Raw genomic sequence first — 144179 nt, forward strand, 5'->3', positions numbered from 1 at the left:
CAGGGTCTACATCAAACCAATTGCTGAATTTGATCTTTTTTTTCCCCATGGGCACATGGAAACATGTCAAAATAAAAAACTCAATGCGACTTATTTATATAAAATAATTTAAGAAGAATTAATAAAAACAAGGTGGAAATATGTACAAAATGAAACAGCAAATTCAATAACAGCCAGACAACAGATATTATTCCATTCTTGTAGATGCCACACCAGATGTGACAAATACTAATCAGATGGTAATTATTGTGTCACACAGTTATGATGGGAAACTCTAATAGCTATTTTTAACTTTCTTTGCCAACTGAAAGCCATCTTTCTGTTATTTTATTCAAAAAAGTGAAGCTCTGGACAATTATAACCTGCCATAGAACAATAGCCATTGTCAGTCTTAGGACAACACTCCTGTTGTGACAGGATGAAGGAGCACAAGTACAGCTTAACACATTAATATGTTTGCATGTATGCCGTGTAAGGCTCATTCCTTTCATCTCACTCATGTTTTGCAAGGTTATATGTCTCTCCAGGTTGCCCTAAAGATAGACTGTTTTAAATATGCAGGCTGTCGTGGGCTGAATTAGGGACCCCCATGTTGAAGTGCCTGATTCTCAGTACCTGAGAATGGAACTGTATTTGGAGATAGGGCCTTTAAAGAGGTGATTAAGGTAAAATGAGGCTGTTATAGTGGTCTCTAATCAATTTGACTAGTGTTCTTATAAGAAGAGGAGATTAGGACACAGACACACACAGAAGGAGGATTGTGTGAGGACACAAGAAGATGTCTGCCTGCAAATCAAGGAGAGAGGTCTCCTCAGAAACCAACCCTGCCAACACCTTGATCTTGGACTCCAGAACTGTGAGAAAATAAATTTCTGTTGTCTAAGCTACCTAGTCTGTCGTATTTTATTATGGCAGCCCTAGCAAACTAATGTATATACTAACTTGGATTTTTCTTTAAAGAAACTAAATGTGTTAGAGATCGTATGCCCCCTATAAGGCTGTTCAAGTCTTGCATTGTAAGGATAACCTATATTTTCAAGTATTTAGAAGAGAAACCCAAATCCAAATCTATTTTCCTTTTTGAAAAATGGTTATTCTAAAAATTGATACAGCCAATTATACCATTTTTAACTACAATTTGTACAGACATTTGGAACATTAAAAATGCCTGATTTGGACATATGTGAAGGGTATTTTCATTTGTCATCTATAAATGTATATATTCAACAACAGAAGAAAAACAATTAAAATTACTAGAATGTGAAAGTGATAAATATGATTGATGAAATCAATAGAAATTATTTTGACTTAAAGCAAATCATAACAAAAAAATTTTCAGGTCATACCAAAAACCATAATTCATTAAGAAAAATAGATCTGTTTCAAATAGAAATTATGGATAGTTTCTTTGATTGTTTGGTAATGCAATTAATGAAGAGAATGACGCGTGCAACCACATGGGGAAAAATATAAATTTCTTGCTGATTTGACAAAATTCTTATATCATCTGAGATAACATAAAATTCATAATGCTCTGCTAAACAAGTATATCATCAGTCTTCCATGACTAACTGCTTATCAAGTGTCGTCAATTCAAAGACTATTTAAAATTTGTCCTGCACTAGAAAACTTGAAATGCCCAGAAATCTCAGAGCCCATACATAAAAGAAACTGGATGAAGGTTTTCCCAAATTAGACAACAATCCTAAAAATTTATGAAACAATATTGATAATGAAAAGATAAATAAAATTTACATACAGTTAGCAATTAAAAATAGACTACTAAATCATGGATCAAAAAAAAATTAAATTTTAAAATGCTTAGGAATGAATGAAACTTGAACATATCAAAACTTGTGGAATGATGGGACAAATGGCACTCTGAGGGAGTGTTGTAGAAAAGAGTGGAGATTGAAGATCAATGTGTTCGATGTCTAATAAGTCAGGAAAAATAAAAGTATAAGACTTCAAGAAGGAAATAATAAAGATAAGAGCAGAAATTAACAAATTAGAAAACAATTACAGAAGAGAAAATCAACCAAATTGAAATTGGCTCCTTAAAAACATTTACTAAAAGGTCAATCTCTTGTGAAATCCATCAAGGAAGAGAGAGCAAGAGAGAGCACACCCAAGTGATCAATACTAGAATTGAAAAGGGAGGCATAACTTATCTCTGTTGTATCCATGGTTATAATATTAAGAGTACTATGAATAAGATTATGTCAATATAAACTTGAAAACAAAGACAAAATGCATAAATTTTTGGAAAAATATATCCCCAAACTAACTCAAAACAAATATGTATCTATTATATACAAGTAATAGGCAAATTGTACCAAACTTTATGAAATGAATAATTCTAGTCTCATACAAACTTACACAGAAATGTAAAAAGAGGAAAAACTCAGGAATGCATTCTCTGCGGCATTTCAACTTTGATACTAAAACTAGAAAAGAATGGTACAAGAAAAGAAAATTATAGGTCAATCTAATTTAGGAACGTGATGCAAAAATGTTAAATAAAATAGTAGCAAACTGAATCAAGCATGTGCAGAAAAATAAAATATATCATGACTAAGTTGTGTGTTTATCTCAAGAATGCAAGAGTGATTTAATGTTAGAAAATCTATATTTATCAGTTACCACATAGATATATTAAAGGAGAAAAACCATGTGATCATTTCAACAGATGTAGAATAAAAATTGTATAAACATATCACTCATTTTTTATAAAAATCCCTATTAAATTAGAAACAGAAGAGAATTTTCTCACCCAGATAAAGGATAACTACCAAAAACTTATAAAAACTATCATTTTAAATGGGGAACGTTGAAAATGTTCCCTATAAAATCAAGAACAACACAAAATTCCACTGCTACTCAACATTGTCTTAGACATCCTAAGCCAGTGCAATAAGTCAAGAGAAAGAAGAGATACAAGAAATGGAAAGGAAGAAAAAAAACAGTCATTTTTCACAGATAATATATATACATTAAAAAGCCAAAAGAATCTATAGATAATTATTGGAATTATGAGTTTGGCAAGGTGGTTGGCCAAAAGATCAATACACAAAAATAATTTGTATTTATATATACCAGCCACAAAGAGCAAATGGACTCTAAATATTCATTTACAATGGCAACAGCAACAAAAAAGATACTTAATAAATCTCACAAAAAATGTGCAAGACCCTTATGGATAAACTATAAAACTTCTTTATTGAAAGACATTAAAGAAGAACTAACTAAATAAGAAAGATCCCATATTCATGAACAGGAAGACACAGTATTCTAAATATGTCCATACTCCCCAAGTTGATCTATAATTTCAGTGCAGCACAATTAAAATTCCTCCACTGCTTTTGGTGGAACTTGATGAAATGATTCTAAAATGCGTACAGGAGCAACGTGCTTGGAATCACCAATACTCCTGATGAAGAGGAATAAGGTGGATGTACTTGCCCACCAGATATTAAAACATTATAAAGCTCTAATCATTAAGACAGTATTGTCCTGTAATTTTCCTTTTTTGTGTTGTTCTTGTCTGGTTTTAGTATCAGGGTAATGTTGGCCTCATAAAACTCCTAGCAGAAAATATAGGCAGTACACTCTTTGACATCGGTCTTAGCAGTATCTTTTCGAATACCATGTCTACTCAGGCAAGGGGAACAAAAGAAATAATAAACAAACGGGACTACATCAGACTAAAAAGCTTCTGCAAGGCAAAGGAAACCATGAACAAAATGAAAAGATAACCCACCAACTGGGAGAAAATATTTGCAAATCATATATCTGACAAGAGGTTAGTTTCCAAAATATATAAAGACCTCATACAACTCAACAACAAAAAAACAAACAACTCAATCAAAAAATGGACAGAGGTGGGGCCAGCATGGTGGCATGGTGGTTAAGTTTTCGTGCTCCGCTTCTGCGGTGCGAGGTTTGCAGGTTCACAGGTTCACAGGTTCAGATCCCGGGTGCAGACCTTGGCACGGCTTATCAAGCCATGCTGTGGTGGGGTCCCATATAAAGTGGAGGAAGATGGGCATGGATGTTAGCCCAGGGCCAGTCTTCCTCAGCAAAAAGAGGAGGATTGGCAGATGTTAGCTCAGGGCCAATCTTCCTCACAAAAAAAAAAAAATGAGCAGAGGCTATGAACAGACATTTTTCCAAAGAAGATATACAGACGGCCAAGAGGCACATGAAAAGCAGTTCAACATCACTAATTATTAGGGAAATGCAAATCAAAAGTACAATGAGATATCATCTTACACATGTCAGAATGGCTATAATTAATGAGACAAGAAATAATAAATGTTGGAGAAGATGTGGAGAAAAGGGAACCCTCATACACTGCTGGTAGGAATGCAAACTGGTGCAGCCACTATGGAAAACACTGTGGAAATTTCTCAAAAAACTAAAAACAAAAATACCATATGATCCAGCTATCCCACTACTGGATATTTATCCAAAGAACATGAAATCAACAATTCAAAGAGATTTATGAGTTCCTATGTTCATCGCAGCATTATTCACAATAGCCAAGCTGTAGAAGCAACCCAAGTACCCATCAACAGATAAATGAATACATACATATATATATATATATATATATATAATGGACTATTACTCAGCCATAAAAAAAGACAAAATCATGCCATTTGCGACAACATAGATGGACCTTGAGGGTATTTTGCTAAGCAAAATAAGCCAGACAAAGACAAACACCATACGATTTCACTCATGTAGAAGATAAACAAACACATGGATAAGGAGAACAGCTTAGCTGTTACCAGAGGGGAAGGTGGTAGGGGGAGGGAAAAAGAGATAAAGGGGCAAAAATGTATGGTGACAGATAAAAACTAGACTACTGGTGGTGAACACATTGCAGTCTGTACTGAAACTGCTATATAATAATATACATCTCAAATTTACACAATGTTATAAGCCAATATGACCTCAATAAAATAATAAAAATTGTGTTAATGTTGTCTCGGTAAAAAAAAAAAGAGAGAGAAGACAGCATTGTCTTGGTGCAAGAAAAGACAAATTGACCAGTGGAACAGAATAGAGAGTTCAGAAATAGAATATTTGATATATGGCAAAAGTTGTACTGCAGTTCTGTGGGTAGAAGATGAGCCTGTCAACAAACACGTTAGGATAACTGGTCACCTATAAATGAAGTTGGATCCCTACTGCATTTGTCTGCTAGGGCTGCCATAACAAAATACCACTGACTGAGTGGTTAAACAACAGAAATTTATTTTCCTCATGGTTCTGGAGACTGCAAGGCCAAGATCAAGGTGTCAGCAGAGTTGGTTTCTGATGAGACCTCCTTGACTTGCAGATGGCACCTTCCCCCTGTGTCCTCACATGGCCTTTCCTCTGTGTGTTCATGCTCTCCTGGTGTCTCTTCCTCTTCTTATAAGGACATCAGTCCTATCAGATTACAGCCCCACACTTATGATCTCATTTAACCTTAATTATCTCCTTAAAGGCCCTATCTCCAAGTACAGTCACATTGAGGGGCTAGGGCTTCAACATACGAATTTGAAGGGGACACACTTCAGTCTATAACACCTACTATGTATCATTATAAAGAAAAATAGATTCCAGATTGATTGAGGACTTAAATGTGAAAGGCAAAATTTTAAAACTTACTAAAAGTGAGCATAGATGCGAAGCAACAGTTTTCAGACATTGGACATCAGGCAGCACAGGTCAGCAATCCCCGAGAGAATGGAAATTAACAAGCAAGCCCTGGAGTTGCCCCAACTTAGCGCTTAAAGAAAGTTTCCAGGCTGCAGTGCGGGAAGGAGGAACCCACACAGAGCCTGGCGGCTCCCAGAGTTAAGGAAACAGAGTTGAGGATTCAGGGAGGCCAAGGCAGCTGGAATTTGTAGGGCAGAGTACCAGAAAGATTGCTGCAAAGAGAGGAGAGACCTGCATAAAGAGAGCTCCAGCGATTTGCAGAGGGTTCCCCATGAATCTTCAGCTGATTATTGATCAGCTCATGTGTGTGCTGAGAGCCACGGAAAGAATCACCAGAAAGGAGCAGTTGGAATAATCCCCAGAGATCACACAGGGCTAATGCAGCCAGAATGGAAATACCTCATATGACATAGGGCAACAGAGTACTCAGAAAAGTATTGCTTCAGTAATGGTGCCAAATTAGCCCTAGACTAAAGGCTGCTCTGGTCCCACCTAAACAAGCTTAAAGCAAGCTTTGAAAAGATCAAACTGTTTCTAAGGAGCTTAACTGCATCCTAGAACAAAGTTCAAGAATACTTAAAGGAATAAAGATGCGTCCAGCATGCACAATATGAAATTCACAATGTCTGGCATCTAATCAAAATTTCCAGGCATGCAAAGAAGAAGAAAAATATGCCAAAGAAAAAGGAAAATACAATCTATAATAAGGAGAAAAATCAAGCAATAAAAACAGACCCAATGAAATGAATTACAGAATTAGTGGAAAAGGATATTAAAAGAGCTATCATAAATATACACCATATGTTCTGGAAGGTAGAGGAAATCATAATCATGTTAAGAAAAGACATGAAAGAGATAAAGAAAAAGACCCAAATAAAACTGCTAGAAATGAAAAATACAACATCTGAGATGAAAAATACCCTGGATGGGATTAACAGAGAACAGACACTGTTTTAAGAAAAGATTAGTAAATTTGAAGACATAGCAATAGAAACTGTCCAAAACGAAACACAGAGAGAAAAATGGCAAAAAAACCCCACAGAGCATTGTGGGTGTGTGACAAAGTATAATTGTAGTCCCCGCAGGAGAGGAGAGAGGAGGGAAAGGGGAACATAAAAAGGAATTGAAGAAATAATGGCTGAAATTGTTTTAGATTTTATAAAATATATTGGAAATTTATTCCAAATTTAATTAAAACTGTCTGCAAATCAAGAAACTCACTGTGTCCATCGATGGATGAATGGATAAAGAAAAAATATATATATATACACACATACACATACACACACACACACACAATGGAATATTATTCAGTCATGAAAGAGGAAGGAAATCTTGCCATTTGGGACAACATGGATGAACCTTGAGGGCACTATGCTAAGTGGAATAGGTCAGAGAAAGACAAATACTATATGATCTCCCTTGTATGTGGAATCTGAAAAAACAAAAAATGAACTGACAGATACAGAGATCTGGTGGTTGCCAGAGGTGGGGGTTAGGGGGTGGGCAAAATGGGTAAAAGTGGTCAAAAGGTACAAACGTGTTCTAGTTATAAGATAAATAAGTCCTGAGGATGTAATGTACAGCATGGTGACTATAGTTAATAATACTTTATTGTATATTTGAAAGTTGCTAAGAGAGTAAATCTTAAAAGTTTTTACCACAAGAAAAACAAATTTGTAACTATGTGTGGTGATGGATGTTAACTAGACTTATTATGGTAATCATTTCGCAACATACACAAATATTGAATCATTATGTTGTACACCTGAAACTAATACAATGTTACATGTCGATTATATCTCAATACATATAAAAAAGAAATTCAACACAGGTTCCAGTGGGTTCTTTCTTGAGACTGTTCAACACAGTCATTAGAAACTGCAAACACAGAGACCCTGATTTTTCATGCATTCATAGAAAGACAGCAGTTTGTAGTTAACTGAGACGGGGAGAGGTAGACATAGGATTGAAAGTGGCCGGTGTTTCCTACTGCTTCAGAATAGACTTCAGATGATTTAATTCCAAATCACTGATGATTTTAGAACTGGAACAACTCCCAGAGATCATCTTATCTATTTCCTCTGTTTATAAATGCAAGAACTGAGAACCAACAAATTAACCAAATTAAATAACTTGTCCTAGGTGACACAAATGTTAGTTACAGAGTTGTTGCTAGCATTTAAGTTCCTTGATTCCCAGTCTAGCATGCTTTCCAGTAAATCAGAGGAAAAATCTTATCTTTTTTTTTTTCCCACTAAATCTCTGTACCATGGCAAACCATAGGGTACTCCCAATAAACAAATAAAATTGTTTATCAAAATCCTTATTTAGAGAAGAGCCATGAAAATGTGAATATGTTTAGGGGATAAAGAATGGTCTAGTTTAACCGGAGTATGAGGTTTGGTTAGGAGCAATGAGAGAGAAGGGCATCACACTACTTCTCAATGCGTGGTCTGGTAACCTGGGACCCTTTCAAAGGGTCTGTGAGGTCAGAGCTATTTCCCCATGCAGACTGAGATGTTATTTGCCTTTTTATTCTCCTTCTCTCTAAGTATACAATGGAATTTTCCAGAGGCTACATGACCTGTGATGTCACAACAGATTGACTGCAGAAGCAGATAGGAAACTACAGCTGTCTTCTATTAAGTCAGACGTTTGAGAGATTTAAAAAAATGTGAAACAATGCCACTCTCCTCACTAATTTTTTTGTTTTAGAAAATAGTTATTTTTTCATAAAATGTGGAATTTTGTTAACATATAATGGGTTTGGTACTGTCACTTTTAAATATATAAATATTTTTAAAATTTCTTCAGTCTTAACTTCTAATACAGAAAATAGTGATAGATATAGCCCATGTAAATTAAAGGTCTTTGGGGTCCTCAACAATTTTTAAGAGTGAAAAGGGATCCTAAAACAAAAACGTTTGAGTATCGCCATTACAGAAGATTTCTAAAACTATATTGGAGAATTTGTCTTTCACTGAAGAGTTTTGAGAGGGAAGTGCAGGATTAGAGTCAGGCTTTCAGGAAGACCTATCAGGCAACTTGTGGGTGGATAGACAAGGAGCGGGGATGAAGGTAATACAATCAGAAGGCTATAAAAGTGCAGTTGAGAAGCAGTGAGATGGTGAGACTAGATAGGAGAAGTAAGCAAAGAGATATGGCGGCAGAATTCCTGGAAGATACCATCGATGACGCTGAAGGAGCACAGGAGAAGAAAATGACCAATACGTTCTCTAGTTGACCAAGACAGTGGTGGTACCTTTAACAGAAATGAGGAAGTCAGGAGGAGGACATGTTTTTAGGCGATATGACTTTAAGCTTTGACATGTTAACCCTGAGGTAAAATTGTGAATCTGACTAGCAGATAGTTGGAAACGTGGAACTGGAGTTTGAGAGAGGTTAGCTCACATTGGACACGTGGAGTTGAGTGATGTTTGAGATTGTGGGAGGTGAAGACATTCCCCAGGGAGATGCCAGGAGAGACAGAGAATGGGAACAAAAGACCCGAGGGGAAGCAATAGAATGGAGGGGCCCCAATCCTAAAAGCAAAGGAAGATCTCAGATTGTGCAAGGTCTCAGAAGCCAGGGAGGGAGTGCTTTTAAAAGAAAGGAGAGTGAATGGCACCCAGAAGCCCACGGCGGGGGTTGGGGGGAGGCTAAGAGACTTTCTGTGATGAAGCATGTCTCAGGAACCTTCAAATGTAATTTTATTGGAGCGGTGGATGTGAGTCAGATCACAAGGGGCGGAGGAATGAGTGTGGGCTGAGAAAGTCTACAAAGAAATTTGGCAGCAAGAGAGTGAGAGAAGGTGGTAGGCTGCCCAGAGAACAGATAAACTTTGAGGATGAAGATATTCAGAGAAAGAATAGAAATCCCAGATAAACTCACTGTTTGGTGTCAGAGAAAAGAAGCCTGATAAAAGAGGAAAAGGAATGGTTTGTGTCTAGAAAATGGGAGTGGCTAGAATGTGAAAAAAAGAATGGGTAACAGTGTCAAAGATGGCAGAAGTCTAGGAACACGGGGACTGGGGGAGATCAGGATCACAGTGGATGCCAGGATTCTATTTCTGCCAAAACCAAAACCAAAACACAAAAAGCCTATATGTATAGAAACCTTTGGAGGTTTTATGATAGTAAACTTTCCAGAGCAGTTTCCTCTGAAAAGTAGGACTTAGGGAGATTTTATTTTTGTATATTCTTCTGTATAATTGGAAAGTTTTCAATTTTTTAATCATGAGACTGTATTTCTTTTATAATTAAAAACATTCATAATTTTTAACAATCTGTGTCAAGGCCACAATTTTAAACCATCTATCCCTGACGGATAGGAAGGAAAAGAGGATATTTCTCACTTACTACTCTATGTATTTATACTTTAGAGTTTCTTAATGCGCATAAACTTCTTGTATAATTTAAAAAATTTGTGATTTGCAAAATATTGTCACAAAGAGGAAAAACAAATAGTTGGTGTTATAGTCTACCATGTTCAAAGTTTAGTACCAGGCACAGGGATACAGAGTCCCTGCCCTCGAAGAGGAAAGAGATGGGACACAATGTAAAACAGCTTCTAAGTCCCAACCTAATGCCATGGGACAAATTATGAGGCCATTAGAACTGATAAGAAAAAAGTAATTTGAAACTTTCAAGAACAATGTCAGTCAGCTATTGGGGACACCAGGTTTTAGAAGTCAAGGAAAGACTGGATGGTGATGAAAAGGGGGCATCAAGTGTAGACCACTCATCTGAAATCGTTGCTGGGACGAAAAGCACTTATAGTGAAGTGGTTGGGAGCATGGGCCCTGGAGCTATAATTCTTGGGTATGAGTCCTGGCTATACCTCTTTCATGTTGTGTAGTCTTGGGCAAATTACTTAACCTTAAGTGGGGTTAACTATAGTATTTGCCATAAAAAGTTTCATGAGAATTAACTACGATGCTGTATGTAAAGCATTTAGCAGGGTGCCTGGCATATAGTCAGCACTCGATAAATATTAGTTGTTATTATTACTCATCATTACGTTTATATCTATTATATTATAAAATATAATTGTAGTAACTTGGGCCTCTAAGAATTCAATTAATATTTACAGTCTACTTCCAATTATTTATGCTAGTGGTAAAATAACATAACATGAATACATAAATTCATTACCCATAACATTTATTGAGAACACAATGCCTGCTGTTGTGCCAGAAAATGAGATATTATCCTTTCCTTAAATGCTAATTTGCAAACAAAATATAAAAAGATACACAGCAATGCAGGTCAGCATACACCACGTTCCAGATATGCGACCCAGACCAAAGTGGTTCTGGAGTTTGAATGTTAGGGAAATCACTGAGGACAGGAACAATTAGGAAAGACATCGCAGATCTAAGATTTGAGTGGACTTAAAGAATAGGTAGGACTTAAATAAGTCGGGAGAGGAAAGAGCATCCTCGGGAGAGAAAACGTAATGAACAGAAGCTAGAAACAAGAAATGTGTGTGGTATAAACGCAACATGGTGTCCTGGATTGTATTCTAGAACAGCCAAAGGACATCAGGAGGAAAACTCGTGTTTAATCAACAGTAATATATCAATGTTGTTTTCTCAGTTTTGGCAACTGTACCAAGATAATGTAAGATGTTAACACTAGGGGAAGCTAAGTGAGGAGTATATAGGAACTCTCCATACTATCTTCTGCAGCTTTCCTGTAAATCTAAAATTATCCTAAATTAAAGTTTATCTTTAAAAATCTGCATGGTAAGTTCATGAAATAGTGTGTAAACAAATATAACTGACACTTAGAATTTGATTAGGAAAATAGTGGTCAATAAAAATGAACAGGTGGATAAGGCCCAGATTGTAGAAGACTTTGAATACCTAGCTAAAGATCTTGGACTTGATTCTGCAGTCCATGTAGTAGCATTGAAAGTAAGAGAATGACAGGGTGTTTGAAGGGCAAAGGCGCAGAGCTGAGCCTTCAGATGGGTGCTCTGTCCCTAGAGAGTCTTGAATGTCATCATCATAGGTTTGTATTTGTTCAACACCGTGCTCCCTAAAAAGCAACAAAAATAATACACTAACATTTCCCCTTTAAAATTTTCCTCAGTTATTAAAATGCCATGCTCAGCTAAAACTACCAGATGTTACAGGGAGATGCAAACAGTCTAGTTGACTCTCCCCCCACGAGCATTCAAGCCCTGAATAACGATTATTTGGCCTCACTCAACAGCCATAGTCCTAGAAGCAGATCTTTATGAAAAGTTAGTTTTAGAATGAGGTGCCACTCTTCTACTGTATCTCCAAAACCAGTCCCTTGGAGGATAGTGCTTCATCGTAGAAAATCATTTAAAAGACCCTCCAAGTTATGAAAATTTAAGACGAACAGGTAATCCTTGCCTATGAAAGTTTGTGTGTAGGTGTGGGTGTAGGTGTGCAAAATAGGCGTGTGTTTGTTGCTTACCGACATCTGCCTTTCCCCTTTATGAGCAACAGGGTGATCCCTTGTTGGGATGTGCCCAGGTGATCCTGTGACAGGAAGAGATGCCATGGTGGACTGAACCAGGCTTCACAGGGAAGACTTACTCCGGTATGACAGGAGGCTGGGGCTGGATTCTTCTCCAGCTGCGGCCCACCTAGCACTGTGCTAAGCATTAGCGGAAAATGGCTGAGCATGTGACTGTGATCTAAAAGAGATGCGGAAGGGGTGGGCCCCATGGCCTAATGGTTAAGTTCGGCACACTCCACTTCAGCAGCCCGGCTTCACTTCCGGGGCGTGGACCTACACCACTCGTCCACGGCCGTGCTATGGCGGCGACCCACATACAAAATAGAAGAAGATTGGCACAGATGTTAGCTCAGGGCAAATCTTCCTCAGCAAAAATAAATAAATAAATTAATTAAATAAATAAAGGAGATGAGGGCTCAGAGCTCAGGGGGACGCTGATGGGAAGAAAAGAGCTGAACCAATAGGAGTATCATAGCAAGCACAAGCAAATTTCCTGATGTCAGAATGTGCAGGACCCACCTGTAACCTCATGTGGCATAGACCCAAGCCACCGCGTTAGTGGACTGGTCATAATTCCCGGTTTTCTCTCTCTTCCTGGCTTTTTGCAGCATGACCAATCTTTGAACTAAGTCCCTAGTGTTCCTTCCTAAGTAGGGTGGCTGGGGAGGCCTTGGGAAATAAGTGGACTTCCTGTGACGGAAGGCAGGTGGGTGCTCAAGCAATAAATTGAATAAATAAAAGTAAGGCGATTGTGTTTGTACTCCAAGCTGGTAAAGTGGATCACTTCAGATGCAGTATTGACGTGGATTGCTACAAAATGAGTCATTTCCCTTATGGTTTTTCTTAAAATTTCTTAAATGTATTCCCACAACACCTACGGTTAAGCCCAATGTTTCTGGGAAGATAAGAAGCAAAGCACGGAGTCTACCTATGAGAAAAATGGACCCAGAGGGTAATGATGAGCTTTGAGAACAGGCAACCTGCATGCGCGAGTCTGGTTCTTTATGCTTCTTCCTTACGTACCGGCATGCCCCCTGTTTGCAGCCATCTCACAGGACATTTGCAGGATCCACTAGATTGGCTATTCCACAAAAGCAAGAGTTCTGCATTGGTTATTGCCCAAAAGAGGGCATGCTAGATGCTCAGTAAATATTTATTGAACAAACAAATGAATCTAGTGAGCTAACAGACATGAAAGTATCCAAACACTACCATATAGGATTGAAGATTGATGAGGGTTAATTTCTGTCCATTGAAAACACTGGCAGGGAGGGAGAAGTTTCCTGGGAGAGGGTTGGAGAAAGGAAGGAGCACGTTAATACAAATGCACTGGGGAGAAAGCTTGTGTGATGGAGGTTCAGTTTAGGTCCCTTTAAGCTAAAGTAAGCCAAAACACATTTGCTTCCCGATGTGTATCCCTACCTAGAGGAAGTAGAGAGCTTCAAAGAAGAGGAAGTAAATCTCGATTTTCTGGGCCTGTTGCCAGATATCCCAGCACATTAAAGATGACAGACAAAGGAGACAACACCTTAAGACTTATTCCAGATTGTATATTTTCCTCCCTTTGTGGGTTAGCGGCATTGAGTAATGTGTGTCCAGGAAGTAATAGAGAATGTGGGGAAAGAAGTTTTCTCCTGCTCTCTATAATTTTAGGAGCCACACTGTCAGAGAGGCTTGAGGTCTAAGTCATATTGTGATGTCTAGACTAAGAGAGAAGAGATGGGAAGACGGAAAGACGTACCTTATCCAAGGATTCTCGTGACAGAGCATGATTCCCCCAAAGAGTGACTGAAAAGGTCAGGGGAGCCTCTACTTACAGGGAAAGAAGAATATTTTATCTTTGATTTAGAAAAAATTGTTATCCTGTCAGAAAACTCTATTGTTGTAGCTTTTCTGGGACTTTGTACCATCTTATTTTTTCTTATGCTAATACTGAGAATGATCTAGTGAATCAATGTATCTCGCTACTTGTTGTGTAGGAAGAGTTTTGAAAATGTAGAATTTTGAAAAGACATGGGGTCCCTCTGGCCTGAAAAGTTTATATCTAATTCAGACAGAAAGGGGAGGCTTTCTGCAAAAGTGAGAATTTCAAAGCATAGGAGTTTGAAAGACTAGAAGAGCCACAGGCTCCAGAAATCCTGAGTGGGAAAACAAATACATTTAGAAAATTTACTCATGCAGGGCTGGGTCCTCACTGCTGTGAAAGTGGAGGTAAAACTTAGCGGGTTACAACATTTTACAAATTGATGCATTTGCTTGTTGGTGAAAGGACTATTTAAATGTGTGAAAAGCAATTTTGCCAAAAGAATAGACTGTAGTGAGATTGTTTTACACAATTAGCATTATTGACATTAAGAAAACTTAAGTAGAATAAAGTCAACTAAATTACAACATGTATTTGTCATAATTTTCAGTTTTGATTCCGTGTATTACTCTATCAATAAATGTTTCATCAGAAACAATATATTGATCACTTAGCAACAGAAACTTAAAGCCCAACCATTGAGTCTTCCATCTGAATTTAAAGTAACACTTGGGAAATTGATGCATTTACAAATACGTATTGAGCACCTAATATGTGGCAGATCCTGTGCTAGGTGTTTTGAACCCGTTGCTGAATAACGCCCAGGCACTCACCCTGTAGCAGCTCATAATCTAGTGAGGAGATGCACACACAAAGATAACTCATAAAAATAGGTAACGCTGAGCTCTAACCAAGCACCAGGCAGCACTACATGTAATCTCACAATCTTAAAATGTAAGGCCTATTAATCCAATTTAGAGATAAAGAAACAAAGAGCGAGAGTTTTTTGCCCAAATTGACACAGCTAATCTGGCTCCAGAGCCCTTGAAACATTCCTCCGCTTATATGTGGCTGTACGATGACGGACATTCAAATGATGCACACACGCACAGTATTAGGAAAACACAGAAGTAGGGCTTTTGACTAGAGTGGAGATAACAATGAGGGAAATCTTCCTAGAGGAAGTCAGGCCAGAAGTAAACCCTAGAAGACGAGTGGGCATTAAGCAGATGGTTGAGATGAAGTAGGCAGAAGCCAGATCGTGGAGGGCCCTGTGTATCTTCTCATGGAGCTTGGCGTTTTTCCTGTATTCAGAGATTCTACTGAAAGGGTGTAAGCTGGGAAACTACATGGCCAGACTTGCATTTTAGATAGATCTCTCGGCTGGTTTTTTAGAGCAGTGGATCTCAAACTTTAGCATGTGCATCAGCATCACCCTGACAGCTGTTAAAACAGATTTCTGGGCCCCACTCCCTGAGTTTCTCACTCAGTAGGTTTGGTGTGAGGCCTGAGAATTTGCATTCCTAGCAAGTTCCAGGTGATGCTGCTGTGGCTGCAGGCACCATATTTTGAGAACTACTGTTGTGAAGGATGTATTTGAAGGGGGCAAGGCTGGAGACCTCTTAGGAAGCTATACCAGTAACTTAGGAAAGAGAAAAGGAACATCTAAAGGAAAATCTAGAACTAGAATATAAACTCTATGATAGCAGAGATTTTGTCTATTTTATTTAATTCTGTATTTCCAGCACCTAGGTTAGTGCCTAGCACATAGTAGGTGCTCAATAAACATTCACAAAATGCATAAATGAATAATAGATTGAAGAAATACGCAGGAGACAAAATCAATGCTACCTGAGCATGTGGGAGATGAGAGAGAAAAACAAGACTGACTTCCAGGATTCTAGCTTGGATGACTATGAGTGATGCCACCAATAGTGGCAGACACTACAGGATGAAGGGCAGGTCTGGGGTGAAGATGATAATTTGTTTTGGATATGTTGCATTTGAAGGATGTATGAGAATTTCAAGAGAATTAAATCACTAGACAGTTGGATGTGAGAATCTAAAGCTCAGAGAGAGCTCTGGGCCAGAAGTACCAGTTTGGAACTCACTGGCAAATAGATAGGTGGTAGTTAGAGCCATGGGATTGCTGAAGGAAACTGCTCAAGAAGAGCAGTGAGCTATGAATGAAACACCAAATTTTATGGAACAGGCAAAGAAGAAGGAGCACGTGAAAGAAGGAAAAAGGAAATGGTTAGAGAGGTAGGAGAGAGCTGGGGGAGTGCACTGTCACGGAAGCCAAGGGTTTTTATTTGTTTGTTTCACTTTTTATTCTACAAAATTTCAAATGTAAAAAGAGTAGAAAGCATAGTACATATAGTAATTTCCCACAGAGCCATCAACAATGGTCAACTCATGGCCAATCTTATTTTACTTATATCTCCATCCACTCCCCCCTGCCAACTAAATTGTACTATTTTGGAAACAAATAGTAGAAATCATATCGGTGCTTTAGCAAATATTGCAGTATACATCTCTCAAAGATAAGGCCTATTTTGAAAAATATCACAACAATATCATTATCTCAACAAAGAAAATTAATAATTCCATGATATCATTAAATTTTCAATCAATATCCAAGTTTTCCCAATCATCTCGTCATTATTTTAGGTTTTACAAATTTCTTTTGTCTTCCTTTTTTTTTTTTTGGTTGAAGCAGGGGCCACATAAGGTCCAAACGATGCAATTAAGTTGATATGTCTCTTAGGTCTCTTTTAACCTACAGGTTTCCACTCTACCTTCCTACTTGCTTTCTTAGCTTCTTATTTATTGAAGACCCTGGGTCCTGTACAGTTTTCCACATTCTGGATTTTGCTGAATATGTTCTCCTGGTGTAATTTAATATGTTCTTTTATCTATATGTTTCCTATGTAATGGTACTTTAGATCTAGAGGTGAGGCTTGACCAATTTAGTTTCCATTTTTTGGGCAAGAATAGCTTCACAGGAGATATTGTGCACCTCTTGTTATCTCTCTTTTTGTGATATGACGGTCATTGATGATCATTGTCTAGATCCATTATTTCATTAGAAATCACAATAATCTGATTCTATCATTCTTTTTCATTTATTCCTTTTTTCGTTTATTAATTGGAATACTTTTATAAAGGGAAAGTTTCCCAAAATCTATTTGATTCCCCTGAGGTATAGTTATAGAAAGGCAGAATAAATGCTTCATCCTTTATTTTTATTTACCAGTTTTCAGTATAAGTTTGTTCCCTAGCATTTAATGTGATCAAATGAGGGATGTTTTCAAAGTATTATCGTAAAGTCATTTATTTTTTATGTGTTTCAATCTATTGCAATTATTATTATTATTTATATACAAATTGTTCCATCTTTGGCCCCTAAGAGTTTCTTTAAGTTAGTTCCTGAGTTTTCTGAAATAACTCCAGTAGCATTTTCCAGCTTTCTGGTATGACACGATGATCCATAGTCATCCTGCACATTTGTTTCTCCAGATCTAGATTCAGTTATTTCTTCAAAAAGTTCTAGTTTCTTTTAATGGGAAACAGTATTTAGAGACTATAGCTTGGGCGTTGAAGGTGCTCACTGCCATTGCATTGGTAATTATTTCTTGGATTTTCCCTCAAAAGAGCCAGGGAATATGTATTTTTAGACAAAATACATCATGAGTTCATAGTGATGTTCCCAATTCAAAAGTAAGATTAAATCATCTTTAGTTAAATTAGCATTTGTATTGTTTTTTTCTTATGCTGAAAATCTTGGTTTGCAACAATGTTAAAATAATTACTTTTTAGTATATATTTTTATGATAATTTTAGGATAAAAATGCCAAATATTAATATTAATAATATAACTACTGAAATAGTTCAAGATTTTGTTTAGTTCTTTTTGTCCTTAAATTATATCCCAGTAGGAATTTACAGTCAGATTATCGTATTTTTAAGTCATTTGAAATAATTCCTCTCTGTGTGTTTATGTCACAGGCTTGATTTATAGTTAGGTTCATTTGTTTCATTTTGATTTCAGTTTTTATTGATTATTTTTAAAAATTACTTTTGCTTTATAATTAGATAAAACATTTCCATGGTTTCCAAGTCAAATCCACAAACATGGCCTATTTAGAGAAATCTAGCTTCCATCCCTGTTTTCTCCACCTTATTCTCTCTCTCCCCTATACGTAACTTTTTTTCAAGTTTTGGTTTATCCTTCCATTATTGTATTGTTAGGAGCAAATATATATAGACATATATTCATATCCCTCCACTTTCTTTTTTTTTTTTTATTTTTGTGAGGAAGATCGGCCCTGAGCTAACACCTGCCAATCCTCCTCTTTTTGCTGAGGAAGACTGGCCCTGGGCTAACATCTGTGCCCATCTTCCTCTACTTTATATGGGACGCCGCCACAGCATGGCTTGCCAAGCAGTGCTTTGGTGCTCGCCCGGGATCCAAACCAGCGAACCCCAGGCCGAACCCCAGGCCGCTGAAGCGGAGTGCGCACACTTAACCGCTGTGCCACCGGGCCGGCCCCTCCCTCCACTTTCTTAAAATAGATAACATATTATCATCATACTTTTCTCCACTTTACTTTTTTTACTTAACAGGATATCTTGGAGATGACTCCATGAAGCACATAGAAAATAGTCTTGATTCCTTATTACAGCTTCAAAGTTTCCTCCATTATTTTAATTCAACTAGTCCTCTTAGAAAGGATATTTGGGTTGTTTCCAGTTTTTTTGTTGTTGTTGTTGTGAGGAAGATCAGCCCCGAGCTAACATCTGCCAATCCTCCATCTTTTGCTGAGAAAGACTGGCCCTGGGCTAACATCCATGCCCATCTTCCTCCACTTTACATGGGACACCACCACAGTGTGGTCTGACAAGCGGTGCGTCAGTGCGGGGTGGGGATCCGAACCTGGGCCGCCAGCAGCAGAGCACGCGCACTTAACCGCTACACCACCAGGGCGGCCTTGTTTCCAGTTTTTTACAAAGCCAAAGTTTTTGAGAATGAAGGAATGACTAGTAGTGTCCAATGAATCTGAGCCATCCAGTAGAAGACAGAAAAATATTCATTGGATTTGGCAATATGAAGGTCAATGAAATCTTAACCAGGGCCAACTGGTGCAAACTGAAATCAGATTATAGTGGGTCAGGGAGTGAATGTGACATAAAAAAGTAGAGACAGCAGGAAGTATAAACTACTCTTTCAGGAAGTGTGGAAGAGAAGGGATACAGAATGGATATAACTAGAGAAATATTTGGGAATAAGAGGGGTTTTTGTTTTTGTGGCTCTGTTTTATATGTTTACAAATGTTTATGCAGATGTGTTTTTAGGATGAAAGATATTAGAGCATGTTTATTGTTTGGGGAAGGAGCCATAAAGAGAAAGAGTTAAAACGAGAGGAAAAGAAAGTGTTGCTGGTAGAGAAATTCTGTAATTCATTTCTGAAGAGCAGACTCTTAAGGTTGATGAAAGTATTGTTGTAAAATATTAACATGTGACAAGCATCTTTTAAAAAATACATTTCTGGGACCAGCCCGGTGGTGCAGCGGTTAAGTGCACGCGCTCCGCTGTGGCAGCCTGGGGTATGCAGGATCGGATTTCGTGAGAGCACCCGATGCACCGCTTGTCAAGCCATGCTGTAGCGGTGTCCCATATAAAGTGGAGGAAGATGGGCACAGATGTTAGCCCAGGGCCAGTATTCCTCAGCAAAAAAGAGGAGGATTGGCATCAGATGTTAGCTCAGGGCTGATCTTCCTCACCAAAAAAAAAAAAAAAAAAAAAAAAAAATTTCCTAAAATTTACAGGAACTCCAGTCACCATGAAAAAGCAACTTTCACTGGCCTGATTCTTATCCTCTTGAAGCTTATAGTAAAGAACTATTTATCCTCACTACAGCATTCTATCCTCTTTGGCCCATCACTATCACTAACCCCAAGTCCAAGCCACCATCTTCCCCTCTGACCTCTGTAGCTGCCTCCTAACTGGCCTAACTGCTTTCATTCTCGAACCTTTGTAGTTCCCACTTTTCTACAGAGAAGCCAGGGAAACGTAACTCAAATTCTGGTCTCTCCCCTGCTTTAAACAATTCAATGACTTCCTATTGCAGTTAGAAAAAACTCTAAAGTCCTCGTGAGGGTCTACATGTGATGATCCGTAACTTCTTCAGCCTCCTTCTCATTGTCCACATCTCAGCTCAAAACTCTTCCCTCAGAGAGGCCTTCTCTGGCTGCTCTGTCTATAACAGAACCCTGCCCACTCCATAAAGTCACGATCTATCACATGGCCCTGTTTTATTGTCCTCATAGCTTAAATGATCACATCATAACTTATCCTGTGTTCCTGTGTTCATTGTGTGTCTCCCCAGTTAAAATATGTGCCAACCAAAAGTAAAAGCTCCTGTTCACTGTAGTAACCCCGGGGCCTTCAACTGTGCCCAGCATACAGTAGGCACTCAATTTACTGACTGAATTAACATTGTTCTTTGACTTTTTCCAGGACCTTCTATACTGATCTTCTCATCTTTTTACCTATTATTTTCTCTCCTTTGGTTTTACACAAAACATTCCAATTTCACAGCTATGGCTTTTGGTGTCAATACAACCGCAGAATCTTTGAAATGGACAAAATTTGAGTTTGAACTCCTTAAGAACAAAATGCAAACCTTAGGGAGCTTTATTTAGGCAAAGTGGAGCATCCCTGGGTTAACTGGAGAAAAACCTGATCACCTTGTCTCAAGCGGAAACGTGCTACATCAGCCTTTCTTTTGAAAGATGAGATAACTCAGGGTATATGCTGATGCAGAGTGGAAGAATCCTTCAGGAAACCAGAAGAAGGGCATTGTCTGTGAGGGAGTGACCCTTCTAATCCACAGTTGTACAGGTAAACTGCAGCCTGAGGCTGTCCCACTGTGCCAGTGCCTAAGACTTTCTAATTTGAAGATAAAATATTAGCAAGCCAATTTGGCCACAGATCTATGGCTAAACATTCCAATCCACTTTATAGATAATAAAGATCATATTTTGAGTTCCAAGTGCCTCACTTCTCGGTTTGGTCCTTATTTGTCTCCATACTCAGGAGAGGAAGTGGGTATTATTTATTGACCATCCGCTGAAACACCCTGAACAGACAGCGCTCAAATGTGGTGGATTCAGTTGGATACCCGGGCCTTAAAGTTTGATCACTATTGATCATTGTTTTTATTTTCGAATAAGATTCCTCATCACAACTGCTACAGTTGGATAACATTAGCTAAAGGAAATCATCCAAAGCAAGATTTTTAAAAGAAAACTCTTTTGGACAAAAAAAGAACTACTATCTTTATTTATACAGTGGACTCGAAAGGTGACAAAACAACACTAAAAATTCCTGTCATAAAAAATATTATCCAACGAAATCAAAGAATCAGGAAAGATCATGAAGTGTAAGGAAGCGTCACTCTTGCCAAGGCCAAGATTATCTGCACCATCTTGTTCCCAATTACTGCGTATGTGTGCAGAAGCTGGACAGAGAAGAGGCTGATGGGAAAAAAAAATCTATTCTTCACTAGGCCTGCATCCATTTGCAAGTTCGCCCAAGTTAAAAGACTGGCTTTGGATGCCTTAACATCCAAGGAGAGCTCTACGGATTGGAGGAGAGCTCTACAGATACCCTGGCCTTCCAGACAGATGAACAAGTCAGTCTTAGAGCAAATTAAACCTAAACTATCGATGGAGGAAGAAATGATAAAACTGAGGCTGTCCTACTTGGGGAACATCATGAGAAGGCAGGATTCTTTGGAAAAGACAACAATGCTGGGAAAAGTAGAAGGCAGTAGGCAAAGAGGAAGACCAAATATGAGATGGATTGACTCCACAAAGGAAGCCATAGGCATGAGTCCACAGGAGGTGAGCAGGGCTGTTGAGGACAGGACATTGTGGACATCACTCATTCACAGGGTCGCCAGGAGTCAGAGCCGACTCCACTGCAGGTAACACACACACAAAGATATTAAAAGTTAAAGGAAAGCTTACTGCAAAATTTCAGTCTTCTTTTTGTCGGTCCTGACCATTTATCACAAAGAATGAAAAAGAAAAAAAATCTAAGGTACATTTTACAAGTCTAATTTATATGTGACTTTGTTTCTGGTGCTCATTTCTAAATACCCTAAATTCTATTTTGGAGGCAAAATCCCTTATATGGGGTCATGTTCACAAGCCCTTGAGATTAACTTCTCGGTTTCAGGCTCAGCTCCTGAAATCATTCTTCCTACCTCCCTTCAAACCAAAGGGAAGGCATTCTTGTCCCGACCAGAGCTGTGTTTTTAAGTGCCTGTTTATGTTCAAAAGAAAAGTGAGAAAGACCTACCTAGGGAGCCTCCTCCATAAGAGCAAAACCATTGATTCCTCCTTAGAATCAAGAGGGAAAACTCTTTTTCCAGGAATAAATTTTGAAAGAAGAATTATTTTAAAGGATTTTTTTTGTACCTCGGTAAAGTTATGCCTTAACATAGAAGAGCTGGGCTGTGTTAGCAACAACTGGATATGACAATTACCTCAAATGTAAAACGCAGAGGCTGTTTCTGCACGTCTGAATCTTACCAGAACAGAATATTTTTATGTAAAATTTTTCAAGTTCCTGAACAGAAGTTTGTAATAATTTCATGACATCCCTAACTTAATACCAAAGAACAACTTGTACATTCTCTGAGAAAAGACTAAAACCCCATATAAATGGATATGCCTAACATCTTTATGGAATAAAGAGAGAGGGATTATTAACATACCAAGGACTTCAAAAAATTACCTGCTTATGTGTTCACAAGTCTCAACTACTATAGTCAGAGATAAATGACACATGTAATAAGGAAAATGAAAAGCCTTCTGTGGCCAAGACTCCTAGTTACCTATCCAATATTCACTGGCGTGCTGGTAAATGTTTAACAGCTGGCTCTCAAAAAAAAAAAGGTCTTAATTTGTGGTGTTTGCCAATTTTTGCGGTGTAAATACTCCCACTGTGACCAATTTCAGGCTACCAATGTGTTTAACAACAACTTTGTAAAAAACCTGAAAATTTAACCATCGGCTCTCACAAGCCAGAGTGAGCCATTTGGAACACATCACTGCCCTCATCTTCCCCTTCTTCATCACCAGCAGAAATTCCATTTTGTTGCACTGGCAATTTTCTAAGATTGAAAACAAAAAAATGACATTTCCCAGCCATCCTTGCAAATAGGTGAGACCATAAGACAGCATTTACTGATGAGAAGTAGGCAGATGTCATGGTAATGGTGATGGCCTACATAGATGGCAGTGGTAGTGGTGTGTTCCTTAAAGAGACTTCAGACTCAGTTCACTCCTTTTGTCTTTATCCTTTTCTTTTTCCTAGCTGAAGTGCAGGCATGATGGCTGGAGCTGCAGCAGCCATTTTATAATCAACAATGAGGAAGAGGACAAGGAAATCACAGAGACCTTCGCCTTGACACCTTTGGTTTGCCTCACCACCCCTGGAATTCCTATTCCTGATCTTTTTACAAGAGATAAATTCCTATATTGCTTAAGCCACTATCATTTAGGTTTTGCATTCAAGTCAGCCAAAGCCAGTCTTTCAGCTTGGGCAAACTTGCCAGCGGATGCAGGCCTAGTGAAGAGAAATTGCTACAAGGAGAAAAACTGTTTAAGAATTTTTTTCTGGAAATCATATAGTTGTTAAAACTTTTAAAAACTGACCCATCCACTCAATATTTTGTCGGTATGAGTCTACCTAAAATACTTGACTTTGGAGGCAGAAATTGTATTCTCAGCACAGTGCTATGAACATTCAGTGAAAAGAATATTGGCTACTTTTATTGAACACATACAGTATATCAGATACCATGTTAAGCACTTTAGAGGCATCAGCATACTTGCTGTGTGACCTTGGGCAAGTCGCTTAACATCTTGGTGCTTCATTCTTCTCATCTATAAAACAGAGGTAACATAATAGCTATATCATAGGGCTGTTTTGAAGGACAAAGGAGTTCATAACACGTATGTAAGGTACTCAAAACAATGGCTAGCAAATAGTAAACACTAAATGTTAGCTATTATTATCAGGATTATTATTCCCCGCAAACTCTATTCAATAGGCACTGATATTACCAGCAGATGAGGACAATGGTGTCTGTCTCATAGGGAGGTTCTGAGACTATAAGGAGATGAGGCCTCTCAAGTGTTTAGATTGTCCCAGGTAAATGCTCAGTAAACTCTACCTATTATGAGTTTGATACATAACTGCACTTGAATGAGGCTCTTTTAGTGAGATTTGTGTCAAAATATTGTGTCAGTGAAGAGGAAAAAACCAGCTTTTTGTGGGAGAGAAGTCTAGTCACTATTCATCCGTCTCTATGATGTGCTTATGGGGCCTCGTGATGTATAATTAATGAGTCAAAGGATGAGTGATATGTGACATGAAATGACACAAACCAAGTGCATGGGGCACAGTGAGAGGAAGGGAGCAGAGAGGGCCCCGGGATGAGGCTTTGGTCTAGAGGAGACCTGGATAACTCTGGATTAGGAGACCTGGAACTGGGCCTGATTCTGCCATTTACTAGTTTTTTAACCTTGGGCAAAGTACTTTACTTTTCTAGACCTCATTTCCCTCACTTGTTAAAAGGAGAATTTTGAGCTCAACCAAACCATTCATCCTTTAAATAGCTTTAAAAAGTATTTTTGTTTGCTTGTTTAATATCTAAGAGATGATGTTGGACCTTAAAGAATAGGTAGAATTTTGAAAATTGGAGATGCTGGGATCATACACCAAGTGTGAACAAAGATATAATAGTTACATGCTTTGAGAGAATAACATTGCAAATTTGCCAGCGTTTGTGTGGGAATATGAAGGAGACCAGGTGGGAGATGTGAGTTGGGGACATACTTTGAGGGACCTTGGGTACCAGGCCTTGAGGTTAGAAGTTTATTGGGAAGCACTGCTAAACCATTGAACTTTTCTGAGCAGGGGAATGATGTGACCAAACCACAACACTTGGGAGATTATTTCAGGAAACAGAACGATCTGAGGGTCACCCAAGGCAAGGAGGAGAATAGGGGAGACATCTGGAGGTCTAGGCATGAAATCAAAGTAACTGGGGCGGGTGAAAGGAAGGACATGAGAGAGTTTGAAGAAGGATGTGAGTATCTTATGGAAGGAATGGACCCATGGAAACTTCTCCCCATATGATTTAACTGGCAAGGAGCAGATGTGACAGTCCAGCAGTTCAGCACAGGGCCATTCTTGGCACAATCTAGGAGTCTGAACATTTGTTAGGTGAATTTGGAAACGACAGTTTGAAAAATAGGTAGTAAACTCATAAAATTAGGGGTCAGCCTTTGTTAATAGTAGTTGAATTAACAGATGTCAGATAAGCAAAGAGAACGTTGTCAATATATTATTAGGAGTTCAGTAGTGTTAATATTACTCACTGTGAGGTTTTTGGGAATAACACTGAAGTCGTGTGTGGCAGGAAAATGGAGGAAGGAATTGTCCTCCAAGGCCTGTGTCTAGATGCTGCAAATACCGCCTGCCCCTGACTGGAAATGTGGTCCCAGAGAAGAATTCTGTTAAGCAAAGATTAAAGAATGCCCCCCAAACTTCAGAAACTGTGGAAATTCAGATAAAATTCTACTGTCACTGTAATATTTACCATAAAAATTTCACATAGAACTTGTAGTATACAAACTGTTATGAAACTCTTAGAAAAAGGGCTAAACACGTTTTGCAAATGCCCAGAATTTATAATTAGATCTGAAATTCAGGCCTGAGAGTGAGGGCAATCACGAGAAAGAACCATTACTGTGAAGTATGCTTTACTTTAATGAAAACACCAATTGGAATTTTCCCAGCAGTTCTATTAGAGATTTATTTCTTCAGTAAATATTTGAGCGTCAACTGTGATAGGTCTGTGCAAACTCTGGGCATGCAGGAGGGAATAAACCAGATATAGCTCCCATCCCCATATTACTCAGAAGGCTGGTAGGGTCTTCCCATGGATATTCAACAACATGCCTAAATATGTTTATAATTACAAACAGCTAAAAGTTTTCTGGAGGAAAGGGTGTGACGAGAGAATAAGGATTTCAACATCAAAAATTCATAATTTATACCTTTCCCCCCACCATAGTTATCACTGGAACATTCCTTTTTAAGGCGAAGAATGCCACATCAGTGATCCTTGGCAGGATTCTTCCAGGGAAACTGATTCACTTAAATTCACTTAAGGAGCTGACGCACAAACCTGACATTACATTTATTTTTCCATTGATTAGAACCATCTCTCAAAATAAATTTTGGGGTTCACATTTTGAACCTATAAAATTTGCAGCCAATTTTAAGGGTTCTCCTTATTGTAAATGATTAGTAGTTGATTTTTTTGACAAATGGTTAATTTGTCAAATTAATTTGAAGCGTAATTAATTTGCCTTCGGTTCCTTGATACCTTCTTTTCTCTGAGAATCTTGTCCTCCTCCCTACCTCAGCCATCCACTTTATCTGGTCACACTGCTAGATCTTGGCATTATGCAAAATTGTCCCAGTTCCATGATTTCAATTTCAAGCGTCCTGTTCTCAGACCGTTCCCCAGCTTTTGGGAGGGGTTCCCAACTGAAGCAGTTCTTGGATCCCACTGGGACCTTCTATCCATCCATCTTATCACCTTTCCATCACCCCCCACTTCTTTATGTCCTCACCTTCCTCCTTATCCCAGTCCCCCCACAGTCACTCCCTTGCCTACACCCTCTGCTCTCTGACCCTCTTTCCTTCCATCACACCCACTTGCAAAACCCCAGCTCTGCCCCCTTAGGCTGACCGAGGCTAGAGAAAAATCCACAGCCGTGCTGACCGGTCTTGCTTTAAATTCATAACCACTAACCTCAAATGGGCACGTAATAGCACTGCCTGGCTATCCTACTACATTTCCGTAGCTCATGTGCTCTCAAACTCTCCCAGAAGATAACTGTTTGATATCCACTCCTTTCTCTTCCAACCTGCAACGTCTCTTCTACACTCACCATTCTCAGGAAGTAGGGTCCGTGGCTATTTCATCAAGCTAACAGAAGCAGAGAGAAGACAATGTCCCTCTGTTCCCACCTCTGCAGCCACCAGCCTGTGCGCACCTGGACCCACACACTGCCTTCCCTCCTGCAGTCGGCTCCTCCCTGCGTCAGTGCACTGGCCTTCTGGTTCTTCTGTGAATGGGTGAAGACGACTCAACTTCAAGGTCCTTGCACTTGTTCTTCCCTCTGCTTGGGAGGTTGGAAATCCTCCCCTGATCATGTAGCATGCTCTCTGTCTTCATTCAGGATCTCTTCTCAGTGACGTTTTCCCTACCCCTATAGAAATAGCAGCCTCTCCCATTCGCAATCCCTCTTACTTTGCTGTTTCCATCCCGTGTACACCACCTAGCATACTTGTGTATTTATTCATTATTCGTCTTCCTTGATGAGAGTGGGGACTTTTATCTGTTTTGTTTGCCACCATATCCCCTGTGACTTGAACAGTGTTTGATTCATTCATTCACTCATTCATTCATTCAACAGGTGTTTAGTGAGCTATTAGGTGCCAGACACTGCTCTAGGCACTGAGAGGTTAGCAATGAACAGAACAGACCTACACTTTTGGCTAAGTAGAAAAAGAATAATAGAACAGAATAATAGAATTAATAGAAATAATAAAATAATAATAGAAATAATAGAAAATATAAAAATCCTGCACTTTTGGCTAAGTAGTTAGGTAGTGATAAGTGAAACATCCATACAACACAGGGGAAGGAAGAGGATATAAAAAGTATGTGTTTGGGAGTGGTATGGGCGGGGGGATGTTAGATTTTAGGTAGAGTGGCCAGGGTAGGCCTCATCCAGAGGGGAACCCTTGAGGGAAGACCTGAGGGAGGTTAGGCAGAGGGCCATGTGCACATCTTGGGAAAGGCTTTCCAGGGAGGAACAGCTGGTGCAGAGGTCCTGAAGTGAGAGTATGCCCAGGTTGTTCCAGGATTTGTGAGGAGGCCAGGGTGACTTAAGGAAGTGAGCAAGAGAGAGAGTAGGTCAGAGTGGTAACGGAGGGCAGGGAGGAAGGATCGTGTAGACTCTTGTCCACATTGTGAGAACTTTTATTTTGAGTGAAATGGGAAGTCAAGGGAAAAATTTTTTTTGATATAATGATAATAATATACAACCCAGGGCCGGCCCAGTGGCTTAGCGGTTAAGTGAGCGTGCTCCGCTTTGGTGGCCCGGGTTCAGATCCTGGGCGCGCACCGACGCACCGCTTCTCCAGCCATGCTGAGGCTGCGTCCCATATACAGCAACTAGAAGGCTGTGCAACTACGACATACAACTACATACTGGGCATTGGGGGAAAAAAACAGAAGGAGGATTGGCAATAGATGTTAGCCCAGAGCCGGTCTTCCTCAGCAAAAATAGGAGGATTAGCATGGATGTTAGCTCAGGGCTGATCCTCCTCACAAAAGAAAAAAAAAAAATACAACCCACATTCCAGTTTTCACAATTGTCCCAATAATGTCCTCTTTTAAAAAGTCCAATTTTTTTTATTACTATTTAAAGAAATAATTTGCACAAGGGGCAAAAATCAAATTTCATAGCTTGCATAGTATTAATAATGATCATTTGTAGCTACGAGGACTGCACTAAGAAAGGTCACCTATAGGTTAAAAAAATTAACAGTTTTATAATGTCATTTTATAGCTTTTCCACTCAATCCTGGATCCAATCAAGGATAGTACACTACTTTTAGTTGTCATACCTTTTTTTAACAGCTTTATTGAAATAAAATTCACAGACCATATATTCACCCATTTAAAGTGTACGATTCAATGGCTTTTAGTATATCCACAGAGTCGTGCAACAATCACCACAAACTAATTTCAGAACATTTTCGTCACCCCAAAAAAGAAACCCCATAACCTTTAGCTATCCCCCTAACCTCCCCATTCTCCCAAACATAGGTAACCACCATTCTACTTTCTATCTCTACAGATTTGCCTATTCTGGATATTTTATATAAATGGAAGCATACAATTTGTGGTCTTTTGTGTCTGGCTTCTTTCTCTAAGCATTATGATTTCAAGGTTCATCCATGTAGCATGTGTCAGTACTTCTTTTCTTTTTATGACTGAATGATGTTCCCTTGTATGGATAGAGCACATTCCACTTACCAAGGGAAGGTTTTGAGCAGAAGAATGACCTGATCTGAGTGGCATTTAACAAGGCTTACTCCAGCTGTCGGGAGCAGAGAATGATGAACTGTGTCAATGCTGCTTTTAGGGAAAATAAGATGAGGCTCAACAATTGACCAGGAAGTGCTCAAATAGCTTAACAAAGAAATTAACAGAAATACTCTGATCTATAATTGGTATTTCATGTGTTTTATGGGATTTGTTGCATTTCCTTTGAATAATTAAACATGGAATGCAGAAATAAAATAATTAATAAACAAGAATTTAAATGGAATGTGGACATGTAAACATACAGGAACAATTGGAGAGTACCATTAGTTTACAGAGGTCTTTGATGTTTTCTTTATATTAGTGGTAATGATTCTTTTGGTTCATGTGAAATTTACTCCTCAGAATAATTATTTGTCTCTAAACATAACTCAACATTATGGTAATTATCCAAGATTTCATGCCAGGTTCCAGGGAGCTGGCCAGGAGAAAATGTAATTCTTACAAAAATATATTTTCACCGTCTATGCAGATCAGGTAGAGAAGAGCTAGTCTGTTTTTAATTTGAGGGGTTGGTGTCATCTAAAAGATTGCAGAAATTGGATAAGAAATTTAGAGTTCTATTGTGGCATCTGTCATTATTTTGAGCAACGAAGTTACCTACTCGACTCAGATCCCAAATTGGCGCACAACCCATGTATTGATTCAGGGTTTGGTATAAGCACATGCAATAGTTACTAGCTATTCAATTCTGGGTACGTGCAACTTCTGGGGCTTGCAAATCACTGGGGAGTGAGTGAGGGGCAATGAAAACGAGACATAAAAAGGCGAGGCTCGAAAGACAATTGTCAAAAATGCGCTCCACGTTTGTAGTACGGTTCGGTGGGCGCGGTGGACGTGCTGATGAACATTCCAGATAATAAACACTGAGCACAGAACTTCCCTCGCAGATAATGCACCAAGTCCGCTCCACCGGGACTAAAGGAGGCAGGGGGAGGAAAGTCGGAACGCGCGGAGTTGTTTTTGCTCGTTGGAATAAATTGGGCGTGGGGCTGGGGGCGGGGGAGGTGGCTCGGGCCGCTCGCCCGCGCCGTCCTCAGGCCCCGCTGCGCTGGCCGGGCCGGGAATTTGGAGAGGATCCCTGGTCGCGCGGCGGCGGCGGCGCGCGGGTGCGCGTGTGAGCGGGCGGGCGGGCGAGTGCGCCGGGTATTGGCAGCCGAGGAGTGGAGGCTGGGCGGCTCCGACTCCCTGACGCCAGCGCGACCAGATCAATCCAGGCTCCGGGAGCGAGCGGGCGGAGGAAGGAGAGGCCGAGCGGCTCAGCGCGGGCCGAGGCGCAGGGAGGGACCCTGCGAGCGCAGCGCGGCGCAGCGCCCGGCGGGCCAGCCCGGGGCCGCGGGACCCCGCTCGCCCCGCCACTCGTGCCCCTGCGCGGACGGGCGCGCCGCCAACCCGGTAAAACGAAACAGACCCGAAACCAACTTTCCTTCTGCCGCGTCCCCGCCCTCCCCTCGGCTCCCCCGGCTTCCCAGCGCCGCCGCCTCCGCTGCGGCGGGCGCGGGCCCGCAGGGCTGCCGCGGCCGTGCGGCGCCGGGGGCGCGGGCTGCGGCCGGGAGGGTGCTCTTCCCCGTGCGGGGCGGACCGGGACCCCCCCCCCCATGATGGCGCCTCCGGCCGCTCGGATGAGCGAACCTGCCACCTTCTCCACCCCTCGCGCCCAGCCCGCCCGGCAGGGCTCGGCCGGGGTTCCCCGCGCGTCTTTGTTGGGTCTGCGGTGGGGAAGCCGCGTTCCTCGGCCCCGGCCCTGCCCGCGGCGGGACCTCCCGGGTCCCCTCCCCCTCCGCCCGCGCCCCGTTTCTCTTTCCGTTTCTGCAGCCGGCCCGAGGCCCGTCCGCGCGGCCCGCGGGCCCATTGTGTCCCGCGCCGGCCCGGGCCACTCTTGCGGGCGCCGGAGGGCGGCTGTCGGCGCGGCTCGGGACGCGCTCGGCGCCGCGCGGAGCGGGTCCCGCACGAGCGGGACACCTGGTGCCCTGGGCCCCTCCGCGTCCCCGACGGGTCCCCTTCTCTGCCCCAACGAGCCTCTTGGGGGTGGAGGTCAAGGAGAGTTCGCACTGAAATTCCCTCTAATTTATTCAAAGGTTTGGCGGCGGCGGCGGGTAATTTTTTTTTTTTTTCCCCTCTTCCGCCTACACCCCCCTCCGTCTCCAAGTGTCGTCTCATTCCTTTCCCTTGACCGGATTCGATTGCCTCACTGCATGTGCATTTGTGAGCTCGCGGTTGAACAAGTGTTCCTTGACTCGGCTCCCTGTCTTTGTTAGTGTTTCTCGGGGTTGTTTCTGTAGGGAGGTGGGGGTGGTGGGTGTGAGCGAGACAGACGTGGGCTTGTTTTTCTGGTTGCTTGATATATATGAAGGCTTCCTGGGAAAGCGTTTCCTTGATGGACTTTAGGAGGGAGGAGGAACAAATGCCTGCCGGATCGTACAACTACAGTAGCCGCGGCTTTTGTTTATTTTGAGGCGCAGACGATTTTTAAATACACGGTGCAAGATAACCAGTAAGGCGCTTCCCTTCTGAAAATCGAGGCGCATCTCAGAACCATCTCCTGAGAAAGCATCGTTTTCGTGAGTGCTGTGACAACGAGCCTTTTTCTTTCCCCATATGTCCTCCTCTTTCCATTGTATCTGAAGTTTCAACGTCTGTGAAATGATACAGAAGTTGCATGATTTCTGTATGTCTTCCTCTTGCTGAAACTTAGCAGCTAAATCACAGAATGCCTTAATTTCAGAACATTTCTCGCTCTAATTGCCTGTCGTGGAGAGCATGCCTGCGTTCAGAAACACAATGAGAAAACTGTTCTCTGCCTGTGTTGATTTTTCATCTTGTTCATAATTACCACTTTACGTTTTATTGGAGGTAGGTGAGGTGTGTTGGAACCACTGTTTAAAAAGAATGGAGGCAGAATCACTGTTCACTGCCCCAGCGTTTTCAATTAGTGTAAATATTTTGCATCATTGTTATTCTGAGGTAGGTGCCAGGCCTAAATATGCTGTACTGATTAAAGTACTTTTCCTCCCCCCTCCCTTCCACCCTCTTTTCCATTTGCAGTTATTTGATATTTCTGTGCAGGTGGTGCACATTTGTGTAATATTGCAATTCTTAGGAAACTGTAACCAGGGTCGTGAGAGATGATTTTTCTAGAGGTGGGTGATGCCAGAGCCTCTGGAGGATCCAGGCAGGATCAGGTTTCTTCTGAGGGTAGGGATTTGTCCTTCATTTAGTTCTGACTCCTCCAACCATAGGTATGTAACTAAATACATTTTTCCTTTTTGCAGTATCCTTTGGTTTTATACCCTTGATGAGCTGATGACCTTTGCATTTTAGAGAAATGACAATTTTCAGGCAATTAAAAATGTTAACCTCTTACACCTCTTGGAATTTAATTAATTTTTGCTACCTAAGTTCATTAAAGCATTAAAAGGAAGTAAGTCTCATTTTCCCAAATACATCTATTAGTTAAAAACTAAATTTCAGTTTGTAATTTTGATTTCTAGTAATCCTGGGTTAAAGGTAAAATTTAATAACAGATTGTAAAAAGAATAAACTTGAGTGTAATTAGACGAGTATATTTTAGCTGCAGTCGCCTACACAATCAAGGCCAAGTTGTGTGTGTATAAAAGATCTCATTTGTATAGTCTTACAAGGCTAATGGAGGCATCATTGGGGTTTATAAATAATGTAAGTTGTGTATAATGTAGAGTCTCCAGAGACGGCAGAGAAAGCATCATTACCAGCCTTTTCAACCTGCTTGAGATCTTAAATTGATTTACGGCACTGAACTGGTGCAAAATGATACATCAGGATGACATGGGGTCAGCCTGTAAAAGTCTATGATGTCAGCCTATTAGTTCAGTCATCATAATTAAACCATATTACAGGGGCAGCTAAGCAGGAGTCTGGCGTTATACTTCAGATATGGGTGGTACATAGTTTTTGTTTATAGTGGAAAAGCTGAACTCGCTGGGAATGATAGTGTTTCTAAAAGAGGAGAAGGCTTACAGAACTCTGAATTTTTCAAAAAAAATTGAAGATAAACTCAGAGATGTTCAGTCTGCATTGTCTAAATAGCTTTCCATTTGGTAGTGGAGAAACAGATGCTCTGGGGGTGCTGATAAGGACCTTTGCAGCTCTGATGCGTGTCCTGAACCATGCTTCATGTGATCTTGAATTTAACTTGGCCTTAGGGACCTTCTAAAATATCAGAGGACCATATACTTCTTATCTCTGATCCTTTTATTAGCACTGAGTTGCACTGTATTGATGTATCTGCTGACATGTTGTTTCTTTAACTAGTTATAGTTACCAGATCTCCACTGAAAACAAAGGTGTGTGAATTGAACATAGGAACAATTCAGGAAAAGAAGACCTTGGTTTCTTGCTTAAATTTCTGGCAATCCTTATTCAGTTTATGGGTCATCACGGGCTGTGCTGTCCAATAAGGTAGCCATAGCCCCATGTGAGTATTTAAATTGGACTTAATTAAAATTACATAAAAATGAAAATTCATCTTCTCTGCACTAGCCGCTTTGGAGGTGCTCAAGCCGCATGTGGCCAGTGACTACCACATTGGACGGTGTATATATATAGAACATCTCCATCATCGCGGAAGGTTCTGTTGGACAGTGCTGCTCTAAGACCTTTACCTCTCCTCGTCTTCCCACTCTTCTTTCAGCTCCTTCTCTGCTTGTTACCTCTACTGATGAGTTGGGGTCAAAGAGAGAAAGAGGTATATCAATTAATTTTGCTGCTTACTAGTTTGCTCTCGTCAAAATAAAAAACAGTTTGGAAGTGACAATTGAAGCTATTGGCTAAAATGAGGTTGACTTTTCTGTGGATCATATTTGTCATTGGTGTCATGGATTCTAATTTGATTTAGAGCTTTGGGTAGGAGAAATGATTGTAGCTAATTTTTTCTGAGTTTTTACTCTGTTTTTAATACTCATATCTCATGTAAGCCTCAAAACCTTGCAAAGTACTATTGTTGTCACATTTTACAGGTAAAGAAACTGAGTTCAGAGTGATTCAGTGTCTTGCCTCGGGCTACATAACTAGTGATCATGATTTATAATCTTAGCTGATGAGATATGAACAAGGCAGTCTGACTAGAGCCTCACTCTTAACTGTATTTTTTTTTGTCTAGAATACCCAAATAATCATTGTTCTGCTGGGCTTTATTATTCTACTATAGACATGACTTTGCTTTTATTTTTTAGGCCTTTAGACAAATTTGCCCCATATTGTGCTTCTCTGGGCTGTCTTCTCTTCTTGTCCTCTTTTAAGTGCTTAAGAAAGGAAACATATTGTTAATACGTATCTAAGCAGACATAGTTGGAAGAATAAATGTCACATAAAAGTAATGCATTTCAAAGCCAAATTAGTTTTGTCTTTGCTTTTCTGGATACTTCTTACTACTTTCCCCTTGCGTTTTTCTAGTGTAATCACAAACTGGTGGTACTGAAGAGGAAAGTTCTAGTAGTTCAGTTTATCTCATCAAAATTAGTCTTCCCTTAGCTGTTGAACACTGCACTTTGAGATACGAATATTCATTGCAAATTCCTTGGAATCTTTTTTGTTTTTTTTACATTTAATGTCTACTTCTGTGTAGTCTTACAGTTCATTTGTTCTTAACATTTTTGGGGGGGTCAGGACTGTTTAAGATCTGATGAAATCGTGGATCCTATGTCGTCTTCTCACTCTCATCCTCCTATCTAAAGATACTTATATGCCCTGGTAAGCTTGTGTGTACACCTAAGAACCCAAGTTGCATGACATTTCAGTTGAAGGACATCCAGGGGACTGCCTTGCCAAATGCATTCATAAACATTTGTAATTTCCTTTCCAGAGAATAGAGATATTTAGTGTTAAAAGCTGCATTGAAGATTTTTCTAATCCAGTTGGTTAGTATCATGTTGAGCAGTCTGAGGCCCAGAGAAGATACCAGCTTGCCTGAAGTCACCTATCTAGTGACTGGGAGAAGGAAAGCTAGAACCTGGATCATTGTTATTGTTTTTAAGTTCTTATTGGTTTATGTGTTTTTTCCTCCCCTGCTCGCTGTGTTCCTGAAGCTTTGGTTTGAGTGCATCCAGTGTAGTGTGGGGAGGGGAGGAAAGAATTTTTTGGCATGGTATTGACTTTTTATACCTAACATCGTTTGAGTCAAGTAGGAATCAAGTCTGACAACCTCAAGAGATGTTTTTTACAGATTAAAATTTATTGTTTTTTCATTTCAGAGATGGAAAAGAAAAGCCCCCCTGTCTAATTTAATCAATGTAGACCTTACTAGAAAATGGGAGATCCAGGATTGTACCAAGTTCAAATCAAATCAGTCAGTTCTGCTATATGAATCTCCTCTCTTGACTCTCAAAAATAAATCACATTCCTAACCAAAAGCTAAAGTTTGGGGTAGTTAGGGAAGGGGCTAGGGGGTACTAGGGAGAAAGTTGGAAAGGTCTGAAGAAAAAAAGGATAATTTAAATATAAAAAGGTAGAGAAATTCAATATTAAATCATCAAGTGATGTTGAGGCTGATAAAGTGTTCTCTGTAATTGTACTTCTGTGTGTGGTTTTTCTTTCTTTTTTTAAACTTAATATTACCAGTTTATTATAAAGGATGCAACTCAGGAACAGCCAGATGGAAGAAATGCATAAGGCAGTGTATGGGGGAAGGGGGGCAGAGCTTCTATCCCCTTTCCTGGCACACCACCCTCCCAGCACCTCCACCTTCCAACCTGGAAGTTCTGGTTTTAGTTTTTGGTACCAAGGTTAGCGGAGTGTGCTTGGATAATAAATAAAGACATCTCCATTTTGCCCCAAATAAAAATCTCTTGACTCTTTAAGTTCCTTTTCTGCTATTTTCTAGTAGTGCAAGTATTCAGTCTAATCTGGTGATCTGTCATCTGATTTGCTGCAAAAATACCTGAAGTATTTTTAACGCTTATTCTGGGGTAACTTCCTTAAAAAAAAACAGCTAGGCTAAGTAGCATGAATGTACTTACTCAAAATCTAAATTAAAATCTTCATTTTCGTGTGTATTATTGAGATGGTGTCAGTTTTAGAGATGTGCAACTAGTCCTTCAGGGAAAAAAGTAACATTTACAGCTTTTGCTGGCTGACTTGCAGAAATGAGCAGGCTCTGGAGAACGTTCATTTGCATAAGGGAAGCTGTCCTTTAGATGAGAAAAGCCAAAACTTTTATAAACTGCTCGAGTGACTATGTCAGATTTTTCAGAAGGTACTAGGAACTGCAGTGTTTAAGCAGTTTAACATCTTTATAACTTTGGTTATAAGCTAAAATCAGAACTTTAGGAAAGACTCCCTCTTGAATATAAAGCATCAAACCCTCTAAGGTTTGAGGGATCCTTACCTAGCGATTCTGCCAAATCTCTTCTCTGCTCAGTTCCTAGTGTTCGAATAAGGAGACTTATTCCCTTGTAAGAACCCAGGTCTATGGTGTGGTGGATTGGTTTCTTAATTAATTTTCTTGAGACAACCAGCCTGAATTTAAAGGGACACATACACAACAGTTAATTATGCGTCTACATGCTTTTGAGCTCAAAATTAAATAAATATTCACTGTGTCTTGTTTGCGAAGAGGATAGAAGGGCCTAGCTTTTAATTCAAAAGTATACTTATATACATAATTTTTTAATGCTTTATTTGTAGTTTCCCCTTAATTTTAGGGCAGCTATACTATAGATATTTTTTCCTACAATCTCAGATAGTTAGGGTAGAGTTACTCAAACTATTCATTCATTTTCCTCTCCTTGTCTATCTTGTGTGGTTTCTTTGTGTGTGCTTATGCAAAGTGAAGTATTTCAGACCTTCATAGATTTTTTCTTTCACTTTCAAACACCACAAGAAAAAGAAAGGGAACTAATTATCTTTCAAGCGTTATAATTAGACAGTAGATTAAATCATTAGTTAGCTAAATGCAAGATCTTTGTTTAGATTGAAAGAAAACATGTCTTTAATGGAGGAGGGGTATTACATATCCCTTATTTGATAATTTTGATGCAGTATTGTAATGAGTATATGCTTCACTTATTCAGTGACTGTTTATTCTGAGTGGCTCAATAATTAGAACACACACAAAAATGAAAAAATTAAATGCAACAACATTGCAAGAGTTGTTGCAAGGTAGTGTAGGAGTAAGTTGTACAGACAGCTCACATGAGGACCACTGTGGTATGGAAGGACATGTGAGTTTGCATAGGTAGACGGGAGAGACATTCTGGGCAGAGTAGTGGTGTGGAAGACTCAGGAGGTAAGCATAAGTGTTGAGGATCTCTAGAGCAGCACTGTCCAATAGAACTTTCTGCAAAGATGGAAATGTTCTGTACGCTGTCCCATACTATAGCCGTTAGCCGCAAGTGGCTATTGAGCGCTTAAAATGTGTCTAGTGCAACTGAGAACTGCATTTTTAATTTTAATTAATTTATGTTTAAATAGTCATTGTGGCTAACATTTTGGACAGCACAGATCTAGAGGCTAGTTAGCAGCTCTGCCTGACCACAGTGGGGATTCCTGATGGGGCCCAGTATGGTGAGGTGGGAGAAGTGGGAGAGATGTTCAGAAAGGTTAAGTTGGGTGGGAATTTGGGGACCTTAGAGTGCCAGAATAAGGAAGCACTGAGAAGTCACTAAAGGTGTTTGAACATCCAGTTTGGATTGGAGGGGCTAGAGCATGTATACCAGGAGATTAATAAGAAAGCCATTTGGGTTATCTATCTGATGAGGTGGGTTTTGTGAGCAAAAAACCACTAGGTGGTTATTTGGCTATAGAGTAAAGAGAGAGAGAGGTGTCAGCCAACCTTAGAAAATTAATAGACCCTTTCCTTAAGAATAGGGAAGAACTGGTTGCAAAAGGAATAAAGATTGTGCAAGTGATAAATTAGAATTGACAGGGTGAAATGAAGGTGGGGTGTCTAATCCTACAGGCAAGTTGGAGATAACGTAAGGAAGCTAAAGCTTAGGGAAGGGCTCAGAGGCTTACATGTAGGTTTCCGGCAGTGATCTACTAGAAATGATAAGTGGACTTCCAAGAGTGGATGGGTAGTCTGAGAGGATCATGAACAGAGAAAGAGCTGGTGGGTTGAATCTTCGATTGAAGCCCACAGTTAGGCATTAGTAGAAGGGAGATGCAGTTTAAGTAGACAAAAGAAGGAGTTGGAAGAAAGGTGTGGAGTCAGAGGGGCAGTTAAACCAGGAAGTGAAGGGAAGAGAGATTCAGAGTAGGTGGAGAGGGGGAGATGTTGTGTGGTTCAGGGTGAAGGAGAAAAGGTCAGGGTAATCAAGTGAATGCAGTTGAGGCGAAGAGACTGAGTATATTAAGAAATGAGAAATAGATTCTTAAATGCCCTTTGAGTGACTTAAATGGTTCAAAATAGATGAGACCTCTTCCTATTTGAGGGTTGAGGGAAAGAAGTTAATGGACAGGGAGCAAGTAAACATGAAGAGTTAGTGATCTGGAGCACAGGTGACAAAATATTAGCCATGGTAAGGAGAGAGAGTTGTCTGAGAAAGAAGCAGAATGGAGTCCAAGTTAGGGAGGAAAGTAGATAGCAGAGCTCATATCAGCTTGTGCTGATTTTACCAGTCGTGTAGGAGGCAAGTCCCTTCATTGGGGTGGTGAGATGGGAGAATCAGCAGATGGTATTGGAAGTTTAAGAATAATGGAGATGTTTTGGAAGAACCATTATAGGTAGTGTGCCAGCAAATCTGTGGAGAATTCAAAGTTTAAACAGCAGAGGGGAAGCCCGGGGTGAACTTTGATGTGGCTGTAGAATACACAAGGTAATTGTTGCTTTCTGCTATAACTTGGTGGCCTGATAGTAAGAATGGGCAGAAATGTCGGTAACAGATGATTCTGGCCTACGGATAGCAAATCGGTTAAGAAATGAGGCCCTAGAGTCAGGTTGCCTGGGTTTAAGTCCAAGCTCCAACACGTACTTGCTTTTTATAACTTTGGGAAAGCTACCGTTAACTTTTGTACCTCACTTTTCCTCATCTGAAAAATAAAGACAATAGTCTCAGCCTCAGGATTGATAGTAAGATGAAATGAGTTCTGCTTCCATATTTTGTCTAATCTAAGATGCTGCTGATTGTAAGATATGATTTCATGTCCTACTGAGGAAAAAACCATTAATTAGATATGACATACCATTGATTGTACGTGGTTTCAGGTGTTAAAATGGGGGAGGGGGTGCATCTTACAGTCAGTGAAGTACAGAATACAGAAAGGACTTAGCATAGGACCTGGCACATAATAAGCATTCAGAAAATGTTGGCTATTTATAAAAATTAATGTGATTTTAGAGAATCTAGAATGTTAATGAGAGAGAATGTTATCTATCCAATCTAGATAAGGGGTCACAGCTTATAAAGAATCTAATGGACTAAATGAATTGAGAAGAGTGAAGCAGTGGGAATCCTGGTAATGAAATTGTGAAATCTCAAGTTTGGAAATTTGTGGATGGAGCATTTCCCCGACAATTCTAGATAAAGGTTCTTAAGAAAAGTATAGTAATTGAACTAAGAGAAGAATGCCCTTTAATGATTTTAAAAAGTCATTTAAGTTGCTCAGAGCTATTAAAAGTATTCTGAATTTATCTATAGCTTTTCTTATAGCATTCATTAGTATAATATTTTTTTTCATTAGAGTAATACATGGTCAGTGCAGAAAGATTCTGGCATGGATTCTTCTATTGTCAAAAGGAAAGGGGGAGATTGATTTGTGCCATTTAAAGAGATGGGAGTATTAATAGCAGCTGTAAGAGTGTTTCTACATGTGGCTCCAAAGGCAAAAATCATAAAGGAAAAATTTATAGATTTGACAGCATTTATGTGACCAAACACACACTCACCAACACAACCTTTCAGGTAACAAATTTGTGGTAAGTTACCATTCTTTGTAAGAAACTTTTAAAATCAGTAGGGGAGGGGGAAGTCAAGATGGCGGCGTAAGCAGACTCTGAACTCACCTCCTCCCGTGGACACAGCCAATTTACAACTACTCGTGGAAAAATTACCCCTGAGACAGAACTGAAAACTGGATAAGAGGAACTCCTGCAACAACGGACAATCCTAACTGAGGTAGAAGAGGCAGAGACTCCCTTCTGGAGAGGAAAAACGCCGCCTTCACAAGCCACCAGCTTCACGGCCGCCGGGAGCAGCGCACAGGTACGCAGCCTCCCTGGAGGCACGGGGCCCTGAGCCGGGGAGCGCCCCCGCTGTGGGCATTTTGTGGACCCAGCACAATCGAGACCAGCGGCATAATATCTGACTTTGCCTGCTACTAAAACATTGGGGAGTACCGTCAGAAAAGCTGGTTCACAAAGAAATTAAAACCGGCTCTTAAAGGGCCCATGGGCAAACTCACCCGTTTCAGAAAGCATCCTAAAATCACCAGAAAGAAAGGTGCACAGTGCTGTGGTGAAAGGAGACTCACCTAATAGGCCCTGTGTGCATCTCAGTGAGAGGTGAGACCTCTCCAGGGACTGGGACGTTGGCAGCGGCCATTGTTGTGGCCTGGTGTGGGCATGCTGACACAGACGCCATTGGAGTTCTCCCTGAGGCCTGCTAGCCCAGGGTCTGCCCCACCCGCTAGAGCACCGATTTAATCCAGCTCAGCCAGGGCAGGCAGCCCACCCTAGAGACTGGCCCCACCCAACAACAAGCCCTCAGGCAACTTGTGGGCCTGCATAGATTGGTGACTGGATTCTCTGCGGCCTGGCAACTGAGCCGACTTGAGCAGGGCAGGGAGTGCACAAGGAGCAGGTGGAGAGTGTGGGGCGGTGGTGCAGTGTGTGGGGCTCCCGCTGTGGAGAGACTGGGTCTGCTTGGGGAGGTCGGGGTGGGCACACGGGGCAGGACTGTGTTGACTGTGTGTGTGGACCTGTGGGAGGCAGGGCTTATCAGCTGCAGAAGACTTGTGCTTCTCAAAGACCCACATAGGGGGTTTGCCCCACCTTCCAAAGCCTGAAACAATTGGGTGCTCCTGTGCCTGAGGCCAGCCCCACCCAGCTGCAATCCTCAGAGAGCTGACAAGAGACCTAATAGGCTAGAGGCTTACAGCAATTGTAAGGCCCTGAGCCTAACAACCTGCCACGCTGGGGGCCTACTCACTCAAAAGAAATACTGCAACACAAATGTGGTATTAGAACTTGTAGCCACCTGTGCTGGGGCTCCCCACACCTGATAAAGAGACTGAAGGGCCCACAACAACTACAAGCAGCTGAGCATTACAACAGCTGGCCAGCAGCATAACTGGGCCTCCCTGGGTGCCTACAGGGAGAGCAAACAGGCCACAACAGAAGGACACATGTAGCCCACATAGGGGTCACCCCTGGAACACTGAGAACTGAGGGAAGCACACTGGAAGCCTCCTAAGGCATCACTTACATAAGGTCACCTATCCAAGAGCAGGAGACGTAGCTGACGTACCTAATATGTAGACACAAGCACAGGGAAAGAGGCAAAATGAGGAGGCAAAAGAATACATTCCAAGTAAGGGAACAGGACAAAACCCCAGAAAAGGAACTAAGTGAAACAGAAATGAGCAACCTACCTGACAGAGAGTTCAAACCAGGAGTGTTAAGGATGCTCACTGATCTGGGGAGAAGAATAGATGAACTCAGTGAGAATGTCAGCAAAGAAATGGAAGATATAAAAAAGAACCAATCAGAAATGAAGAATACAATACTGGAAATGAAAAATTCACTAGAGGGACTCAAAAGCAGAGTAGAGGATACAGAAGAATGGATCTGTGAGCTGGACGAAAGACTAGAAGAAATTACCCAAGGTGAACAGGTAAAAGAGAAAAGAGTTAAAAAGAGTGAGGACAGTCTAAGGGACCTCTGGGACAACATCAAGCGCACTAACATCCATGTTATAGGTGTCCCGGAAGGAGTAGAGCGAGACAAGGGGGCATAGAATCTATTTCAAGAAATAATAGATGAAAACTTCCCTAACCTAAGGAAGGAAACAGACATCCAGGTACAGGGAGCACAGAGAGCCCCAAACAAGGTAAACCCAAAGAGGCCCACACCAAGACACATCATAATCAAAATGTCCAGAATTAAAGATAAAGAGAGAATCCTAAAAGCCGCAAGAGAATGTCAAGTTACATACAAAGGAAACCCCATAAGGCTATCAGCTGACTTCTCAGCAGAAACCTTACAGGCTAGAAGAGAATAGCACGATATATTTAAAGTGCTGAAAGGAAAAAACTTACAGTCAAGAATACTCTACCCAGCAAGGTTATCATTCAAAATGGAAGGAGAGATGAAAAATTTCCCAGAGAAGCAAAATTAAAGGAGTTTGTCACCAAGAAACCAGTGCTACAAGAAATGTTAAAGGGACTGATTTAAGGGGAAAAGAGAAGACCACAAATAGGAAAAATTATCTATTTGCATGATAAGAACGTAATGGATACAAATGGACAAAAAAAGAGGTTAGATATGCTATCAAAAACATAAAAGGAGGGAGGAGGGGAGTTAAAGAGTACAGGTTTCAGACAGAGGTCAAACTAAAGTGACCATCAATTCTGTGTAGAAGAAGAAAGGAACAGAGAAGGACTACTAAAACACTGAGAAAAAAAAGAAGTTAAAAAATGGCAGTAAGTACATACTTATCAATAGCTACTTTAAATGTCAATGGACTAATGCTCCAATTAAAAGGCATAGGGTGGCTGATTGGATAAAAAAACAAGACCCATATATATGCTGCATACAAGAGATACACTTCAGACCTAAAGACACTCACAAACTGAAAGTGAAGGGATGGAAAAAGATACTCCATGCAAATGGCAATGAAAAGAAAGCTGGGGTAGCAGTACTCATATCAGACAAAATAGACTTTAAAACAAAAACTGTAAAAAGAGACAAGGGCATTACATAATGATCAAGGGAACAATCCAACAAGAGGATACAACACTTGTAAATATCTACGCACCCAATGTAGGTGCACCTAAATATATAAAGCAATTATTAACAGGCATAACAAGAGAAATAGACAGTAACACAATAATAGTAGGGGACTTTAACACTCCACTTACACCAACGGATAGATCATCCAAACAGAAGATCAATAAGGAAACATTGGCCTTAAACGACACACTAGAACAGATGGACCTAGTAGATATATACAGAGCATTCCATCCAAAAACCGAAGAATACACGTTCTTTTCAAATGCACATGGAACATTCTCCAGGATTGATTCCATATTAGGTCACAAAACAAGTCTCCATAAATTTAAGAAGATTGAAATAATACCAAGCATCTTTTCTGACCACAACGGTATGAAACTAGAAATCAACTATAGGAAGAAAATCAGAAAAGCCACAAATACGTGGAGATTAAACAAAATGCTACTGAACAACGACTGGGTTAACGAAGAAATCAAAGAAGAAATCAGAAAATACCTGGAGACAAATGAAAATGAAAATACGACATGCCAGAATTTATGGGATACGGCAAAAGCGGTTCTAAGAGGGAAGTTTATAGTGATACGGGCCTATCTCAACAGACAAGAAAAATCTCAAATAAACAATCTAACAATGCACCTAAAGGAACTGGAAAAAGAAGAACAAACCAAGCCCAAAATCAGTAGAAGAAGGGAAATAATAAAAATCAGAGCAGAAATAAATGAAATAGAGACCAAAAAAAAATAGAAAAAATTAATAAAACCAAGAGCTGCTTCTTTGAAAAGATCAACAAAATTGACAAATCTTTAGCTAGACTCACCAAGAAAAAAAGAGAGAAGGCACAAATAAGTAAAATCAGAAAAGAAAGAGGAGAAATTACAATGGACACCTCAGAAATACAAAAGATTATAAGAGAATACTGTGAAAAGCTATATGCCAACCAGTTCGACAATCTGGAAGAAATGGATAAATTGTTAGAATCATACAACCTTCCAAAACTGGATCAAGAAGAAGAGAATTTGAATAGACTAATCACCAGTAAGGAGATCGAAACAGTAATCACAAACCTCCCCAAAAATAAAAGTCCAGCACCAGACGGCTTCCCTGGGGAATTCTACCAAACATTCAGAGAAGACTTAATACCTATCCTTCTCAAACTCTTCCAAAAAATTGAGGAGAGGGGGAAGCTCCCTAACTCATTCTACGAAGCTGACATTACCCTGATACCAAAACCAGACAAGGACAACACAAAGAAAATTACAGGCCAATATCACTGATGAACATCGATGCAAAAATCCTCAACAAAATACTAGCAAATCGCATACAACAATACGTTAAAAAGATTATACACCATGATCAAGTGGGATTTATTCCAGGTATGCAGGGATGGTTTAACATTCGCAAATCAATCAACGTGATACACCACAGTAATAAAATGAAGAATAAAAATCACATGATCATCTCAATAGATGCAGAGAAAGCATTTGACAAGATACAGCATCCATTTATGATAAAAACTCTGAATAAAATGGGGATAGAAGGAAAGTATCTCAACATAATAAAGACCATATATGACAAACCCACAGCTAATATCATCCTCAATGGTGAAAAACTGAAAGCCATCCCTCTAAGAACAGGAACCAGACAAGGATGCCCACTGTCACCACTGCTATTTAACATAGTACTGGAAGTCCTAGCCAGAGCAATCAGGCAAGAGAAAGAAATAAAAGGGATCCAAATTGGAAAGGAAGAAGTGAAACTGTCACTATTTGCAGATGACATGATTTTATGTATAAATCCACCCTAAACCCTAAAGAATCCACCAGAAAACTTTTAGAAGTAATAAATGAATATGGTAAAGTTGCAGGATACAAAATCAACATACAAAAATCAGTTGCATTTCTATACACTAACAACGAAGTAGCAGAAAGAGAAATTAAGAATACCATCCCATTTACAATTGCAACAAAAAGAATAAAATACCTAGGAATAAACTTAACCAAAGAGGTGAAAGAGCTGTACACTGAAAACTATAAAACATTTCTGAAAGAAATTGAAGAAGACACAAAGAAATGGAAAGATATTCCGTGCTCTTGGATTGGAAGAATTAAGATAGTTAAGATGTCCATACTTCGTAAAGCCATCTATAGATTCAGTGCAATCCCTATCAAAATTCCAACAACATTTTTCACAGAAATAGAACAAAGCATCCTAAAATTTATATAGAACAACAAAAGATCCCAAATAGCTAAAGGAATCCTGAGAAAAAAGAACAAAGCTGAAGGTATCACACTCCCTGATTTCAAAATATACTACAAAGCTATAGTAACCAAAACAGTGTGGTACTGGCACAAAAACAGACACACAGATCAATGGAATAGAATCGAAAGCCCAGAAATAAACCCACACATCTATGGACAGCTAATCTTTGACAAAGGAGCCAAGAACATACAATGAGGAAAAGAAAGTCTCTTCAACAAATGGTGTTGGGAAAACTGGATAGCCACATGCAAAAAAATGAAAGTAGACCCTTACCTTACACCATACACAAAAATTAACTCCAAATGGATTAAATACTTGAATGTAAGACCTGAAACTGAAACTTTTAGAAGAAAGCATAGGCAGTACGCTCTTCGACATCGGTCTTAGCAACATCTTTTCAAAAACCATGTCTGACCGAGCAAGAGAAACAATAGAAGAAATAAACAAATGGGACTACATCAAACTAAAAAGCTTCTGCACAGCAAAGGAAACCATCAACAAAACGAAAAGACAGCCTAACAATTGGGAGAAGATATTTGCAAACCATACATCTGATAAGGGCCTAATATCCAAAATATATAAAGAACTCATGCATCTCAACACCAAAAAACTACCAACCCAATTAAAGAATGGGCAAAAGACCTGAACAGACATTTCTCCAAAGAAGATGTACAGATCGCCAACAGACACATGAAAAGATGTTCAAAATCACTAACTATCAGGGAAATGCAAATCAAAACTACAATGAGATATCACCTCACGCCCGTCAGAATGGCTATAATTAACAAGACAGGAAACAACATGTGTTGGAGAGGATGTGGAGAGAAGGGAACTCTCATACACTGCTGGTGGGAGTGCAAACTGGTGCAGCCACTGTGGAAAACAGTATGGAGATTCCTCAAAAAATCAAGGATAGAACTACCATATGATCCAGCCATCCCACAGCTGGGTATTTATCCAAAGAACTTGAAAACACCAATTTGTAAAGGTACATGCACCCCTGTGTTCATTGCAGCGTTATTCACAATAGCCAAGACTTGGAAGCAACCTAAGTGCACATCAAGGGACGAATGGATAAAGAAGCTGTGGTATATATACACAATGGAATACTACTCAGCCATAAGAAACGATGAAACCCAGCCATTTGTGACAACATGGATGGACATTGAGGGTATAATGCAAAGTGAAATAAGTCAGAGGGAGAAGGTCAAATACCGTATGATTTCCTTCATTAAGTAGTAGATAATAACAACAATAAACACACACATAGGGACAGAGATTGGATTGGTGGTTACCAGAGGGGAAGGGGGGAGGGAGGAGGGTGAAAGGCATAATGTGTGTGGTGATGTGTTTGGTGGTGAACATGATGTAATCTATGCAGAAATAGAAGTATAATGATGTACACCTGAAATTTTTACAGTGTTATAAACCAGTTACTGCAATAAACAAAAAATTTAAAAAAAAAAAAAAGTAAAAAAAAAAAAAATCAGTAGGAAACACCACCCCTATAGAAAAATTGGTAAAGGACGTGAACAGCCAATTCACAGACAAATGAAATGCAAACCACTGATAAACATAAAATGTTCTGCTGTGTCCTGGATCTGCCCGGCCCTTCACTGGAATGGAGACTATGTCTTCTCTTTTACTTCATTGTATTGCTCTGTGGACCAGGAAGTATCAGTCTGGGAAAACTGGGCTTTTCTCATTAATTCAAATTTCCGTGCCTCCTAAGAGAAGCCAGAGTTACAAGAGGCAGGCCTTGTGCATCCCATTTCCTTGATATTAACCTACTATCCTACATGATGTGATTTTGGGCTAGGCGTCCCCTCATTAGGATGTGAGGTGTTCCCAGCTGCTTTAGGGGCTATCCGTTATATGCCATTTCTCAATCAACTGCCGTGATCAGTGAACCTTAAAGACACCAGTGCTTCATAGAGCACATCAACTGGGCCTCTTTCTCTCCTACCTGAGTTGCGGTATTAGATTTTATTTATGGTGTCATTTCCTTATTCATGTGAGACACAGTGATAATCTTGGAATATGGTTTTGATTATTGAGATGGACTAGTTTATAAGGTATTAAAATAGAGTAAGAAAAGTTGTCCCATGTAGTAAAACCTCTTATAAAGTGAAAAAAAATTATAGGCATCAGCATTTCATTTCCCAGCTTTTCTCTTAAGGATAATAGGGTTGTGGGTGTAAAAAAGGCTTTTCATATGCCGCCTGTGAGGGAACGGTCTCTGGTTATTGGTGGCATCCTTACCTAACTGAAGTATCCTCAGTGTCACCTCAGCCTTGAGTGAGTTGTTACCTAGCCACTAGAGAGAATAGAATTTGTCAGCATCTTTTGCTTCACCATCTCATTTCTTTTAAATGATCTGCAAATATTTTACAGTCAGAAAAAAAAAGGCTTTTAAATCTCACTTACAGGCTCACCACTTGGCCTGTTAACATCCCCTCCCAATTCTTTTCATTTTTTTTTTTCATGCTGGGAAAGATTGGCTCTGAGCTAACATCTGTTGCCAATCTTCCTCTCTCTTTTTTTTTTTCCTTCCCAAAGCCCCAGTACTTGTTGTAGATTCTAATTGTCTTTCTAGTTCTTCTTTGTGAGCTGCTGCCACAGCATGGCTACTGACAGATGAATGGTATGGTTCTCCATCAGGGAACTGAACTCAGGCTACTGAAGCTGAGGGCACTAGACTTTAACTGCTCCCATTCTTTTTTTTTTGAGGAAGATTGGCCCTGAGCTAACTAACATCTGTCGCCAATCCTCCTCTTTTTGCTGAGGAAGATTGGCTCTGAGTTAACATCTGTGCCCATCTTCCTCTTTTTTATTTTTTGTATATGGGATGCCACCACAACATGGCTTGATGAGTGGTGCGTTAAGTCCACACCTGGGATCCGAATCCATGAACCTCGGGCCGTTGAAGCCAAGCACACGAACTTAACCACTATGCCACCGTGCTAGCCCTCCCATTCTTCAGTCCTTTCTGAGTGACAGTGACTGGGAGTAGGGGCCCTGAACTGGTACACAGTGGTCAGACCTGTCCCTCAAACTCTTGAAGCTAAGTTGGAGAGGGAGGATGAACGCTGGGAAAATGGGTCTTCATTTTATCAAGGAGAGTAGCTTTTCATGAACGGGAATAATGATGCAGTGAATGTTGCTTTAGAAGCTATTCATTTAGCCCTGTGAAAGCTCAGGATGGCTGATCGTATACAGTTTGCCATCGTATATAGTTTGCCATCTCATCTGTTGCAGCTTCCTGTTTTGCTTTTTGCCTGTTGCTGGCTTTGCAGTCTGGCATAATTAGTAACAACCTCTTTATTTTCCCTGTGTTCGTGTTTGTGTGCTCAGGACTTCCATTTAGTTTGTTCAAGCTTGAGGGAATGTTTCATTGATTTTAAATGTTTTCCTGTTAACTGTGAACAAAATTAACTTGAGCACTATTTAAATGATTGGCACCCAAGCTGTATTTATAACATTTATTTGCATTTAAACACTGAAGAGTTTTGTCTTGTCAAATTGTGCAGGCTGAGATGTGGATGTGTATTCCAGGAAGGCCCCCTGTGTGAAAGGTGCATGTCACTGTGGAGTTCTGCTTTTTGTTATGCTGATGTTAATCAATTCAGCAAGTGTTTCATGCATTCCTACTGTGCGTCCAGCACTGGGTTGTTTGGGGAGGGATCGAGAAATGGATCAGTCAGTTTCTGCCCTGAAGAAACAATCTTACTGGTAAGAGGAGACTACGATAATATGAAACGCCATCGTTATTCATGTTACATCATCTTAATTTGAAGGTGTTTCTCTTGTATTTGGGATAGTCTTTCAAAGTCAACGGATTAGGAAAGAAATATGATGCAGTTGGTAGAGCTCTTGCTTCCTGCCCACGTCTCCCTTCCTGGATTCTTTCAGCAAGTTTCTGAGTGTCTGTTTTTATATTTATACTTCTGTTCATAGTGTATCTCTTACACAGCTTGATAAAGTTGGGATAAGGGGTCATAAACATAGGACTTGCACTGAGGATCTTGTTAACTTTGAGGAACAATACAAACCTGCTTGTCTAGTCTAGCTTCTGCTTTAAAAGCTTTTGTTACGGTTATCTTATTAATTCTTTAGACTGAGTTCCTTGAGGGGTCTGGACAGTGTCCTTATGATCTTTGTGTTAGCATAGCGCTTCTCACCTTGTCTGCACATCAGAATCACGTGAACAACCACCACCACAAAAATGCCTGGGGGTCCTGTTCAGGGGTTATGATGGGCAGCTTTAAAAAAGTGCCTCAGGTAAGTCTAATGTACGACAGTATTAAGAACTATTGGCTTGACACACAGTAGGTACTTAATGAGTGAGTTTTTTCATTTGGCTGTTTTTTAAAACATGTCAGGAAACATGACCTGTAGTGTGTTGTAGGTTCATTGTGGGTATGAACTGTCTTGTATACCTAGCAGCACTTGGTGCCTGGTGATAGCTGTTGTATGTGCGCCAGACATACCAGTTAATTCTGAGGATTAACTGTTTTTGCTCCCCCTTTTTTTCTTTGAGGAGAAAAGAGATAGGAAGAAAGGGTATGTGTGTTTGACATCTTTCTCTTTTCCCTGCGTTAAGGAATGAGCAATTCTTTGTGTCCTAGATCGAGAAGTGGAGGTAGATAAAGCTGTTGAGTCCTGAGGCGCTTAGATTATGAGGAGAAAAGGAGAGGAAAAGTGTGGTGGAATGAAGCAGTGGTTCATCTGGCAATGTCTGGAGAAATTTTTGGCTGTCACAGCTGGGGGGAGGTATTTCTATTGGCATCTAGTGGGTAGAGGCCAGGGATGCTGCTGAATATCCTGTGTGCCAAGATCAAGAAACCCTGGAACAGAGGAGGAGAAAGAGGGTCAGGAGGCAGATAGGATAGTGAAGGGGTAGTGTCACCGACAGTTTTTTCTGCCACACCACTACACAGTTTGCTTTATCATCCCCTCACCCAAATCCTCTAGGTACGAATAGTACCATTTAGAGTACTGTTTTTCGCCTTTATCTGTAGATAGCATTGTGACTGCCAGCTGTGTATGAGCCATTAAAATGAATATTTTACCTATAAGAAAATATGATACTTGAAAGAGTCCTCTGGTTAAATTTTCTCCATCTCTACATTTGCTTGAATGGAAAAGTATGACCTCAGGAAAAAAAATGAGCTAGTAATTTTTCTTCCATTTTGTTTATGTTTCAGTAAAGGACTCGAAGATAATCAGTGGGAATGTAAAGAAAATGAATTTCTCAAGAGGAGTTTAATGTTCCAAGACTCATCATAAGAAAAGTATATTGAGTTGACCAAAAACTGAGCTGTTGGTGTAAAGTAGTGGTGCCAATTTCCTTATGTCTTGTTGAGTTAGAGCTTATAACTTCTTATCCCATTCTAGGCTCTTTAGATTAAAATGAATTTAGTTTTGTCATTGCTGCCCTCATAAAACTCTTGGTTTTTCCATGTTCTAGGAAAGTGGGAAGATATCAAGAAGGAAAACAACAATGAAAACAAAAACAAGTTAGGAAAGGAAGGAGTTGGCAGATAGAATACAGAAGGGGTAGTGTCACCGACAGTTTTTTCTGCCATTTTTCTGGGATTAAAATAAAACCATAAGCAAATCTTTGCTTCTCATTCCCTCTACTTTATGCACGAGACAAAGGAAGAGGTTATGTAAGAGAAACTGGGTGGTAGAAGGGTTACCTTGGCAAGCTCCTTAATCTTTCTATACCTCAGTTTCATCTCTAAAATAATCTTGACAGGATTTTCATAAGGATTAAGAGAGCTAATAGGTATAAAGTGCTCAGAACAGTGTTTGGTGCTTCATTATGGTGGTAGTGGTGGTGGTGGTGAGGATGATGAGGATGAGGATAATGATGATATGAGAATGATTTTTTATTCTTTCTGAATACTTGAGCTGTATTGAAAATTGATGGAGACCACCGATGCACTCTTATGTGATGTCTCCCGTGAAACCACCTGCATGACAACTCTCTCCCTTTGAAGGTGGTGGTGATGGTGATGAGAGTTTGAGTCCTCAAACTGGGATGTTTCAGATGTTCTGTAAAGGCTGTTTCTTGCCTATGGTATGAATTTTGAGAGGATAGAGTGATTTGTATGATGAAATATGTTTGTAAGTTTTTATAATGTAATAAAACCATTGTAGTTAACTGTCTGTCATCCACTTATGGGTTTGCCACAGTAGTAGTTAAATCTTGAACAGGCATTTCTTTAGAATTTACTATATTCTCCATAGTGTATATTAGTTTTATTATTACTGTAAGCAAAATGTGATAAGGAATTAAAAACTTTCTTTGATAAAGCATAATACATTCCAAAAGAAGTGGTTAATTTTTATTAAGGCTGCTTTGGATTATCCGTTCCATTGATCATACCCGTTGATGTAACTCCAATAGTTGCATATCCCAGTGGATAGTCAGTTGAGCTCATTTGGATTTCTGTTGCACGGTAGGTAACACAAAGCCCAGGATGCACAGGAGATGTAGTTGTGGCAAAGATAATGGCACAGATTGTTGGCCACTCTCTCTGCACGTATGTTCCTCAGAAAAACAGCCTGAACGTATTGTACGACTCTTATCACAGTCAACCTTGTAATGTGGTTCTCCCATTCCTCCCCCACACACTTAATAAGCTTGGTGGTGGTGGGAACTGTATCAGATCCATTTTCTTTCTACTGCACCCTCATGTTGGTGGTAAATGCTTAAAGGATTGTTCAATTAAATAGTGTATTAGTGGAGACTAAAGCTCTTTTAGTAGTTAAACGTATAAAGGAGAACTTGGGTTCTGAAGCCTTCTAAGAGCACTCTAATAGGTTTTTCCATTCTGATTGGTAAATAAGTCACTGTGGGAGGTTAATGGATAGGACTGGATCTGAGGCAGAAAAGGTCTAGATTTATGCTGCAGGTCTCACCTAATTCTGTAGGTGATGCTTGCTTATATCCACAGCATATAACCCAGTGAAAGATGTTGCATTTGCTTCTTTTCACTCTTAGCTGGAGGGAGCACTTACTGTTCTGGAAGGGGACTGCTACCCTTTGTTCAGTCTCTCCTCTGAGTTGGCCAAGTGAACGTTTGTTAGTCCAGTCTGGTTTTGGCAGATTGAAAACAGGATGTCATTGATTCTCATGTGGAGGAGAGTGAAATCTGACTGATCTCAATGTTTGTTTCAGTGGTTATGTAAACTTTGATTTTTAGAAGTTATTTTATTCTTCCAAGTAACAGATTTATATACTGGAAAAGGGACAGGACCAAATTGCTCCTGAGATATTGGAGTAATACAAAACATTTTTTTGGTAAGAAATTCATGCATTAAAAAATTTGAAGGATATTTGAATCCTTAATGGAAAGGGGACTAGGGGACTAGAATGGGAAGGGAACTTACTTTTTGTTATAATATGCCATTTTGTAAAGTTAAATTTTTTTATCATGTGGTTGAATTGCTTAATAAAAAAGTACATTCCCACCCCTATCATGTTCACCCAGAATTAGGCCATATATTCCAACCCTGTGCATAGAAATAATTTTCTGAAAACCCTATGATATTCCATCATATGCAGAAACACTTTCAATTATTTTTTCCATTATAGAAAGATAAATCTTGCCACCTCTTGGTCATAATACTGTCTTATGGAGCCGTGTAGACTAAATCTCTTCTGATTTCCAGTTTTTATTTACTTTTATTATTGGGGTTTCAAAATGGAAAACAGTATAGTTGATTATAAGTAAAAATGGTCTGCTCACTTGCACTCCCCTCCTCCCAGCTCACTCCTAAAGATAACCAATTGTTCAGGTTTGTGTATTTCCTTCTAGGCCTTTAAAGATGCACGTATATTATCCATGTACAGGTTTTGTTTCTATTTGTATTTTTAAAATAGGATCCTACTGTATGTGTTGTTCTGTAACTCTTTTTAACTGAACAATTATGGTATGGTTTTCTTTCAATTATGGTATGGTTGGACATGAAAGTCTGGTTTTTTTTCTTTATTAACAGTTACATAATTATCGGATGTACCATAATTTGTTTAATCATTCCATTATTATTAGACATCTGGGTTGTTGGAACATGAATACAGATCAAGCTCATCTGAGGATGCTGTTTCCCTTGTAGCTCTCTCAAGTCCTGGCTGTTTTCTCTTATAACCCTCATACCACATGGTCTGGAGGTGCAGCTCCTCTTCATTGCTGCCTCCAGACCATTCTCCCACCATCCTCCGTGAAACACCCAGCTTTGAAGATCGTGTCAGGTTATACTGCTCACTTCCCTTCCTTGTTAGTCACTTACTCCCTCACTCCGCATAATTCGCCCTAATTCCTACAAGATTGTAGCTTCTCGTCGTTATTCCCTCCTTACTGTTCCTGTGGTGATTCTTGGACTATGTCTCCAGTGACCTTTTTTTTTTTTTTTTAAAGATTTTATTTATTTATTTTCCCCCCAAAGCCCCAGTAGATAGTTGTATGTCATAGCTGCACATCCTTCTAGCTGATGTATGTGGGACGCGGCCTCAGCATGGCCGGAGAAGCGGCGCGTCAGTGCGCACCCGGGATCCCAACCCGGGCCGCCAGCAGCAGAGCGCGCACACTTAACCGCTAAGCCACGGGGCCGGCCCTCTCCAGTGACCTTTGACCCCACTTCAGATACTCAATCTCATAGTCCCATAATATGGGATTTTGCACATCTAAAAATTAAACAGATTTCTCCAACTTTATGGTTAATTATTTTCATTATTGGCTTAAGCAATAAAGTATATTTGTTCACGGCCGTACCTTCAGAGTGTATCCAGCATCTGATCACTTCTGCCACGCTGATCCAAACCTTCATCATCTTGAACCATAACAATTGCCATGGTTTCCTAACTGGTCTCCCTACTACTTCCTTCTATTACTACTACTGCTACTGTTGCTGCTACTGCTACTACTAGTAATTCCTGCTTCCATCCTTTCAGTCTGTTCTCAGCCCAGCAAGCCGTAGTAATTCTGTTATTGTGGTTTACATTTCTGCTCACGTCTGCCAATGGTTCTCATCTCTATTTAGAGTGAAAGCTCTAACATCCCTACCGGTTCCCTGTATGTCTGCTCCCCTCATCTCTCCGACCCCGTCTCTCGCTGCTCTCCCCTCACTGCATTCCAGCTGCATTGGACTCATTGCTGTTCCTTGGACACTTCAGGCACATTCCTGCCTCATGGCCTTTGCACTCGCTCTTCCCTCTGGTGTGGGGTGCTTCCCCAGATAGCCATGGCTCAGTCCCTCACCTCTTCAGGCTTCTGTTCGAATATCACCTCCTCAGTGAGGCCTTGCCTCGCACTAAAATGCAGGTCTGGTGAAGGCATGGACTTGAAAAAAATACTGTTTTTGTCTCTTTTATTCAGTGCTGTGTCCCTAGTGCTTAGAATAGTGTCTGGCACATTATAGGTGTTTGTCAAATGAATTGAATGACTGTAGTGGTTTTCGGCTTTTCTTTTTATTGTTTTCTTTTCTTTTTGTATAAAGTTAGAACTTCGCTGAACAGACAAAAACGAAGACAGACACTTTTTTTTTGTATATACAAAATACTAAAATTAGCTTTCTCATTTGTGAAACTGCTCTGTTAATAAAATACGTTGCATTTTTCAGTATAATTTTCGAATCAGTTTACCTATTCATATTTAAGCCTCATAACAACCCAGCAGGGTAGGTGGTGGAATCAAAATTTTGTGGAAAAGCAGATTGAGGCTCAGAGTGTTGTTTGTTCAAAGCACAGCTATTAAGTGGAAAGCTGCCATTCAAACCTACCGCCTTGCATTCCAAGTGAAGGGCTCTTGTTTTCTCATTTTGAAACGTCTTAAAATGACAGAAAAATGGTAGGGGTTTTATTTGAAAGTCTGAGAATGTGCCCTGACTTCTCATTCTGGATTTAGTCTGCTTTTGTTTCCATTTTGAAAGTACATAAAATAAATGGTTAACTTTAAAATTCCTGACAATGACAGATCAACAAGTTTTATTTCTCTCACCTGTGGAGGAAGTGGCCTCCACCCAGTTTTACTGAATTAGGAGGGAAGTGATTTTTTCAAGTGATAAAAAGAAATAAAATTCCATGCTCTTCCCAGAGGAGGAGTTCAACAATTGGGAGAATGGCGTGAGACCATATGTGGGTTTGTAAAAGGATATAACTTGTAAAGATGTTTCCTTTGATGCCTGTGATGAATATGGATGTGTTTCCCTTCTAGAGGGTCCTGATTAAATTATTCAATTAAGAGCTGAGCTGAAGGATCTAAATATAGGGAGAGGGTTCAGGCTGTCCTGCCTTGTGTATGTCAGCACACCCCTACAGATGTGCGTGTTTGTTGTCATATAAACAGCACCTGTGAGATCAGTGGAGAAAGAGAAATACGTTCCAAAAAATGAAATACAGCAGGATTTTTCTTTTAATAAAAGGGATAGTTTTTTCCTCCTCTAGCCTATTCCATTTTCATCTGTGAATCTGGCATTTGAATTACTTAATTTTTTTTAACCTGATTTATAGACTTTAGTATCTGTTCTGGTTTAAAATTTAGATCTACCAGTTACTAGAATATGGTCTTGAGAAAGTTACTTAACCTCTGACTCTCGGGTTTGTTAGTAAAATTGAGATAATGATAAATACCTTGAGGGATTGCTGGAAGAATCCATAAGATAATGTTTGTAAAAACAACTAGTATGATGCTTGCATATAAACTCAATTAAAATAATGGAGCTTATTTGTTAATGATGAGTCATTCATAACTGGGACTTATGGAAATTTATCACATTTAGCATTCTTTGCAATCTGTAAAATTGCTGTCCTGTGATAGCAGTGACTCAAAGAGAATAGTTTTTTCTGAAAGACAACTACTGTAGACTTTTTCCTTTTGTAGTCAGTAAAATTAAATTTTAAAATGCCTCTGGTCTTCAGTCTCCTTTGTTTGAGGAGTGAGCACTTGCAGGCCAGATGACTCTACAGTTTTTGAGTTGAGGTGAATACGGATGAAATTTATCAGGGCGAGGTAATTAGGACCTGGATTTCTTGAAAGGCTACGGTATACTGAAGGACAGTTTTCCATCACAAGCATGAATTTGAAAACGGGATTCAGTGGGATTGAGGAATGTTGTCCAACTTTTAGAGGAAGTGGCAAGGAGATGTAGAAATAAACCAAGGTTGGTTGTTGAAGTTGAGGACATAAGGAATCTTCTAAGTACCTCCAGTCTTCTTAACTAAACAAGTAATCATCTAATGAAACAAAACAGAACTAACACTAGCTATTCTGTAGGGAATCTCTGTGACTAAGAAAAATTGACCCATTGCCTTATAAGCAGCTTAGATTTGTCAGGATGGAAGGATTTGTGTATGCAGAGTAGAACCAGAAGGAGTTCTTGTCTTAAAGAATTTTCTGACACAATGAAGATATATTGAATAACATACTTGGCATGCCTAAAAATATAAACTATGGTTCTGTCCTTGGAAACGCATGTAATTGTGACATCCATAAATTCCTTGTTTCATTTTCATCAAGGGGACACTACTTTTGAAATCATTTGGCCGAAATGTCACAGCTTGCAATGAACTTACAAGTGGTAAGCAGTAAGGCGGAATTCAAAGTCTATGTGTTATTCATTTTCATTTTGATTCCTAAGATTCCCACTCACTTAACACTCTATTGAGAGACCACATCCCAGCTCTTGGGAGCATGTCACTTAAGTCACACCTGAGAGATCGGAAGCCTGGCTGTTAGGGCTTGTGTTTTCAAGGCAGCAGTACCTGCATAATTGCATTACTAAAAACAGGCTTTCAAGAGCTTATCTTTCTCCCACCTTCACCCCCCTAGTTTCTCCAGATTTGGAAATTTAATCTCTGAAAAAAATTTTTAAATGAAAAAATAACAAACTGGCTATTCTGTCATCAATCACACATTTAGAAAGTTGGGAAATGTTTGGAAGTAATCAAAACAAGGCTTAATAGTAAGAGGCTCAGTAAGGTGAAACCTGACTGCTGGGTGTTTGTGACAGCAGGACTGTGGCTGCTTTGATCTAAGACGGGCAGAATTCTTCTGTCACCTCCACAGCATCTGCATATTGCTTTCTTGTATCGGAAGTTTTTTTTCTTAAATACATTTTCTTTTTCTGAGGACTCAGTCGAAGTAGAGTTCTGTTTAGCCCAACTTCCTAGCAGTGAAGTAGGTAGTTTAAAAAGTGCTTGTGAATCTGTAAAAGTAATGGAGAGAAGTGTTTTTTTTTTTTTTTATGATGAGGAACACTAGCCCTGAGCTAACATCTGTTGCCAGTCCTCCTCTTTTTGCTGAGGAAGATTGGCCCTGGGCTAACATCCATGCCCATCTTCGTCTACTTTATATGAGGGACGCCTGCCACCGCATGGCTTGATAAGTGGTTTATATGTCCATGCCCAGGATCCGAACCTACAAACCCCAGGCTGCTGAAGCGGAGTGTGCAGACTTAACCACTAAGCCACCAGGCTGGCCCCGGGAGAGAAGTTTTATCCATCCTCACTTCCTTCTTCTTCTAGGATTTTTTTTTCCTTGTTTTAGTTAGTGGTAAGTTTTATTTAGCTGCTTTTGACCTGTTTGAGAATGTTGAAAGTTGAGGGCTAACTGCTATTTAAAAATGGGGGAAAAAATGGAGAGCCTCTTCACCTGTTTTCTACTACAATACAAATATCCCCAAACCGAGTTTGTTACTAATTGGAGTAACTGGGGAAAAGAAACATTTGAACTGATTATTTGTTGAAACCAAATCACAGAGCATTGTTACTTTGGGGTATTTTCTGAGACTGAAATAGCTAGAAAAAACCCATCTCTGTTTTTATGTTCATTGTTAATGGCATTATACTCGTGTAGCAAATTTTAACTTTTTTTCCCTCTGTCTGCCTTAGGAGTAGATAAAGATATATCATTTTCCTTAAGGAGCTGTACAGTAAATACTCTTTCTTGCTTTTATTAGGCACTGTTTAGAGTTGGTACCACTTAGGGTTGTGTTCTGCTTGTTCCAGAGTACTGACTCCACCTGTCTTCATTACTGGTTTTCACAGGTAGTGTTCATAGGATTGTTGCTCCATCTGGAAATGTGAGTGTATGTGCTGCTTCTGCTGCAGCCCTCCTGCTAAGCCAGTGTGTGGGTTGTCTGCTGTTCCAGTTTTAAGTGGTAGGTATTTTAGCTTTATCAGAAGTTGGGAAGTTCCCAGTTCTTCAGGGCTTTTGATTAATTCTGTAGCCTAATTTTATTTAGGTCTAGTGCATATGGTTATGATTTTCCCCCCATTTCGTGAATTCTCCATTTTACTCTTACCAGCAAAGCTCATTGCAATTCTTGGTTTAATGATGTATTGCTTTTTATGTTTTAAAATATTTACTGGTATTGAATCTCTGAAATATTTTTCTTTGTGGCCCTCATCTTTTAAAGCATTTCTAACCCTCATCTGTAGTGTCTAGTCTTCCGTGATTCTTTGGTTTCTAAGAGTGTCAGGAATTGCTAGGGTATCTTTGTTTTATCCTTCTTGGGAATCGTGATCTGTATTGACGATTCTGCTTTTGGTAGAAGTATGGCAACCTAAGTTGCCTTAGGTACCTAAATGAAATCAAGTAGGTTAAAAAAAAATAGTCCATTTGAAGTATGAAAAGTTACATTACAGATCCCCTGACATGTTCACGTTTTGACATTTTAATTAGCTAAACATCTCAGAGGAGGCAAGAGTTCTCATCAGGCCTTGAATGCTATCTAAAATTGGATGTTAGCATAAATGACACATACCTTTCCATTTACTAGTTAATATCGCCACCAATCACTATACAACACACCTCTGAGGTATTTTTCATCTCTATGGCGTTCTAGTGAGGTATATGGTGAAATGTTTTAGATACAAAAACGACTAAGTTACAAAAATTATACAGTGTGCTTGCGATTTCTCTGAAGCCCCACTGTTAGCTCTTTTTTGGGAGCTCAGGTCTTTTTCTGTTTCTTCAAAGATCATCCGGTTCAGAAGAAAGCTAGTGGTATAAGTCAGGAAATATGCACACAGCTTATTTAGTTACTTGGAAATACTTGTTTCCCCAAAAAAATGGACCAAACATTTTTATAGAAAGATAATTTTTGTAAAGTTGTCTTTTTTCTTAAACAACTTATCCAGCTTTCAAACAGTTTCAAAGTGAAGTTAATCAAAAACCTGTGCTTTTAGTTCCTTGATTCTTTTGATCTTTGTGCCATGATGTTTTACCATTAGTTAATGAACCAAAGAACAAGAAGTGGGGGAAAAAAATGCAAGTTACTTGCTTCATTGACAATAGACTGTTTATCTTCTGTCAGTTACTTTTTTTAAGGTACTAGAAGTCTTTTTCTTCCTCAGTTACTTTTTGGAGCATATACTTTATGTTTATTTTATTGAATCATTTAATTATTCTCTCAATATTTAGTGGGATAATTTCTCTAGTTCATTGAATTCCATGCCAGTGCAAGAATTGTAAAACGGAGCTAGTCTGAAGCTAAGGAGGACGTTTGGTGCTTATCTATCTCCTCTCCTCTCCTCCTCTTATTAAAGATACTTGGTGTGTAACACTTGGCAGCTACCCTCCCCTCCCCCCTTTTTTTGTTGTATCTTCAGATACAAATTAGAATAATTTTCTTTTAAAACTTTCTATGGGAATCTGGGATCTGAAAGTTATTGAATGGCAGAGAGTGTATTTTGTTGATATTCACACAGTTAGATAATTACATGTTTCTTTACTAGATGAGGCCAAGATAAAGAAAAATGCCCATTGTTGTGCAATTGGCTAATTAGGTTTCCTTTAAGTATAAAGCGAGTTACACAGCAGTTAAAGGTATTTTAAAATTTTTTTGCTTTTTTCCTTTTAACATTAAGGAGTACCACATAAGTTGCAAAATTAAATAGCCAGGTCAAAAGGAGTATTGTAAGAGAATTTTTCTCATTTGGCTTCTGGCAGTACTAGTAGAAATCCTTCCCGTGGGTGACACTCCATAGGGAAAAGTTCTGGATTTAGCACCCTGTTTTAAACTGCATTTTTATTAACTTCTGCAATCAGATCACGCCATAAGTCCAGCCTGACTTATGAGTTTGTAAGTGGCTTGAGCTCGTGAAATTGAGTTTTGTTTTTTTGTAATTAGCAAATATTTGCATAGTCTTTTAAAAAAATTCGAAAGTTACAGTTTTTCATTAAAGAATGTTTGAAAAGTTTAGAAAAGTAGGAGAGAGATTACTAACCTTCCAAATCCAGCCACTATTAATATTTTGGTATATTTACATAGTTGTTCCTGCTATATATACCATTTTATGTTCTGCCTAAGGTTTTTCCAAGTTATTATATAGTTTTTATGAACATAATTTCTCAAGGGTGACATAATATTCTATTGAGTGGATTGTACTGTAGCTTACTTATTTTCCAATTAATAGATATTTCTTTTTTTCCCTATAACAGATAATGCTCTGATGAAAATCTTTGTGCAGAAACTTTACCTTTCCAGTTTAGCATATTTCCTTAGAGTAAGTTTCTAGAAGTGAAGTTGCTGGGACAATGATCTCAATATTTTTAAGGCGTCTAGGGGGTTCTTTACTAGATGGATGCTTTTTTTGGGGGTCAGTGTGAAATGTTTGTATTTGGAGAAGAGGGAAGGAAATCTCTGTTTGCTGAGTCATGTTTTTATTTTGCACTTGAAACTGATAAGACCACTTAGCGTTTGACATAAACTAAAGCAGGAAGTACAAAAAGAGGCAGAAAAAAAATGAGTTGTCTCGCCAAGGCCATAGTATCATGGACTCATCTGAGTCCCTGATGGGAGGTGAGTGACTTGTTTGATATGTATATTAAAAACTGCTTAACTCAAGTAGGCAAAAATTAGTCATCAGCCTGCATTTTGTTTCATCTATGCACATTTATACGTAAGGGTTTGTGATCTTGTCACTTTAGTTTTTGTGAGTGGCATGAAGAGATTCACCGTCCACCTGGCCCCTGCAGTGTTTGGAGGCAGTTTTTTGTTTTGTTTTTTGTTCTCTGCATGGAGAAGTCTTCCTGTATTGAGGACATCACCGTAGCTGTCTTTCTGAAACATAGATGTAATCACGTCAATGCTCTGATTTGAAACCTTCCCCTTGTGCACAGGATAAGATGTATCACAGGCCCTTCCGTTTTGCCCCTGACCTTCTTATCAGCCTGGTATTGTCTCCAGCCACCTTGAACCCTAGCATTTCTGTTATGTGTCTGTTAGAATTAGCCATTTAGAAAAGTGGTCGAAAAATTGAGGCTCTAGAGCTAGACAACATGGGTTCAAATCCTGGCTCTGCCAGTTACAACTGTGTATGTGAACTTTGGACAAGTTATTTAACTTTTCTGTATTTCACTTTCCTTACCTGTAAAATGAGGAAAATGATAGCATTTACTTCTGAGGGTTTGTTGCAAAGATTAAACTAGTTAATAGGTGTAAAGTGCTTGGAAGTGTCTGTTGTGTAATGATCCCTCATAGTCCTGGCACTATTGTTGCACAAAATTCTCTCACCCTTTCAGGCTTGTCTGATATTTCCTCTTTGGCAAAACTTCCTGAAATCTCTGGAATTAAATGTTCTCTCCTTTTCTACTTTTATATATTATTATTTATACCTGTTTTAGAGCTTTTATCACACGGTATTATAGTTAGTTTGTGGCGGGAAGATGCACAGGGCATGGGCCTCCTCCTCTGTGCTCATGGTCGACCTTGGTGCAGTCACGCTTCCTTCTGGCTGAGGCCCTGGAGAAGGCCTGAGCCTTTTCAGTGCAATCCTTTAGCGTTAGCACGCAGGGAAACCAACTTTTCCCAGTGAGAGTTAGTTATTTACATGCTGTGAGCTCCTTCAGGATGTAGACATCTTTTCCTCTGTCCCTTTTATATAGCACAGTGCTGGGCACTTGGTCCAGTTTTGTTGAGTGAATGTCAATTTGAATAGTTAAAGGTCTGAAACAGTGGTTCTTAATCTCACCCCCTTAGCCCCAACATACATGCCTTCTATAACTCACCCCTCAGTGAATAGTTTGAAACAACCCCAAGTGATTTTGATATAAACTCACCCCCTCAATTTGAAAATCATTGGCTAAAATATAAAAAAGCAGTTTTTGGAGTAGAAGAAAAGGACATATTTCTTCTTCCTAAGAAAGAAGAAATTCCTAAGAAGAAATATATTCCCTGTGTAAATTGTTACTAGAAGACCAGAAAGAAGTTGTCTGTCTTGTTCTTTTGCAAAACTAACCTTTAGTAAAAGTAAATGATTGTTTCAGTAGGTACACTCTGACCAAGTGTGACTTTTGATGATAGCATAATTCTGTTTTCTCTTTCTGTTAAATGAAAATAATACCAGCTTCAAAAGAAAATTTTTGCTAAATTTGGGTAAACCTTTTTACTTTAAAAAAGGGAACAACTTGGGGCCGGCCCGGTGGCGCAAGCGGTTAAGTGCGCGCGCTCCGCTGCGGCGGCCCGGGGTTCGCTGGTTCGGATCCCGGGCGCGCACCGATGCACTGCTTGGTAAGCCATGCTGTGGCGGCGTCCCATGTGGAGTGGAGGAAGATGGGCACCGATGTTAGCCCAGGGCCGTCTTCCTCAGCAAAGAAAGAGGAGGATTGGCGGATGTTAGCTCAGGGCTGATCTCCTCACAAAAAAAAAAAAAAAAAAAGGGAACAACTTATTCCCTGCAGCCTATTGAATAATATTTATATTTATTCATATTTAATTGAATAAAATTGAAGCCCCACACTTGGCGTTCTCATTTCTTCAGGGAGCTAAATCATTCGTTAAACATTTACTGAGAATCTGCAGTATGCCAAGTACAGTGCTGGGCTCCAAAGACAGGAAGATTGGATGCCTCAGCCATTTTCCTATGGTGAGGAAGATAGATGTGCAGACCGCCACATAGTAGCTATAGATGTGCACAGTTTGCTGTGACAGCTGTTCATAATCATTATCTTTTTAATTTCTGAGGATCAGTAATGATTTTCTCCTTTTATCCCTGTTATTGGTAATTTGTGCCTTCTCTTTTATTGATCAGTTTTGCTAGAAGTTTATCCAATTTTATTAGTATTTTCAAAGAACCAACTTTGATTTTATAGGTTTTCTCTGTTATGCTTTTTTTTTTTTTTTTTTTCCTGCTCTCATTTCCTTCTCCCTTCTCTAGGTTTACTGTTCCACTTTTTCTTTTTTCTTGTGGTAGATACATAGAACATTAGTTTTCAGCCTGTTTTTCCTCTAATATATGCATTGAAGACTATAAATTTCCCTCTAAGCGTGGCTTGAGCCGCATCCTACAGGTTTTGATGTGTAGTATTATAATCATTAAGTTAAAAATGTTTTCTAATTTCCACTCAAGTTTCTTCTTTGACCCATGGGTTATTGAAAACTAGTTATTTTCAATAACGATATTTTTGTTATTGATTTCTTAGTTATACTATGATCAAAGGACATATTCTGTATGGTTTTGATATGTGTAGAGAGTTGCTTTATGGCTCATTATATGGTCCACTTGGGTAAGTATTCCATGTGCACTTGAAAGTATTATGTATTCTACAATTGTTGGGTGTAGTATCTAGGTACATGAACTGGATCAAGTTTTTAAACACGTTATTAATCTTCTGTATCTATTGGTTTTGGTTTGCTTGTTATATCAGTTACTGTGTTAATCTCCCACTAAGATTGTGGGTTTGTCTATGTGTCATTTTAATTCTGTCAGTTTCTGCTTTATATATTTTGAGACTGTTATTGCATAAAAATTTGGGATCGTAGTACATTCACGGTGGGGATTGTGACAGATTCATAGTGGATCAACTCTTTTAACATTATGAAATGTTCTTTTTTAGATGCTTCTTATTTTAAAGTCTATTTTGTCTGATTGGATAGCTCTGGCAGCTTTTTTGATTAGAGTATTCATAGAATAGCTTTTTCCATTCTTTTTCTTTCATCCTTCTCTGTCCTTGTATTTAGTGTGTCTCTTGTAAGTACAATATAGTTAAGTGGTGCTCTCCATCCCCACCCCTGTCTTTTACTTGCATATTTAGTTTGTTTATATTTAAGTAATTGCTAATATTTCAGGGATTAGATCTAAATCTTACTGTTTTCTATTTGTGCCATTATTTGCTCCTTTTTTCCCTTTCTTATATTCTTTGCACTAACTGTATTTTAAAAAATAATTCCATATTTTTTAACTCCTCTATTACCTTTTTATAGTTTAAATTATTCTTTTAGTGGTTACTTAATTATGACATGACTTTAAAACTTATTGTAGCAATAATAATTTAATGCTTTACTACAGCCTGGGTAATATAGGGACCTTAGAACACTAACATCATTTACCCCTTTCTTCTTTTTTTGCCATACATTTTTTTTTTAATAATCTTTTTTTTTTTTTAAGGTATTTATTTATTTTTTGGTAAAATCAGCTCTGAGCTAACATCCATGCTGATCCTCCTCTTTTTGCTGAGGAAAACTAGCCCTGGGCTAACATCCGTGCCCATCTTCCTTTACTTTATATGGGACGCTGCCACAGCTTGGCGTGACAAGCGGTGCCTCGGTGCGCTCCGGGGATCCAAACCCCGGGCCGCCAGCAGCGGAGCGCACACACTTAACCACTACGCCACGGGGCCGGCCCCGTTTGCCATACATTTTAATTCTGTGTTTTAAACACCACAGAGATTCCTATTATTGTTTTGTAAAATCAGTATTCACTGAGACTTACCTTTATTTACCCTTCTGGAGCTCTTCATTCTTTCTTGCAGTTCCTTGCTTCTTTCTGGCATCTTTTTCCTCTGGCTGATGAATGCTTGCTGGAAGCCAGTTCTCTCAGATTTTGTTTGGTGGAAAGCAGCTTTATTTCATAGTCATCTCTACACGATTTTTCCACTGAGTATAGAATTCTAAGTTGCCAGCTATTTATTTACATTTTGCTTGTTAAAGATGTCATTCCATTGTCTTCTTGTTTCCATTGTTTCTGTTGAAATGTCAGCTGTCAGCCTTATTGTACTTATTTGAAAGTAATGTATCTTTTTGAAGAGTTTGGTTGTAGGTTTTCAGCAATTTTACTGTGATGTGACATATCAGAACTTGTGGATTTATTTGTATTTATCCTTCTTGGAACTTTTAGGGCTCCATGAATCTGTGGCTAGATGTCTGTTGTCAGTTTTGGAAAATCCGTTGGCACCATCTACAAATATTGCCTCTGATAGTTTTTTCTCCTCTTCTCCCATCACCTTGGTTCAGTCCAGTATTAAGATGATTGTAGGCTGTGTTTCAGTGTAAAAACTGGTCCCATTTCATTTTTGCTCTTATGCTGGGGCATATCCCTTCAGGGGTCTCAACCGAACTCCTCATGAATTTAACAGGGCCTCTTTCTTGTCAGGCCCTCAACTCTAATTTTTTTGTCTCCTTAATACTATGAGACTACTGAAATCGCTGCTTAGTTCTTGAGCCTCTTTCTGCTTGGCTACTAGGTCTCTTGCTACTTATAGCATAGGCATTGGCAGATGCCTTGAGAAGAAAAGCAGTGAAGAATGATCAGCTCACTTCATTACTTTTCCCTTCTCTCCAGCATTTTGGTCCCTCGTGTGCTAAGTACCTTGGTTGCTCTTTGGTTCCTTTAAAAAGCTAGGCTTTTTTTTTTTTCTTCTGGTTTGTTTGTTTTATTCAGCTTTTATAGTTATTTTTGGGAGGTGGTTGGTTTGATACATGCTACTGCTTAAGTTTGTGCAAAGTTATCCTCTTTAATCTATTTCACCTTTTGTGTTTTCATTGGTGATGGGTAACTAGAAAGTTTAAATGGGACAACTTCATTCAAGAATTTGGTACAGTATGTGTTCATGTGCTTCGTTCCTTTCATGTCAATAAAAAGCAAATTTGAAAAAGGGGGAAATTTCCTACCTTACTTGCCCTATTGCCCATAGATAAATGAATAAATACCCATAAATTGCTACATTTATGTAGTAGAAATATAACTGCCCTTTTTTTTTTAGCATGAAATACTTGAGAAACAAACTAAAAACAGATGTTAAGACTATTGTATTTTTATTTTTCCTGTTGCTTTCAGTTTTTGTTGATTGAGATGTCTTGACGTATTTTTGGATCCTATAAATGAATCTAAATATAAAACATTGCAATATCTGTTGAAAACTTGGATTTTTTTGTACCACATCTATTGCTTGTCTCAGAACTCATATAAACAGTTACATACTACTGTTTAAACCATCTCAGTTTATTCATCTGTAAGATGGTAGTGGTTGTATTACCTAGCTGAGGGGATTATTTAAAGGATTAAATACTGTGTATTAGTCTGCTATAATACTGTGTATTGGGCTGCCGTAACAAAATACCATAGATTGGGTCGGTTAAACAACAGAAATTTCTCATAGTTCTGGAGGCTGGAAAATCCAAGATTAAGGTTCCAGCCAGTTTGGTTTCTGATAAGAGCTCACTTCCAGCCTTGCAGACGGCTGCCTTCTCTCTGTGTCCTCACGTGGCCTTTCCTCAGTGTGTGCCCATGGGGGGAGAGATCGATCTCCTTTCCTCTTCTTATGAAGCCACCAATCCTATCAGATTATGGCCCCACCCTCCTGACCTCGTTTAACCTTAATTACTTCCTTAGAGGCCCCATCTCCAGAGATGGTCACCTTGGGGCTAGGGCTTCAACATGAGTTTTAGTGGGGGGACATAATTCAGTCCATAGCATACTGTAATACATAAAAGCACTTACGATAGCACCTGGCCCATAGTAATTGTTTAATAAATTGTGGTTTTGTGGTACAGGTGATTTTAAACATTTTGTCCCTTTTTTCTTTTCTAGGTGCTGACTTTGGGTTACTTTTTGAAACGCTAGGAATGGTAATTTCTACTTTCCTGGACCTCAAAACTAAGAAGCTAAAGAGAACCCTATGTAAATAAAGCGAAGTCTCTTCTGCATTTGGAGACTCCTTTATTTCACCAAATACCGGGATTATATAACTAGTGCAGTCATTATGAACGTGACAAGTTTATTTTCCTTCACAAGTCCAGCTGTGAAGAGACTTCTTGGGTGGAAACAGGGCGATGAAGAAGAAAAATGGGCAGAGAAAGCTGTTGACGCTTTGGTGAAAAAACTGAAGAAGAAGAAAGGTGCCATGGAGGAACTGGAAAAGGCCTTGAGCTGCCCGGGGCAGCCAAGTAACTGTGTCACCATTCCCCGCTCTCTGGATGGCAGGCTGCAGGTTTCCCACCGGAAGGGACTGCCTCACGTCATTTACTGCCGTGTTTGGCGCTGGCCCGACCTTCAGAGCCACCATGAACTAAAACCACTGGAATGCTGTGAGTTCCCTTTTGGTTCCAAGCAGAAGGAGGTGTGCATCAATCCGTACCACTATAAGCGGGTAGAAAGCCCTGGTAAGTGAGTCCTTTCGTATTGATGCATTGAGCAGATGCAGGTTGTTTAAAATATCAGAATAATCCCTCCCCATGTTGTTAGTTGTCATTTTTAAATATTAGGGGAAAATAGGTAGGTTTGTCAGCCCTTGAATGTTCTGACAACTTAGTCCTCTCTTCTTAACTTTATTTCTTAAGAGCAGGGCTGTGAAAATTGTCCTAGCAGTACTAATACCTCTAACTTTTAATAAATTATTTTCTTTCTAAATTTGTTTTTTATATTTCCCATTGGTTCTGTGCACTTCTGGACAAATTTAGCTATGATTTTATTTCAAGGGAGGAAAATTAGGAAAGGAAAGAAGCATGGTGTTGCCATCTACATACTTGAGGGAAATACATCTTGAGGGCGGTTGCCAGTGACTTGTTCCATTTTATCCCTAAGAATAGCACCTTTTATCATCTCTGGTGGAATTTTGCTGTGGCATTTTATTCCCTATGGAGGGTAGGACGGAATTGTGTTCTGCCATGGAGTCATTTGATACTATTACTGTATTAGATATTCCTAATTTTTATATGTATGACCTTTTTGGGGGATATAGTAAAGAATATACTTTAAAATTTGTGTGGTTTTGCCCTCAAATTAGAATCCACATTTTAGACAGTTACATCAATTGGAGAGTGATTAGGCAGTCTTAAGCACTTAAATATCTCATCAGATTGGAACCAGTTTTGTTGATAGATTAGTTATTAATCGCTAGTGATTACAAGGATGCCCAAATGAGGCTGGGCGTTAGAATCACATGGCTCCCCTCCCAGAGATTCTGATTCTGGCATCGCCTGGTCATCCGTGTGTTTAACGAGTGCTTCAGGTGGTGCTGCTGTAGCTGTTGGATTGGTGTTTGGGAACTACTACGCTAGATCATGTAATAACATGGTTCTCAAATAAAAGGCTTCTGGGTTTTCTATGGAATATTTAAGACATACAAAAAGAGTTTAAAGACTAGGGAACAATGTAATGAACATCTTTGTATCCACCACCCGGTTTAAGAAATAAAAGATTACAAATAAAACTGAAACTCCAGTCTATGCGTCTCTGATCCCATTCCCTTCAGTAACTGCTATTCTGAATTTGATGGTTAGAATTTGATGTTTACCATTCCCATGCATGCTTTTATACTGTTATTGCATATCTATGAATCCATGACAATATGTAGTGTTATTTTGTATATTTAAAAGTATTATATAATGATATTGGAGTATCCTTTTACAACTAGTTATATTCATTCAACATTATGTTTTTGTCATTTTTATATTATTTACTTTAGGATTACCCTGTGAAGTTCTGTGAAAAATCTTCTGGAGATTTTATTGAAATTTCATTGATTGCATTTGAGGAAGGATTGACATAGTTATGCTCTAGAGCATGATATTTTTCTAAATTTATTTAGTTCTTTTCCTTTAAGTTTCCCCCATGAAGTTCTTGCACATCTTTTGTTAGATTTATTTCTAGATAATGATTTGGTTTTTATTGTATCCTTTTTAAAGTTACATTTTGTTACAGTTCTTGTTCTTGACTGGGACTGGGTTTGCTTTTTTCCAACAACTGCTGAATTCTCCTTATTCTAATATAGACGTTCTTTATTGCTTGTTCCTGCTGTGATATAAATTTAAAAAAAAAAAAAGCTCAACAAAGATACATGGTCTTCTTTTAGCCAGGAATCTAGATGGAGCTAAGAGTTTTGGAGAATAAAAAGTAGTGTATAAGTAATACGTACAAACAAGATTATTTAGATACATGATTTTTTGATCCCCATGGTAATTTTAAAAGGTATGTAAGGAAGATTCTAATCCTGCCTCACAAACGATGAAACTGAGGTCCCTATAAATTGACTTGTGTGTCAGACAACTAAGATCACTATTTAGAAAACACTGTAGATATATTTTCTCCGTCCAGCCTCCCCCAACTCTACTCCCCCCTCCCAACGTTTCATCCTGTGCTGCAGCATTTGCCTCCTGGTCACCCCCTTCAGGCCATGACCTATGCTATGGAGAGGGTTGTTTTAAGATGCGTGTTATGGTCATGTTATCTTCCTGCTTCTCATTGCTCTTACACAGAGCTCTGCACACTTTGGTCCTTGCCTGCCTTTCTAGCTTCTTTTCCCACTCCTCCATGCTGTGTGTGCTTGAGTCATATGGAAACACTCCTCGCACTCTTCCTCTGTCTGTAGCTCGTTTCTCCTCCCTCTTTGCCTAGCTCACTCTTGTTTATCCTTCAGATCTAGGCTTAATGGAGGGCAGCTTTGCTGAGACGCCTTTCTTGATGCCTCGTTTTCCACCCCCCAGGGAGGCTGGTCTCTGTTTCCCGTAGCAACCTGAATTTCTTCATAATGTTCTTCACACTTACAATTATCATTCCGTTGGTCTTCCTTGCAAGATAGTAAATAAAGTTCCATGAGGACAGAGATTATGTGTATTGTTAACATCTCTACTTTTAGCAGCTAGCCGAGTTCAATAAGTTTTTGCTGTTAAATGAAAATACTGGTTTTAATTTCCCCGTATGGTCATTTGTCCATTTTTTAGAGATGAGTTTTCAGTCTCTACCCTTTGACCATCATCTTCCCTTCTTTGTTCATTTCATTGCTATTACTAAGACCTCTGACACAAGATGAAAAAATTTTTTTAAAAGTTAATACTGAGATGATTTTGTTACTCTTAATAACTTACATGTAAAAGGTTTGATATGGAGTAGGTGGAGAACCAGCTAAAATAAGACATTTTGAGACTCCACACACGTCATTTTATCTTCCCCTTTAGCCAAGAATCTGTTGAGCCACGCATTGAGCAGTTTTAGAAAACTTTGAGGCTGAGACCAAGATCTGTTGAATTTGAACATACCAGGATTTTACTTGTATTTTTCATATTGCGAAGTGGCTGACGTGGGAAGAAGAACAAATGGACTTTTTCCAGAGACCACTGTGAAGCAGCCCCTGCCCCGCATGGGGATAAACCTCACTAAATCAAAGCTCAAGGGGGCCTCAGCCCCCTACACTCCCAGAGTTGAATGGACATTTCGCCTCTGTAACGCAGCATGGAGCACACCTGGTTATTGTTTCTGTGAAATAGGAAAAAAGGTTCTAAGCTGCAGATACACATCTCAGCACTGAATGACTTTGAACTATGGAACTATTTTACCTTAGGTAAATTATTTCAAAGAGCAATTGAGCAGTTCAAGCGTCAGACGGTTAGGTGTCACAAATTTGGTGTTTTCTGCTGAGGTCCCTGTTGAGACCTCTAGAGAAAAATTCAACAAAAATTGAGAGTCTCTAGAAGGTTCCCAGTTGTGGTTTTCAAAGTGTGTGGTCCCCAGACCAGCAGCAGCAGCATCACCTGGGAGCTTATTAGAAATGCAAATTTTTAGACCCTCCCACAGGCCTACTGAATCAAACTCTGGGCATGGAGCCAGCAGTCTGTGGTTTGAGGAGCTCTCCAAGCGAGTCTGATGCAGGCTGAAGTTTGAGAACCACTGGTTTAAGGAAGGTATCCAGGCAAGTCATCAAGTCCAACTGACTAGATGAAGTTGTCTCTTATGGAAAAGAGATGCTAATGAGTTAGTCTTTGAAAATCGCTCATCATTTTGAACTTGCATGTGTTCTGTTATGGGTATAAAATTGACTTTTTCCAGAATTTCCCTTCTTGCTGATATTCATTAAGATTAGCACTCTGATAAAATGTGATATAATAATTCTTTGGGGTATCTTTTAGTATCTCTGTTTCTTTGGCCAAAAACAATTTTATGGATTAAAGTAATTGTAGTTTTTCTTTAACCTGTCCCATTTATTTTTTTAGAAGTAACAGTCTGAAAATTGTAGTGGGGAAAACCCGAAAGTTATAGAAACACTTTGAGACAACTTGTATTCGTCATAATTAACAATGGTGAAGAGTGTGACAGGGGAAGAACCTTCCTTTTGGTGACAGGTTGTACCTGACCATTACAGAAAAATGCATCTTTAGGAAAGTAGAAAATGTTAAGAATTTCTTTTTCTGCAAATGTGTGGACAGTTACAGGAAAGAGAAAGTTCGTGCAGCTTCTGAAGACTATGACCCTGCTGATGATGTAACAGGTGACTGTTTACTTGGACTTTTAGTAGCCTTCAGAATCAAGGCTACTTATTAGTGGTTGGGTTAAGTGTAGGTTTTCTTTTTCTTTACCAAAGTAAATGCTGACGGTGGTAAAGTCAGTCATCTCGCTGTGGTATTGAGAAGAGCGTTCAGTTGCTATCTGCTGCTATTAAAATGCCTTCATGGAGACTTCTTGTCATTTGGCCGTTTTTTTTTTATGTTTTTCAGATGGTTCTTGAAAATTATCTTCTGTACTTTGAACTTAACTTAAAAGGCCATATTGAACTTGAGCTTGAAATTCTGAGCTTTCAATTTTGATCTTGAAAGTAAACACCCTTCCAGGTGCTTTCATTTTCAGCATGATGGCTTCCAGCTGTTTAAAATTAAAATACACCTAAAATCCTCTTCACCTGTTGACAATGCGAGTTTTGACTCTCTGGCTGCCTCAGTCACTGTGTAATTCGTGGCTTATAAATTTTACCTTAAAAAAGAAAGTCTTAGAATTATAGAAATGGAGAATGAATTGGTGGTTGCCAGAGGCTGAGGAGAGGATGGGGCAGGAGGGGAGCGGGTGTAGCTATAAAAGGGATCCTTGGGTTGATGGAAAGTTTCCATATCTTGGCTGTATCAATGTCAATATTCTGATTCTGATGTTGTTCTATAGTTTTGCAAGATGTTACCATTGGAGGAAACTAGGTAAAAGGTAGGCAGAATTTCTCTGTATTTTTTCTTACAGCTGCATGTGAATCTACAATTTAAAAAAATAGTGATCTGTGGGGGCCGGCCCAGTGGCACAAGCGGGTAAGTTGCGAGCACTTCGCTACTTCGCTGCGGCGGCCCAGGATTCGCCGGTTCAGATCCTGGGCAGCCAGCGACACACTGCTTGTTAAGCCATGCTGTGGCGGCGTCCCATAGAAAGTGGAGGAAGATGGGCACATCAGGGCCAGTCTTCTTCAGCAAAAAAGAGGAGGATTGGCATCAGATGTTAGCTCAGGGCTGGTCTTCCTCACAAAAAAAAAAAAAATAGTGATCTGTGAAAAGGCACCTAGATCAGCTCACAGCTCAAACGATCACGCTAGTGCTTTTCCTCAGGAAAAGCTACTACTGTCGCTTTTGTACTTTGGAATGCAGCAGAGGTGCTCTATGCGAACTTCTTATTTTATCACAGAACATTAAAAAGACATATACTTCAGGATTGAGATTTAATAAAATTAATATATTTTTTTGTGTGTGAGGAAGATTAGCCCTAAGCTAATATCCGATGCCAGTCCTCCTCTACTTTATACGGGACGCTGCCAGAGCATGGCTTGACAAGTGATACGTCGGTCTGTGCTCGGGATCCAAACCTGCGAACGCCAGGCCGCTGAAGCAGAGCGCGTGAACTTGACAGCTACGCCACCTGGCTGGCCCCCTAAAAATAGTTTTAAAAACAAAAATCAAATCTTTTTTGTTTTTTGAGGAAGATTGGCCCTGTGCTAACATTTGTTGCCAATCTTCCTCTTTTTTTTTTTTTTACCCTGAAAGCCCCAGTACATAGGTGTATATCATAGTTGTAGAGTTGTAGCTCCTCTGTGTGGGACACTGCCTCAGCATGGCTTGATGAGCGGTGAGTAGGTCCACGCCCAGGATCCAAACTGGTGAACCCTGGGCCACCGAAGTGGAGCCCGCGAACTTAACTGCTACACCACTGGGCTGGCCCCAAGTCTTTTTTTTTTTTTTTAATGTGTTTCTTCATACTGTGAATGTGTTTTGACTTACGCCAATGATGCCAAAAACTTCTATCTAATTAAAGGTTCCTTTTTTTTTTTTTAAGTTTTGTGTTAGTATATCCATTTGGAGGATATAATTTTCCTTCAAGTTTATCTGAGTGGTGATATGTAGGAGTCTGATAACTGAAGCTGTAAGCCAGATGTCAAGATATGATCATAAGTGTTTTGAAGATTTGGGATTAATTGGCAATAATATTAATTATAAAAATTAAAGCATTATGACCTATATATTCGAGTTCTCCAGAGAAACAGAACCAATAGGGTATATATATATATATATACCCTGATATATATATATATCAGGTGATTTATTATAGGAATTGGCTCACAAGAGTATGAAGGCTGAGAAGTCCCACAATCTACTGTCTGTAGGTTGGAGAACCAGGAAAGCTGCTGGTGTGGGTCCCAGTCCTAGTCCAAAGGCCTGAGAACCAGGAGCACCAATGTCTGAGGGCGGGAGAAGAGAGAAGCCCCAACTCAAGTAAAAAGAGCAAATTTGTGCTTCCTCTGCCTTTTTGTTCTATTCAGGCTCTCAACAGATTGGATGATGCCCACCTTACGTTCGTGAGGGCAATCTTCTTGATTCAGTCTGCTGATTCAGATGGAGACACCCCCACAGACACAGCCAGAAATCATGTTTTGCCAGCTATCTGGGCATCCGTTAGCCCAGTCAAGTCGACACATAAAATTAACCACCACATCCTGTGTTCATCTACATCTAAATTTCTCTTCATTCAAACGTTTACAGCACATATACAACTCCTCAGGAACTGTGTCTATCCAAGAAAGACTGGCATTTAATTACAGCACAGTGTGCTCGATTGAATAGTAGAAGTATGGACCAGGGATGAGTCTGAGTGTGGCCACAAAAAAGCTCACTCAACTCTAACACTGGACATTGTGTTCCAGTCTGTGGTGGTGCAGATATATGCATATATGTATATTTCATTGTACAAAGGATTTAAATCAGTTTATAAGAAGACATGCAGTAAAATAGAAAGTATTACTAATAAAGTAGACCAGAAATTCGAATTAGAATGGAAAGTCAAGACTAAGGAAAATTAGCATGTATGTTCCGTCAGAGTTACTAAGATACAGATACAGTGCTCTGTAGAGTTACTCTGTTGGTAATCCTAGTCTGGATGGTTCCCTAATACTTTTGGTGTGGGGGAGAAATGTGTTATGACATTGAGATGAAGGAAGAATGCTTTAAAAGCTATAAAAGGTACCTTTTGAAGCATTTGTGCCTGAAGGGTGAGTGGTGGAGAAGAGCCATTGAGGCAGTTTGCAGAGGCTTCCTGCAGAAGGGACGCCTCGGGGCGAGGAGCGTGTCCCCAGCCTTTGCAGTTGGCCTTCCACAGTCCACTTGGGGCTCCATTCTTCTGTCCATGTGGAAGTTCTGTTTTGAAAAAGCTTTTGGTCACTAGTTCTGCTTCAGTCCAAGCTCAACACACAGCCAAGTGGACCTGGAGTTTAGATGGTAAATTTTTCTCCAAGGTATTATTGGCATTTGGCTTGTGTTTGATAATTTCATCATTGCTGTCTACAATATTAACTAGAAACAGATGAAGTAATATAATCATGAGTAGGATTTTATACCTAAATCTTTTAGTGGATTCCATATTCTTAAATCCAAGGCAAAATGTGAAGTTTATTATTCTGATTTTTTTTTTTCCTGAGAAGCTGTTCCTAGAGCATTATTTGGGGCATTGGTTTTGTGTATTTATTAATTGATGAACATATGGAAAGTTAGCAGTTACTAGTTATGTTACTTTTACATAAATTGTAAAAGTAAGTAAATTGAAGCAGACATCTAGACAATTATGTGATTCGTTTCTGGGTGGAATTTTTCTGTTGCCAAATCTATTCCAATTTGAAATTTTAGGTGCTCTACAGATTATACAAAGTATCTTTCTTAGACTTTTGCTTTCCTGTCTGTTATTCTCCATTTCATTCTTTTTCTATCTCTGTAGTATTAGGTGGGAAGAGAAGATATTTTCAGGTCTCACTGATTTATTTCAAGTTCAGCATTCTTCCACCCACCACTGCTGAACACTAGCCAGCTAGCAGCTGTTAAAAACAAAGCACAAAAAAACATGGCTGATGAAAAAGAGCAATTTTGAAAACCATAAAAAAAGTTTGTCATAAAAATGAAAGAAGTAGTGTATACAATGATTGCAGTTGTGTGAAAATAATATTTTAAATTAAAAGGAAAACTCTGGCTAAAAATACTTCCAAGACTAGCTTTGGGTGAAGCAATATTGAGACCAGTGAGTTGTACTTTTTGAGGATGATCCACATGTGGATCATCCTCAGACAGTGATTTGTGGTAGGTCTGAGAATGTTTTGTCTGGTTGGGGTGAGGGAATCACAGATGATTTGCTCCCGATGTTGGGAGTACCCTATACACTCTCTACGAACACTTGGAAAAGTGAGAGAAACGAAAGGGAAGGTGGGCTTATATAATGATGTCAGGCTGATTATCTCGGTTTTACTTTTAGCCTCCTTGGTACTAGATATCAAAAGGCCCAAAGAAAAGACTGGAAATTCTGTCCCCACAATGTGTGCCCCATCCCCTTGTCTTTTTCTGCTTCAAAATGCAAATGTTCTCTTGAGAGACTCAGCATCATGCATAATGATCATGAATTAGCCAAAAAATCAGACTTCTGCCCTGACATTTGGGAAAATGAGATTTGTTTGGGGAGAAAATAGAGAAGCAAAGAGAGAATATTTATTTTAAAGAGCAGAGCTGGGGGACTTGGGCAGCCGTAGGCTATCAAGAGCGCTGTGTTCAAAATCTGAGGGCCTGAAGAATGGGAAAACTAAAAAGAAAAACCCAGATTTTGTTTATTGGCCAGCTTGGCTGGGGTTAATGTAGTTCTTAGATACTGGTCTTAGGACAAGTTTGAAAGGCAGCAGGCTTCTGTTTCCCCTGCCTTGAGTCTGGTCTGGGCTTCCACTGTGTCAACAGCAGTTCCTTCCCAGGGTGAGAAATGGGAGATAAACCCTTGCCGCTTACCGTTCCTAATTATCAGTGCCCTCAGCGGGATTTCTCCATCCCCATGACCTCTAGCACTGAAGCCTGCCTGTAATACTCTATTGCAAGTCAGCTCTTCATAAAACTGCTACAAGCCACATGGGTTATGTAACTAGAAGTAACTGTAACTTCCCTGATAAAAGATCCAGAGTCTGGAAACATGGCCTATATTTAAATAAAAAGATTTAGGTCAACAAAGGAGTGTTTGGCAAATTTTTCCCCCAGTTCTTTGAAGCATCATTTTTATGCTCTGGAATCGTAGCAGACCCTACAAGAGAAGATCAGGTTTATGTTCTACTGCGTCACTCGCTCAGTTCTAAAACAGCTCTCCAGATGCTGCTGTTCTTAGATCTTCACTCTGTCACACAAAGGAGCCACTTTTATCTAAGTAGTGGTCTGGCTTATGTAGTCACACATCACCTTTGCTGGACCACCTGCCTGCTTGCCTATCTGGGATCTTCAGTCACAATAAGGCAAAAGGAGAGCCTGTGATTTTTTTTTGTGTGAGGAACATCAGCCCTGAGCCTAACATCTGATGCCAGTCCTCCTCTTTTTGCTGAGGAAGACTGGCTCTGGGCTAACATCCGTGCCCATCCTCCTCTACTGTATATGGGACGCCGCCACAGCATGGCTTGACAAGCGGTGCGTCGGTGCACACCCAGGATCCGAACCTGCGATCCCTCAGGCTGCCGCAGCAGAGGGCGCACATTTAACCGCTATGCCACCGGGCCGGCCCAAGAGCCTGTGATTTTTAGAAGTGGTATTTGGGCAGCTCTTGGTGAACATGAATATGACAACAGAGTGGCATTGCCTTGTATGTTTTTTCCTATATGTTTCCCTGTAATTTCCCTGACAGATGTATCTAGCTAGCTCTGTGGCGGATTCAGCAGTATTTTTTCTGTGACAGTATCTTTCTTTGAGCGTCTGTAGAGTGTATCCGGGGTATGGTAGTACACAGGTATAATTTAAGTAAGATGGTCAAGTTAGGAAATAGTTGTGGGTAAATGCTTTTGAAACATATAAACTACAGCTTTTAAATAGGAAAAAGAACAGCTCATTTTAACGTGAGTTGTTTTAAAAAAAGAAAACAGATAAGAGCATGTCACAAGGACACAGGGGTCAGCTTGAAGGGGCTGTCCCTGGCTAAATCAGACAACTTCATCAACAAAATAAGGACAGAAATGAATTATAAACCATTGGGGGATAAAAACAGGAATCCATGCTGATAATAAATAAATGGGGAGAAGGGAGGGGCTCTTGCTCACAGTAGATTATCTACTGTTGACTGGTAAATGTGGAGAGTGGAGTTTTTTGGGGAAATTTAGGACAAATAAGACCATTTAAAGGAGATACGTATTTTTCTTTAGTTGTAAGATTAGCATGTCGTTGGGGAGCATCTGGGGTCAGAGGGCCTGGACTAAAATGTTGGCACTTGGTATCTTTGACCTTCGGCCACTTGCCCTGTGTGAGCTTGAGTTTGCTAACCTGTGAAATGGGGAGTGATTAGATCCACCTTCCAGAGTTGTGGCGAGGATTAAACTAAGTAATGCACAGGAAAAGCCTTTACGCATTCTTGAAAAATAATGGGGCTGAAAATTGAAATAAGGAACATAAACTTCCGTGCACATCTTTAGAACAAAAACAAAATTTGTAGTAAGTTTTCACTAAACAAATCTTCAGAAAACTAATAATAATAACGAAAATTAAAATGGTACCTTTTTATGCTTACTATGTGCCAAGCACTGTGCTTATCACTTTCCATGCATTCCCGTTTAATCCTGACCACAGCTGTAAGAGGACAGGGCCACTGAGATGCAGTTTTGAGTGAGCTGTCACGTTTTGTTACTGGAGAGCTGGAATTCAAATTGAAGTCTAACTCCAAAATCTCTGCTCCTAACTACCACGCCGTACTGCTTCCCAAAGTAGGTTTTTTCCCCCTTTAATCAATTTTCTCTCTTTCGCAAAAGGGAAGAGTATCCAGAGTTTTCAGTAGTAGAGCCTGTGATCTGAAATGCATTTGTGCACCAGCTGCATGAATTTTGGGTTGATAATGGTAAATTGAGAGACGTCACACCTGTGCTTCAGGTGTTTCTGGAGGCTTTATTTGTGTTTATTTCCCATTGGTCAGTAATCTTCATCACTAGGTAACAAGTGTCAGTTTTATGGAATGTATTTAATGGAATCAAACGTGGACTCAGAATGAGAATTGATTACATTCAGCTGCAATTACAGAGGAAGCCACGCTGCCTGGTGTGACACCTGGAGGTGGTCATTGACATATCAGTAGTGTAATAGCTGATTAGGCATGCCAGGCCAACTGCTTTATGTGTAATAGTAACTATCCTTCACCGAGTGCTTACCCTAGCCCAGGAGCGTGTCAGCACTAACCTGTACAACAGTGAGAGACACCATAGCACGGCGGTTAAGAGGCGAGACTCTGGAGGCAGACTGCCTAGGTTTGAATCCTGTCTCCACTGGTTACTGGTTATATATTCATAGGCAAGTTACTTAATCTCTCTACACCTCAATATCCACTTTTATGAAGTACAGGTAATGATAGTGCCTAGGTCAGAGTGGTTATAAGGATTAAGTGAGTTCCTATTTTGTACAGCCTGGTACAGCACTTGGCATATATAAGCACTATAAAATGTTAAATAAAAAGGCAATCTGAGAGAAGTACTGTTATTTCCATTTTACTGGTAAGAAGTGAGGTTTAGAGAGTAAATTGCCCCTGTTAATTGGCTAGTAAATAATTGAGCAGGGCTTCCAGTTCCAGTGGTGTGGTTCCCCAAAAACAGTGAACAGAAGAATGGAAAGAGAATTGTGAAAATAACTTCCACAGTCTCTCTCCAGTTTTCTAATACTGAGTAACGTAGTTTGGTGGTTATGAGCAGACCTCGATTCGAACCCCGGCCGTCACTTTAGCAGCTGTGTGACCTTGGGTGTGTTACTGAGCTCAGCTGAGCCGGCTTCCCCGTCTGTGCAGTGGAGCGGGGCCAGGGGCTGTCCTGTGGACTTCCGCGCCTGCAGTGCCCCCGCAGGGGCTCGCCCCGAGCCAGTGTTCCACGGGTGTGTGCGTGGTGCTCGCTGAGCCTTAGCTACTGTTGCCTCAAACCCTCCCTAGCGTCACCTCACCACCAATAAGCAAATAAAAAGCCACCACTCCGGGTTTTTTGCTATATTTTCATTGAAATTTAACCTCAATTTAAGGTTCTGAGAATCTTTTCTTCAGCGTACAGTTTCCCTGACATAGCCTGAGGTAAGGAATTTTATTTCATAAATGCACGTACTGTTAACTTTTAAGTGGTCTTACCCTCTCCACCACTTTCTACTTGATTGTTTCTATTTGGAAGGTCACTGAACACACTGTATCTAGGGACATCTGTCTAGTATAGATGTGATACTGGGCACAGCTGCTTTGGCAGTGTGGCACTCCCCCCCACCTGTTTTCAAAAGAGAATTACAGCAGCTGGAGCGGCTCTCGGGCCATTCTTCCGTTAGCCCTGGGCCACCTTCCTGCTTTTAGGTGACCTCACCAAAGTGTCCTGAGACCCAGCTGCGATGCGGTCTGGCACAGGACTTTGTACGCTGTGAGGCTCTGGATGTACATGAGGCAGCATTATCCTCAGTCAGAGGACGTGCAGAATTTACGGCGGGAAGGCCCCTTGGAGTTCCAGTCTCTTGCCGTTTGCAGTGAGGAAATGGAGATCCTGAGAAGTGCAGTGCTTTGCTAAAGTCACACAGGTAGTTATTATGGCCAGGGCCAGAACGCGGTGTCTTCATGCTTACCTGACTGCCTTTTCCAAGTCTTCAGAACTAAAAAGTATTTATGTAGTGCTGGGTAGCAGCTCCCTCATTTGCCATGTCTGTGTGGGTATAGGCAGGGCCCTGCCCAGTTTGTTATCAGAACACTCTTGTGTGTGTGAAAGAAAAGGTTGTCCACAAGCCATTGGTGGGTCACAGCCCAGGGGGGATTTGTCAGCCTCAGTCTCGTGACTGGACTACCTTTCCACTGACCACTTGGCGATACAATTTCAAAGTACTTCAAAATCCTGGAAAAGCTCACAAATCTAGAGGGTGTACAGGAATGCTTTCCAGAGCTCAGCCTCTCTTTCCCATTTTAGCTTTTTCTTTTTCATTCCTTTTCTTGTGCCCTGGCAATGCAGAAAAGCTGAGTCCAGTAGCAGAATCACAAATGTCTCCTGAAACTCGCTTCCTGCGACTTGCTTAGTTTGGTTTGTTTCCCTGTTGACTGGCAAGGGGATTTTTTTTTTTTTTTAACTGAAAGAGATGCGTAAATACTTTGAAAAACAGAGGTACACCCTGCGAAAAGACAGAAATCTGACTTTTTTTCCTCCTGAGAGGTCAGGAAAAGAAGGGAAGATAGCTTCCTCATTTAAAGATGTAGCAATTAGAGATTTTCGAGTGGGTGGAGGGAGTTGTGGTGAAATCACCTAGGAGCCTTTGTTTTTTTCCAGAATACACCTGAGGAGGTGGTGGAAGACCAGCACAGGGTTAGAACTCCTAGAATATAGGAATGACATAATACAGTCTGATTTTTAAATGATTCAAATCAAAAAGAAATTTATGTGTGTAAAGAAACGTGTTAACATTGGGCTCCTCTTTCAAACCAGATTCTTGTAATTCAAATTAACGGGTAGGAGCAGCCATTAAAGGGAAGCCAAAAACTTGAGTCATTGTTTGGAGTTGCCAAGTAGGAATAACCTTATCAGTGTGCTGAGGAAAAAGGTCCCCCAGAGGAGTCAGTGCTCCCATATTTCTGTTCCATAAAATCAAAATGGCCTGAAACATGGAAAGAAATATTAAAAGAAAGGATTCCGCACTCACTCTCCCTTCCTATTTCTGACCTGAGTCAGGCCTAGAGTTTGCAGATCCTATTTATTTCAGCTGGGTAATCAACCTCTCACCCAAGAAATAAGAATTGCACGTGGAAAGCGTGTTTAAACATGGATAACTAGTCTGGATGTTTATTCTTCCCTTTTCCCCCAATAGAAAACAGGTACCCTAATTATTCCTTACCTGAAATATTGCTGAAATGAAAGGAACAAGAACGGGGGGAGGGGGGTGTGCACATGTGGGAGAGAGCAGCAGCATTGTCCTTAGGATTCCACGAAGGCAAGAGGTGCCCGGGCCTTGTTACTTTAGAGCGGCTTGTGTGTATAGGCTTAACCCTGCCTAACTGGCTTCCTCGTGTCTCGTCTCTTCCACATTAATACTATCTTCTAGGGCTAGCAGCTGTTCCAGACCCCAGACTCATCTCTTTCCTCTCCTGAATTTAATTCGTTATTGTTTATAGTTTGAACGACCATATAGTTTATTGCCCAAACCAGGACACTTTTGACAATGACACGGGTCACCTGTTAATAATTCCATCGGACAACAGGTGAAAATTGGGACTGTCCCAGGGAAGCCAGAACATACAGACATCCTTCTTATAAGTCTTCAGACTGCACAAATCAGATTTGGTAATGATTCATCTATTATGCATCATTAGGGAGTTATGTACTTCTCGTAACTGAACTTATTAGATTAGACTGGAGTTTTCTCCTTTAGATTGAGTGACCTGAACTTTAATTTGTCCAGAAACACTTATGGAATTTATTCTACTCATCCATCTCTTAAACTATAGAACATAATTTCACATTCTTGGAGACTTAGAGTCCCTGAGGCAGTAGAATATCATGGTTGAGAGTGCTCATTGCCTTCCCAACTCTTGACGCTTCCTAAATGAGCTTAGGTACGTTACCCCTCAGAGCACTCTTACTTGCAAATTGTTAAAATGTGCTCAGCATGGTTCCAGGTTTACAGTAAACGTTTGCGGTGGTAGTGGTGTTAATGTGAATTTGTGGCGATCACCTGAAAATCAGTTTGCTGAGTGTCTCCTTGCTTCTACAGAAATGGTCTTAGTTCTAGAGTCTAGTTTTATATCTTACCTATCTCCCTCCCTGCTGTTGCCAGTCACTTTTTACTGTAATTTTCTGAGAAATTAATAACTTAGTAGAATTGTGACACTGAGTAAATAGGAAATCTAGACATTCAAACTAGGTACTACCACCCATCCCACCACAGTGTGCCATACTGGGTACTCAGAGCCATAGACAACATGGCACGTCTTTCTGGAGTATCAGTTTTACTTGATTGTAAGTTATTCAAAATACCATTTTTATGTTTGATAAGTAATAATGAATAGACTATAAAATGTATAATAATTTGGTGAGATAAGGCGAAATTTCAGTGTAATTTCACAATCTCAGTGGAGCTGCTGGGACCCCAGATGAGTTCACTCTCCTCTGTCACTGACATTGACTTTGGTGGGAAATGTTGAGAAATATTGGGAAAATGTTCCTCAGAAAGATTGTGAGGGTAATTTGAGAGGCTTTAAAGTACTGGGTGCAGCTGTTAGAGGGTTAAATTGAACATTAGGTAAATTTGACAGAAAAGTCCTCTTCCAAGAGTGTTTAGGATATCCATTTATTTTTTTACCTTGCAGTTCTGCATATTAACTTTTGACAGCCCACACAAGACATTGTATGTCCTAAATGTTATCACCACTTTAGCACGAGACTTCCTTGCAGCTCTTTACTTTTGATATCTTCAGTTGGTTTTAACTGTTAAGGGTTGGTGTATCGGTGATAGTAAAGTGGAATTCCTTTCCTGGATGGGGATTCTGATTTGGGAGATGTACATTGTATAGCCTCGGAAGTAGAGATAGTAGGATAAAACTGTTAATTGGGAATATAGTGCTATTGAGAGTTTAGAGTAGTGGTTCCCACACCTCGAAGATGAGATTGGAAAAGGAATAGGTAATAGACAATTTTAGCCGGTTTTTAAAAGTAGTAAAAGATAATTTTAAATTGCCTCTTCACGTTTATTTTTTGAACAACTTCATTGAGGAATAATTAGCATAGAATAAACTGCACATGTTTGAAATGTACAATGTGATTAGTTTTGACATATACCTGTGAAAGCATCACCAGAATCAAGATAATGAACATACTCATCACCCCTAAAAGTTTACTCCTGCACCTTTGCAATTCCTGCCTCCAGCTCCTACCCTCATCCCCAGGCAACTTGTTTGTTTTTTGTTTTTTGTTTGTTTGTTTGTTTGTTTATTTTTCCCCCAGAGCCCCAGTAGATAGTTGTAGGTCATAGCTGCACATCCTTCTAGTTGCTGTGTGTGGGACGCGGCCTCAGCATGGCCGGAGAAGCAGTGCATCGGTGAGCGCCCAGGATCCGAACCCCGGGCCACCAATAGCGGAGTGTGCACACTTAACCGCTAAGCCTCGGGGCCGGCCCCCCCAGGCAACTTCTGATCTGCTTTCTGTCACCATACATTGGTTTGCACATTCTAGATTTTATATGCATGGAATCATACAGTATACACTCTTTTCTTGTCTGCCTTCTCTTAGCATATTATTTTGAGATTTATCCATGTTGTTGTGTGAATCAATATTTCATTCCTTTGTATTGCTGAGTAGTATTCCATTGTATGGATATACCATAATTTGTTTATTCTTTCATTTGTTGATGGAACATTTGCTTTGTTTCTGGTTTTTGGCTATCACAAATAAAATATACACATCTGTGTGTATATATGTTTTCATTTCACTTGGGTAAATACCTAGAAGTTAGAATGGTTAGGTAGTGTGGTAGGTGCATGTTTAGCTTTGTAAGAAACTGCCAAAATGTTGTCCAAAGTTGTACTGTTTTACATTCCAGCCAGCAATGTATGAGAATCCCTGTTGCCAACACTTGGTATGGCCAGTCCTTTCAATTAAAAATTATTATTGGTGGGGGGCCGGTGCGGTGGTGCAAGCAGTTAAGTGCGCGCGCTCCACTGTGGCAGCCCAGGGTTTGTCAGTTTGGATCCCGGGCGCGCACTGACGCACGGCTTGTTAAGCCATGCTGTGGTGGCATCCCATATAAAGTGGAGGAAGATGGGCACAAATGTTAGCCCAGGGCCAGTCTTCCTCAACAAAAAAGAGGAGGGTTGGCATTGGATGTTAGCTTAGGGCTGGTCCTCCTCACCTAAAAAAAAAAAAAAATTATTATTGTGGTAAAATATATATAACATAATACTTATCATTTTAGCATTTGTAAGTGTGCATTCCATGTCATTAAATACATTCACAGTATTGTATAACCATTACCACCATCCGTACGCAAAACTTTCTCATCATCCCCAACAAAAACTGTACCCGTTAAACAATAACCCCTCCTTTCCCCTTTCCCCCAGCCCCTAGTAACCACTATTCTACTTTTTGTCTCTATGAGTTTGCCTACTCTAAGTCCCTCATGTAAGTAGAATCATAAAATATTTGTCCTTCTGTGTCTGCCTTATTTCCTTAAGCATAGTGTTGTTAAGGTTCATATTCTTCGGTGAAGAGTGTATTCAGATCTTTTGCCTAATTTTTAATTGGATTGTTTGATTTTTTTGTTAATGAGTTTTGAGGTTCTTTATATGTTCAGGATACAAGTCCTTTATCAGATCTGTGATTTGCAACTATTTCCTTTGAATCCATGGCTTGAATGTGTTAAGTGTCAGGCAACACTTCAAAATAAATTAAATATCCTCAGACAAGCATTTCGGGGGAAAAATCAGAAATTCAGAAACTAAGTACAGAAATGGACAAAAATTGGAAGAACATCAATAAGAGTTGATGAAAGTCCAAAAATAAATTTAAAAGACAAAAACATTTCATAAATAAAGAATAAATTACAATGTGCCAAAGGGAGAATAGATTCATATTAAAACATAATAAGGTTCATTGAAGAAAGGTAGGAAAACAGCTAAAAGAATGAATGGGAGATTTAAAAAGAGATAAAAAGGGTCCAAGAGAAAGCGATTGGAGTAGACGACAAAGAAGAACCAACATATGTATAATTGGAGCTCCCAAATTCCCAGAGACAGTGGAACAGGACTAATGTTTAAAACTATAATTCAAGAAAACTTTCAGGAATTAGGGAAAACTTAAATCTGTATGTTGAAAAGACTCACCATGCACTTGGGAAAGTTCACCTAGAATGAATAAGTTAGAGATATATGCTAGTAAAACTATTAGAACTTTAAAGACAAAGTAAAGTCCTCAGGGCCTCCAGCAAAAGGAGCACATTACTTGTAAAGACAAGAAAGTAAGGCTGAAATCAGACTTCTCAAAAGCTTTGTACGGAAATAGGCAACAATGAAAAAAGCATTTTTAAGAAGCTTAAGGAAATCAAGGGCAAGCCAAGCTCTCCTTCAAGTATCAAGGCTGTAGAAAAAGTTTTAAATGTACAAGAACTCATGGAATGTTGTTACAATGAGCTATTCCTGAGGAATCTGCCAGGGTAGCTTTACTCAACTAAGAGATGATTGGGGAAAATTTGGCAAAAGGACTGGTGGTGAGCATTTAATATATTTAATTGTAGAGATAAAGCTAAAATAAGAGTGTGATATGGGTGAAAGAATAGTATATAAACCTTAGATGTTCTGACAAAATAGAAAAAGTACAACTTTAAAAATAGAATAGAAGAACAGAGAAAGAGGAAAGTAGAATAAGATCATTGACTGTTTATAGATAATCAGTGAGAGTCAAAAGCTACCATTTAAAACTGACCAACTAGACAGTATAAGGTTAAGTAAGGAAAAAATGGAGAGTGAAGACGCTGAAAGATACAAAACCCAAAATAACCATACAACAGAAATACAAAGCTATCTTTAGAGCTTCCTTTAAAAAAATATAGAAGACAGAGAATTACATCACATAGAGAAATATGGTAAATAAATACAATAACTATAATGTAAAATAACATGACAGAATTAAGACCAAATGTATCTGTCATATCAATAAATGTAAATGGACTTAACTCACCTATTATAATAAAAAGGTTTTTAAATTGGTTCATAAAGCAAAACTCAACTCCACGCTGTGTTCAAGAGACCCATCCTTCCAAAAAAAAAAAAAAGTGATTTAAAAGGTAAAAATAGGGCCGGCCCCATGGCTTAGCGGGCTCCTTAAGTGGAGGCGCTCCGCTACTGGCGGCCCGGGTTTGGATCCCGGGTGCACACCGACGCACCGCTTCTCCGGCCATGCTGAGGCCGTGTCCCACATACAGCAACTAGAAGGATGTGCAGCTATGACATACAGCTATCTACTGGGGCTTTGGGGGAAAAATAAATAAATAAAATGAAAAAAAATAAAAAATAAAAGGTAAAAATAGAGGAATTAGTAAAGGTGTATCAGACAAATGAAAACAAAAGAAGTAGGAGTTTTGATTCTGATATCAGACAAAAGAATTTAGACCAAAAAGCATTGACACAAAGGACACTTTATAATGAACTTGTATGTACCAAATGCCACAGCAACCTCCTGTATAAAGGAAATGGCGGGAAAAACAAATAGAAACACACTAATAATAGGAACTTTAACACATCAGTCTAAAACAAGACCAGTCATGTAGAAAAAAACATGAGTAATGATTTCAGACAGAGGTTGGCAAACTGTGCCCAGAGACCAAATCCATTCTGATACCTGTTTTTGTAAATAAAGCTTTTTTGTGTGTGTGAGGAACATCAGCCCTGAGCTAACATCCGATGCCAATCGTCCTCTTTTTGCTGAGGAAAACTGGCCCTGAGCTAACATCTGTGCCCATCTTCCTCCACTTTATATGGGACGCCACCACAGCATGGCCTGACAAGCGGTGCCTCAGTGCGCGCCCAGGATCTGAACCCAGGCCGCCAGCAGTGGAGCGCGCGCACTTAACCGCTACGCCACGGGGCCGGCCCCTAAATAAAGCTTTTTAACACACCCACATCCATTTGTTTACATATTTTCTGTGGCTTTCTTACTAAAACAGCAGAGTTGAATAGTTGTGACAGAGTCCATATAACCCACAAAGCCTAAACTATTTTCTCTCTGATCCTTTACAGAAAAGGTTTGCTGACCCCTGATGTGGAAGACCTACACAGTGTTGTTGATAAGGTAGCTCGTATGGATGCCTGTTGAACACTGCATCCTCATAATAGAAAATACACCTTCTCTTCAAGTGTGCAAGGAACACCCACAAAAATGTAACATATTGTAGGTCACAAAGAAAATGTCAAGTTCTGTAAGTTAGAAATACTGCAGTCAACATTGTTATCACAACGCCGCAAGCTAGAGATTTAGAGCAAATAAGCTCTTCCACCTGGAAATTTTAACATTATTCTGTTAAATGACCTGGAGGTGAATGGGGAAATACAAAGGAAAGTTACGTAATTTCTGGGAAAGAATGGTCACAAAAACACCTACATATCAGAATCTACGGGATACATTTAAACCAGTGATCAGAGGAAAATTCATAGCCTTGAATGCCTATATCAGTAAAAATGAAAGAATAAAAATAAATTAATTTTAAATTCCCAATCAGAAAGCTAGGAAAAGAACAACAAAGTAAACCAAAGTAAGTATGAGGAAAGAGTTAATAAAGATAAAAGCAAAAAAAAAAGAATGAGGTAGAGAGTAAAAAACAGACCAAATCAACAAATCCAAATCCTGGCTTGGAAAAAAAAAAATAGACCAAGGATGAGGTAATTCAATCAAGAAAAAAGATGGATTGGAGAGAAAAAAATATAAAAAATAAGAAGGGGGAAACGGCTATTGATATAGGGATACAAAATTTAATTGTAAGATTACTTTGATACAAGTAAATTTGAAAACATAGAGGAAATGGATAATTTTCTAAAAAAATATAATTTACCAAAATTAGCCTTAGTAGATGGAGAAAGCTTAAATTTATTTCCGTAGAACAAATACAGAAAGTTATCAAGGAACCACTCCACGGGAAAGCACCAAGTCCCGAGAGTTCAACAGGAAGTCTACCAAACGTTTAGAGACTATTTAGAAACATCAGCTGTTTCTGAGCACAGAAACATTTATGAAGCAAGTACAACACTGACACCAAAACCTGATAAAGACGGCACACACACATGCAAAGAAACTTACAGACCTGTATCACTTATGAATATTGATATAAAAATCCTAAATAAAACCTCAGTTATTAGACTCTAACACCCCGTATTAAGAAAATAATACATCATGACCAAGCAGGTTTTCTGACAGGAATGCAAAGATAATTCACAATATTAATAGGTCAAAGAAAACAAATCATAATAGTATCTCCAGAAATGTTGAAAAATCCTCTGACAAAAATTCAAAACTTACTCCTAATAAAAACACTCAATTATAGGAATGGATGGATACTTCCTTATAATGTATATACGTCAGTCCTGAAGTCAACATCTTACTTAATGGGGAAACACTAGAGGCATTCCCACCAAGGTCAAGAATCAGTCAAGGAAGTTCACTGTCTCTGCCACTTTTTAACATTATGTTGGCATTATTAGCCAATGCAGTTAGACAAGAGAAAACAATCGGACAGGAAAAAGTAAAACTGTATCGGTTGGTGATATGATCATTTATCTGGAGAACTCTATGGAAAATCAGTGATAAAACTAACTCAGACAACAAAAGAATTCAGCTAGGTAGTAGTATATAAAAGTAACATAGAAATATCAATAACCTTTATATATATAAACAATTACCAGAGGACATAATGGAAGAGAAAACTGCATTTAAAATAGCACCAGAAAAGATAAAATACTTAAGAATAAATTTAATAAGAAATATATAAAACCTAATGCAATGTTATTGATTGAATTGTGTACCCCCAAAATTCATATGTTGAAGCCCTAATCCTAAGTTCCTCAGAAGGTGACTGTATTTGGAGATAGGACCTTTAAAAAGTTAAAATGAGGCCTTTGGGGTGGGCCCTAATCCAATCTGACTGGTGTCCTTATAAGAAGAGGAGACTAGGACAGGGGAATAAGCCATGTAAGGGCACAGTGAGAAAGTGGCCATCTGCAAGCCAGGAAAAGAGGCCTCAGGAGAAACCAACCTGCCAACACCTTGATCTCACACTTCCAGCCATCAGAACTTTGAGTAAATAAATTTCTGTTGTTTAAGCCACCCAGTCTGTGGTATTTTGTTATGGCAGCCCTAGCAAACTAATACAGTAACTATAGAACACTCCTGGAAGGTGCAAAAGTAGACTTGAACAGACTTTCTTAGTTCTTGAACAGGACATTTCAATATCATCAAGATATTAATTCTTATTAAGTTCATTTATAAATATAATGCGATCCCAATAAAAGTACCAATAATCTTATTTTCTGGAGATCGACAAGGTGATAACTAAAGTTCGTATGGAAAAGTAAGCATATAAGCAAAACATTGAGAAGAAAGAACTGTGAGAGGGGACTAGCCCTATCATATATTAAAACATACTATAAAACCTCTATAATTAAAACAGAATGGTACTGGGCTGGGGCACAGACTAGAATAGAATGGAATGGAATGTCTAAAAATAGACCCTAACATATATGGAACTTTATGAGAAAAGTGGTATCTCTGATCACTGGGACAAAGATGGGCTTCTTAATAATGGTGTTGGCAACTGGCTAACCATTTGGAAAAAGATAAAATTAGATCTATTCCTCATACTATAAATAAGACAACTACAAATGGATCAGAGACCTAAATAAAATATGAAACTTTATATGCATTAGGAGAATGCATGGATGAATTCCTCCTTACAATTTGGGTGCAGGAGAAGGCTTTCTATGACTCAAAATCCGTATGCAATAAAAGAAAATATTGATAAATGTGACTACCAAAAAATAAACTTTTGCACATAAGCAAAGTCAAAAGACAAATGACAGATTGTGATAAAATATTTGTAATATATATCATGGGCTAATATCTCTAATATGTATATTTTTTAATGAAAAATGAAAAGACCATTCAGGGCAAAAAGCACAGCAGACAGTTCACAAAAAAAGATATAAAAATTTCCTCTAAAATACATGAGAAGATGATTGACTTTCACCATAAGAGAAATTTAAATTAAAATTGCATTGGAATACCACTTCTCACCCATCAGATTGTCAAAAAAATTAGCAACTTGACTAAATAGTCTGTTCTGGAGCCTGTGGGGAAAAGCTACTCTCATACGTTGCTTGTGGCAATGCTAAATGGCACAGCCCCTATGAAGGGGTACTTGACAATAACAAAATTATATCTGCATTTTTACCCTTTCACCTAGTATTTCCACTTCTAGAAATTTGCCCTGAAGATATCTGTTTAACAATACCACAATATTTACACACACGGTTATTCATTGTGGTGTTATATATAATGGTAAAATATTGTAAACTACCTAAATTCCCAGACATTGGGAGATTGGGTGAATTTACCCAGATTGGGTGAATAAACTATGTTTATTCACTAGCTGTAAAAACAAAGGAGGAAGATCTCTATAAACTAATATGAAGTTAATTCTAGGATATAAGTGAAAAAAGCCAAGTGCAAAAGAGTATATACAGTAGGCTGCCTTTCTTTTTAGTAATAAAGACAAAATAAGAAAGCATACATTTATCTGCATATTTTTTCAAGAAGAAACACAGGAAGGATAAACTAGAAAAAAATGAAATTGATTATTCTCTGAGGAGGTTAGATGGGGAGACTGAGTAAATAATATATATGTATAATAAGATGCGACAGACGACATGGGATGAATCTTACAGACATACTGTTGAACCAAAGAAGCCAGATGCAAGAGTATGTATGATCCCATTTATGTGAAGATATGTGCATTTTACTATAGAGGTGATACTTCAATACATTTTTTAAGATTATTAAAAGATGCCGTATACCTATATCAGTGTTGGAAAAATCATGTTAATAATCAGCAGTGAGGAAAAAAAAGTTATTTCTTGTCAAGTTCATCTATAGCGTGTGCTTTGTTGTAGTTGGCTGCTCACTTCCCAGGTCAGCTAGAAAAGCTCATTGATCTCACCTGTGACAGCACTGTGCTTTTAGAGCTAGACCACTGCACCACACACCAGAGTGACTGTAGACACATGTATGCAGAGTGTCAACTCGGGGCGCAGAAATACATTGCTTCCACTGCCACTGTCATCTGCAGGCAATGAGAAGTCAATTCCCAGGTCTAAAACTCTGTTAGGCAACAGGAGTCTCTAAAAGACAGGGGCTCCAATAAGTAGAATGTGTGTTGTGTGTGTGTGTGTTGGGGGGAGGTTCCTCTGAAGGGTTGAGATGGAGGATTGATTCAAGTTGCTATCTGGTGCTGCATTTGGGGGAAGAGGTTTAGAGGCCACTATTTGCCCCCTTTTAAAGGTCCGAATCAGAATTGAGGCTGTGGCTCGATGACCATAAAAGGCAAGTTGGGAAGTGGTGACTCAAGCTGCAGCAGCTAAAAGAAAAAGAATATTTGATTGCATAGGTAATTGTAAGGTATTGGACTATTTCATAGCATGTGTTTATTTTGGAATATAGATTTCAGTTGGCATTGGGGGAGCCTTTATGACTATCAGGAATTTTTTTCTTCGGCGTAACAAAGTAGTTTACATTTCAGATGACTATTGAAAGGTAGAAGGAGGAATTATGCTTTTCATGACTTGTTTTGGGCAGATTCCGTCACTGTGCTAAAAAGAAAATACATTTATTGTACTACAAAGATTTGTTTCTAAGGGATCAAATAGTAGGGAAATCAGCAAATGTTATTGCCACAGGATTATCTAGAAATTTAAGATAGCATATGAAAAACTTGAATGCCTTCAATACCTATTTTTACTTAAAGGGAAAACAATTTTCAGCTCAGGAGTAAGTGATAATCTAAGTATTAAGTGCACTTTTTCCTGTAGAAATGATATAAGTTATGGATAGACTCCCTGGAAAGCCCTCAAAAACCTGTGTAATTCCTAATACCGCTAAATATTGCTTCTCTGGGAAATATTCTGAGTCCTAACTCCCAACAACAACAGATTTTAAATCTCTTCCTCTGTCCTGCCATGCAGTTACCAAATGGGTTATTTTTCTCTTTCCAGCCAAGGCCACAAGAGCAGTAGGGATTCCAAGGGCCTTTATTATTGGGGAGCAGCCAAGTGGTGACCCTGGTGGGAAGCTTAGAATCTAACCCTGGTTAGGGCTCTGTTAGCCAGCTCTTCCCTTTGATTATCATTATATTTTTAGTGGCTCTGCCTCTTGGAGGTTTCTGGAGGTTCATGACCATGCTAATTATTAACTCCTTAGGTTCCTAACGTATGGAGCTTTTAGGAATGACTTGACTTGAGTTGATTTCCTTCCTCCTCTACTGGTGCCCATGTTTTTGGCCCTTATACCTTGAGTATTCGTTTAGCAAAATGTGGATCATATGACCTGTTTCTTCTTTTGTCTATCAGTGATAGGCATTACTTACTACTAATTACTTATCAGTGATAAGGATTACTGAGAAGAGGGTAAATACCTTAAGATCCTTAGAGAAAAGATGTTCATAAAGTTTGACTACTAGGGCACAACGTGAAGTCTGTCCCACAAAACATCCTATTTTGTCTGTTTGCATTGGCTTTTGGATTTTATACAGTTCACTGTATTTACCCTCTCAGCTTTATTTACTGTGCTTCCTTTTGTTTTAAAATGAGTTAATGTGTCAATTTAAAACATTTGTGGTGAATAATTCATCTCATTGAATAAATATTAACTCTTAAGTGTAAAATCTTATCAGCCAAGGGCTGTAAAGTAGAATTGTCAGTGGTGATATATATTCTTAATTGTGCTTTGGTTTTTAGTGAAAAAATTAAGAATGGGGGAACCTTAACATTTTTAACCTAAAAGAATGTATTTCACAGACTTTCCTTGGGCAGTTTGTCAATGCTGCAGGTCTCTGGCATAAGTCATCTGTGATTCTAAAGAGATTGTGTTTCTTACTGCATTTGTTCTGAGTGAAAAATGGCTTTTCATTTGAATGGTGCTTTTGAGTTGGCAGCAGGGCAGGGTTCAGATAATTTGTTGGTACTTAACAGATTATGTTTCAACTTTATGATGATGTTATTATAGGTTTTCATCATTTTTGTCTCTCTTTTTTTCCTTTCCCTTTCTCCAGTTCTTCCTCCAGTGCTGGTTCCAAGACACAGCGAATATAATCCCCAGCACAGCCTCTTAGCTCAGTTCCGTAACTTAGGACAAAATGAGCCTCACATGCCACTCAACGCCACTTTTCCGGATTCCTTCCAGCAACCCAACAGCCACCCGTTTCCTCACTCGCCCAATAGCAGTTACCCTAACTCTCCTGGAAGCAGCAGTAGCACCTACCCTCACTCGCCCACCAGCTCAGACCCAGGAAGCCCTTTTCAGATGCCAGGTAGGTTGGAATGTTCAGTGATGTTCTGTGGTCAGATCAGGTGTTATAATAGTGTCGAGGAGAAGCTCGGTATACCTGGCATGGAGAGAGCTCTTCAGCTCTGGGGTCTGGCGCTGTGCTTTGGAACTCAGGATATGACTTTGGGTGAAAGGAGACCTCGTAGCCAAGTAAGCAAATGTCTTGTTTTATTTGTCAGGCACAGATGCTTGAATAAGTTTTATTTTTGATTTTGAAACGCTTTGAAACAGCTGCATCCTTCTGGGAGTGGCATAATTGTTACAGCCTTTGCTTTTGATAAAAGAGAGAAAGAGAAAAATAATGTGTTGCACACATTTGCTGTTAGGAGAAACACAGCCTCAGTCAACATCATTTCCATAGAAAAACCCAGTTATGAATGCAACCTCAGAAAAGATACTTCCTGAAGGATCACACCCCTCTACTTAATTAAATTCATTTAAATGGTGATGTAATCCCAAGAAATATATACTTTAAGAATGAAGATATTGCAACAGAAGTACCGAAAGCCATCTGCTTGTTTAATTTAGCGAAGATGAAAAACAGTTATCCTCCTTTTTTAAACTTAACTGATGGTTTTTAAACTTAACTGTTTATCAAAATAAATGATTAATTAAGACCTTATATTTTTCAGATTGTAGGTTAATAAGCAAGCGTCTCAGAAAAAAAATGGTTAGTGCCAAATTTCTAAACAAAGATATACTTGACATCTATTAACATTTCAAGAAGGGAAAATGAGCAGGCAGGAATGTTTACTGGGCCACTTGAAATGTTTTCGAGTAAATTTGAATTCTACAACAGTGCTGGTGTGTCCTCAAAAAGTGAAAAGTGGTCCATACTTGATAGTGCTTTCTTTTGTTTATATATTTATTGCTTCCTTTTATTTTAAACCTGTTTATTTTGCATTGTTTGTTTTTCAAACCAAAACTGTTCAGGATGAGGGTGAGAGAGAGATTAGTTTAAAAATCAAACTAATATAATCTGGTGATTTCCTAACCAGCCCACTCCCTCCCAGAACCATTGGTTTGACAAACAGTTTAGTGCTGAGGAAATCGTTTCAGAAGGCTTTTGAGCATTTGGCAAAACCAAGGTGGGCCCAAGAGTGAAAACATAGAAGATTTATTGCTTGCATTTACACTTTGTCCCCGACTGTTAGCGACTAAGGCACAGGCCAAGTAGAGGAAGTATGGGGAAGAGAAAGTTGCAAGGCGTGGAGGAGGTGCTTGTTGGAAGAGTGGAGTCCCTGGCCAATGGTGCAGTGCCACAGGTTGCTGATGAAATCGTCACAATCTTGTATGCAGAAATTTATTCGATTTCCTCTTAGAGGAGGCTCTTGGTCTTCATTCCTGCCTGGAAGTAAAGCAGACTCAGTGTTATAGCTGCAGGGAAGAAGCTGAATTAAAAGAAGCTGTAGAAAGGGTGAAAAAGGCATCCACATAAGGACCCCATAGTCCTGTCTTTGTGCTCCGAGTCCTTGCTTGTTAGCAGCTGGACAGTGGAAGTGACTGGGTTGTGATTCAGCTGGAGAGTCAGTCTTGGAAATCGCTGAGAAACTCTAAGGAGCGGTATTAGCTATTTACATTCGACAGTTGCCCTGAGTGGTCTAGAGCACTTACCCAAGTTATTCATGGTTCCCTAAGGTAAGACTTTGTTCCCTGCTCTGTCATATGTGCTAGATGGGCTCAGGATGGGCAGTGAGGAACTTGTTTTTCAATCACAAAGGATTGTTTGTGGGAAACCTATACCCTTTATTTTATTTAAGAAAACACAAGACCGGTGTTAGTATTTTTTGTTTCAAAAATCATGTTTGCCTCTTAATTGCCGACTGGCTATGAGCTTTCCCAAAGGAACATATATGTAAATTCTGAAATAGAAGATAGCTGTGATACACTGATTTATTTCCTATTATTCTGCTACTAGGGATTTTAAAACCAGTGACTACTTAATTGGGCAGGGAGAAGTGGCAAGTCATGGGAAATGAACAGTTTAAATCAGTAAGTTGGCTGTAATGAAACTCAGTTGGTAAATTTCTAAGAGCCCATAGGTTTAATGCAAGAAACCCCGAAGCTCCTTTTCTTAAGAAGCCCTATGTAGCTTTCATAGGTTTTCCATCCACCAGTGAAACTACGAAATGCAGAGGTCCTCTCAAAGTGAATTATATGAAAGCATGTTTAAATGCTCTTCTGATTACTTTTAAATGGCATGATCCTGGATAGACAGACAACTTGTGGAACTGGCATATAGTGCTTTTCTTCACATTGAATTTTCACTAAAATTGTATAAGATTATGAGATAGTAGTAATTTTCAGAAAGTGTACATCCAGTCCAGTGTCTGTAGCATCCAGTCTTCTGATGGGGAGGTTGAAAAGGCAACTTAATTTCTTAAGAATTACAGTACAGAGGAGACTGTGTTTTAAGTGTGTGTATTTATTAAAGATAAAGAAATCATTTTTTTTAACACTTTGTAGCCGATACGCCCCCGCCTGCTTACCTGCCTCCTGAAGACCCCATGACCCAGGATGGCTCGCAGCCAATGGACACAAATATGATGGCACCTTCACTGCCCCCGGAAATCAACAGAGGAGGTAAAATGAATTGCTGCTTATTCCCTTTTTAGAGTCTAAAGTTAATCTGTCCAAATGTTACTTTCTCTCATAAATTTGTATTAGTCTTTAAAAAAACAGCTATTGGAGAAAGATAGAGCGTAATAAGGGAAGCTGGATAGAAAGAATTTTTTGGATTACAAATAAGTCTTTGATATGAAGAACAAACACACCTATTTAACTAATGAAGGCCTAAGTATAATTGTGCAGTCATCTGTTGAGAGCTTGAATACTTCATAATTTTGAATTGGTGATAAAAGAATATTTTTAAGTGAAGGATAAGGGATATTGAGAAACAATGAGCATAACAATACTGAAGTAGGGGCCGGCATGGTGGTGCAAGCAGTTAAGTGCGCGCACTCTGCTGCGGCGGCCCGGGGTTCGCCAGTTCGAATCCTGGGTGCGCACCAACTCACTGCTTGTCCAGCCATGCTATGGCGGCATCCCATATAAAGTGGAGGAAGATGGGCACGGATGTTAGCCCAGGGCCAGTCTTCCTCAGCAAAAAAGAGGAGGATTGGCAGATGTTAGCTCAGGGCCAATCTTCCTCACACACACACACAAAAAAAAACAAGGGGCCAGCCCGGTGGCACAGGAGGTTGGGTGCTCGCGCTCCGCTGCAGCGGCCCGGGGTTCACTGGTTCGGATCCCAGGTGTGCACCGATGCACCACTTGGCAAGCCATGCTGTGGCGGCATCCCATATAAAGTGGAGGAAGATGGGCACAGATGTTAGCCCAGGGCCAGTCTTCCTCAGCAAAAAGAGGTGGATTGGCAGATGTTAGCTCAGGGCTAAACTTCCTCACCAAAAAAAAAAATAAAAACAATACTGAAGTAGCATTTCACTGGTGATTTCCAAAAGTAGAAGTTCATAGAACACGGCTTTCCAAAGGTTCTTTTGTAATGAAGATTGATATTCATAAACCCCATCCATTTTCTGGCTCTCATCTACGTATAGCTGCAACTGGAACAAACTAATGGTGTTTGTTTTTTTCTTGCTATATTTATTTGTCTTTTTTTTTTCGTGAGAAGATTAACCCTGAGCTAACATCTGTTGCCAATCCTCTTTTTGCTGAGAAAGATTGGCCCTGGGCTAACATCCATGCCCATCTTCCTCTACTTTATATGTGGGACTCCTGCCACAGCGTGGCTTGATAAGTGGTGTGTAGGTCCGCACCTGGGATCCAAACCTGCAAATCCTTGGCCACCAAAGCAGAGCACATGAACTTAACCACTATGCCGCTGGGTCGGCCCCTCTTATTTGTTTCTAACCTTGTTACAAAGGAATGGAGGCACGTGTTTTTCCTGTTCTCACCGGGAAGAACTTATAAGCAGAACTGAACATTTCTCTCCCTGTAGTAGAGGCTGGGTCTGTTTCCAGCTCTGTGTTATCCCTGACGGTGACTGAGGGGAGGGTTGTTCTTCTGCGTCTACAGTGGCAGGTTGAATAGGCTTAAGTGAGCTGTTAAGTGTTGGAAGAATCCCTGAGCACCTGTAGGATCATGCCCACACTGTTGAACTGTTCTCTAATAACCTCATGGAGGAAAGCGCCTCACTGGTACACTCAGCATGTGGCAGGGATCATTCAGTTCATGTAAATTCAAGCTGAAATGCACTTTGATTATTAGGTATGTCTTATTTCATTCTTATCACTCTTTTATTAAAATTAGAGATACCTCAGACTTGGTCAGAGGTGCTTGTATTTTTAAAATTTGATGATGAACTCAAAAAACCTTTCTTAGATGTGCAGTGTAATAAATTGCAATGTATACCTTTCTAATCTGTAAAAATTTTGTATATCTTTTTTATTGGCTCTGTATTTTCTGGCTCCTGATAATCTCTAGAACATCCTCTCAAACGTATAATTATGAGCCAACAAAGAAAGATTCAGGTTAGAGAAAAATAACCCCTCTCTCACACGTGTTGGGAATTTGTGTTTGGAGAACAGGATAGCGAGAGAGAATGGGCAGAGCACTGCTATTCAGTTACGAGCATATGGACGCTGTAGCTATTGTTGTTAAGCCTGAAATGTCTGATTTCAGGAAGTGGATCTTCAAATTGCTTTAAAATTTTTCCCCATTAGAATAAGTTTACAGTTCATATTTTCATGAGGAAGGAATGTTGGCCTTTTTGTTATTGTTTTACCTGTGGTGGTTTCCTAGAGCAGGGGTCAGCAAACTACAGCGCATAGGCCAATTCTGCCTGCTGCCTTTCTGTGTCAATAAAGACAGGTTCTTTATTGAAACAGAGCTATGTTCATCCATTACATATTATCCGTGGCTGCTTTTGCACTACTGGGGCACAGTTCAGTAGTTGCAATGGAGACTGTGTGGCCCAAAAAACCTTTCTGGCCTTTTATAGAAAAAATTTGTCAATCTCTGACCTACATGAATAGTATTTTGAACAATCCTAATAGCTGATAAAAGCCTTCCATTAATGATGTTGCAGCCTTCTTTAAGATTTGACACTTGTAAATCACTAAAATTTTGCTCTTTGAAATACAGCAAATTGACATGGGATGGTTGCCTTAGCAAACAGGAAAGGTAGTGTATGTTTTTGGCTCCCCTGCTTAAGTATATAAAGCAGTTGATGTACGTGTATATTTTTGTAATGTTCATTTTTCTTGTTTTCTTTACTCAATTCTAAAGTAAAGTGCATTCTGATATTTGCAGAGGTCGATGTTAAGAACACAGAAGTGCTTTTCCCTTAACAGTTACAGTTCATGCTTCCCACGTGGATTTTCTTTTTTACAATTGTACACTGAAGATTTCATAAACCTCAGATGATTACGTATTGGCATACTGGACATGTATGGTTTGTATTCCTGGAATCTCTAACGCAGCGGTATAAGAGATTTTACTACAGACGGAGCTTATCTTTAGAACCTTTTAGTTGCAAATGTTAGAAGCATGTTCTGTTTGGAGATTTGTTAGTCTTAAGAGATTTGACTTAACAAGCTGCATCCTGTCAGTAAAGTTGGGTAATTTCCATTGTTGGCCCATTCTGGGAATGGAGAGACAAAACACACCTGCTCTGCATGACTTAAAGCAAATATAAGGAAGTTAGCATGAAATCTGGATGCGAGAGATATGATTCATTCTGTAAGAATGGCCAGCTGGCAAGATTTCTTCCTGAGTTTGAGGGCTGAAGCAGAGCTGTAACTGGGATCGTTATTGGCAACTGAACGTGAAGTGAAGGAACTTCTTATTGATAATTAGAAACTGATTTTCATAGCTTTGAAAAAGCATAGGCATACTAAGGCTTTGTTGAAAGTAATTCCTGTTTGTGCCAGCACCTTTGGCATGTTTCCTATCCCCTGTTGTTCTCTTCCCACTTGTTTTTTCACTTGCCACTTGTTAATCCTTTAGATGGTGAGCCAGGGACTGTGGTGTGGTAATTTCCATTTTGGCATATTACGGAGCAAGTAGCATAGTGTGAGTGTTCAGCAGATACTGCCGGTATGCTTGCTTAGCTGGCGTTTTGGTTATCTGATAGCAATGGAGAAAAGTATTTTCCAATTAAAGGAGAATGGCACACTTAGTAAGGAGTCCCTTTAGATATCATAGATAAACTGTATACATTATACTAGCAAGTGCTTTTCCATCTCTTCGTTCCATGATGCTGAGCCAGTTTTACGACACAGTTTCAGTTTTTGAGAGCCCGAGGCACTAACCGCGGTTCACTATAAGCTCTTCTTTCTTACAGACGTTCAGGCGGTTGCTTATGAGGAACCCAAACACTGGTGCTCTATTGTCTACTATGAGCTCAATAACCGCGTGGGTGAAGCCTTCCATGCCTCCTCCACAAGTGTGTTGGTGGATGGTTTCACTGATCCTTCCAACAATAAGAACCGTTTCTGCCTTGGACTGCTATCTAATGTTAACAGGAATTCCACTATTGAAAACACTAGGCGGCATATCGGAAAAGGTGAGTTTTCACTTTAACCTCTTTCGAATGTTTATCTGTTGTATCCCTGTTCCCCCAGATCTGCCTTAGTTGTTCCTGCTGCAAACTAGTGTGGGAAACACCAGGTAATATACACTTGCTACAGTTTGTAAATATTTTTCCAATTTGTATTATCAAGAAGTTCTTCACTTTCCAATCAGCGATTTTTGTGGTCTACCAACTCATAATAATTGATATTGATTAGCTGAAACAGTTGATTTGCTATTTGGGGACACTATTCTATCTTATGTTTTGCTGCAGAATAAAATAGCTGTTAAAAAAATTACTTATGGAGCCAGCCCTGATGACCTAGTGGTTAAAGTTTGGCATGCTCCACGTCGGTGGCCCAGGTTCGGTTCCCAGGAGCAGAACCACATCACTTGTCTGTCAGTAGCCGTGCTGTGGCAGTGGTGGCTCACATAGAAGAACTAGAAGGACTTACAACTAGAATATACTACTATGTACTGGGGCTTTGAGGAGGGAAAAAATTACAGCCTAAAACTAAAAGCAAATTAAAATAAGTAAACGTAAGGTATTTCAAATACCATAATTCACTGGACAAAACAAAAAAGAAAGAACTAATCCAAAACAACTTATGAATATGGTATTTGGCTATGTATCTTAGTCTGGGCCAGGTAGGGAAGAGTGATTGCAAACAAATCCTGAAGTCTCTTTAGTAGACTTGATTATTTAGTAGCTGTATGGATGAAACAGTTATGAAACTTTTAGATGTACTATTAGATTAAACAAATGACTAAATGTGTGGATGTTGTTGGGATTCCACTGAGTTTTCACTATGGAGTAAGAGACGTACAAGTGTGGAGGAGGGCAAAAAATAAACCCCGTGGAGGTATCAGTGTGAAATCATGATTTTATTAATGTGTATATACATGTTTGTGTTGTCTTGTACATGTATGTGTGTACGTATGTATGTATGCATATGTAGATGTGTCTGTACACGCATATAGTTTCTGATCTGTCTGCTGAAAGGGCCAAGAGACATAGATAATCCAGTAGCAATAAGCACATCTAGTGCTCAGATGATCATCTCGAACACCCTTTCCCACTAAGAGGAACGAGGGCTTCTTGGAGAAAGGGCTGACTCCAAGGCTGGGACAGGCTGGCACAAGATGAGCCTGGAACATTTTGTTATATCAGAAAGTAAAGAAATGTGTATGAAAATGATGGGGGCGTGTCACAGGAGCCAACTTGGAGAGGCTTCCACTGGCCAACTCTGGGACAATTTGAGCACCAAAATAATTAAGTACAGTGATAAATTTTAAACTACTGGAAAACAATAGTAATTCCTAAGTCCATGCCAATAAGAAATTGATAAATGAATGGGGAAAGCTGATTGGTAAATATAGAGTGAGTGAATGGGGAAAGCTGATTGGTAAATATAGAGTGAGTGCTACAGTTGGCAAGTCATCATTTTGTAGCCATCAGACAAGAATCATCTATGGATGCTAAGTAGAGAATTTTTTATGAGAATCAGGATATTTGCATGGTCTTAAAGTATCTCCTCACAGACTGCCTATTAGTTACAAGGAAGAATAAAAATCATAATTATACAGTGGAGAAATTGGACAGCATCTTGAGTAGGAGATCATAATTATCATCACCAGTGAGAGACAGATGGATACCATATACCCCCAGATGTGATACCCAGAGAAGGAAATAGCATCCCCTGTGCAGAATTCCAGTTGAGAATGCAAATCTGAATCTAATCATGAGGAAACTTCAGACAGACCCCAGATGAGGAACATTCTATTAAAAAGGTTGAGGAGGACTGTATTTTTCCAAAATATCAATGTGAAAAGTCAAACAAAGCTGTGAGAGTGTTCCAAATTGAAAGCAGTTAAAGAGATATGACAGCTCTATGTAATAACCTGGCCCTGGACATGATCCTGTACCATACAGGGGAAAAAGTACTATCAGGGACATTATTGAGGTCAGCAGGCTAAATGAGTCTGAATGGTAGATTAGACAAAAGTATTATATCAGTGTTAAATGTACTGGCATTGCTAACTGTACTGTGGCTATGTAAGAGAATATCCCTATTCTTAGAAAGTACACACTTAAGTATTTAGGGGTAAAGGGCCATGATGAAATATTTCAGGAAGAAATGAGTTGTGTGTATGTATGTGTATATATATATATATATACATATACACATATATATATGTGTATATATATATATGTATATATATATAAAAGTATATTTATCCATCTAAAACAATCCTGTGTCAGTATATATATATGCATATGCTTATATGTATGTATATATATATGTTTGTGTGTATATATGTGAGTGTATGTATCTATGCATATATATATGTGTGTATGTGGATGTATATGAGGGTGTTTGTGGAAGAATAGGGGGGAGGGAGGTGCAAATTATAAAGCATATGAAGTAAATTGTTACAGTAGAGGAATCTGGATAACGGTTATATGGATGTTCTTCGTTCTGTTTTTCTTTCTTGTTCTGTTTCTATAAGTTTGAAATTAATTTCAGAGTAAAAGTTTTAAAAAATGACCTACTATGAAATTTAGAACAGTGGACCATATTAAAAGGTTATTTAATAGATGCTTAAAAAACATTCAAGATAAAATTTAACATTTAATCCTGGGGGAAAAAAAAACCCCAACAACTCTTAAGGCAGGAATTGATAGATAGTTCCTTAATACGATTAAGGAAAAAAAAAAAACTAAACTACGCATTTAATGATGAAATGCTAGAACTTAGGTTTATAACACAGACTTCTTTCTATGGTCTGTAAACCCCTGAAATTGTATATAAACACAATTTTACATATGCTTGGGATGAAGGGACATATTTTTCATTAAGTTCTAAAGTTGACCATTTACTCCAAAGTAGTAAAAAGCCATTATACTCTGGAACATTCCTATTAAATATTAGGGAGAAAATAAGGATTCTGGGAATGCTGTTATTTAAAATTGTTCCAGATGCCTCGACTAGAGTACTCAAATGTAGAACTATAGATAATGGAAATAAGCCAAAATTGTCATTATTTGCAGATGATATGATTAACTAATTGATAATATTCTTGGGATAGATTCTTGAAGTGAAATTAGTAGGTCAAGAGCTCTTAATATATTTTTCCAAATTTCTTTCCAGAAAGCTTTTATTAATTACCACTCCTACCAGAAGTCTGAGTGCCTTTCCTCCTTCACCCATGGTGGCATTACTTATGGTCATCGCGTCTATTGAAATGATAAGATTTCGTATCTAGAAAGATCTCTAAAGAATCAAACCTTTAGAAATGATACTGCAGGTTTTTATTTTTAATCTGGCAATAACCAGTTAGAAAATATAATGGAGGGGAAAAATCACATTCCCAATAGCAACAGAAAACATAAATTTCTTAGAAATAATCTGAACCTATAATATATGAGAATTATGTAAAGAAAATCAAATTTTACTGAGAGAAAAAGAAAATTGGAGTAAGTAAATATGCAGTCTGTGTTCCTTAAAGAGAAGGCTTAATATCGTGAGAACATTTTAAGGATATTCTTCTAATTTAATCTGTAGTTTAAAACAATCTATGTCAGAGTCACAATGTGATGTTTTTTGAAAGTTGGAAAATGTATTCTGAATATTACCTGTAAGGATAAATAAATGTAAATAGGTGAATTTTTTTAATGGAAGAGTAAAGAAAAAATTCTTGATGTTAGGGTTAATAAAACATTATGAAACTACAATTACTTAATGGTGTAGACAAAACAGTAGAACAATTAACCTCAGACTGTACTGTATTTAAAAGATTAATGTATGTTAAGTGAAGCATAACAAATCAGTAGTCTGCTAATGGTCCTGTAGTCACAAAGTTAGCTTTTGGATTGGGGGGGGGGGGTGGCGGGGGGCCCTGACCTCATTCCATAGATGCAAATAGATTAATGAGTTGAATTTTTTTTAAAGGGCAAGCTATTGAAAAGCTAGAAGAAAATATATTTGATCAGAGAGGTAGAAATTTTCTAAGCATAAAAAGCAACAGAAAAGATCACAAAAGATTTGACTGCTTAAAGATTTCAAACTTCTGTAGGTTAAAAAAAAATACCATGAACAAAATGAAAAGACAAAAGACTAATGGGGAAACAAATAGGAAATAAATTATTTGTATCTTTCGTATGTGCGCAGCTCATACATAATAAAAATACTAGAACCCCAGTGGGATAAATAGGTAGGAAATATGAACAGTAAATTCGTAAGAGAAACACAGATGGCTAATAAACATATGAAAGTGTGTCCAGCCTCACCTGCAAATTAAAACAATATTGTTTTCCAGCTATAAGTTAGGGAAATTTTGTTTTAAACTCAGACCCATTACTGGAACAGGTGAAATGAGAAAGACACTCATACACGCTGGTGAGGGTGTAAATTGATAGAAGCATTCTGGAAAGTCGTTTGGCAAAGTGAATCAAGAGCCCTCAATCCAATGATTTAACTTCCAGGAATCTCTCCAAAGTATGTTATAAAAAATGATCCAGAGACATTTATCATGGCATTCTTATAATAGCAGAAAATTCGTATCAACGCAGTGGACCAGTAGTGGGAGAATCGTCAAATAAATTATTGTATCCATACAGTCATGTAGATATTTTAAATGTTTGCACAGACTGTTTAGTGATACTCAAAACTGAATACTGTGTGTCAAACTATTAACAGTTATTGCCTCTAGGTCGCTAAAGGAGTAATACTTTCTGCTTCTTTATATTTTGTTTTACTTTCTAAATTTTCTAAAATGAAAATTTCTCATTTTGATGATTGGGGAAAAAAGTAAAAAATAAAAACACACATATACACTCATAAGTTGTTTTCTCTACATCAGACAGGAAAATGGGCTTCTGCTCTAGCAGCTGCTCAATTGTTAACAGAAGTCTTAGCCATTGCGTGTATGTATAAGCACAACACGTAATATTTAGTATGAGACAATAGTTTAAGCATCCACTAAGCCATGCCAAAATTACCTGCGAGGTAGATTGTTTAAAGCCACTTGGGATGTGCCTCTGTTTGCTGGGTGGCCTGTAATAAAGTAATCTCCCTTGATGGTCTGGCGCTTTGTCAGAATGGTTTTTTTCACCTTTTTGTTTTTTTTAAAGGCTGGGTAAGATCAATTTCCTACACTCCTGGCACTGTAGATCTCACAGGAAGAAGTTTGGAGCAGATGGTAGTTCACTGAGATCAGATTCCATGCAGTATGAATTATTTTTCTAGTTTTTTTTTCTTTTTCCTGGACCTTACATCTTACAGCTCTTAGCAATACTTCCTCCACCTGTGGTTTTCTAGTTTTTTTATTTCTCTCAATCCTCCCTTCTGCTACCCTAAAATTTTTCAAACAACTTAGCTGTAAAATAAATGCGAGAGAGCTTGAATGATGAATACGTGTAGAATCCCATAATAATAAAGTCCAGCTTTATTGTGCTAGATTTTTAAGGAATATGCTTTTAATCCATGGCCAAATTGGTCATTAAACGCTTATCAAAATGAAATTGCTGCACTTTGTTACTGAGTTTTAGAAGACTTTGCTATATTATTTCCTAGAAACCTCCTAGACATGCATGTTGACATACAGACATTGTATTATACAGTTAACTCAGATTTTATCAGTTGTGCAAGACTTGGAGAATATCTGTATCTAATTAGCCAAAGTTTAAATCTATATAAATTTATATATTGAAGCTACACAGATGCTTTTCTGCTGTAAAAAAATGATAGACTGAATTCTGTGCTTTGTCTTCCCACAGGAGTTCATCTTTATTATGTTGGAGGCGAGGTATATGCCGAATGCCTCAGTGACAGCAGCATCTTTGTGCAAAGTCGGAACTGCAACTACCATCACGGATTTCATCCCACTACTGTTTGCAAGATCCCTAGTGGGTGTAGTTTGAAAATTTTTAATAACCAAGAATTTGCTCAGTTATTGGCACAGTCTGTGAACCATGGCTTCGAGACGGTCTATGAGCTCACAAAAATGTGTACTATACGCATGAGTTTCGTGAAGGTAAGTCAGCTCTGATACCTCTGGTCAGAGTTTAACACAGTTTTGCTGTGCTTTCTCCCAGTATATAAATCTATATCCTCTTGATATGTGTCCATTGAAACCAACTTATTATCTGGGCATTTTTAAACTTTAACAAGGATGTCACTAATTAGGAGAATGTCATTGAAATATAGGAGTGTTTTGTGTTAAATGTCATCAGTAATAGGTTTTAATAACTTATTTGAATAGCACTATTTTAGCTATTGTAACACCATCAGAATATATTATGTAATTTAAATGCATGCTTGTCTTATAAGATCAATTCAGTAAATACACCCTCTTCCCTTTTCTTTTCATTCTATGTTTTAGTACTTTTATGATAGTAACTCTTGTTGCTTTTGTTTCAACAATAAGTAAGTGATCTTTTTGTAAAAATAAAAGTTCATCACACTGGGATTTATTTTTGATTGGTCAGTTTTTTTAGTGGTCCAGTAAAACTCTTGATTTTCTTATAATTCAAAACTTAATAAGGCCCTTGCCCAAAGATAAGTAGATGCCTTAGCTCTAAGACTATTCTAAGGTTTGAGGAGGGAGAAGGTTAAAGTCATTGCTCACCACAATTGATCTCTTTGCTGCCTCCTCTTCTGCCTCAGAGAAATAAAAATTATTAAGATGCCATTGAAATATAAAAAAATTTAAATATCTCATTAGATTTCATGAGTCAGTAACTTATTCTAGTGACTGACTGACTTGTCTCTGAATTCTCCAAGATAAATTTTCATCCTCTGTTACCTTGAGAAATAAAATTAATTATGTATTTGGGTGAAGCAGTCACCTTTTATGTCCTCTCCTCAGAAGCTCACCTAATTTGTTGTGCAACCTGTTTTGTAATATATTTATTACAGAGGGTGATTTTGGAACCTTACTTCATTAATTGTCCTTTAGATCAAATGTCTTTTCCTGAATATCATTTTTTTCCTACTCCTTTGAGTCATATTAGCATATTTTCAGTGTGCTGTCTGAAGTGTTTTTTTTCTCGAAACGTAATTCAACGTTCTTTGTAGCTGAGTCTGGTACCTTTTTAGTATTAAAGGAGGTTTTCTACCTTTTAAAGAGGTTTACCTATGTGCTGTGTCCCTTAGGAAACTACAAAGACCTTTCTCATCCGTTATTAACATTCACTGTTTAAATTTTGACTTAACATTTTGACTAAAATGAATTTTAAAATGAAGACAGTGACTTGCCAGCAGGTTTTTTTTTTGTTTGTTTTTATTGGTATGGAGGAAAGAATACCTCTTGATAGTCAAGAGATCCAGGTTCTAGTTCTGTCTGCCATTTTAACAGTGTCATTAAGGCACAGGCATTCTTTTCTGATCCTCGTGTTCGTCATCTTTAAAATGGGTGGATGGAGTTGGAAACTGGGAATCATTACTGAGGTCTCCTGATGAGTCTGTTAGTATTGAAGGACTACTCTAGAAGAATTTATGACTCTAATGCTCCAATTGGCTTTCTCCTCCAACTCATTTTATATTGATTACCCAATCAATTTTAATGATTTTACCTTTACACATTTTTAATTATTTAGTTTTACACAAGTAAAAACAACCTTTACGCTAATAAAAAGTGTTTATAATACAAGGGTATGCATTAAAAATGTATTCTATTTCATTCATTTCAGCAAATATTTTTATCACTGTTCCAGAGAATTAATATAAAGATGAAAAAGACCTCAAGTCTCTAGCTTCAAGACGCTTATGGCCTAGCATATGTTTAATTATAATATTATGTGATAAGTACTGGAATGGAGGGTTACACAAGATATAAGGGACATAGCTGGGAAGCTGGATTTGGAGAGTTAAGGATAAACAAATCTTATTTTAAAACTCCTGCTGACATGATCAACGGCAGCTGCTTAGCATACGTTAGTGACAAAAAATTTGCACACAGTTTGTTCAGTACTGTTTTTTATTATCATAAGGACTGCATACTTTGCCCTCTCACACTTAGCATCTTAGAGAAATGATATAGAACATTTTACTAACATTAATAACCAATCTTGTACTATTTTTAAATAATCATTTTTGGACTTTAATATAAAACATGTATTTTATAAATTATTTGCTCAGTAAACTCATCTATATCTGAGAAATCCAAGTCAGTTCAGCTGAACAAGAATTTCTAAAGCTTCTGCTTTGTGCCAGTTACTGTGCTGGATCAAAGATAAATAAGATCTGATCCCTACCTTCAAAGAACTTACTGTCTATTGGAGGAAACATGCACATAAACAAACCTTTAAATTAAACCCAGCAGTTTGTCGATAGATGTACAAATGCGTGGGTGTATATACATATGTAGTTCACATAGCACAACTTTCTCCTGACAGTTCTGATATTCAGATGTATTTCTTGAAATTCCTGGAGTAGGTAGGTAGCAGAGATGAATAGAACTCAACCTTCTCTGATATTCCTCATGAAACAAGGGCTTACCAGAATTTCATGTTCCATTGTCCAGCACGCCAGTGAGTTTTTGGTCTTTGCAGTAGCAAAATTACTTTTCTCTTTTGCATAGTGACTTTCTTCTATGCAACTTTAGTGTTCTAATTCAGTAATTCTAAAGATGTCTGGCAAGCTACCTTCTTGTACAAATGAATAATAGAATCTGTTGATTCAAGGCAATGGTAGGTGTCAGTAATAGATTTTTGGATACTTAGGTGCTCCTGCCCATTTTGCTTAGAGTTTGAAAGATCAAGAACTCTGTGTTGATAGGAGGACCTTCAGTGGCTGCGTAGAGAAGAAACAGAATGTTGGTTTGTCTAACATACTTTTTTCCTTATTTTCTTGATGATAAAATGAGAATTTAATAATATCTATTACAATGCTATCAGTAACATAATGGGCAGTGAAAATGCAAGTTGAAAAGTGTCTTTATTAAAACAGCCTTATAATGTATTTTAAAACGTTCGTTCCCCAAGACCAATACTTCGTAATCTGAAATCCATGGATGGACTTTGGGAGTGGTGAACACACCCGTCTCCTGAAATTGCCTGCTGCATTGTGTGTGCGTTTGTGTGCGGAAGCATTTGTCTTGTGGAAAGCATCCTTATCTTTAATCAGAGTGTCTGATTATGTGAACTCTTTACTTAATAAGTTTAACAACTGAGTTAAGCAAGTTCAGTGACCTCCAGTATGCTGTTTCTAGGGTTGGGGAGCAGAATACCACCGCCAGGATGTTACCAGCACCCCCTGCTGGATTGAGATCCATCTGCATGGCCCCCTCCAGTGGCTGGATAAAGTTCTTACTCAGATGGGGTCACCTCATAATCCTATTTCGTCTGTGTCTTAAAACGGCGTCAGGCTTCTGCCTCTTGAAAACTATTGAGCCTTGCATGTACTTGAAGGATGGATGAGTCAGACACGATCGAGAACTGACAAAGGAGCCTTGATAATACTTGACCTCTGTGACCAACCGTTGGATTCAGAAATAAAAAAACCTTGGTAACATATTGTTGATATCAAGAACCCGTTTAGTTTACATTGTAACATTCTATTGTAAAATCAACTAAAATGCATACTTTTAGCAGGACTTTGTGTATAGTTAAAGGAGAGATGGCCAAGCCAGGGACAAATTATCTGTTGGAAAAATGGTCCTAAGAGATTCTTTTGTGTTTGGCACTTTAAGGTCATCGTTTGGCAGAAATTTAGCATTAATAGTCTTTCTGAAGTGTGTTTTTATCAGGTTTAGAGCCCATGTTGAGTCGTCTTTTCATGGGTTTTCATAATATTTTAAAACTATTTGTTTAGTAATGGTTTTTGTTTGTTTTTTAAATAACGGTTAATCTTGATGATATACATAGTAATCTTTCTAAAATTGTATGCTGACCATACTGCTGTCAGAATAATGTTAGGCATATGCTCTTTGCTAAATATATATGTACAGAATATTTGGAAGTTAAGAATTGTTTAGACTAGTGGATTTAGGAGTATTTGAGGGGGTGGGGGAGGGAAATGACAACTGCAAATGTAGAGTATACTGTAAAAATTCAGTTTGTTGCTTTAAAGAAACAAACTGATGTCTGAATTTTGCTGTGTTTCGATTTTTTAGAGATTTCATTCTACCTTTTTCTTTTTGTTTTTGGCATCTTCTATCCCATCCTCTCCAGAAAGCAGATATGCAGCTGGTTAATTCATGTAACTGTGAGAGCAAATGAATAATTCCTGCTATTCTGAAATTGACTGCCTGTATGTTTCAATACCAATTGTATGGAGTGCTTGAATTTTAATAAGCAGTTTTTATGGAGTTTACAGAAATAGGCTTTAATTTTCAAGTGAATTGTTTGCCAAACCTAGTAACTCTGTTCCATATTTGGAGGATTTAAAGAACATCCCTGTTTAAATCCATTTCAAACTTTTTTAATTTTTTTGTACTATGTTTGGTTTTATTTTTCTTCTGCTAATCTTTTATATTCACTTATGCTCTCGTACATTGAGTACTTTTATTCCAAAACTAGTGGGTTTTCTCTACTGGAAATTTTAAATAAACCTGTCATTATTGCTTACTTTGATTAAAAATGTGTTGTTTCCTTTCTTCACACACTAGATTTTAGGATCAATAAGATTTGCTACTCTTTTGAGAGATTTTTCTCAAATGTTCTTTGCCAAACATAACAAACGAAATTACTAACACAGAGACAGGGAGACTGCATCATGAAGAGAGCAGAGTCACTTTAAATCAAAAAAGAAAGGACTTGTGGAATTTTAAAAATTTAGAAAAAAATAGTGTAATCTGGAATTCCAGATCTAAATATATAAACTTTTTTACATGAAGAATTATAGCAGCAGCAAATATTGGTGGATACCACTCAGTCACCCAAAAGTACCAATTTCTAAACTTCAGATGAGGATGCAAGAGTGACTATGAAAGGATGTGCTGTTGGGGGAGGAAGGAGAACTAAAACTGAACAAGACGAAATGATGACTTTTGTGACCTCCTTCGGACTGGGATGATCCCATCCTCTCTCTCCCATCCCCTCCCGCACGAAACAAAGTTTGCCCATGAGGGACACGGATATGAGGAGATTGAGATTCTTCCCTGGCCAAATAGATGCCACTCTTTCTCCTTCACGTTTTTATACCTCTTGCCCAGCGTTATTTACCAGCTCCATTTATTCCCGAAACTATGACCAAGGAGAAATTTCTGCTGCATCTTGCTGTGTCCAAAAACATCATGGTGCAAGTGGGGAAAGCCCTGGATAGAAGACCTAGTTATAACACGAATTCATGTGTGTCTTTGATGGGTCACTTAACTTCTGTGAACCTCTGTTTCCTCATCTGTAACATGGAGATAATGTTGTGTCCTTATCACAAAGTTGTAGGTGAGGATCTGTTTGAAGAAAAATATGTGTGAACATGCCTTGGAAATATAACTGCCGTGCAAGTATAGGGGTCGCTATTTTCTTGAGCCCTACCCCGTCCTGGTTTCCCACTTACCTGCTAAGTCATTCCTGGCATAGGTGATTTGGATCGATGATGGTGATTGGTGAGATATAATAAAAGAAGATTAATAAATTAAAACTATTGGGCTTCAACAGTGGAGTGTTAGCTGGAAATTGTCTAAAAATAAAGAGCTCCGGTCAGGATTTCTCACCCTTTTCCTAGCGGACAGCTATTTTTTGCTTTTCCTGAGTTCCCATGGCTGCCTGCTGGGACAGTCATGCAAGCTGTTAATTGGGTGTAGCCATGCTGGTAGCCAGCATGGAGATCTACCAGATAAAACTCCAAGATCATCCAGGAGATTGAAACCTATTGGATTGGGGACCCTAGGAGTTTGCAGGATGGTGCATAAATGGGCCCTTCATAAGACCATTGTCATCAGCCATGGGAGGCTAAGTCTTCTTAGAAGTTTTTAATTAAAGAAATGAAAAAGTCAAAGCAACTATTTGTTTGGATTACTAGAAAAACATTAGGCTAGTTCAAACAAAAAAAACCAACGTGAACTGTTACATAGTAGACGTATTTTCTACCACTAAGAACCCACTAGCTGGGATGGTTAGAAGTGGAGGGCCCTGGAGCTACTGCCTCACTCCATCACCTAAGAGTATTTGACTTCCAGCAAGTGTCTTAACTTTCCTCATCTGTAAAGTAGAGGCAATAAAGCCTATCTCCTGGGTTATGGAGATTGTCAATATATGCAAAGCACTTAGAACCTCTCAATAAATACTACTACTACTAATTAAATCTGGCTGGAAGACAATGAGAAAGGAGTTTAATTCAACAACCGTTTGATGCAGACGTACTTACTTTTAAAGCATTTAATAAGCACAGTGGGAAATCCTGACCTCAAGGAGCTTATTATAGTCTAGTGAGAGAAACTGGAAGGAAAAAAACTAGCGATTTGTGAGTGCCTGCTGTGCCGCACAATGTGTGTGTCCGCACATTGTCTCTTTTATACTCACAAGAACATATGAGATACTACTCTGCCCTTTACTCCCTATGTCATTTTTTTTTAATGAGGAAACTAGCTCAGAAACTAGCTTGTCTGAAGTCACCTAGCTAGTTAGTATGGGAATCAGAATTTCAATTCATGTCTGACTTAAAAATCTAGAGTTAATTCCGCTATATCCTTCTCTCATTAGTTTGCAGACATATAAACTTACTATAAAATAAGGCAGAATGAAAGACACAGAGGAGCACAGAGGAAAGAAGAAAGAAAAGGATGTAGCTGAGTAGAGATCAACAAAGAATTTACAGAGAAATGGTATTGAAGGTTGAGCCTTGAAGAATGGGAAGCGTTTTGATAACTGGAGAAACCTCTGGGCAAGACAACAGTCTGCATAAAAGTATGTGTGACAGATACCTATTGTTTGGTACACCCCAGCATCTGCCCACCAGTTTCTAAAGACGCCTCCAACCCACAGGGTTACTGTGGGGTTTATCATACAGTATAACATGGTGTCCCCTCTGGCCACCATTGGGCGGTCTGGGCCAGGGCCTGTTCTTTGTGAATTCTGAGACTGGAAGTAAGGAAGAGAGTTCTTCTGTGCCTAGCTGAAGCTATAGTCAATCTTGGGAATCGTCCCCTGCCATTTCTTCTTCTATTTGGGCTGGAGACAAGAAGGTGAGAGAGGTGAGAGAGACAGGGTTCTCAGGGCATCTGGGTTCCTGGGTCTATGATTTACTACTAAGCGCTGCCACATTCCTGTTCTTGGCTCCCCTGGGACACACCAGAACCTTTATGAATAATCCCCTCTTTTATTTCCTGTAGTTTGATTTGTGTTCTTGTGACGTGCAAGCAAATATAGTTTAAGCATTGCAGTATGAACATGTTTGACATTTTAAAGATAGATCATTTTTATAATTTCTTTTAACCAAAACAATACTTGTTCACTAAAAATCTTGAAAGTCCAAGAAAAACAAAAAAGAAACTAAAAGTCACCTGTACTAACCTTGATAATTAATTTATCCTTAACTAAGTGATTATGACAACCTGGCATAGATATTCAGTATGCTGTAGGAAATTCAGGTCTTAAGGTCAATCTTAGTAGCATAGAGATGATGACTGGCTCCATTCGTTAAGCAGTTATTGGCACCAATCCTGTGTCAGCCACTGTGCTGGGCAAAAAGTGAACAAATCGGGGCCGGCCTGGTGGCGCAAGCAGTTAGGTGCGCGCACTCTGCTGCGGCGGCCCGGGGTTCGCCAGTTTGGTTCCCGGGCGCACACCGACGCACTGCTAGTCAAGGCATGCTGAGGCGGCGTCCCATATAAAGTGGAGGAAAATGGGCACGGATGTTAGCTCAGGGCCGGTCTTCCTCACAAAAAAAAAAAAAGTGAACAAATCCTTGGCCCTGCCCTCAAGGAGCCTGCATTCTAATGAGAACAGCAGACAAGTGAATGGACAATGACATAGTGCTATGACAGCAAGAGTTTCAGAAGGGAGCATAAACTGGACCAGAAGAGGAAGGGAAGACTTCTCAGAGGAGATGGTGCCTCAGAACTAAGACTTAGTGTGCTAACTAGGAATTATACAGGCAAGGGATGGGTAGGGGAAGATGTGTACCAAGCAGAAGAGACAGAAGGTGGGAGAGCCTGGCACATTTGGGAACCATAATACAGCTGGTGCGTAGGGCAATTAGTGATCGTAAATCAAAGAATGGAGAGGTAGGAAGGGGCCAGGTCATTAAAGATCTTGTGTTATACTAAGGAATGGGATTTTTTTTCCCCTCGGATTGTAGCTCCTTTAGAGCTCAACCTAGAAATGGTTGTGATCGTCTGGGGATCAAACAGTCCAGGGTCCAGGAGGGAACCTACGGTGCAGCATATACATAAGGAGCAGAGAGGAGCTAACAAAGTAGGAAAGAATCAGAGAAGCCAAGAGGAAAGTTTCAACAAGGGGGGCTTGATTAACAACGTGAATAGTACAGAGTTAAGAAGGATGAGAACTTAGAAAAGGTTAGGAAGTCTTTGGTGACCTTCGAAGTTTTTGGGGGGTGGTACATAAAGCTGTAAGGGTTAGACGGTCTGGACTGAAAAAGTGGAGGCAAAGAGCATTTGATTCTAGAAATGTTTATTGGTGAAGAGAAGGAGACAAAGAGAGGGAATTGAGTATGGTGGCTGGAGAGAGGAGTAGATGTGAAGGAAGGCTATGTTAGATCAAAGAGCTGTAGCATGCCTGTAAGATGATGTCTGCCTCCTTGGTGAGGTCGTCCACTAAAAGGGGGTGAAGGCTGGGCTGAAGAAGAATGGAAAGGTCAAAGCAGTTGTTGTGAAGAGGGGAGTCAACTAGCAACAAGCTCAAGCATTGTGGCGAGTATCAACAGCACAGCTGAGGTTGAGGACATGGCCCTGAAGTTGATCCAATCTGCATGATTATATAAAGGCTCTGGAATGGGGGACAAGATTAGAGAAAAAGAATGTCGTAAAAATTCCTAAAGTTGAGGTCTGACAAAGCAGTCCTGGGGAAATTCAGGGGGATTAATGACCATCATTGGAATGAAGGCCTATGTGGTCCAGGCTAAGAAGCGAACTAGGGACACAATGCCAAAAGGGAGTTGCTAGGGAACTGAGACGAGACAAAAGAGCACATTCAGTGTGAATGACCACAGCCTTCCCTCATTACTTCACTCAGAGCAGTTTGAGAATGCAGCATCTCAAAATTCTAAGACAATAAATCCTGAACCAAGGCCCTTCATAAAGGGTGCTGATATGGAGTAGAGTTACGGAAGTCATTGGAGGAGAGAAAATCAAGGAACCAAGAAGTAGGGAGAGAGTTGAGTGATTTTGCCCATCATTGTATCACCAGATAGTGCCTAACCCATAGTAGGCACTCTGTAAAGAATGAATGAATGAATGTTATGATCTAGCAGCATGGACATTGAAGTCATTTAGTATGATGTAGGAGACACTGTGGAAGGGTATAGTGGAATTAAGGCAAGGAAGAAGCAGAGTCACAGTAGCAAAGAAACAAAAACTAAACCATCAAGAATCCAGAAGAACATCCAGAATCCACTAGAATCCAGAAAGAACAAAAGGAAGACAAGTGGGAAAGAAAGCCAGAGAGAATCAGGAACATCCACCAATTCATCCTGGGGTCAAAAAGGAGTAATTTGGAAGATGAAGAGCTTCCTTCTCCCCAGTGCTTGGCAGAGGACGGTATCGTACCAGAACTTGGTATTTTTCATTGACATTAATCTTATGTCATCTGTGTCTTTTAACGATTCTCTATGCCTAAGGTTTTGGAAGCGTTTCCGAAAAATTTCCAGCTCAGTTCATAGGGTTTGTGATATAGTTAAATAAAGTAGGAACTCAAGAAAGAGGAAACAGAAGTGGGGAGAAGAGAATGCAGGTGATGAAACATACTGGATAGAACATCAGGCTCCCAAGCGTCTTCTTTCTCATATTTCAGGTCATGGACCAGTTGCTTTCCCAGGTATTACCGTGTCAATATCAATGTCCAGAATACGTGCATACCCAGCAAGCAGAATGAATGGAAGGCAGGGAGACGGTCACAGAAAGAATACCAGGACAGGCATATGGTGATCCTAGCTGCTCGAGGATGTGGAGGGCAGACTCCTTCTCTTCCCAAAGCACACCAGATTTCTAGCAGGTGAAAAAAGAGTGAATCTCTGAAAAGCTACTTGCACACTGCCAGCTCTAGGGACAATGGATGTGGAACATCTGCGTGTTTTCTGGGCTGATACGATGCTAGCTGAGTCATTTAGGATAGTAGGTATTTCTTAAAAGAATATGTTTCATTTACTGCCTGCATTGGGTGTACAGCATTTTCTTACACTAGCAGGACTTATTAAAAAGAAATAATGTGCCAAATTCCTTGCAAATGACTGTACCAGATTTAGATTTCATTGCTATGAGATTTCACCCAACATAGAAGATGAGCTGTTGGCCTCAATGTTAGTTGATTTCTTTGTTATGTATACATTTCTTTTTCTTCTGGGCAAATTGGGATTACACAAATTGTAGGCAGTTTACTGAAAAGTCTGTTTTTTATTGAGTCTGGAAACTGTGTAACAGTTAGATCTTAAGTGGTGTTTAAGGCAGTGGTTCCCAAAGAGGGTAGGGAATCCTTAAGTCTGCAATTTCCAAGCAATGGCACTGAAAATCTCTTCAATAGATCTAGAAGCTCAGTGCTAGCAACTGAAAGGCCATAATCCATTCCAGTTGAAATGTAGCATGATATTTAAAAGGCAGGGCCCTATTATATTTAAAAGCTCAGAAGTAACTTCTCTAAGGAAGACTTTGTGAAAAGCTGACAATTTGTCAATTCCCCCCTTGATCCAAAAAACAAAAAAAATCAAAGTAACACAGCTCTCTTTGTCTCTAAACATAGAGTAAATTTTTAAAAGGAAAAGAAAAAATTGAAATTGGACTGCTGTTACTCTTTAGGAGTAGACACCCTGTGAGAACATGAGAAGGGAAATTTTCTTGAGCCGGCCCTGATGGCCTAGTGGTTCAAGTTCAGCACGCTCCATTTCAGCAACCAGGGCTGGTTCCCAGGTGTGGAACCACACCACTCATCTGTCAGTAGCCATGCTATGGCGGCGGCTCACATAGAAGAACTAGAAGGACCTACAACTAGAATATATAACTGTGTACTGGGGCTTTGGGAAGGGAAAAAAAAAATTTTGCTTTAAAAAAAAAAAAAACGAAAATTTTCTTCTTTCCCTTGGTCTTGGGTAAGATGGAGATTAGAGAATAGAGGCACCTCTACCACATTTCCATCCTGTGGATGTATAATTATGTTGCAGATGTGATAGTTAAGAGTTTGGGTACATGAGTTATTTGGACTTGTTTTTTAATGCCAACTCCACCACTTTCCAGCTGTGTCATCTCAGGCAAGTGAATTAATATCTGAGCTTCAGTCTCGTTATCTGTAAAATGGAAAAATAATAGTCATGCTCTCTTGGGTTATGTGATGGTATGGTGCATGCTAAATGTTTGGCACAGAGCCAGGCACACAGTAAGCACTTAACAGTAGCTTAGCTGCAATGATGATGATGACCTAGGGGGCTTCATAATACAGGCCTAGGCAGCTCTCAGTAAATGGAAGTGGTGGGGTTCTCAGAATCTTTGGGATATGGCAGATGATTTGAAACCCAGGAAAAATTTTTTAAACCCCTACAACAATAGTAAGCATTGTAGTAAAGAAAAATGCAGTGAGTTCTGGCAAAGCAAAAAATAAAAGCAGTTCCCAGTGTGTAGCATAGCTAATGTTAATAAAACATAAGTCTTTTTGGTTTTCCCATGATGCTTCCAACAAGAGTCCCGTATGTGGATTCTTGACTGAAGAATCTCGATGTGGCTATATCGCAAGTTTTATCCTATTTACTAAATAACTGTGCTTTCAGGGTGCTTATAAATATTGATTTTCATTTACTCCCTACGCTACCCCTAATTTATAGACTAGCTGCTTGTTAGGACATCTCTTACACTTGTGATTTCCAATATTAAAATAATTTCTTTATTCCTGGTTCCATCCTGGGTTACTCTACCTTGAATGTTTGCCGCACCTGATCTTGGACCCATAACTCCCACCACCAGTCTTAGAGTGCTGCTGACCCCAAAGGATTCAGGCTGCTCTGCAGTTCTTCCTTTCACCCATTTCAGCCAGATTCAACTCCATCTGCTGAAAGGATGCCCCACTGGGAATTCCCAGCCAGTATATGCCTTCGCCACAATTTTAGCCATTCTCTTTCTGTAGTTCCACACTCCAGACTCTTGTTTATCCCTCTGTAGGCAAGGACTTATTTTGGTAGTGTAATTTTGTCTCCTCTGGTCAGGACATGGAAGGCTCCTCTTCTACTTCTGGAAGTGTGTGATTCCTAACTGGGTGAACTGCCAGCCACTCTGCCCTGGGTGTCTGCCTAAATACACAGCAGATTCCCACATTACCAGTCACCAGATATTAATAACTCATTTGTATCCAGTAAAATCCATTAACTCACATCCTTACCAATTTTCCTACTGCACTTACATACTTGCCTAAATATATTTAGAAACTTCAATTAGCATAGGTCCTTTTGAGAGAAAGAGATAAGATAAGCCAATTTAACCTTTATAAGATATATAATTCTACTTAAGCAAGGCATTAAATGTAACACCACTAAGAAATGTCTCTGAAACTAATCCCCAAATGACAGTAAAATGCTTTAAAATTCAAACCATTGAGACGCCAATCCCAATGGGTTGAGACATCAATCTGTCTTTGAAATGGGTGGAGGGTTTCTGTATATATTCCAGACTCTAGCTTCTCTCTTTCAGGAGACTGGGAGCCAGATGAAGTAAGGGAGAGAGGAAGGCTTTGAGTCAGAGACCTGCGTTCCAATCCTGGCCTCTGAACTCCCTCCTGGGGATCTCTGGGAAGTTCTCTAGATCCTTTGAGGCCGGATTTTCTCTCTGTAAAATGGGAGACGTACCCTTTGGGGATGATGTGAAGATTAGGAATGATTATGTAAAGTGCTGCTTGTTATATCTGTCACCTGAGTTGATGCCCAATAAACAGCAGTTGCCATTGTTGTGTTTGGTTAAGTTGGCAGAGTGATATATTCTTTAATTTACGTATGTCTATTTGAAAATTCACCAGAACTGCCTTCAAATTCAAAAACATTAAGGTTGCATGGTATGAAAGTTATATCTCAATAAAGCTGTTAAAAAGAAAGGTTTTTAGGGAGCTGGCCTGGCGGCATAGTGGTTAAGTTTGCGTGATCTGCTTTGGCAGCCGGGGTTCACGGGTTCAGATCCCAGGCATGGACCTTTACCACTCCTCAAGCCATGCTGTGGCAGTGACCCACATACAAAATAAAAGAAGATGAGCACAGATGTTAGCTCAGAGTGAATCTTCCTCAAGCATAAGGAGGAAGATTGGCAATGGATGTTAGCTTAGAGTGAATCTTCCTCAGCAAAAAGAGGAAGATTGACAATGGATGTTAGCTCAAGGCCATCTTCCTCAGCAAAAACAGGAAGATTGGCAATGGATGTTAGCTCAGGACAAATCTTACTCAGCAAAAAAGAAATATTTTTAAAATTTAGAATAAGGAAGGCCACCCCGGGGCGTAGCGGTTAAGTGCACATGCTCCACTGCTGGCGGCCAGGGCTCGGATCCCTGGCGCGCACCAATGCACCACTTGTCAGGCCATGCTGTGGCAGAGTCCCATATAAAGTGGAGGAGAACGTTAGCCCAGGGCCAGTCTTCCTCAGCAAAAAGAGGAGAATTGGCATGGATGTTAGCTCAGGGCTAATCTTCCTCACTAAATAAATAAATAAGTAAATAAATAAATAAATAAATAAAATGAAATTTAGAATACGGAATCTATCAAATTCCCTTAGAAAATATAAAAGTGATTTTTAAACTGAAAAATCTCAGTGCCGATTCTGTAGGTGACCAATAAATATTGATTAATGGACTACATCTGTAGTTTTTCAGGAGAATATGAGCCCAGTTCTCCCTTATGCAGCCTGCTCTTAATCCAAACATTAATTACTACTTTTGTAATGTAAGATTGTTAGGATAATCATACTCTGTGCATTGGGAAATAATTTGAAATTCATGAAGTACATCTTCATGCTTTGAAAAATGAGTATAATTAGTTCCAAAATTTTTGTTCATAAACCAAAACTGGTGTCATCAATCATTAAATATTCCCATTAAAATTAATGTAAAAACTTGAGTGTTTCTCTCAATGGAATAATTAATAGAGTAAAGTGCCTCATTTAATGGTGTTGGAGGGCCTCAAGGCTCTGTCCTGGCTGCCCTTCTCTCCTCCGTCCACCCCCTCTCCCAAGGTGACCTCCTCCACTCTCCAATCCCATGGCTTTGGTTGCCTTCTATGTACCATTGACTCACAGATGTGTCTCTAGACAGGGCGTCTCTTGGGAACCCATACATCTAACCGCCTGCTTGACATCTCCACATGGGTGTGGAGATGTCAACTCAAACTTAACATGGCCAAAACTGAACTCATGATTCCATGCCACTCCCCCACCACCCATGTGTTCTTCCCCTTCAACTGGATGAATGATACCACCATCATTCATCCAGTTGCTAAAGCCAAAAATCTTTTCTCATCCCACGTCAATTCCATCAGTAGATCCATCAGTCACTTATTCTCCCTTCTTCCAATGCTCCTTCCCCTGCTGTTTGCATGATGGGTCTCCCTTGAGTATTACCTCCTCGATCCTTGCTAACCTCTCCGACAGTAGTGGCCCCAAGGCACTCTCCATCACATCACCTACTTGAATTCTCTTTAGCACTTGTCACCACCTGATCAGGGACCTTTTCTGTCTTGTACAACAGTGTATCCTCTGTGCCTCAAATATTGCCTAGAATATGTTAGGAACCCAGTAAATATTTGTGAAATTAAAGAATGAATAAGGTGAGGCAAAGCAAAGCATCTTGGTGGTAATAGATAAATAGCATTCATAATTCTATAACATATAAAACTGTAAAATTTTACATTATGAAGTAAAATGTTAAGACATTTGAACCAATATGGTGGCATAGATAGCACCTACACTCACCATTTCAGAGACTGCAAATTAGTGCTAACTGAAAGTAACACTCACAATAGATTTGCAAGCTCTTTAATTCCAATTAGGCGTGGTGTTTCTTAGTTAAAATATATTTAACTAAGGCATATTTAACTAAGGCAGGCATGGTGGAGGGCGGGGTATAAAAGCTCATATAAGTGATATCTTATTCAAACTGGGGTTAAAAACAAAATCATAATGGATGAACAGGAACTCAGATGACGCCCAGCAAACACTGATCACTAATAAGCAAATTATCAGCATCAAAAATTGGCATATAAGCATAGGGTTTAGGTGAGTAAAACTTAAGAGAGTATACGAAGAGAGATGTGTGTAAAGAGTGTTAACTTACCTCCAGCCTCCCTCAACTCCAATCCATCCTCAACACCTTCTTTCTAAATACCAATGTTATCACTCTGCTCTGATGAAAATCCTTCAGTAAGTCCTTGTCACTGTGTATGACATGTATAATAATGAAATCAATAAAGTGCCACCTACTTGCAGAGCACATGGAGATCCTTCAGAGTCTGGCTCCTACGGTCTCCCAGTGTCCTCAGCTCAAGTCACACTGGAAATCTTCTCATCCTCTCCCATGACAGCCTCTTGCCCTTACACAGCCTCTGTCTGAGAGGTCTTTCTCCTGCTGCCTAGAAAATTCTAACTCATCATCAAGAAATATTTGAGGCATCACCCTCTCTGTATAGCCTCCCTGACACCTGTCTCAGGCAGTGTTGTGTCCCCCCTCCATGAGGTTCCCATAGCACTCTTGACATACCCGCATTTTAAGCAATAAGCATTTCTACTGTAATGTTCTCATCATAGTGTTCCACTTGGCTAGCTGCTGTTTGAATACAGGACTGTATCTCATCTATCTTAGGATCTCCAGTGCTGCCCCCACTCGGGATATAACAGGCACTCAATAAATGCTCGTCCGAATGAAAGAATGAATTCACCTAAAGCCTCATAACTCTTCTTGCTGGAGTAAACTGATATCTCAGAAACTGCTATTTTATTTTATTTACTTATTTTTTTTGTGAGGAAGATCAGCTCTGAGCTAACATCCATGCTAATCCTCCTCTTTTTGCTGAGGAAGACCGGCTCTGAGCTAACATCTATTGCCAATCCTCCTCCTTTTTTTCCCCCCAAAGCCCCAGTAGATAGTTGTATGTCATAGTTGCACATCCTTCTAGTTGCTGTATGTGGGATGCGGCCTCAGCATGGCCGGAGAAGCGGTGCGTTGGTGCGCGCCCGGGATCCGAACCCGGGCTGCCAGTAGCGGAGCGCACGCACTTAACTGCTAAGCCACCGGGCCGGCCCCTCTCAGAAACTGCTATTTTAAATACGATTTTTGTCCTTTTAGAGTTGAACATGATTCACTTTTTCCATAGGGAAGGCTCACTCTGAGTCTGAACGTGCAATCTGAACTTTCTTTCCTTGGAATTCTTATGTTCCAACTCTTTAGAATATTGTTCAGTAAAAACACAGAGGATGCGTGAAGGCAGGTGAATATTTACATACATTGAATTCAACAAGCTTTTCGTGATGGTAGTTGTGACCATAACACTATAATAGGATTTCCAAGAGTGGGGGATGTGGCCCACCCTGGTTTACAACCAAGCTGAGGCGTCCCAGCAGACAGTCATGGAGGAGAGAGCTTGAGGGACCAGGAAGATCATGTAGCGCACAGGCCTTAGATGGTCCATATGTGGGCTTTAGGGGTTGGTGGATGAGCCCCTGAAACTGCATGTAAAATGTCTTCTGTATATACCGAGGTGTATTTTCCCCAGAAGGGTGTATTTTCCTTGGGGGTAGATGGACTCATGACTTTCATTAAATTCTCAAAACCATCTGTGACCAATAAAATATTAAGACATAGCCTGATATCAACACCTCTCCCTTTATGAAGAAATCAGAGGCCTGAGCACTTGGGTGATTTGTCCAAGGCCTCACAGCGCCTTGGTGTCATAGCTGTGTCTAGAACCCAGTCTCCAGGGATCTTGCTCGGCCATGTTGCCATCCCATCAGAGAAGCCTGAGGCTTCTGGCGGTTATTCCACTTGTCCTAAATTAAATATAACATCAAAGGTTACCACTTTAAAACTGGGGGGTAAATAATATGCTTACTACATTTGATCTCTGTTTTATGCCAGATGATATAACTGTACTAAGATTAAGTGCTATTTGATACTTCCATTTTTTTCCCCACACATACTTTGGAGGCACTTTTAAATTTCATTTAAATTTGTACTACAGGTCAGAATGCAAATTTTATAATAAAATTACTGAGCTGTGTTTGAGCTTTTAAAATTGCAGTTTTTATGGGCTCTTAGTTTCTCAAATTGTGATGACTTGCTTCATTTATACATGAGCCAAGTTATTTAACTCTTTTAAAGAGACTATGCATTTTATTGCTTCATTTTCTCTGTAGGAAATGACAGAAGTTCCCTGGAAAATTTTTGCTTGAACTCCATTTTTATGCTTTTAGAAAGAGAAGCAACACGGTTCTTTGGTTTGGAATAGTAAAAAAGAGGTTCTGTGTTTCTGTTTCCTATGGAATGTGCCCCTCTTTAGAATTACTGCCTTGATATTGCTGTCGAAAGTGACAAGAACAGTCTACCATTGGGTGTCCATTTAGTTGGCTTTTAAATAATACTAAAGGAGAACAGAAGGTTCTTCCCAGGTTACCCAACTGCCTACAGTGATTCTACTTAAAGCTTGGAATTATTGCTGAAAAAATCTCATTCAGAGTGCTCGAATGGGGGGAGAGAGGGGAAAAAGCTCACAATTACAGAAGAGCTCAATGGGATATGTCACCGTCATTGAAACAGCTAGCTGGGGAGGGAAATGTGGACACCTGTCCTCCTTCTCTAGGAGTTCCTAAAAAAGACTAGATAGTACAGGGGAGGAAAGGCCAGAAGGAAAGTAATAGGAATATTATGTAAATATGGAGAAATGAAGCATTAGCGTTATGTACAGAGTGGGGACAACTGCATGTGCATTGCAAATGCAGAACAGAACCCAGTGGAGCAGGAGAGGTGGCCTGAGGCCAGGGGCAAAGAGGCAGGAGAGAAACAAGAGGAGAGTTCAGAGCTGACAGCAAGAAGAGGAAAAGGAAGACTAAAAGGCGAAGCCAGCCCTCTGTTGTCTGCCCCCCACTCCCATTTCCTCCAAATACCTGCCTCATGTACCCACCCTGCTTATTTCCAAGCTCCTCTTGGAAGCTTATTCCTCCAGCTTCTAATCATTCATTCATGTATGCAAGCATTTATTCAGCAAATGTTTATTGAGAATGGCTTCTGGTAAGAGGCGAGATTTCATCCAGCCTTGGAGCAGGGCTGCCAGGAAATTGCAATGAGGAAGTAAAACCTGGGATAGTTCCAACAAGAGCCCTCATCACCTGCAGTGGGTGGGTACACTCTAATACAATTGAGGTCACTGGCAAGATGGCCTTCTCTCTCCAGGTTCCTTCACAAGATAGTCAAGTCGCTGTTTCATCTGAGCTAACTGGACATGTGAGTGGCCAAAAGGCAGATGGCCTGAGAAGCCGGGCAATTGGAGAAATGCCTCCTGATACTGATTGGGGGTGGATATTATGTTATTACCACAATACTTGACTTGGTCTCTAGTACTCTTCCCCAATCTCCAGGCCGGCTGTGTGCACTACCACGCTTAACGATGGCCCCTAAACACAAATCTCAGGGAGGCTTCATTGAGGACATAGGCAGTAGAAGACTGGGTGGTAATCCTGGATTCCCATTGTAAATAACATGTTATTAAAGTACTCTCTTTTGTCTAACTTTCATTTTTTACATATCTCACACGGCCCTTTGTTTTTATTTGAGATTTTTTTTACAAATACAATTGTTCAAATTTTTTATAAAGGTAACATGTACATGATTAATTAACAATCAAATAGTACAGAAGGATTTACAATAGCAAAGCAACAATCCTGGACTCTGCTCTCCCTTTTTTAATTTTGCTGCCCTGAGGCAACAATTGTTACATCTGTTGTTTTTCTTTTGGTTGCCATCTTCACAGCTCTAAATAATAAGCTTGTGCTTCTATTTCTTGACATCGATTCTAGACCTCGTTTATTGATTCCCTCCTGTGATAGAGGACTTAGCTAACTCATATGGCTCCCACATCCCCTTCCCACCTTCTCCCAGTATAGCAATTTCATGATTCTTGCTTCCTTCACTTTGCCCTCAGCTTCTCCTCCCAACCTTGTAACCTGAACCTCTATTTGTACAGTGTCAACATTGATGGCATTTACACTGTGTTCCTTAAACAGAATCAAGTCTCCTGTGATTTGCTCACAGGTTGATTCTAAATGTTCAAGCCAATAAACAGCATTTACATTATCACAACTATGTAAATAGTATCCATCTAGAGCCAAGTGGTGAGTTCTGATTACCCACCCTCCTCGATGGTTTCAGTATCACAATTGTGCCCCTCAGTGGAAAATGTTTCTAGAGTCAAGCTCAAATGGATTCCCCTTTTGTGTGTTCTACCATGTAATCAGAATAACATTAATTCTAGTTTGCTTTTTATTTGGACCATAACTTTCTGATGAGGGGAATTTGTTTTGTTTTTCTTGTAGTTTCTGATTCTTTTCTTTTCTTTTGCCTGCATATGGTGAGTTTTTTAATATGTCAACTTGGCTAGGAGGAGTCTTGTTATTCAAACTCTTATCTAGGTGGTGTTGTGAAGGGATTTTGAAGATGTAATTCAAGTCCCCAATCAGTTGATTCTAAGCAAGGGAGATTAAGGTGAGTGGGCTGAAGTTTCCCTTAGAGAAAAAGAAGAAATTCCATCTGTGGATGACAGCTTCAACCTGGGTCCATAGTTTCAAGCCTGCCGTGATCTTCACCTCCTGATAACCTGGACCACGGATTTTGGACTTGTGTAGCCAGCCCCCACAATAATGTGAGCCAATTCCTTGTAATAAATCTACCTAATCTACCATCTATCTGTCATCTCTAACTCCTTTTGCTCCCTTTCTCCTTGAACTCTTCTGTTCCTTTATCACATCTTCAAGTTTTACCAATGTCTTCATCATACTATTTAGTCTACTAAATCCTCCTTTTTCTGGAACCTTCCCTCCTGAAGCTGTTTCCGCTCCTCGCCCCCCCACCAGCCCCCACCAATCCACATAAGTCCCTCTCTAGGCCTGACCAGCCACTTTCCCAGGACTTCCATTCACTGCACTCCCAGGTTGAACTTTTGTTTCCTGGATTCTGTATCATCCTCTTTGTTGGTTTACTTCCTTATTTTGTTGGAGTTCAGCTAAAAGGTATTTCCTTTTAAAAAAAATGAAGGTAAACTTTGAGAAAATGTTTTAGATTTTGCTCTCCCCTTTGATGGAATAGTTTGGTTACAGAATTCCAGGTTGAAAACAATTTCCCCCTAAGAACTTTGAAGGCATTGATAGAGATTTTCCTTGCTATCTAGGATTGCCGGTGAGAAACTGATGCCAGTGTGATTATCGTTTTTTAGATGACCTGTTATTTTTTCCCACCAAAAGCTTTTAGGATCTTTTCTCATCTTTGCCATGCTGAAATTCACAATGATAGTTCTGGGTGTTATTAAAATTATTTCATCAGTTTTGCTAGGCACATCCTAATCCTTAGAACCTGTGAATACATTACCTTACATGGCAAAAGGGACTTTGCAGATGTGACTAAGTTAAAGATATTAGGATGGAGAAATTATCCAGATGAGCCCAATGTAATCACGATGGTTCTTATAAGGGAAAGAGAGAGGCTGGAGGGTCAGAATCAGAGAAGGAGATGTGGCTACAGAAGCAGAGGTAAGAGAGAGAGAGCTGAAGACACTATGCTGCTGGCTTTGAAAATAGAGGAAGAGGCCACAAGCCAAGGAAAGCAGACAGCCTCTGAAAGTCTCTGAAAGCTGAAAAAATCAAGGAAATAGGTTCTACCCAGAACCTCCAGAAGGAACATGGGCCTACCAACTCCTTGATTGTAGCCCAGTAAGACCCATTTTTGACTTTGACCTCTAGAATTTTAAGATAACAAATTTGTGTTGTTTTAAGCCACTAAGTTTGTGGAAATTTGTTATAGCAGCAATATGAAACCAATACAGATTTTTGTGAGATTTACTCATCTTTATCACTCAACCCTTCAGTTGAATGCTTTATTTCAGATATCATGTTCCAATTTCCAAGAACTATTGTTCCTTGTTTCTTTTTTATAGAATCCTATTCTTATCTTATGATATCCTATTCTCATCTTATACTATCTTCCTTCAGATAGTGTATCTTAGAGTGAATCTGAAATATCTTTTATTTCTTTAATTCTTTTCTTCCTCTGCTATAAAATTTTCTGGGTTTTTGTTGTTGTTTATTTCTAAACTTGGACTTTCTACATCGTGTGAGCTGAACTCTTGTTGTCCATTCCTCCTAAGGAATGAGGCAGTAGAAAGGCTGATTAGAAGCTCTGCATGTGGGTGAGGGGCTTGTGGACCAGCGGGTTTCCCTTCACAGCCATTATGTTAGGGGACCCCTAAATGCCATAATGAGCAGGGTTTTACTCTGGGGTCCCAAGACCCACAGTGGCTGCTCCAGTTCTTCCCAGAGAGTTGGTTGGGAAGAATCCTCCAATTTCTTTGTCTTGGAGTAATTGCCGGCTGCAGCAGTTCTGCAAACAGGGAGTGGGAGAGAGATGAAAGAACTCTTCTAAATATTAGTCCTTCTGTTCTCTGCCTCACTTCTCACTCCTGTGCTATGGTAGCTGTCATTTCCAGCCCCCTGCTGCAGCTGTAGCCCTCTCCTCTTATGTTCTAGGTGGCTGCCGCCTCCCGTCTGCTTCATGGTCAACACCCATCATCCTCTTCCTGAATTCCAGAAATGTGTTGAGCTCTCTTATCTGCTGATGGTTCCCTTGCTATTTTTTTGTGTGTGTGTGTGAGGAAGATCAGCCCTGAGCTAATATCTGATGCCAATCCTCCTCTTTTTTTGCTGAGGAAGATCGGCCCTGAGCTAACATCCATGCCCATCTTCCTCCACTTTATATGGGACGCCATCGCAGCATGGCTTGTCAAGCAGTGCGTTGGTGCGTGCCCGGGATCCGAACCTGTGAACCCCGGGTCACCACAGCGGAGCACGCACACTTAACGGCTGCGCCACCAGACCGACCCCGCTATTTTTGTTTTTTAATTGCTGAGACATTCTTTACATTTTAAATTATTTTACTATAGTATTAATGGGATCTCAAGGGAGAATGGAGTTCAACGTGTAAGTGCTTTGGTCTGCCATCTTGAGTAAAGTTTTCTGTGCAATTCTGACAAACCAAAGCCGGGCCAGAATGTGGGCAAAAGAAAATCCACAAAAACACAACTTGAGGCAAATGGACTTGATTGTGCCTTGAAGAACAGGAAGCACAGCCACAGACAAAATAACATGATTCCTATTGTTATATATATATTAACTATTAAGAACAGTCTTAAGTGGACCATGAATGAAAGAGGCAGTCATAAGCACCCCCAGTGTTGACATGCATCATTGTGATGGTTAATTTTATGTGTCAACTTGACTGGGCTAATGCCCAGAGAGCTCGTAATAAACTGTTTCTGGGTGTGTCTGTGAGTGTGTCTGAGTGTGTCTTTCTGGAAGAGATGAGCACTTGAATCCATAGAGCTGGTAAAGAAGATCGTCCTCACCATTGTGGGTGGACATCATCCGATCTCTTGAGGGCCTGAGTACAACAAAAAGGCAGAGGAAGGGTGAATTTGCTGTTTTTGCTTGAGCTGGGACATCCATCTTCTCCTGTCCTTGGACATTGGCGCTTCTGGTTCTCAGACCTTTGTATTCGGACCAAATTATACCACCGGCTTTCCTCGTTCTCCATCTTGCACAGATCATGGGACTTCTCGACCTCCATAATGTGTGAGCCAATTCCTATAATAAATCTCCCTATATAGATAGCTATAAATATAGATATATAAGTGTGTGTGTGTTAACTCAACATTAATTTTTTTTCAGTCATCAGCACAAGTGATCACCATTCATTCAATAAATAGTTAATTAAGCATCTATTTTGTGCCAGATACTGTGCTGGATGCTTGGGATACAATGGTGAGCAAAAATAGATATATTTCCTGCTTTCATAGAGTTTACAGTCTCGTGATCACACAAGTAAATGTGAAATTACATCTGCGGTTAGTGCTTTGAAAGAGTGGTACATTAGTCTATGAGAGTAAATAAAGGCTTGCTCACCACTTCTGAAGAGTAGGTGACGATTTCTGTGAGGAACTGACATAAATAGCACAATTTTCAATAAATGCTATTGTATATTTTATAAGCATGTGTGTATATTATTATTGCATATATAGATTTCATCAAACATACACCACATGACAGATGGTAAAGTAGGAGTGAAAATTGTTCAGCCTACATGTCAGAAGACCTGGGGGGCCCGGGATCTTTTAGTTTTAGCTTTGCTGATGTTGCTGTACTACGATTTCTTTGGGTGATATTGAGGCAGTAAAAAAAGAGGAGATGTGACTGACAAAGTGGGGGAGGAGCCGCATGAGGTCATTGAAGAAGGTTAAAGGAAAAATATCTCCCTTTCACCAACACATTCTTTCCCTCCTGAGAAACGGTGGTTCTGCCAGCAGAACGCAGTCCTCAATCCCTTTTGATCTCTGAGGGCCTTTGAAATACGAACACAATTACAAATAGGGTTTTGAGTGGCACATGGAAATACTTAGGTAGTATCATCTTTGGAAAAGTAGTAGTGCTCCTTAAAGATTTCAACTCAAAAGCCAAATTCCTTTCCTGGAAGAAGTTTTGTAGTTTTCCCATTTTCTATATCGAACTTTGCATTTCAACTGCTAACCACCATTTACAGTCCGGAGTACACAATGAGATGACAATCAATGCGCACATACATGTGAACTGCTAACAGGGGTCTCTAGAAATTATAGTCATTTTTCAGGATTTATCTAAGAACTATATTATAGGCAAATATGTTAGCGACACACGTAACCTTGGTCAGCTGTGGCTATATCTAAATAGTTAAAATGCAGCTGTGGAGGGATTAGGAAAGGCTGACGAAATCCTTTCTTTAAAATTTTATTAAAGTGCAACACAGAAGAGATGAAATGAATGAAGGCATTTGTGTATTTCCTGAACCTACAAAGTTTGTGCCAATAGTTCAGAACTGTATTATAATATTATATGTATATACTTACAAATATGGAATTTTTTAGCCATGAAAAATTATACTGTGGATGAATATTTATTGGCATGTGAAGAAGTTTGTGGTAGACTGCTAATTTAAAAATCAGGTTAAAAAACAATGTGTACTGAATGATCTCTTTGTAGTAAATAAATGTGGATATATTTATAATAAGAAGAGAGAAGAATTGATATCTAGAAGTTGTTAACAGTGACTACCCCTAGACAGTGGGATCATGGGTGTTTTATTTTACTCTTTTTGCTGATCTGTGTTTTCCAAGTTTTTCTTCAATAAGATTACATTGCTTTTCTAATGAGAAAAAAATAATAAATGTTACTTTAAACATACTGTATAACAAAAAATGTTAAGATCATTTGGCAGCAACTGAGCCACTGATAACCTGCAGTGGTCACATAAAACAGGGGTGAGGAACAAAGAAATAACAATGTAAGTGATTCCTTTAATTCTGACACCAATTCCAATGTGTGGGTTTTTCCCCATCACCAAGCAATTCTCCGGTACCAGCTGGCTATCCTACAATTTAACTCAATTCTGACACTATCTACCTGGAGATGGCATCATATCCCACAGGTTAAGGGCTTAGTCCCTCAAAATTTCGGCCCCCCCCATAGACACACACACACACACACACACACACACACACACACTTCAGACACAATTGCAAATCCAGGTTGTCACTTGTGTTTCTGACCAACCAGCTATAGATTAAAGGTTCCAATGACCCTCTCCTTGGGTTCAATTAATTTACTAGAGCGACCCTCAGTCCTCAGAGAAACATTTCACTTATTAAATTACTGGTTTATTACAAAAGGATATAACTCAGGAAGAGCCAGATGGAAAAGATGTATAGGGCAAGGTATGGGGAAGGACACGGAGCTTTCAAGCTCTCTGAGTGCCTCAGTCTCCCCAAATCTCTACATGTTCACCAACCAGGAAGCTCTCCTAACCCAGTCCTTTGGATTTTTAAGGAGGCTTCATTACATAGGCATGATTGATTAACTCATTGGCCATTGGCAATTGATTCAACCTCGAGCTCCTCTCCTCTCCCTGGAGGGGAGGTAGGTAAGACTCAAAGTTCCAACCCTTTAATCACATGGCTGGTTCCCCTGGCCACCAGCCCCATCCTTAGGTGCTTTCCAAAAGTCATTCATTAACATAAACTCTGGTATGATTGAAAGGGGTTTGTTATGAATACCTAGACACCTTTATCACTCTTATCACTTAGGAAATTCCAAGGGTTTTAGAAGCTCTGTGGCAGAAACCAGGAGGAAGACCAAATATACATTTTTTATCATAAATCACAATATCACAATTCCTTAGGGTCAATGTTCCCCAAAGTGTGCTCCTGAGAACACACGTACAACAAAACACGCTGTGAAAAATAAAAAGGTCGATTTTTAAGACCTATCACAATGTCAGCAACATTTAAAAAAGGACTACCCCTTTTGTAGATTCAAAATGCGCCTTGGAAAGTTCTGCAGTGAAGAAACCTGTGGTAGCAATTACTTGCTTGACCACAGATATGCTTTTTCATGGAACACAGAACATTCCATTGCCCACTTCAGGAAACACCATCTTCCAGCAAAGTCCAAGACGATGCTCTTCTTTGTTTTAAGTCCCAGAGGGCTCTTATTTTGATTACTTTGTCTAAGGAAGGAATTCCACAACCAAAGACTTTCAGGTTAATATGCCTAATGAGTTAAAGTGCAAAATAAATACTGAACTCAAACAGCAGCAAAGGTACTTCTGTTGCCTGACACTGGACAGAATTCTTCTCGGTGGGAAGGAAACCACTGTTAAATTTCTCTTTGGATGCTATCTCCACAGATAACAGGAGACGGTTTCTCCCACAGTGAACTATAAGGAGCTCCAACTTTCACCTCCCAAGCCTTAATTCTTCAAGACCTCCTCTTGGCCTTTTCCAAGCGGTTCTCACTTCCTCCATTCTGTAGAAATGATGCTTCAAAAAGTCTCTAATGAGAATTTCCAGAACTGGCTTCCAGCATGCACAGACCACTTGTTGTTGGTTGTTTGGTACACACAAGACTAACAATTTGGAGCATATTTAAATACGTTTTTATTACAATTTTAAAATAGTAATAAAACAATTTTTTACTATGGTAAAATATACATATTTACCATTTTAATAATTTTTAAGTGTACATTTCAGTGGTATTAAGTACATTCACATTGTTATGCAACCGTGGTCACCATCCATTTCTAGAACTTTTTGATCACCCCAAACAGAAACTCTGTACCGATTAAACACCAACTCCCCAGTGTGCCTCCCCAGCGCCCCCCATATCCATGGTAACTTCTATTTTACATTCTGACTTTATGAACTTTATAATTCTAGATACTTCATACAAGTAGAATCATACATATTTGTTGTTTTGTGTCTGGCTTATTTCACTTATCATGTTTTCAAGTTTCATCCAAAACAAAATAGTTATCAATTAGGAATAATTATCATCTCATATCAGTAAAATGGATGATCCTGTTTATAATCTTTGCCCAAGGCTTCTGTAACCCTCTAAAAGATGGAGAGCTTGAGGCACAGGTTCGAGCCCACATCCAGTCAGTTTCTTTTCTTACTCTAGTTCTACCGAAATAGAAAGTCCTGATCATAATTATTGGTCATCAGGATTAGAAAAATCCTTCAGGACCTCTGTCTTATAATTGTAAATATATAGCTCAAACAGAAAGTATGTTGTGATTTCTCTCTCAGCAGTAAGTCAGGCACTAGGATAAAAAAAATATATCACACTTAATACCTGCAATGTTCTGTGTTTCAATCTCAGAGATGATGGTAAACGGAGTCCTACTCCACTTAGATTTCATTTGGCTCTGGAAAGCGTTTCTCCAGGTTTGGAGACAGTATTTGGAATATTTTCCTTTATTTGTCTTATTTTGGGGGATATGACATGTAAGTATGTCCCATAATGTCTTGGATTTCTCCAATGAATGAAAAAATCAAGTGTTAAAATCAAACTTGTTGATTAAGATACTTATACCATAGTTTGGTCTTCTTAAGAAATCCTGATAGCCACAATAGCTAAAATGATAAAATTTACACTCTGACATGGTAGACTGAGGATATTAAAAAATAGAATATATCATTGAAATATGCTACTTGAAAAAACTACTTTTTAAAAAAATTGGCATTACTAATGTCATGAAGAAATGCTTTTATCTCATCCTTAATTTCAAAAGCTTATTTAAACTCTTTCACCTCAGTAAACAGTTTACTTCTGTGTGGAAAAGAAGGCTTGTACTTACTGCCAATGTCTTCACAAAGCATGCTTCGAAGATAAACACTCGGTGACCACAGTTTTAACGCGTTAACTACTTTCACCAACTATGTTCTGGAGATGAGGCAATGGTAAAGGGACAACCATTCTATCCAAATAAGTACACTCTTCCTCGTTGAATATATTTCTGGTGCTGTCAGTGTCTTTCCAGCCTACCTCATGGCTCACAAAATAATTGCCAACTACCTGAAAAATCTCCTCCAGCAGGGGGGTGGAGCAATAAACTAACCAATAAGTCACTGAGCACTCCCCTTTGATATATTGCTGCACATTTCTGCCAAGCGTTGATTGATACTCTGCACATCTGTGGTTCTTCCCAAATGTAAGCCAAATATCTGCCAGCACACACTCATGATAGACATTGCCCTTCCGTGCTGGATGCCATTAATATCATATGATGTACAACAGTCCACTTTGATTATGAAATTACCAGTAGCTAATTAAAGTTTCTTCCTGAGCATGGTAATTATCATTAGCCGTATAGCTGGATTTATAAACTTTTTAACAATAGCGTGACTTCTATATTTGTTTTTGTTTTTGTGTTTTTTGATGTACAACTTTGAATAATGTTTCTTTAGTTCTGGTCTATTTTCCACCTTTAAATGACAAAATTTGTCAATTTCATATTAAAAAGTATTATTTTGTGCTTGTTCAGGAAAAACTCAATTGGTTTATCAGAAAGGTCACGGTACTTGGAAAGCAATGCAAAAGCTTCTGTGGCTTCTTGCCATTCTTTAACAAAGTTTTGTAACAGACAATGCAATAGAAACTAGAGGCAAATTGATTGCTGGTCTGATAAAATCCAATTTTCACATATTCATCAAGATTCACTTGTTCTGGCACGTACAGCTTCACATTCAATATTTGCATTGGACTCCTGTTCACTCTTTACTTGTATAGTGTTGTTTTGTTATATTTACATTACCATTTTCATCACTACTTTTACACTTTACCTTTAAGCATTTCATTTATTTCTGTGAATTGGCTATCATTAACGCACGATAAAAAATGTAAAATTCACAGACAAAAATAGCATTTAAATATATAAAATTCAATAGTCAAGGCAAAGTAGACCATTAACTGCATTTTAGCTGAGATGAACAATTTTAGGAACGTGGTAATTTTAAGTATGCAACTAGATTTCTATAAAATATAATCAATTAATTTTAACTTTCAAATTTACAAAATGAACATGAACTAAACATTTCCTTTCTCTTTCCTTCTATATAAAGCCTGGGAACATCAATGATCCGTGATCTGCCTGTGAGTGGCACTTGTCTATGGGGTGTGATTTCAGGGTGTTGGAATGGCTGCCTGCCTTCCAGAATAGCTCATCATCCCACTAGCCTGACAGCCAAAGTCCCCAAGTCATTAGTTATTCCTCCTATGACTTCGAGATAGATCTGGCTCGTAAAATTCAAGGTGATTTTTGTTAAATATCATGAAGCCTGCAGCATAAAGTTAGGCTATAGACATGGGCTGTATATAAAACAGACACTGTCCCTGCCTTCCAGAGCTTATGAGGGAGACAGTAAAGAACTAAACACAAATAAATTGCAAACTACCAATTGTGGTAAACGCTGAAGAAAAAGAAAGATGAGAGAATAATAAAGTAGTGAGTGGGGCTGAGGTCTAAGTTAAATTTGTGGTCAAAGGCAAGTGCTGTGTGAGCTATTTCCTTTGAGATCCTCAAAAAGGGGAATAATCCATGGGTGTTTAGTGTATGTTCTTTTTTCCAATAACATTGATGTAATGTAGGAATACCTAGAGACAACACCCATTTGTTCTTTCATTTAATTATTATTATTATTATTAGTGTTTATTATGTTACAGGCACTGTTCTAGGCTCTGGGGGTACCGCTGTGAATGAGACACAAGATTTCTTTTTTCATGCAGCTTTCATTCAGAGTCGAGATATTCCTCAGAATATGAAAAGAGAAAAATATAGCTAAACTCTGGAGAAAACTATTAAAAAAGCTTATAAAGCATCATTTCATCAAAAACACAAGATCACCATAGGGATAAGAAATACACTCTGGCCCAACAATACCTGACTGTGATCTGAATGTTTAATCCTATGTTAAAAGAAGGCATATATCAATCAAAACTGGTGATCAGCAATGCAGAGGATAGAACCCTAAATGGACCTGGTGTGTCAGGTATTATAGGTTGACGACACTAGCCACTAATATTATTTTACTCTTCTGATGGAAATCTGGCCTCAAAGAGAAATTTGCCTGAAGAGAGTATTTTTGACAAGTGTATGTTATATTTTCAAACCAATCAATAAATTGGCATTCTGGTCACACACACTAGTCTCCAGGAGCGTGCTTAACATGAGTCTTTACCTGAGAGATCATAAACCAAGCCTGCGGGGCTGGGGCTGGCTCTGGACTGAAAGCAGTCAACCCCAGGTGGTGCCCCAGGCCCCCTGCTGGGGTGACCAGTGGGCTTCCCCACGAGACTACCGGCTTTAGGGTAAGTTCTCTTTCCAACCAGCAATTTGCATCTATCAATAATCATAAGATATTTGGGTGGTACCTCATCAACTATCCCTAGGGAGAAAACAATGATTTAGGATGTGAGGTAGGAAATTTCAAGGTTTATAATAAATCATTTTCAAAAACTTGGCGGATATTCCCAAGAACTGTCAAAATAGACTAGAAAATGAAGGAGCAATTGAACCCACAACTTCTAATCCTTTCATAAATGTAGTTGCCTGCACCATCAGCAGGAGGTTGGGCCAACACAGCCAATGGAGTTCTTTTAATTCAATACACAGACATTTCTCATTTATTCTAAAAAGGTGAAATTGTGCATAAGATCAAAAAAGAAACATTCAGCAGTTCAAGTCTTGTCTCCCTTTCTTGTGAAATTGAAAAGAAACAAAATAAGCATATTTGAATTTGGTGTAAATGGGATTAAGAATATTTATCATAGACAGTTGAATATTAGTCATCTGAATACAAAGCTACTCTTTCCAAGTTCAGCAGAAACACACAAATAATTTGATAAATATTGAATTAGGTTTCAAGGCAACTGCTCATACTTTTAACATAGTCTGGTTTTTTTTTTATTTCTTTGCTTCTACTTTAAAATAAAAGTTTGTCCCCAAATACAATTTAAAAAATACATTGAATTGCTTTTCCTCTCAGCTTAAGGAAGAGCTTTTGCTTGCTTTTATACCATCATCTTTAGCAATTTTTCTCTTGAATGAGAGGAAAGAATGTTTGAACATTTCCAAAGAAATATAGTAAAAAACAGGCTGCTTGTAAAGCAATGAGGTCATGTCAGATATATCGCGCATATCATTGTCAAGTTAAGACAATATGTTTAAAGATATAAAATTAGATTATGGTAATTATTTTGGAAATTTGATTTTTCATTTTATGGAGCTTTGTGCAAACTGGAGAACATTTAAACACCTGAAAACATTGATCAGTCTTTCTAAACTTTGACTGCATATTAGGATCACCTGGTTGGGAGGGAGGTGGACGGTGGAGAAGGTGAGGGAGAGCGACTGGAAAAATACTGATTCTAGCTCCCTTGTTGATTACAACCTGCCATCAAAGTTAAGAACCACTGTCCTAAAAGATAATTATGGTAATGTAAGGATTAAAATTCTGGAAATTCAAAATGCATTTAGGTTTAGGTTAGGTTCTCAGCTAAAATAGAGGATGCTTAGGTAAATTTGAATTTCAGATGCACAACAAATATGTACTTATGTCCCAAATGTTGCATAGGCACCCTATATTTTTATCTGGCAACTCTAATTTAGGTTCTATTTTTTTTGCTTAAAAATTCTTTGGAATAGGAGCCAGCTGGGTGGCATAGTGGTGAAGTTCACGCATGTCGCTTCAGCGAGCCAGGGTTTGGGGTTCGGATCCCAGCCGCAGACCCTACACACCACTCATCGGGCCATGCTGTGGTGTCAACCCACATATAAAATAGAGGAAGATTGGCACAGATGTTAGCTCAGGGACAATCTTCCTCAAGCAAAAAGAGGAAGATTGGTAACAGATGTTAGCTCAGGGCCAATCTTCCTCACCAAAAAAAAAAATTCTTTGAAACAAACTTGTTTACCTACTCTTGGAGCTCCTTAGAAACAGACTGCTCTGATTTAAAAAAAACTGAAAACTGCCCCATATCTCTTTCTCTCCTCTTCAACTGGAACTCTTATTAGATGTATGGTAGAACTTACTCTAAGCTCCACGTTATGTAAACTTTTCACTTCTTTGTATCTCTGCATTCTGAATAATTTCTTCTTATCTATCTTCAAATGCACTAATTCTCTTTTCAACTCTTTCTTAATATGTTGTTAAATGTATCCACTGAGTTTTATATTTTATTATGTTTTTCATTTCTAGAAAGTCTGTTTAATTCTCTTACAAATATACTACTTTATATTTTATAGTTTCCTATTCTCTGAAAACTTTTTAAGCTTGTTTTTCAATTTTTAAAACATAGGAAGTGTAGTAATTTTGTTATCTGTCACTGAAAAATTCCAATACCTAAATTCAATGTGGATTTGTTTCTGCAGTTTGTTGTTTCTGCTGGTTTTGTTCTTGGTGGCTTGTTTCTCTATGGCACTTGGTTAATTTTGACAGTGAGTTGCTTTTTGTTTTCCCTTGGAAAATTATTTTTTGAGATTTCTAGAGGCCTAAAGTGAAGATGCTTTTGCCTTTGCCTGGTACCCAGAAACACTATCAGTTCAGAAACATCTTAAATTCACAGCTTAAGGGTTTTTGGACCACCTTTGTGATGTAAAAGTGGTGTGCAAGCTCCTGAAGCATTCATCTGGTTAAAACTTCTCAGGGATGGTTTTCATTTCCCATCCTGACTCTGCTTAGAGCCAAGACACTTTCCTTGCAGAAGTGGGGCAGGTTAACTGCCAGCTCATCTTTAGACTGAGGGAATATCCCTTTGGTATCTTGGTTTTATAGGGAAAGAGTCTCCTTTCAGATTTTCACCTTGGGTAAACCCTGGGCTTTGATTTCTGTTGTCCATGCTCTACAAGGCCTGGGTTAGCAAATGTTCTTAGGTCAAAAGCAGTTTAAGTGCACTGCTAACATCTCTGGGGTCCCTTCTCTATTTAGATCTTGGCCTGGAAATTCCTTACTATCTCATCAGATGTTTGTTGCTTTTAAGAACTTTTTTTTATGTTCTATCCATCATTTGAAGTTGTTCTTCCTTCAAGCTGGGAGGGTTGGTCTGAATAACGTAGCCTGCCATATTATTGGAAATGGAGGTCTTCTTTTATAATTAAGAAAATTATATTCAACCTGTATTTCTATCCCCTTTCTCATTCTTAATGTATTTGTGTGTGTGTGTGTTTCTTAATTAGAAATTCCCAGGGTATTTTTGTGTTATTTTTCCTCCAAAGACACAACTCTTGTGTCCACTTATAACTCCAAAAGTTTTTATTTCATAATTCTTTAATTTCTGTTTCATTATTTCCTTTCTCATGATTTTCTTTACTCTCTAAATTATTGAGTTAAATACTTAGTTCATTTACTTTTAGGCTTTTTTAAATAATAAAAATATTGAAATAATAAATATGTTTTTGAGTTTTATCTTTGGATACATCCCATTAGCTTTATTATTTTACATGCTCTTTTTCTAAAGGATCTATAATTGTAGTTTTAATTTCCTTTTTATTCTAAGACTTATTTGGAATAATTTCCCTCCTCAATTTCCAAATGATTGGTTTTTTTCCCTTTGTTTGATCATTTATTATTTTTTTCCTGGGGGGGGTGGGGCGTCTTCCTGTGAGGACAAGAAAACCTGCTAGACAAATTCTAAAAGAGTTGTAACACTCATTTATTATTAAGTTTGATTGCATTTTACTATTTTTAGAGAATATGGCCTGTTCAGTTCCAGATTTTTCAAAAATTTACTGAGTTTTTTTGTAGCCTAATATATTTATCAATTTTAATATATATTTTACAGATTCTTGTCAAAAAGAAGTAATCATACATAGAGTCTAACATTCAAGATATATATAAACATAGATAAATAGATATTAATCTTCAAAATTATAGTCAGATGAGGGGTTTTTTCCTACTTGATTTGTCAGGTCATTAATTCAAATGACATGGGTATAAAATAAGAATCTTTCTTAGGGGTAACACGTCTAAACCTATTCTTTTCTAAAGTTGAAGAAATTTTCCTTTACATTACTTTAGAAAGTTTAATATTTTCACTAACTAATGATACTTAAAAGAGCAAAGCATGTGGTTAGTATTTGTAACAAGATTATTTTCTCTCACTGTCAAATTTTTATTCTCTGTACCTCTTTCAACACTGAATACATATCAGCTGTGGGCTTTTTGTGCCTTGTCTCTCCAGTAAGCAACATAAAGACTGGGTTTTTTCTTTATGCTTTGGACTACCACTGTGTCAATTTTTTGGTAGTAACCATATATTTAGAAAAAAATGGGCAAGAATGTAATCTCTAAATAGTATTTTCATTTTGGAAACTCTCTCTTTTTACTTCTCCTTTAATCATTATATTGATAAGATTTATTTTTTTATAGGAGTATACTGGCTCCTCATAGAAAATTTGAAAACAGCATCTGCAATATAAAGAAGCAGAAAAGAAAAGGTACATGTAATCCCATCACTCCAACGCAACCATTGTTAACTAGTTTTGCTTGTTTCCTTCTATTTTTTCTAGAATTATTTTTACATAAGTGAGATTAATTTTGTATTCTGACTTTTCCACTATTATATCATAGGCATTTTCCATTTTTAAAAACTATCCATCAGAATCATGTTTAAATGCTTTGATAACATTCTATTATTTATTTAATATTCCTTTAATGGTAGAATATAATTTTCAATATCTTTGTATTATTAATAACGCTTCGATGGATTTCTTTTCTTCTTTTCCTTGTTTTTCTTAAGTAATACAGTGGACTTCGAACTTACACGTCCATCAGAAGCACCTGGAGGGCCTCATGCCCAGAGTTTCTGTTTCACTAAGTCTGGGATGGGGCCAAAGAATTCACATTTCTAACAACTTCAAGTGATGCTGATGGTCCAGGGACCACATTTTGAGAGTCACTGGAATCACTGCAATTAACAGGGTGTGTAAGGATCTGCTTCAATAAATTTCTGGAAAACAATGCTTCTTCCTTCCACAGTACATTATATCTTTGATATTGCCGGAAAAAAAATTAGTAATGCTTATCCTGGTTCTAAAAGGAGGTAATGATGTCTATTAAAAGGTTCTAAAAAATCTTTTAGTCACTGGCTTTTGCTAACCCATTTGCACTCACCATGGAATCTTACTGGAACACTTACCCATTTGACCCTGGAGCTACATCACTATACAGCTGGTCTCTTTCTTCTCTCTCTCTCTTTTTTTTTTTTGTAAGTCACCTGCTCTCATTTAATTCATTTCCTTTGGTGTTTTCCTTCCCATGGGAAGTCTCTGACATCTGTCCCACATACTTCTTTATGAATACAAAGGCTCATCTTTTATCTTTTTATTTTTAACTTTTATGAGTCAGTTATTCTTACCCTTTTTATAGTTGTGGTCTTTTTATTCCTTGTGTTTTAAAAAGACACACTAGACTGTAATACTTTATGGCTGCTTAAAAAAAAATTCTTATTTTTTAACACCTTTAATTACATTCTGTTGGCGTTTCTATTTAGGTCTGAGCCTAATGTCAAATACTAGAAGCACATGGCTTCTCATTTCGTTGGCACCATCATGTGGTAAAACTGTGTATCACATGGGAAAATCTGCTGCGTATAGTAAGACAGGGTGCCATTATATCACTTCTTACATAGAGACAACACTGAAATTAGAGAGGTCATAGTAAGTTGGGGGATCTGAAATAATCCTCTTACTTTAGTAAATGCACAGCAAAATGGGAGCTAGTAAACACCAGTGATTAAGTATGTGGACCCTGGAGTCAATTACATGAGCTGAAACCTGGCTCTCCCAGTTATTATGATGTGACCTTGGGCACGTTGGTTAGTCTCCTTGAGCTCTAGTTTCCTCATAAGTATGGGGATACCAATAACATCTATCTCACAGGGATATTGAGAGGAACAATTAATACTGTAATAGCACAATGGCCATCAAATAATTCAATAATATCAGCTATAACTAGCTGTTAACAAACCGTCACATTTGGTTTTCCATTTACATTCAAACTCACAATAGAAAGAGTATCAGAAAAGAAGACTTCCCCTGGGGATTTTAGAAAATGATATCAAAATCGTATAATTATTTTCAGAATGATCAGAAGTAGCATGAAGATAAAAACTGCAAAAGGTAGATATTGAAAAAACATTTAAATAAAAATGCTTTTTTAGAAAAAAGGAAGCAAACTTCTGGAAAGAAGGGTCTTCCCAATTCTACTTACAAAGAGAAATTTGAAAATTATGTAGTAAAATTAACCATAATTGACAGTCAAAATAAATAATTATGAGAGGAATAAGTTAAAACCCTTTCCAAAGGTAGAAAAACTTTTTAATATTAAAAATTATTTATAGCCCAAAATCCTTTCAAAGGATTTTTGACAATCCTATTAAAGAGAAATGTATACCTCTATAAATCCTTGAAAGAGATACTCTTAAGGCAAATCCGGATGTTGAAAATTTTTCTATTAGAAAATGAATTTTAATTATTTTATTAGAATAATAGGATAAAAAAGTATTTAAAATCAGTGAGAATAAAACAGGTGAGGTGTTTTCCCCCCTTTAAAACCATGCATCATTGTTAAATAGAATGGATAATCTTACCAGAACCAGAATCTTACATTCAGTTTCCAAACTATAGCTTCCCCAGTTAGCATCGCTCAAAGAATTTTTGTTATGCCATTATGCAAATGTAGTCTATGCTCATTATCTTTCTACTTATTAAATTCATCAAAAGCTGTCCGAGAACAGATTTTCTGTTTTGTCAACTACACCCACAGTCTTGTTCCCAGATTTTTCATCAGTATTTTCAGACTGTGAGGGAAGGAAAGCAAGAAATGGAATGATTTCATGAATTTTAAATACGCTGTAACTCTGTTCAGTGCAATATAACAGCCGTCTGCAGTTGCTCCCAGCACACCCAGTACCGGGGCAGTGCCAGGTTAGCGCAGTTGGTTAGAATACAATATTGACATGTCCATAATCAATTCCCATGTGAATTAACTGGCTGTGCAGAGAAAAATGTCTTCGGTGTCAAGTTGAACTTCTGAGGCCAGCGCTCTAAAAAATCTATGCCTTTGATTACTAAGATTTGGGAATTTTCCAGAAATCTATTATTGACTTCTATTTTAATTTCATTGTGATCAGAGAACATATTTTGTATGATCTGAATCCTTATAATTAACTGAGACTTGTTTTACAGCCCAAAATGTGGTCTTTCTTGGTACATGTTCTTTGTGCACAAATATGGTGTACCTCTCCATTTATTTACATCTTCTTTCATTTAAGCAATGTTTTGTAGTTTCAGAGTACAGCTCTTGTATGTCTTTCATTAAATTTATTTCTAGGTATTTATGATACTATTATAAATGGTATATTTAAAATTTTCATTTTGTAATTGCTGCTTGCTAATATACAGAAATATTGATTTTTATATACTGATCTTTCATCCTGTGAGCTCGCGAATTTCAATGATTAACTCTAATAGATTTCAAAGACTTTCTACATGGAAAATCTATTAATCTAAAGAAAATTAATTAATCTAGATTAATCTATTAATTAGTTTAATATTTTTTACTAATAGTTAAATTTTTTTTAATTTTTTAAAAAATAGACTTTCCACAGACCACTGTGAATAGACACCGTACTCTTCCTTTCTAATCTTTACACCTTTTATTATTTTAATTAATTTTGCCTATTGCACTATCTAGAACCTCTGATACAAAGTTGAATAGAAATGGTGAGAGCAGACATTCTCACCTTGTTCCCAAATTTAGGATTGACTGTTTCACCACTACACATGATAGTAGCTATTGGTTTCACAGATGTCCTTTATAAAATTAAGGAAGTTCTCTTTTAGTTTTGTGATTGTTTTCATCA

At 39.0% G+C, this 144179-nt stretch overlaps 1 protein-coding gene and 1 non-coding gene across 3 annotated transcripts; one reads left to right on the forward strand and one right to left on the reverse strand.

Annotated features, from left to right (window-relative positions):
- The first annotated feature begins 30433 nt into the window (after positions 1–30433).
- SMAD1 (SMAD family member 1) lies at positions 30434–111138 on the forward strand. 2 transcript variants are annotated; one of them, XM_058550139.1, is made up of 7 exons: positions 30434–30680; positions 67286–67857; positions 93763–94020; positions 96504–96620; positions 100342–100563; positions 106348–106604; positions 109782–111138. In XM_058550139.1, the coding sequence occupies exons 2-7, from the start codon at positions 67458–67460 to the stop codon at positions 109923–109925; spliced, it is 1398 nt and encodes a 465-aa protein (XP_058406122.1). In that variant the 5' UTR covers positions 30434–30680; positions 67286–67457; the 3' UTR covers positions 109926–111138. The 2 variants fall into 2 exon arrangements, with proteins under 2 accessions (XP_058406122.1, XP_058406123.1); XM_058550140.1 differs by lacking the exon at positions 30434–30680 and adding an exon at positions 31505–31846.
- Positions 111139–139901: 28763 nt separating this feature from the next.
- Positions 139902–139965, reverse strand: LOC131411635 (U7 small nuclear RNA). The gene has a single exon (XR_009221617.1). It is a non-coding gene; the product is annotated as a U7 small nuclear RNA (small nuclear RNA).
- Positions 139966–144179: the final 4214 nt, after the last annotated feature.

This window comes from Diceros bicornis, chromosome 11, assembly GCF_020826845.1.
Source record: "Diceros bicornis minor isolate mBicDic1 chromosome 11, mDicBic1.mat.cur, whole genome shotgun sequence".
Taxonomy (NCBI): Eukaryota; Metazoa; Chordata; class Mammalia; order Perissodactyla; family Rhinocerotidae; genus Diceros; species Diceros bicornis.

Coding starts and splice junctions, on each gene's coding strand:
- SMAD1 (XM_058550139.1), top strand. CDS start 67,458: ATGAACGTGACAAGTTTATTTTCCTTCACAAGTCCAGCTGTGAAGAGA. Junction 96,621..100,341: donor CCCGGAAATCAACAGAGGAG/GTAAAATGAATT, acceptor TCTTTCTTACAG/ACGTTCAGGCGGTTGCTTAT. Junction 106,605..109,781: donor TACGCATGAGTTTCGTGAAG/GTAAGTCAGCTC, acceptor TGCTGTTTCTAG/GGTTGGGGAGCAGAATACCA.